Raw genomic sequence first — 138,926 nt, 5'->3', positions numbered from 1 at the left:
GGCCAGGATTAGGCTATGGCTTGGGGGTTAGGTGTAGGGCTTGTGGTGTGTTTCCGTTCCGTACTAGGTTTAGGGTTAGGGAACGGCAAGGCTTAGGGCACAGGTGATGGTCCGCAAACGTGGGAGGGCCAGGCTACGTGCTGACGCACGGGTCAGTGCCAGCGTAAGGTCCAGGAGTAGCCTAAGGCTTGGGGTTAAGTTGTAGGGCTGGTGGTGGTTTTCCGTTCCGGGCTAGGGTTAGGGTTAGTTAACGGCAAGGCTTAGGGCACAGGTGAGGGTACGGAAACGTAGGAGGGTCAGGCTACGTGCTGACGCACGTGTCAGTGTCAGCGTACAGGCCAGGAGTAGGCTACGCCGTAGGGTAAGGTCTAGGGCTGGTGGTGGGTTTCCGTTCCGGGCTAGGGTTAGGGTTAGGGAACGTCAAGGCTTAGTGCACAGGTGAGGGAACGGAAACGTGGGAGCGTCAGGCTACGTGCTTACGCATGAGTCAGTGCCAGCGTATGGGCCAGCAGTAGGCTACACCGTAGGGTAAGGTATAGGGCTGGTGGTGGGTTTCCGTTCCGGGCTAGGGTTAGGGTTAGGGAACGGCAAGGCTTAGGGCACAGGTGAGTGTACGTAAACGTGGGAGGGTCAGGCTACGTGCTGACGCACGGGTCAGTGCCAGCATAAGGGCGAGGTGTAGGCTACGGCTTGTGGGTAATGTTTAGGGCTGGTGATGGGTTTCCGTTCCGGGCTAGGGTTAGGGTTAGGGAACGGCAAGGCTTAGGGCAGAGGTGAGGGTACGGAAACGTGGGAGGGTTAGGCTACATGCTGACGCACGTGTCAGTGCCCACGTACGGGCCAGGTGTAGGCTACGGCATAGGGTAAAGTGTAGGGCTGGTGGTGGTTTTCCATTCTGTTCTAGGGTTAGGGTTAGGGAACGGCAAGGCATAGGGCACAGGTGATGGTCCGCAAACGTGGGAGGGTCAGGCTACGTGCTGACGCACTGGTCAGTGCCAGCGTAAGGTCCAGGAGTAGCCTACGGCTTGGGGGTAAGTTGTAGGGCTGGTGGTGGGTTTCCGTTCCTGGCTAGGATTAGGGTTAGGGAACGGCAAGGCTTAGGGCACAGGTGAGGGTACAGAAACGTGGGAGGGTCAGGCTATGTGCTGATGCACGGGTCAGTGCCAGCGTACCGGCTAGTAGTAGGCTACGGCTTGGGGGTTAGGTGTAGGGCTGGTGGTGGGTTTCTGTTCCGGACTAGGTTTAGGGTTAGGGAACGGTAAGGCTTAGGGCACATGTGAGGGTACTGAAATGTGTGAGGGTCAGGCTACATGCTGACGCACGTGTCAGAGCCAGCGTACGGGCCAGGAGTAGGCTGCGGCGTAGGGTAAGGTGTAGGGCTTCTGGTGGATTTCCGTTCCTGGCTAGGGTTATGGTGAGGGAACGGCAAGGCTTAGGGCACAGGTGAGGGTACGGAAACATGGGAGAGTCAGGTTACGGGCTGCCTCACGGGTCAGTGCCATCGTACGGGCCAGGAGTGGGCTACGGCGTATGGTAAGGTGTAGGGCTTCTTGTGGGTTTCCGTTCCTGGCTAGGGTTAGGGTTAGGGAACGGCAAGGCTTAGGGCACAGGTGAGGGTACGGAAACGTGGGAGGGTCAGGCTACGTGCTGACGCACATGTCAGTGCCAGCGTATGGGCCAGGAATAGGCTACGGCATACGTTAAGGTGTAGGGCTGGTGGTGGGATTCCGTTCCGGGCTTTGGTTAGAGTTAGTGAATGCCAAGGCTTAGGGCTTAGCTGAGGGTACGGAAAAGTGGGAGGGTCAGGCTACGTGCTGATGCACGGGTCAGTGCCTTTGTACGGGCCCGGAGTAGGCTATGGCATGGGGGTAAGTTTTAGGGCTGGTGGTGGGTTTCCATTCCGGGCTAGGGTTAGGGTTAGGGAACGGCAAGGCTTAGGGCACAGGTGAGGGTACAAAAAAGTGGTAGGGTCAGGCTACGTGCTGACGCACGGGTCAGTGCCAGCGTATGGGCCAGGAGTAGGCTACGGCGTTGGGTAAGGTGTAGAGCTGGTGGTGGGTTTCCCTGCCGGGCTAGGGTTAGGGTTAGGGAACGGCAAAGTTTAGGGCCCAGGTGAGGGTATGGAAACGTGGGTGGGTCAGTGTACATGCTGACGCACTGCTCAGTGCCAGTGTACGGGCCAGGAGTAGGCTACGGCGTAGGGAAAGGTTTAGGGCTGGTGGTGGGTTTCCGTTCCGGGCTAGGGTTAGGGTTAGGAACGGCAAAGCTTAGGGCACAGGTGAGGGTACGGAAACGTGGGAGGGTCCGGCTACGTGCTGACGCACGTGTCAGTGTCAGCGTACAGGCCAGGAGTAGGCTACGCCATAGGGTAAGGTCTAAGGCTGGTGGTGGGTTTCCGTTCTGGGCAAGGGTTAGGGTTAGGGAACGTCAAGGCTTAGGGCACAGGTGAGGGTACGGAAACGTGGGAGGGTCAGGCTACGTGCTTACGCATGGGTCAGTGCCAGCATACGGGCCAGCAGTAGGCTACAGCGTAGGGTAAGGTATACGGCTGGAGGTGGGTATCCGTTCTGTGCTAGGGTTAGGGTTAGGGAACGGCTAGGCATAGGACACAGGTGAGGGTACGGAAACGTGGGAGGGTCAGGCTACATGCTGACGCACGGGTCAGTGCCAGCATATGGGCCAGGAGTAGGCTACAGCTTGGGGGTAAGGTTTAGTGCTTGTAGTGGGTTTCCGTTCCGGGCTAGGCCTAGGGTAAGGGAGCGGCAAGGCTTATGGCACAGGTGATGGTACGGAAACGTGGGCCGGTCAGGCTACGTGCTGACGCACGGGTCAGTGCCAACGTACGGGCCAGGTGTAGGCTACGGCATAGGGTAAAGTGTAGGGCTGGTGGTGGTTTTCCGTTCCGGGCTAGGGTTAGGGTTACGGAAAGGCAAGGCTTAGTGCTAAGGAGAGGGTACGGAAACGTGGGAAGGTCATGCTACGTGCTGACACACGGGTCAGTGCCAGCGTACGGGCCAGGAGTAGGCTACGGCGTAGGGTAAAGTGTAGGGCTGATGGTGGGTGTCCGTTCTGGGCCAGGGTTAGGGTTAGGAAACGGCAAGGCTTAGGGCACAGGTGAGGGTACGGAAACGTGTGAGGGTCAGGCTACGTGCTGACGCACGTGTCACTGCCCGCGTACGGGCCAGGAGTAGGCTACGGCATAGGGAAATGTGTAGGGCTGGTGGTGGGTTTGCGTTCCGCGCTAGGGTTAGGGTTAGGGAACGGCAAGGCTTAGGGCACAGGTGAGGGTACGGAAACGTGGGAGGGTCAGGCTACGTGCTGACGCACGGGTCAGTGCCAGCGTACGGGCCAGGAGTAGGCTACGGCTTGGGGGTAAGTTGTAGGGCTGGTGGTGGTTTTCCGTTCCGGTCTAGGGTTAGGGTTAGGGAACAGCAAGGCTTAGGGCACAGGTGAGGGTACAGAAACGTGGGAGGGTCAGGCTAAGTGCTGACGAAAGTGTCAGTGCCTGCGTACGAGCCAGGAATAGGCTACGGCGTAGGGAAATGTGTAGGGCTGGTGGTGGGTTTCCGTTCCGGGCTAGGGTTATGGTTAGGGAACGGCAAGTCTTAGGGCACAGGTGAGGGTCCGCAAACGTGGGATGGCCAGGCTACGTGCTGAAGCACAGGTCAGTGCCCGCGTATGCGCCAGGTGTAGGCTACGGCATAGGGTAAGGTGTAGGGCTGGTGGTGGGTTTCCCTTCTGGGCTAAGGTTAGTGTTAGGGAATGGCAAGGCTGAGGGCCCACGTGAGGGTACGGAAACGTGGGAGGGTCAAACTACATGCTGACGCACGGGTCAGTGCGAGCGTACGGGCGAGGAGTAGGCTACCCACTAGGGAAAGGTTTAGGGATGGTGGTGGGTTTCCGTTCCGCGTTGGGGTTTTGGTTAGGGAATGGCAAGGCTTAGGGCACAGGTGAGGGTACGGAAACGTGGGAGGGTCAGGCTACGTGCTGACGCACGGGTCAGTGCCAGCGTACAGGCCAGGAGTAGGCTACGGCGTAGTGTAAGGTTTAGGGCTGGTGGTGGGTTTTCGTTCTGGGCTACGGTATCGGTTAGGGAATGGCAAGGCTTAGGGCACATGTGAGGGTACGGAAACGTGGGAGTGTATGGCTACGTGCTGAAGCACGGGTCAGTGCCAGGGTACGGGCAAGGAGTAGGCTACGGCATAGGGTAAGGTGTAGGGCGGGTGGTGGGTTTCCGTTCCGGGCTAGGGTTAGGGTAAGGGAACGGCAAGGCTTAGGGCACAGGTGAGGGTACGGAAAAGTGGGAGGGTCAGGCTACGTGATGACGCACGGGTCAGTGCCAGCATACGGGCCAGGAGTATGCTACGGCGTAGGGAAAGGTGTAGGGCTGGTGGTGGGTTTGCGTTCCGGTCTAGGGTTAGGGATAGGGAACGTCAAGGCTTAGGGCACATGTGAGGGTATGGAAACGTGAGAGTGTCAGGCTACATGCTGACGCACGGGTCAGTGCCAGCGTACGAGCCAGGAGTAGGCTACGCTGTAGCGTATGGTGTAGGGCTGGTGGTGGGTTTCCGTTCCGGGCTTGGGTTAGGCTTAGGGAACGGCAAGGCTTAGGGCACAGGTGAGGGTACGGAAAAGTGGGAGGGTCAGGCTACGTGCTGACGCACGGGTCAGTGCCAGCGTACGGGCCAGGAGTAGGCTACGGCTTGTGGCTAAGTTTTAGGGCTGGTGGTGGCTTTCCGTTCCGGGATAGGGTTAGGGTTACGGAACGGCAAGGCTTAGGGCACGGGTGAGGGTACAGAAACGTGGGAGGGTCAGGCTACTTGCTGATGCTAGGTTTACTGCCACCGAACGTGCCAGGAGTAGGCTACGGGTTGGGGATAAGGTGTAGGGCTGGTGGTGGGTTTCCATTCCGGGCTAGGGTTAGGGTTACAGAACGGCAAGGCTTAGGGCAGAGGTGAGGGTACGGAAACGTGGGAGGGTCAGGCTACATGATGACGCAAGGGGCAGTGCCACCGTACAGTCCAGGAGTAGGCTACGGCGTAGGTTAAGGTGTAGGGCTGGTGGTGGGTTTCCGTTCCGGGCTAGGGTTAGGGTTAGGGAACGGCAAGTCTTAGGGCACAGATGAGGGTACGGAAACGTGGGAGGGTCAGGCTACGTGCTGATGAAAGGGTCAGTTCCTGCGTACGGGCCAGGAATAGGCTACGGCTTGGGGTAAGGTGTGGGGCTGGTGGTGGGTTTCTGTTCCGGGCTAGGGTTAGGGCTAGGGAACGGCAAGGCTTAGTGCTAAGGAGAGGGTACGGAAATGTGGGAGGGTCAGGCTACATGCTGACACATGGGTCAGTGCCAGCATACGGGCCAGGACTAGGCTACGGCATACGATATGGTGTAGAGCTGGTGGTGAGATTCCGTGACGGGCTAGGGTTAGTGTTAGGGTACGACAAGTCTTAGGGCACAGGTGAGGGTCCGCAAACGTGGGAGGGTCAGGCTACGTGCTGAGGCACAGGTCAGTGCCTGCGTATGGGCCAGGTGTAGGCTACGGCATAGGGTAAGGTGTAGGGCTGGTGGTGGGTTTCCTTTCGGGACTAAGGTGAGTGTTAGGGAATGGCAAGGCTTAGTGCCCAGGTGAGGGTACGGAAACGTGGGAGGGTCAAACTACATGCTGACGCACGGGTCAGTGCGAGCGTACGGGCGAGGAGTAGGCTACCCAGTAGGGAAAGGTTTAGGGATGGTGGTGGGTTTCCGTTCCGCGTTGGGGTTTTGGTTAGGGAACGGCAAGGCTTAGGGCACAGGTGAGGGTACGGAAACGTGAGAGGGTCAGGCTACATGCTGACGCACGGGTCAGTGCCAGCGTATGGGCCAGGAGTAGGCTACGGCGTAGGGAAAGGTGTAGGGCTGGTGGTGGGTTTGCGTTCCGGGCTAGGGTTAGGGTTAGGGAACGTCAAGGCTTAGGGCACAGGTGAGGGTACGGAAACGTGAGAGGGTCAGGCTACATGCTGACGCACGGGTCAGTGCCAGCGTACGGGCCAGTAGTAGGCTACGGTGTAGGGTATGGTGTAGGGCTGGTGGTGGGTTTCCGTTCCGGGCTAGGGTTAGGGTTAGGGAACGGCAAGGCTTAGGGCACAGGTGAGGGTACGGAAACGTGGGAGGGTCAGGCTACGTGCTGACGCATGTGTCAGAGCCAGCATACGGGCCAGGAGTAGGCTACGGCGTAGGGTTAAGTGTAGGGCTGGTGGTGGTTTTCCCTTCAGGGCTAGGTTTAGGGTAAGGGAACGGCAAGGCTTAGGGCACAGGTGAGGATACAGAAACGTGGGAGGGTCAGGCTACTTGCTGACGCACGGGTCAGTGCCAGCGTACGGGCCAGGAGTAGGCTACGGCGTAGGGTAAAGTGTAGGGCTGTACGTGGTTTTCCGTTCAGGGCTAGGGTTAGGGTTAGGGAACGGCAAGGCTTAGGGCAAATGTGATGGTACGGAAACGTGGGAGGGTCAGGCTACGTGCTGACGCACGGGTCAGTGCCAGCGTACGGGCCATAATTAGGCTATGGCTTGGAGGTTAGGTGTAGGGCTGGTGATGGTTTTCCGTTCCGTACTAGGGTTAGGGTGAGGGAACAGCAAGGCTTACGGCACAGGTGAAGGTACGGAAATGTGGGAAGTTCAGGCTACGTGCTGACGCACGGGTCAGTGCCTGCGTTCGGGCCAGGAGTAGGCTACGGCATAGGGTAAGGTGTAGGGCTTGTGGTGGGTTTCCGTTCCGGGCTAGGGTTAGGGTTAGGGAACGGCAAGGCTTAGGGCCCAGGTGAGGGTACAGAAACGTGTAGGGGTCAGACTACATGTTGACACACGGGTCAGTGACAGCGTACGGGCCAGGATTGGGCTACGGAGTAGGGAAAGGTTTAGGGCTAGTGGTGGGTTTCCGTTCCGGGCTAGGGTTAGGGTTAGGGAACGGCAAGGCTTAGGGCACAGGTGAGGGTACGGAAACGTGGGAGGGTCAGGCTACGTGCTGACGCACGGGTCAGTGCCAGCGTACGGGCCAGGAATAGGCTACGGCATACATTAAGGTGTAGGGCTGGTGGTGGGATTCCGTTCCGGGCTTGGGTTAGAGTTAGGGAAGGCCAAGGCTTAGGGCTTAGCAGAGGGTACGGAAAAGTGGGAGGGTCAGGCTACGTGCTGACGCACGGGTCAGTGCCTGTGTACGGGCCATGAGTAGGCTATGGCATGGGGTAAGTTTTAGGGCTGGTGGTGGGTTTCCATTCCGGGCTAGGGTTAAGTGTTAGGGAACGGCAAGGTTTAGGGCCCAGGTGAGGGTATGGAAACGTGGGGTGTCAGTCTACATGCTGACGCACGGGTCAGTGCCAGCATACGGGCCAGGAGTAGGCTACGGCGTAGGGAAAGGTTTAGGGCTGGTGGTGGGTTTCCGTTCCGGGCTAGGGTTAGGGTTAGGGAACGACAAAGCTTAGGGCACAGGTGAGGGTACGGAAACGTGGGAGGGTCAGGCTACGTGCTGACGCACGTGTCAGTGTCAGCGTACAGGCCAGGAGTAGGCTACGCCGTAGGGTAAAGTCTAGGGCTGGTGGTGGTTTTCCGTTCTGGACTAGGGTTATTGTTAGGGAATGTCAAGGCTTAGGGCACAGGTGAGGGTACGGAAACGTGGGAGGGTCAGGCTACGTGCTTACGCATGGGTCAGTGCCAGCATACGGGCCAGCAGTAGGCTACAGCGCAGGGTAAGGTATAGGGCTGGAGGTGGGTTTCCGTTCAGTGCTAGGGTTAGGGTTAGGGAACGGCAAGGCATAGGGCACAGGTGAGGGTACGGAAACTTGGGAGGGTCAGGCTACGTGCTGACGCACGGGTCAGTGCCAGCATACGGGCCAGGAGTAGGCTGCAGCTTGGGGGTAAGTTGTAGGGCTGGAGGTGGCTTTCCGTTCTGGGCTAGGGTTAGGGTAAGGGAACGTCAAGGCTTAGGGCACATGTGAGGGTACGGAAACGTGGGCGGGTCAGGCCACGTGCTGACGCACGGGTCAGTGCCAATGTACGGGCCAGGTGTAGGCTACGGCATAGGGTAAGGTGTAGGGCTGGAGGTGGGTTTCCGTTCAGGGCTAGGGTTAGTGTTAGGGAATGGCAAGGCTTAGGGCCCAGGTGAGGGTACGGAAACGTGGGATGGTCAAACTCCATGCTGACGCATGGGTCAGTGCGAGCGTATGGGCGAGGAGTAGGCTACCCAGTAGGGAAAGGTTTAGGGATGGTGGTGGGTTTCCGTTCCGGGTTAAGGTTATGGTTAGGGAACGGCAAGCCTTAGGGCACAGGTGAGGGTACGGAAACGTGGGAGGGTCAGGCTACGTGCTGACGCACGGGTCAGTGCCAGTGTACAGGCAAGGAGTAGGCTACGGCATAGGCTAAGGTGTAGGGCTGGTGGTGGGTTTCCGTTCTGGGCTAGGGCTAGGGTAAGGGAATGGCAAGGCTTAGGGCACAGGTGAGGGTACAGAAAAGTGGGAGGGTCAGGCTACGTGATGACGCACGGTTCAGTGCCAGCATACGGGCCAGGAGTAGGCTACGGCATAGGGAAAGGTATAGGGCTGGTGGTGGGTTTGCGTTCCGGGCTAGGGTTAGGGTTAGGGAACGGCAAGGCTTAGGGCACAGGTGAGGGTACGGAAACGTGGGAGGGTCAGGCTACGTGCTGACGCACGCGTCAGTTCCCGCATACGGGCCAGGTGTAGGCTACAGCATAGGGAAAGGTATAGGGCTGGTGGTGGGTTTGCGTTCCGGGCTAGGGTTAGGGTTAGGGAACGACAAGGCTTAGGGCACAGGTGAGCGTACGGTAAAATGGGAGGGTCAGGCTACGTGCTGAAGCACATGTCAGTGCCCGCGTACGGGCCAGGTGTAGGCTACGGAATAGAGTAAGGTGTATGGCTGGTGGTGGGTTTCCGTTCCGGGCTAGGGTTAGGGTTAGTGAACGGCAAGGCTTAGGGCACAGGTGAGGGTACGGAAACGTGGGCGTGTCAGGCTACTTGCTGATGAAAGTGTCATTGCCTGCGTATGAGCCAGGAATATGCTACAGCGTAGAGAAAGGTGTAGGGTTGGTGGTGGGTTTCCGTTCCGGTCTAGGGTTAGTGTTAGGGAACGGCAAGGCTTAGGGCACAGGTGAGGGTCCGCAAACGTGGGAGGGTCAGGCTTCGTGCTGACGCATGGGTCTGTGCCAGCGTACGGGCCAGGAATAGGCTATGGCTTGGGGGTAAGCTGTAGGGCTGGTGGTGTGTTTCCATTCCGGACTAGGGTTAGGGTTAGGGAACGGCAAGGCTTAGGGCACAGGTGAGGGTACGGAAACGTGTGAGGGTCAGGCTATGTGCTGACGCACGTGTCAGTGCCAACGTACGTGCCAGGAGTAGGCTATGGCATAGGGCAAGGTGTAGGGCTGGTAGTGCGTTTCCGTTCCGGGCTTGGGTTAGGGTTAGGGAAAGGCAAGGCTTAGGGCCCAGGTGAGGGTACGGAAACGTGGGAGGGTCAGGCTACGTGCTGACGCACGGGTCAGTGCCAGCGAACCGGCCAGGAGTAGGCTACGGCTTGGGGGTTAGGTGTAGGGCTGGTGGTGGGTTTCCGTTCAGGGCTCGGGTTAGTGTTATGGAACAGGAAGGCTTAGGGCATAGGTGAGGGTACGGAAACGTGGGAGGGTCAGGCTACGTGCTGATGAAAGTGTCAGTGCCTGTGTACGAGCCAGGAATAGGCTATGGCGTAGGGAAAGGTGTAGGGCTGGTGGTGGGATTCCGTTCCGGGCTAGGGTTAGTGTTAGGGTACGACAAGTCTTAGGGCACAGGTGAGGGTCCGCAAACGTGGGAGGGTCAGGCTAAGTGCTGAAGCACAGGTCAGTGCCTGCGTATGGGCCAGGTGTAGGCTACGGCATAGGGTAAGGTGTAGGGCTGGTGGTGGGTTTCCTTTCGGGACTAAGGTGAGTGTTAGGGAATGGCAAGGCTTAGTGCCCAGGTGAGGGTACGGAAACGTGGGAGGGTCAAACTACATGCTGACGCACGGGTCAGTGCGAGCGTACGGGCGAGGAGTAGGCTACCCAGTAGGGAAAGGTTTAGGGATGGTGGTGGGTTTCCGTTCCGCGTTGGGGTTTTGGTTAGGGAACGGCAAGGCTTAGGGCACAGGTGAGGGTACGGAAACGTGGGAGGGTTAGGCTACGTGCTGACGCACGGGTCAGTGCCAGCGTATGGGCCAGGAGTAGGCTACGGCGTAGGGAAAGGTGTAGGGCTGGTGGTGGGTTTGCGTTCCGGGCTAGGGTTAGGGTTAGGGAACGTCAAGGCTTAGGGCACAGGTGAGGGTACGGAAACGTGAGAGGGTCCGGCTACATGCTGACGCACGGGTCAGTGCCAGCGTACGGGCCAGTAGTAGGCTACGGTGTAGGGTATGGTGTAGGGCTGGTGGTGGGATTCCGTTCCGGGCTTGGGTTAGAGTTAGGGAAGGCCAAGGCTTAGGGCTTAGCAGAGGGTACGGAAAAGTGGGAGGGTCAGGCTACGTGCTGACGCACGGGTCAGTGCCTGTGTACGGGCCAGGAGTAGGCTATGGCATGGGGTAAGTTTTAGGGCTGGTGGTGGGTTTCCATTCCGGGCTAGGGTTAAGTGTTAGGGAACGGCAAGGTTTAGGGCCCAGGTGAGGGTATGGAAACGTGGGGTGTCAGTCTACATGCTGACGCACGGGTCAGTGCCAGCATACGGGCCAGGAGTAGGCTACGGCGTAGGGAAAGGTTTAGGGCTGGTGGTGGGTTTCCGTTCCGGGCTAGGGTTAGGGTTAGGGAATGACAAAGATTAGGGCACAGGTGAGGGTACGGAAACGTGGGAGGGTCAGGCTACGTGCTGACGCACGTGTCAGTGTCAGCGTACAGGCCAGGAGTAGGCTACGCCGTAGGGTAAAGTCTAGGGCTGGTGGTGGTTTTCCGTTCTGGACTAGGGTTATTGTTAGGGAATGTCAAGGCTTAGGGCACAGGTGAGGGTACGGAAACGTGGGAGGGTCAGGCTACGTGCTTACGCATGGGTCAGTGCCAGCATACGGGCCAGCAGTAGGCTACAGCGCAGGGTAAGGTATAGGGCTGGAGGTGGGTTTCCGTTCAGTGCTAGGGTTAGGGTTAGGGAACGGCAAGGCATAGGGCACAGGTGAGGGTACGGAAACTTGGGAGGGTCAGGCTACGTGCTGACGCACGGGTCAGTGCCAGCATACGGGCCAGGAGTAGGCTGCAGCTTGGGGGTAAGTTGTAGGGCTGGAGGTGGCTTTCCGTTCTGGGCTAGGGTTAGGGTAAGGGAACGTCAAGGCTTAGGGCACATGTGAGGGTACGGAAACGTGGGCGGGTCAGGCCACGTGCTGACGCACGGGTCAGTGCCAACGTACGGGCCAGGTGTAGGCTACGGCATAGGGTAAGGTGTAGGGCTGGAGGTGGGTTTCCGTTCAGGGCTAGGGTTAGTGTTAGGGAATGGCAAGGCTTAGGGCCCAGGTGAGGGTACGGAAACGTGGGATGGTCAAACTCCATGCTGACGCACGGGTCAGTGCGAGCGTATGGGCGAGGAGTAGGCTACCCAGTAGGGAAAGGTTTAGGGATGGTGGTGGGTTTCCGTTCCGGGTTAAGGTTATGGTTAGGGAACGGCAAGCCTTAGGGCACAGGTGAGGGTACGGAAACGTGGGAGGGTCAGGCTACGTGCTGACGCACGGGTCAGTGCCAGTGTACAGGCAAGGAGTAGGCTACGGCATAGGCTAAGGTGTAGGGCTGGTGGTGGGTTTCCGTTCTGGGCTAGGGCTAGGGTAAGGGAATGGCAAGGCTTAGGGCACAGGTGAGGGTACAGAAAAGTGGGAGGGTCAGGCTACGTGATGACGCACGGTTCAGTGCCAGCATACGGGCCAGGAGTAGGCTACGGCATAGGGAAAGGTATAGGGCTGGTGGTGGGTTTGCGTTCCGGGCTAGGGTTAGGGTTAGGGAACGGCAAGGCTTAGGGCACAGGTGAGGGTACGGAAACGTGGGAGGGTCAGGCTACGTGCTGACGCACGCGTCAGTTCCCGCATACGGGCCAGGTGTAGGCTACAGCATAGGGAAAGGTATAGGGCTGGTGGTGGGTTTGCGTTCCGGGCTAGGGTTAGGGTTAGGGAACGACAAGGCTTAGGGCACAGGTGAGCGTACGGTAAAATGGGAGGGTCAGGCTACGTGCTGAAGCACATGTCAGTGCCCGCATACGGGCCAGGTGTAGGCTACGGAATAGAGTAAGGTGTATGGCTGGTGGTGGGTTTCCGTTCCGGGCTAGGGTTAGGGTTAGTGAACGGCAAGGCTTAGGGCACAGGTGAGGGTACGGAAACGTGGGCGTGTCAGGCTACTTGCTGATGAAAGTGTCAGTGCCTGCGTATGAGCCAGGAATATGCTACAGCGTAGAGAAAGGTGTAGGGTTGGTGGTGGGTTTCCGTTCCGGTCTAGGGTTAGTGTTAGGGAACGGCAAGGCTTAGGGCACAGGTGAGGGTCCGCAAACGTGGGAGGGTCAGGCTTTGTGCTGACGCATGGGTCTGTGCCAGCGTACGGGCCAGGAATAGGCTATGGCTTGGGGATAAGCTGTAGGGCTGGTGGTGTGTTTCCATTCCGGACTAGGGTTAGGGTTAGGGAACGGCAAGGCTTAGGGCACAGGTGAGGGTACAGAAACGTGTGAGGGTCAGGCTATGTGCTGACGCACGTGTCAGTGCCAACGTACGTGCCAGGATTAGGCTATGGCATAGGGCAAGGTGTAGGGCTGGTAGTGCGTTTCCGTTCCGGGCTTGGGTTAGGGTTAGGGAAAGGCAAGGCTTAGGGCCCAGGTGAGGGTACGGAAACGTGGGAGGGTCAGGCTACATGCTGACGCACGGGTCAGTGCCAGCGAACCGGCCAGGAGTAGGCTACGGCTTGGGGGTTAGGTGTAGGGCTGGTGGTGGGTTTCCGTTCAGGGCTCGGGTTAGTGTTATGGAACAGGAAGGCTTAGGGCATAGGTGAGCGTACGGAAACGTGGGAGGGTCAGGCTACGTGCTGATGAAAGTGTCAGTGCCTGTGTACGAGCCAGGAATAGGCTATGGCGTAGGGAAAGGTGTAGGGCTGGTGGTGGGATTCCGTTCCGGGCTAGGGTTAGTGTTAGGGTACGACCAGTCTTAGGGCACAAGTGAGGGTCCGCAAACGTGGGAGGGTCAGGCTACGTGCTGAAGCACAGGTCAGTGCCTGCGTATGGGCCAGGTGTAGGCTACGGCATAGGGTAAGGTGTAGGGCTGGTGGTGGGTTTCCTTTCGGGACTAAGGTGAGTGTTAGGGAATGGCAAGGCTTAGTGCCCAGGTGAGGGTACGGAAACGTGGGAGGGTCAAACTACATGCTGACGCACGGGTCAGTGCGAGCGTACGGGCGAGGAGTAGGCTACCCAGTAGGGAAAGGTTTAGGGATGGTGGTGGGTTTCCGTTCCGCGTTGGGGTTTTGGTTAGGGAACGGCAAGGCTTAGGGCACAGGTGAGGGTACGGAAACGTGGGAGGGTTAGGCTACGTGCTGACGCACGGGTCAGTGCCAGCGTATGGGCCAGGAGTAGGCTACGGCGTAGGGAAAGGTGTAGGGCTGGTGGTGGGTTTGCGTTCCGGGCTAGGGTTAGGGTTAGGGAACGTCAAGGCTTAGGGCACAGGTGAGGGTACGGAAACGTGAGAGGGTCAGGCTACATGCTGACGCACGGGTCAGTGCCAGCGTACGGGCCAGTAGTAGGCTACGGTGTAGGGTATGGTGTAGGGCTGGTGGTGGGTTTCCGTTCCGGGCTAGGGTTAGGGTTAGGGAACGGCAAGGCTTAGGGCACAGGTGAGGGTACGGAAACGTGGGAGGGTCAGGCTACGTGCTGACGCATGTGTCAGAGCCAGCATACGGGCCAGGAGTAGGCTACGGCGTAGGGTTAAGTGTAGGGCTGGTGGTGGTTTTCCCTTCAGGGCTAGGGTTAGGGTAAGGGAACGGCAAGGCTTAGGGCACAGGTGAGGATACAGAAACGTGGGAGGGTCAGGCTACTTGCTGACGCACGGGTCAGTGCCAGCGTACGGGCCAGGAGTAGGCTACGGCGTAGGGTAAAGTGTAGGGCTGTACGTGGTTTTCCGTTCAGGGCTAGGGTTAGGGTTAGGGAACGGCAAGGCTTAGGGCAAATGTGATGGTACGGAAACGTGGGAGGGTCAGGCTACGTGCTGACGCACGGGTCAGTGCCAGCGTACGGGCCATAATTAGGCTATGGCTTGGAGGTTAGGTGTAGGGCTGGTGATGGTTTTCCGTTCCGTACTAGGGTTAGGGTGAGGGAACAGCAAGGCTTACGGCACAGGTGAAGGTACGGAAATGTGGGAAGTTCAGGCTACGTGCTGACGCACGGGTCAGTGCCTGCGTTCGGGCCAGGAGTAGGCTACGGCATAGGGTAAGGTGTAGGGCTTGTGGTGGGTTTCCGTTCCGGGCTAGGGTTAGGGTTAGGGAACGGCAAGGCTTAGGGCCCAGGTGAGGGTACAGAAACGTGTGGGGGTCAGACTACATGCTGACGCACGGGTCAGTGACAGCGTACGGGCCAGGATTGGGCTACGGCGTAGGGAAAGGTTTAGGGCTGGTGGTGGGTTTCCGTTCCGGGCTAGGGTTAGGGTTAGGGAACGGCAAGGCTTAGGGCACAGGTGAGGGTACGGAAACGTGGGAGGGTCAGGCTACGTGCTGACGCACGGGTCAGTGCCAGCGTACGGGCCAGGAATAGGCTACGGCATACATTAAGGTGTAGGGCTGGTGGTGGGATTCCGTTCCGGGCTTGGGTTAGAGTTAGGGAAGGCCAAGGCTTAGGGCTTAGCAGAGGGTACGGAAAAGTGGGAGGGTCAGGCTACGTGCTTACGCATGGGTCAGTGCCAGCATACGGGCCAGCAGTAGGCTACAGCGCAGGGTAAGGTATAGGGCTGGAGGTGGGTTTCCGTTCAGTGCTAGGGTTAGGGTTAGGGAACGGCAAGGCATAGGGCACAGGTGAGGGTACGGAAACTTGGGAGGGTCAGGCTACGTGCTGACGCACGGGTCAGTGCCAGCATACGGGCCAGGAGTAGGCTGCAGCTTGGGGGTAAGTTGTAGGGCTGGAGGTGGCTTTCCGTTCTGGGCTAGGGTTAGGGTAAGGGAACGTCAAGGCTTAGGGCACATGTGAGGGTACGGAAACGTGGGCGGGTCAGGCCACGTGCTGACGCACGGGTCAGTGCCAACGTACGGGCCAGGTGTAGGCTACGGCATAGGGTAAGGTGTAGGGCTGGAGGTGGGTTTCCGTTCAGGGCTAGGGTTAGTGTTAGGGAATGGCAAGGCTTAGGGCCCAGGTGAGGGTACGGAAACGTGGGATGGTCAAACTCCATGCTGACGCACGGGTCAGTGCGAGCGTATGGGCGAGGAGTAGGCTACCCAGTAGGGAAAGGTTTAGGGATGGTGGTGGGTTTCCGTTCCGGGTTAAGGTTATGGTTAGGGAACGGCAAGCCTTAGGGCACAGGTGAGGGTACGGAAACGTGGGAGGGTCAGGCTACGTGCTGACGCACGGGTCAGTGCCAGTGTACAGGCAAGGAGTAGGCTACGGCATAGGCTAAGGTGTAGGGCTGGTGGTGGGTTTCCGTTCTGGGCTAGGGCTAGGGTAAGGGAATGGCAAGGCTTAGGGCACAGGTGAGGGTACAGAAAAGTGGGAGGGTCAGGCTACGTGATGACGCACGGTTCAGTGCCAGCATACGGGCCAGGAGTAGGCTACGGCATAGGGAAAGGTATAGGGCTGGTGGTGGGTTTGCGTTCCGGGCTAGGGTTAGGGTTAGGGAACGGCAAGGCTTAGGGCACAGGTGAGGGTACGGAAACGTGGGAGGGTCAGGCTACGTGCTGACGCACGCGTCAGTTCCCGCATACGGGCCAGGTGTAGGCTACAGCATAGGGAAAGGTATAGGGCTGGTGGTGGGTTTGCGTTCCGGGCTAGGGTTAGGGTTAGGGAACGACAAGGCTTAGGGCACAGGTGAGCGTACGGTAAAATGGGAGGGTCAGGCTACGTGCTGAAGCACATGTCAGTGCCCGCGTACGGGCCAGGTGTAGGCTACGGAATAGAGTAAGGTGTATGGCTGGTGGTGGGTTTCCGTTCCGGGCTAGGGTTAGGGTTAGTGAACGGCAAGGCTTAGGGCACAGGTGAGGGTACGGAAACGTGGGCGTGTCAGGCTACTTGCTGATGAAAGTGTCAGTGCCTGCGTATGAGCCAGGAATATGCTACAGCGTAGAGAAAGGTGTAGGGTTGGTGGTGGGTTTCCGTTCCGGTCTAGGGTTAGTGTTAGGGAACGGCAAGGCTTAGGGCACAGGTGAGGGTCCGCAAACGTGGGAGGGTCAGGCTTCGTGCTGACGCATGGGTCTGTGCCAGCGTACGGGCCAGGAATAGGCTATGGCTTGGGGGTAAGCTGTAGGGCTGGTGGTGTGTTTCCATTCCGGACTAGGGTTAGGGTTAGGGAACGGCAAGGCTTAGGGCACAGGTGAGGGTACGGAAACGTGTGAGGGTCAGGCTATGTGCTGACGCACGTGTCAGTGCCAACGTACGTGCCAGGAGTAGGCTATGGCATAGGGCAAGGTGTAGGGCTGGTAGTGCGTTTCCGTTCCGGGCTTGGGTTAGGGTTAGGGAAAGGCAAGGCTTAGGGCCCAGGTGAGGGTACGGAAACGTGGGAGGGTCAGGCTACGTGCTGACGCACGGGTCAGTGCCAGCGAACCGGCCAGGAGTAGGCTACGGCTTGGGGGTTAGGTGTAGGGCTGGTGGTGGGTTTCCGTTCAGGGCTCGGGTTAGTGTTATGGAACAGGAAGGCTTAGGGCATAGGTGAGGGTACGGAAACGTGGGAGGGTCAGGCTACGTGCTGATGAAAGTGTCAGTGCCTGTGTACGAGCCAGGAATAGGCTATGGCGTAGGGAAAGGTGTAGGGCTGGTGGTGGGATTCCGTTCCGGGCTAGGGTTAGTGTTAGGGTACGACAAGTCTTAGGGCACAGGTGAGGGTCCGCAAACGTGGGAGGGTCAGGCTACGTGCTGAAGCACAGGTCAGTGCCTGCGTATGGGCCAGGTGTAGGCTACGGCATAGGGTAAGGTGTAGGGCTGGTGGTGGGTTTCCTTTCGGGACTAAGGTGAGTGTTAGGGAATGGCAAGGCTTAGTGCCCAGGTGAGGGTACGGAAACGTGGGAGGGTCAAACTACATGCTGACGCACGGGTCAGTGCGAGCGTACGGGCGAGGAGTAGGCTACCCAGTAGGGAAAGGTTTAGGGATGGTGGTGGGTTTCCGTTCCGCGTTGGGGTTTTGGTTAGGGAACGGCAAGGCTTAGGGCACAGGTGAGGGTACGGAAACGTGGGAGGGTTAGGCTACGTGCTGACGCACGGGTCAGTGCCAGCGTATGGGCCAGGAGTAGGCTACGGCGTAGGGAAAGGTGTAGGGCTGGTGGTGGGTTTGCGTTCCGGGCTAGGGTTAGGGTTAGGGAACGTCAAGGCTTAGGGCACAGGTGAGGGTACGGAAACGTGAGAGGGTCAGGCTACATGCTGACGCACGGGTCAGTGCCAGCGTACGGGCCAGTAGTAGGCTACGGTGTAGGGTATGGTGTAGGGCTGGTGGTGGGTTTCCGTTCCGGGCTAGGGTTAGGGTTAGGGAACGGCAAGGCTTAGGGCACAGGTGAGGGTACGGAAACGTGGGAGGGTCAGGCTACGTGCTGACGCATGTGTCAGAGCCAGCATACGGGCCAGGAGTAGGCTATGGCGTAGGGTTAAGTGTAGGGCTGGTGGTGGTTTTCCCTTCAGGGCTAGGGTTAGGGTAAGGGAACGGCAAGGCTTAGGGCACAGGTGAGGATACAGAAACGTGGGAGGGTCAGGCTACTTGCTGACGCACGGGTCAGTGCCAGCGTACGGGCCAGGAGTAGGCTACGGCGTAGGGTAAAGTGTAGGGCTGTACGTGGTTTTCCGTTCAGGGCTAGGGTTAGGGTTAGGGAACGGCAAGGCTTAGGGCAAATGTGATGGTACGGAAACGTGGGAGGGTCAGGCTACGTGCTGACGCACGGGTCAGTGCCAGCGTACGGGCCATAATTAGGCTATGGCTTGGAGGTTAGGTGTAGGGCTGGTGATGGTTTTCCGTTCCGTACTAGGGTTAGGGTGAGGGAACAGCAAGGCTTACGGCACAGGTGAAGGTACGGAAATGTGGGAAGTTCAGGCTACGTGCTGACGCACGGGTCAGTGCCTGCGTTCGGGCCAGGAGTAGGCTACGGCATAGGGTAAGGTGTAGGGCTTGTGGTGGGTTTCCGTTCCGGGCTAGGGTTAGGGTTAGGGAACGGCAAGGCTTAGGGCCCAGGTGAGGGTACAGAAACGTGTGGGGGTCAGACTACATGCTGACGCACGGGTCAGTGACAGCGTACGGGCCAGGATTGGGCTACGGCGTAGGGAAAGGTTTAGGGCTGGTGGTGGGTTTCCGTTCCGGGCTAGGGTTAGGGTTAGGGAACGGCAAGGCTTAGGGCACAGGTGAGGGTACGGAAACGTGGGAGGGTCAGGCTACGTGCTGACGCACGGGTCAGTGCCAGCGTACGGGCCAGGAATAGGCTACGGCATACATTAAGGTGTAGGGCTGGTGGTGGGATTCCGTTCCGGGCTTGGGTTAGAGTTAGGGAAGGCCAAGGCTTAGGGCTTAGCAGAGGGTACGGAAAAGTGGGAGGGTCAGGCTACGTGCTGACGCACGGGTCAGTGCCTGTGTACGGGCCAGGAGTAGGTTATGGCATGGGGTAAGTTTTAGGGCTGGTGGTGGGTTTCCATTCCGGGCTAGGGTTAAGTGTTAGGGAACGGCAAGGTTTAGGGCCCAGGTGAGGGTATGGAAACGTGGGGTGTCAGTCTACATGCTGACGCACGGGTCAGTGCCAGCATACGGGCCAGGAGTAGGCTACGGCGTAGGGAAAGGTTTAGGGCTGGTGGTGGGTTTCCGTTCCGGGCTAGGGTTAGGGTTAGGGAACGACAAAGCTTAGGGCACAGGTGAGGGTACGGAAACGTGGGAGGGTCAGGCTACGTGCTGACGCACGTGTCAGTGTCAGCGTACAGGCCAGGAGTAGGCTACGCCGTAGGGTAAAGTCTAGGGCTGGTGGTGGTTTTCCGTTCTGGACTAGGGTTATTGTTAGGGAATGTCAAGGCTTAGGGCACAGGTGAGGGTACGGAAACGTGGGAGGGTCAGGCTACGTGCTTACGCATGGGTCAGTGCCAGCATACGGGCCAGCAGTAGGCTACAGCGCAGGGTAAGGTATAGGGCTGGAGGTGGGTTTCCGTTCAGTGCTAGGGTTAGGGTTAGGGAACGGCAAGGCATAGGGCACAGGTGAGGGTACGGAAACTTGGGAGGGTCAGGCTACGTGCTGACGCACGGGTCAGTGCCAGCATACGGGCCAGGAGTAGGCTGCAGCTTGGGGGTAAGTTGTAGGGCTGGAGGTGGCTTTCCGTTCTGGGCTAGGGTTAGGGTAAGGGAACGTCAAGGCTTAGGGCACATGTGAGGGTACGGAAACGTGGGCGGGTCAGGCCACGTGCTGACGCACGGGTCAGTGCCAACGTACGGGCCAGGTGTAGGCTACGGCATAGGGTAAGGTGTAGGGCTGGAGGTGGGTTTCCGTTCAGGGCTAGGGTTAGTGTTAGGGAATGGCAAGGCTTAGGGCCCAGGTGAGGGTACGGAAACGTGGGATGGTCAAACTCCATGCTGACGCACGGGTCAGTGCGAGCGTATGGGCGAGGAGTAGGCTACCCAGTAGGGAAAGGTTTAGGGATGGTGGTGGGTTTCCGTTCCGGGTTAAGGTTATGGTTAGGGAACGGCAAGCCTTAGGGCACAGGTGAGGGTACGGAAACGTGGGAGGGTCAGGCTACGTGCTGACGCACGGGTCAGTGCCAGTGTACAGGCAAGGAGTAGGCTACGGCATAGGCTAAGGTGTAGGGCTGGTGGTGGGTTTCCGTTCTGGGCTAGGGCTAGGGTAAGGGAATGGCAAGGCTTAGGGCACAGGTGAGGGTACAGAAAAGTGGGAGGGTCAGGCTACGTGATGACGCACGGTTCAGTGCCAGCATACGGGCCAGGAGTAGGCTACGGCATAGGGAAAGGTATAGGGCTGGTGGTGGGTTTGCGTTCCGGGCTAGGGTTAGGGTTAGGGAACGGCAAGGCTTAGGGCACAGGTGAGGGTACGGAAACGTGGGAGGGTCAGGCTACGTGCTGACGCACGCGTCAGTTCCCGCATACGGGCCAGGTGTAGGCTACAGCATAGGGAAAGGTATAGGGCTGGTGGTGGGTTTGCGTTCCGGGCTAGGGTTAGGGTTAGGGAACGACAAGGCTTAGGGCACAGGTGAGCGTACGGTAAAATGGGAGGGTCAGGCTACGTGCTGAAGCACATGTCAGTGCCCGCGTACGGGCCAGGTGTAGGCTACGGAATAGAGTAAGGTGTATGGCTGGTGGTGGGTTTCCGTTCCGGGCTAGGGTTAGGGTTAGTGAACGGCAAGGCTTAGGGCACAGGTGAGGGTACGGAAACGTGGGCGTGTCAGGCTACTTGCTGATGAAAGTGTCAGTGCCTGCGTATGAGCCAGGAATATGCTACAGCGTAGAGAAAGGTGTAGGGTTGGTGGTGGGTTTCCGTTCCGGTCTAGGGTTAGTGTTAGGGAACGGCAAGGCTTAGGGCACAGGTGAGGGTCCGCAAACGTGGGAGGGTCAGGCTTCGTGCTGACGCATGGGTCTGTGCCAGCTTACGGGCCAGGAATAGGCTATGGCTTGGGGGTAAGCTGTAGGGCTGGTGGTGTGTTTCCATTCCGGACTAGGGTTAGGGTTAGGGAACGGCAAGGCTTAGGGCACAGGTGAGGGTACGGAAACGTGTGAGGGTCAGGCTATGTGCTGACGCACGTGTCAGTGCCAACGTACGTGCCAGGAGTAGGCTATGGCATAGGGCAAGGTGTAGGGCTGGTAGTGCGTTTCCGTTCCGGGCTTGGGTTAGGGTTAGGGCAAGGCAAGGCTTAGGGCCCAGGTGAGGGTACGGAAACGTGGGAGGGTCAGGCTACGTGCTGACGCACGGGTCAGTGCCAGCGAACCGGCCAGGAGTAGGCTACAGCTTGGGGGTTAGGTGTAGGGCTGGTGGTGGGTTTCCGTTCAGGGCTCGGGTTAGTGTTATGGAACAGGAAGGCTTAGGGCATAGGTGAGGGTACGGAAACGTGGGAGGGTCAGGCTACGTGCTGATGAAAGTGTCAGTGCCTGTGTACGAGCCAGGAATAGGCTATGGCGTAGGGAAAGGTGTAGGGCTGGTGGTGGGATTCCGTTCCGGGCTAGGGTTAGTGTTAGGGTACGACAAGTCTTAGGGCACAGGTGAGGGTCCGCAAACGTGGGAGGGTCAGGCTACGTGCTGAAGCACAGGTCAGTGCCTGCGTATGGGCCAGGTGTAGGCTACGGCATAGGGTAAGGTGTAGGGCTGGTGGTGGGTTTCCTTTCGGGACTAAGGTGAGTGTTAGGGAATGGCAAGGCTTAGTGCCCAGGTGAGGGTACGGAAACGTGGGAGGGTCAAACTACATGCTGACGCACGGGTCAGTGCGAGCGTACGGGCGAGGAGTAGGCTACCCAGTAGGGAAAGGTTTAGGGATGGTGGTGGGTTTCCGTTCCGCGTTGGGGTTTTGGTTAGGGAACGGCAAGGCTTAGGGCACAGGTGAGGGTACGGAAACGTGGGAGGGTTAGGCTACGTGCTGACGCACGGGTCAGTGCCAGCGTATGGGCCAGGAGTAGGCTACGGCGTAGGGAAAGGTGTAGGGCTGGTGGTGGGTTTGCGTTCCGGGCTAGGGTTAGGGTTAGGGAACGTCAAGGCTTAGGGCACAGGTGAGGGTACGGAAACGTGAGAGGGTCAGGCTACATGCTGACGCACGGGTCAGTGCCAGCGTACGGGCCAGTAGTAGGCTACGGTGTAGGGTATGGTGTAGGGCTGGTGGTGGGTTTCCGTTCCGGGCTAGGGTTAGGGTTAGGGAACGGCAAGGCTTAGGGCACAGGTGAGGGTACGGAAACGTGGGAGGGTCAGGCTACGTGCTGACGCATGTGTCAGAGCCAGCATACGGGCCAGGAGTAGGCTACGGCGTAGGGTTAAGTGTAGGGCTGGTGGTGGTTTTCCCTTCAGGGCTAGGGTTAGGGTAAGGGAACGGCAAGGCTTAGGGCACAGGTGAGGATACAGAAACGTGGGAGGGTCAGGCTACTTGCTGACGCACGGGTCAGTGCCAGCGTACGGGCCAGGAGTAGGCTACGGCGTAGGGTAAAGTGTAGGGCTGTACGTGGTTTTCCGTTCAGGGCTAGGGTTAGGGTTAGGGAACGGCAAGGCTTAGGGCAAATGTGATGGTACGGAAACGTGGGAGGGTCAGGCTACGTGCTGACGCACGGGTCAGTGCCAGCGTACGGGCCATAATTAGGCTATGGCTTGGAGGTTAGGTGTAGGGCTGGTGATGGTTTTCCGTTCCGTACTAGGGTTAGGGTGAGGGAACAGCAAGGCTTACGGCACAGGTGAAGGTACGGAAATGTGGGAAGTTCAGGCTACGTGCTGACGCACGGGTCAGTGCCTGCGTTCGGGCCAGGAGTAGGCTACGGCATAGGGTAAGGTGTAGGGCTTGTGGTGGGTTTCCGTTCCGGGCTAGGGTTAGGGTTAGGGAACGGCAAGGCTTAGGGCCCAGGTGAGGGTACAGAAACGTGTGGGGGTCAGACTACATGCTGACGCACGGGTCAGTGACAGCGTACGGGCCAGGATTGGGCTACGGCGTAGGGAAAGGTTTAGGGCTGGTGGTGGGTTTCCGTTCCGGGCTAGGGTTAGGGTTAGGGAACGGCAAGGCTTAGGGCACAGGTGAGGGTACGGAAACGTGGGAGGGTCAGGCTACGTGCTGACGCACGGGTCAGTGCCAGCGTACGGGCCAGGAATAGGCTACGGCATACATTAAGGTGTAGGGCTGGTGGTGGGATTCCGTTCCGGGCTTGGGTTAGAGTTAGGGAAGGCCAAGGCTTAGGGCTTAGCAGAGGGTACGGAAAAGTGGGAGGGTCAGGCTACGTGCTTACGCATGGGTCAGTGCCAGCATACGGGCCAGCAGTAGGCTACAGCGCAGGGTAAGGTATAGGGCTGGAGGTGGGTTTCCGTTCAGTGCTAGGGTTAGGGTTAGGGAACGGCAAGGCATAGGGCACAGGTGAGGGTACGGAAACTTGGGAGGGTCAGGCTACGTGCTGACGCACGGGTCAGTGCCAGCATACGGGCCAGGAGTAGGCTGCAGCTTGGGGGTAAGTTGTAGGGCTGGAGGTGGCTTTCCGTTCTGGGCTAGGGTTAGGGTAAGGGAACGTCAAGGCTTAGGGCACATGTGAGGGTACGGAAACGTGGGCGGGTCAGGCCACGTGCTGACGCACGGGTCAGTGCCAACGTACGGGCCAGGTGTAGGCTACGGCATAGGGTAAGGTGTAGGGCTGGAGGTGGGTTTCCGTTCAGGGCTAGGGTTAGTGTTAGGGAATGGCAAGGCTTAGGGCCCAGGTGAGGGTACGGAAACGTGGGATGGTCAAACTCCATGCTGACGCACGGGTCAGTGCGAGCGTATGGGCGAGGAGTAGGCTACCCAGTAGGGAAAGGTTTAGGGATGGTGGTGGGTTTCCGTTCCGGGTTAAGGTTATGGTTAGGGAACGGCAAGCCTTAGGGCACAGGTGAGGGTACGGAAACGTGGGAGGGTCAGGCTACGTGCTGACGCACGGGTCAGTGCCAGTGTACAGGCAAGGAGTAGGCTACGGCATAGGCTAAGGTGTAGGGCTGGTGGTGGGTTTCCGTTCTGGGCTAGGGCTAGGGTAAGGGAATGGCAAGGCTTAGGGCACAGGTGAGGGTACAGAAAAGTGGGAGGGTCAGGCTACGTGATGACGCACGGTTCAGTGCCAGCATACGGGCCAGGAGTAGGCTACGGCATAGGGAAAGGTATAGGGCTGGTGGTGGGTTTGCGTTCCGGGCTAGGGTTAGGGTTAGGGAACGGCAAGGCTTAGGGCACAGGTGAGGGTACGGAAACGTGGGAGGGTCAGGCTACGTGCTGACGCACGCGTCAGTTCCCGCATACGGGCCAGGTGTAGGCTACAGCATAGGGAAAGGTATAGGGCTGGTGGTGGGTTTGCGTTCCGGGCTAGGGTTAGGGTTAGGGAACGACAAGGCTTAGGGCACAGGTGAGCGTACGGTAAAATGGGAGGGTCAGGCTACGTGCTGAAGCACATGTCAGTGCCCGCGTACGGGCCAGGTGTAGGCTACGGAATAGAGTAAGGTGTATGGCTGGTGGTGGGTTTCCGTTCCGGGCTAGGGTTAGGGTTAGTGAACGGCAAGGCTTAGGGCACAGGTGAGGGTACGGAAACGTGGGCGTGTCAGGCTACTTGCTGATGAAAGTGTCAGTGCCTGCGTATGAGCCAGGAATATGCTACAGCGTAGAGAAAGGTGTAGGGTTGGTGGTGGGTTTCCGTTCCGGTCTAGGGTTAGTGTTAGGGAACGGCAAGGCTTAGGGCACAGGTGAGGGTCCGCAAACGTGGGAGGGTCAGGCTTCGTGCTGACGCATGGGTCTGTGCCAGCGTACGGGCCAGGAATAGGCTATGGCTTGGGGGTAAGCTGTAGGGCTGGTGGTGTGTTTCCATTCCGGACTAGGGTTAGGGTTAGGGAACGGCAAGGCTTAGGGCACAGGTGAGGGTACGGAAACGTGTGAGGGTCAGGCTATGTGCTGACGCACGTGTCAGTGCCAACGTACGTGCCAGGAGTAGGCTATGGCATAGGGCAAGGTGTAGGGCTGGTAGTGCGTTTCCGTTCCGGGCTTGGGTTAGGGTTAGGGAAAGGCAAGGCTTAGGGCCCAGGTGAGGGTACGGAAACGTGGGAGGGTCAGGCTACGTGCTGACGCACGGGTCAGTGCCAGCGAACCGGCCAGGAGTAGGCTACAGCTTGGGGGTTAGGTGTAGGGCTGGTGGTGGGTTTCCGTTCAGGGCTCGGGTTAGTGTTATGGAACAGGAAGGCTTAGGGCATAGGTGAGGGTACGGAAACGTGGGAGGGTCAGGCTACGTGCTGATGAAAGTGTCAGTGCCTGTGTACGAGCCAGGAATAGGCTATGGCGTAGGGAAAGGTGTAGGGCTGGTGGTGGGATTCCGTTCCGGGCTAGGGTTAGTGTTAGGGTACGACAAGTCTTAGGGCACAGGTGAGGGTCCGCAAACGTGGGAGGGTCAGGCTACGTGCTGAAGCACAGGTCAGTGCCTGCGTATGGGCCAGGTGTAGGCTACGGCATAGGGTAAGGTGTAGGGCTGGTGGTGGGTTTCCTTTCGGGACTAAGGTGAGTGTTAGGGAATGGCAAGGCTTAGTGCCCAGGTGAGGGTACGGAAACGTGGGAGGGTCAAACTACATGCTGACGCACGGGTCAGTGCGAGCGTACGGGCGAGGAGTAGGCTACCCAGTAGGGAAAGGTTTAGGGATGGTGGTGGGTTTCCGTTCCGCGTTGGGGTTTTGGTTAGGGAACGGCAAGGCTTAGGGCACAGGTGAGGGTACGGAAACGTGGGAGGGTTAGGCTACGTGCTGACGCACGGGTCAGTGCCAGCGTATGGGCCAGGAGTAGGCTACGGCGTAGGGAAAGGTGTAGGGCTGGTGGTGGGTTTGCGTTCCGGGCTAGGGTTAGGGTTAGGGAACGTCAAGGCTTAGGGCACAGGTGAGGGTACGGAAACGTGAGAGGGTCAGGCTACATGCTGACGCACGGGTCAGTGCCAGCGTACGGGCCAGTAGTAGGCTACGGTGTAGGGTATGGTGTAGGGCTGGTGGTGGGTTTCCGTTCCGGGCTAGGGTTAGGGTTAGGGAACGGCAAGGCTTAGGGCACAGGTGAGGGTACGGAAACGTGGGAGGGTCAGGCTACGTGCTGACGCATGTGTCAGAGCCAGCATACGGGCCAGGAGTAGGCTACGGCGTAGGGTTAAGTATAGGGCTGGTGGTGGTTTTCCCTTCAGGGCTAGGGTTAGGGTAAGGGAACGGCAAGGCTTAGGGCACAGGTGAGGATACAGAAACGTGGGAGGGTCAGGCTACTTGCTGACGCACGGGTCAGTGCCAGCGTACGGGCCAGGAGTAGGCTACGGCGTAGGGTAAAGTGTAGGGCTGTACGTGGTTTTCCGTTCAGGGCTAGGGTTAGGGTTAGGGAACGGCAAGGCTTAGGGCAAATGTGATGGTACGGAAACGTGGGAGGGTCAGGCTACGTGCTGACGCACGGGTCAGTGCCAGCGTACGGGCCATAATTAGGCTATGGCTTGGAGGTTAGGTGTAGGGCTGGTGATGGTTTTCCGTTCCGTACTAGGGTTAGGGTGAGGGAACAGCAAGGCTTACGGCACAGGTGAAGGTACGGAAATGTGGGAAGTTCAGGCTACGTGCTGACGCACGGGTCAGTGCCTGCGTTCGGGCCAGGAGTAGGCTACGGCATAGGGTAAGGTGTAGGGCTTGTGGTGGGTTTCCGTTCCGGGCTAGGGTTAGGGTTAGGGAACGGCAAGGCTTAGGGCCCAGGTGAGGGTACAGAAACGTGTGGGGGTCAGACTACATGCTGACGCACGGGTCAGTGACAGCGTACGGGCCAGGATTGGGCTACGGCGTAGGGAAAGGTTTAGGGCTGGTGGTGGGTTTCCGTTCCGGGCTAGGGTTAGGGTTAGGGAACGGCAAGGCTTAGGGCACAGGTGAGGGTACGGAAACGTGGGAGGGTCAGGCTACGTGCTGACGCACGGGTCAGTGCCAGCGTATGGGCCAGGAATAGGCTACGGCATACATTAAGGTGTAGGGCTGGTGGTGGGATTCCGTTCCGGGCTTGGGTTAGAGTTAGGGAAGGCCAAGGCTTAGGGCTTAGCAGAGGGTACGGAAAAGTGGGAGGGTCAGGCTACGTGCTTACGCATGGGTCAGTGCCAGCATACGGGCCAGCAGTAGGCTACAGCGCAGGGTAAGGTATAGGGCTGGAGGTGGGTTTCTGTTCAGTGCTAGGGTTAGGGTTAGGGAACGGCAAGGCATAGGGCACAGGTGAGTGTACGGAAACTTGGGAGGGTCAGGCTACGTGCTGACGCACGGGTCAGTGCCAGCATACGGGCCAGGAGTAGGCTGCAGCTTGGGGGTAAGTTGTAGGGCTGGAGGTGGCTTTCCGTTCTGGGCTAGGGTTAGGGTAAGGGAACGTCAAGGCTTAGGGCACATGTGAGGGTACGGAAACGTGGGCGGGTCAGGCCATGTGCTGACGCACGGGTCAGTGCCAACGTACGGGCCAGGTGTAGGCTACGGCATAGGGTAAGGTGTAGGGCTGGAGGTGGGTTTCCGTTCAGGGCTAGGGTTAGTGTTAGGGAATGGCAAGGCTTAGGGCCCAGGTGAGGGTACGGAAACGTGGGATGGTCAAACTCCATGCTGACGCACGGGTCAGTGCGAGCGTATGGGCGAGGAGTAGGCTACCCAGTAGGGAAAGGTTTAGGGATGGTGGTGGGTTTCCGTTCCGGGTTAAGGTTATGGTTAGGGAACGGCAAGCCTTAGGGCACAGGTGAGGGTACGGAAACGTGGGAGGGTCAGGCTACGTGCTGACGCACGGGTCAGTGCCAGTGTACAGGCAAGGAGTAGGCTACGGCATAGGCTAAGGTGTAGGGCTGGTGGTGGGTTTCCGTTCTGGGCTAGGGCTAGGGTAAGGGAATGGCAAGGCTTAGGGCACAGGTGAGGGTACAGAAAAGTGGGAGGGTCAGGCTACGTGATGACGCACGGTTCAGTGCCAGCATACGGGCCAGGAGTAGGCTACGGCATAGGGAAAGGTATAGGGCTGGTGGTGGGTTTGCGTTCCGGGCTAGGGTTAGGGTTAGGGAACGGCAAGGCTTAGGGCATAGGTGAGGGTACGGAAACGTGGGAGGGTCAGGCTACGTGCTGACGCACGCGTCAGTTCCCGCATACGGGCCAGGTGTAGGCTACAGCATAGGGAAAGGTATAGGGCTGGTGGTGGGTTTGCGTTCCGGGCTAGGGTTAGGGTTAGGGAACGACAAGGCTTAGGGCACAGGTGAGCGTACGGTAAAATGGGAGGGTCAGGCTACGTGCTGAAGCACATGTCAGTGCCCGCGTACGGGCCAGGTGTAGGCTACGGAATAGAGTAAGGTGTATGGCTGGTGGTGGGTTTCCGTTCCGGGCTAGGGTTAGGGTTAGTGAACGGCAAGGCTTAGGGCACAGGTGAGGGTAAGGAAACGTGGGCGTGTCAGGCTACTTGCTGATGAAAGTGTCAGTGCCTGCGTATGAGCCAGGAATATGCTACAGCGTAGAGAAAGGTGTAGGGTTGGTGGTGGGTTTCCGTTCCGGTCTAGGGTTAGTGTTAGGGAACGGCAAGGCTTAGGGCACAGGTGAGGGTCCACAAACGTGGGAGGGTCAGGCTTCGTGCTGACGCATGGGTCTGTGCCAGCGTACGGGCCAGGAATAGGCTATGGCTTGGGGGTAAGCTGTAGGGCTGGTGGTGTGTTTCCATTCCGGACTAGGGTTAGGGTTAGGGAACGGCAAGGCTTAGGGCACAGGTGAGGGTACGGAAACGTGTGAGGGTCAGGCTATGTGCTGACGCACGTGTCAGTGCCAACGTACGTGCCAGGAGTAGGCTATGGCATAGGGCAAGGTGTAGGGCTGGTAGTGCGTTTCCGTTCCGGGCTTGGGTTAGGGTTAGGGCAAGGCAAGGCTTAGGGCCCAGGTGAGGGTACGGAAACGTGGGAGGGTCAGGCTACGTGCTGACGCACGGGTCAGTGCCAGCGAACCGGCCAGGAGTAGGCTACGGCTTGGGGGTTAGGTGTAGGGCTGGTGGTGGGTTTCCGTTCAGGGCTCGGGTTAGTGTTATGGAACAGGAAGGCTTAGGGCATAGGTGAGGGTACGGAAACGTGGGAGGGTCAGGCTACGTGCTGATGAAAGTGTCAGTGCCTGTGTACGAGCCAGGAATAGGCTATGGCGTAGGGAAAGGTGTAGGGCTGGTGGTGGGATTCCGTTCCGGGCTAGGGTTAGTGTTAGGGTACGACAAGTCTTAGGGCACAGGTGAGGGTCCGCAAACGTGGGAGGGTCAGGCTACGTGCTGAAGCACAGGTCAGTGCCTGCGTATGGGCCAGGTGTAGGCTACGGCATAGGGTAAGGTGTAGGGCTGGTGGTGGGTTTCCTTTCGGGACTAAGGTGAGTGTTAGGGAATGGCAAGGCTTAGTGCCCAGGTGAGGGTACGGAAACGTGGGAGGGTCAAACTACATGCTGACGCACGGGTCAGTGCGAGCGTACGGGCGAGGAGTAGGCTACCCAGTAGGGAAAGGTTTAGGGATGGTGGTGGGTTTCCGTTCCGCGTTGGGGTTTTGGTTAGGGAACGGCAAGGCTTAGGGCACAGGTGAGGGTACGGAAACGTGGGAGGGTTAGGCTACGTGCTGACGCACGGGTCAGTGCCAGCGTATGGGCCAGGAGTAGGCTACGGCGTAGGGAAAGGTGTAGGGCTGGTGGTGGGTTTGCGTTCCGGGCTAGGGTTAGGGTTAGGGAACGTCAAGGCTTAGGGCACAGGTGAGGGTACGGAAACGTGAGAGGGTCAGGCTACATGCTGACGCACGGGTCAGTGCCAGCGTACGGGCCAGTAGTAGGCTACGGTGTAGGGTATGGTGTAGGGCTGGTGGTGGGTTTCCGTTCCGGGCTAGGGTTAGGGTTAGGGAACGGCAAGGCTTAGGGCACAGGTGAGGGTACGGAAACGTGGGAGGGTCAGGCTACGTGCTGACGCATGTGTCAGAGCCAGCATACGGGCCAGGAGTAGGCTACAGCGTAGGGTTAAGTGTAGGGCTGGTGGTGGTTTTCCCTTCAGGGCTAGGGTTAGGGTAAGGGAACGGCAAGGCTTAGGGCACAGGTGAGGATACAGAAACGTGGGAGGGTCAGGCTACTTGCTGACGCACGGGTCAGTGCCAGCGTACGGGCCAGGAGTAGGCTACGGCGTAGGGTAAAGTGTAGGGCTGTACGTGGTTTTCCGTTCAGGGCTAGGGTTAGGGTTAGGGAACGGCAAGGCTTAGGGCAAATGTGATGGTACGGAAACGTGGGAGGGTCAGGCTACGTGCTGACGCACGGGTCAGTGCCAGCGTACGGGCCATAATTAGGCTATGGCTTGGAGGTTAGGTGTAGGGCTGGTGATGGTTTTCCGTTCCGTACTAGGGTTAGGGTGAGGGAACAGCAAGGCTTACGGCACAGGTGAAGGTACGGAAATGTGGGAAGTTCAGGCTACGTGCTGACGCACGGGTCAGTGCCTGCGTTCGGGCCAGGAGTAGGCTACGGCATAGGGTAAGGTGTAGGGCTTGTGGTGGGTTTCCGTTCCGGGCTAGGGTTAGGGTTAGGGAACGGCAAGGCTTAGGGCCCAGGTGAGGGTACAGAAACGTGTGGGGGTCAGACTACATGCTGACGCACGGGTCAGTGACAGCGTACGGGCCAGGATTGGGCTACGGCGTAGGGAAAGGTTTAGGGCTGGTGGTGGGTTTCCGTTCCGGGCTAGGGTTAGGGTTAGGGAACGGCAAGGCTTAGGGCACAGGTGAGGGTACGGAAACGTGGGAGGGTCAGGCTACGTGCTGACGCACGGGTCAGTGCCAGCGTACGGGCCAGGAATAGGCTACGGCATACATTAAGGTGTAGGGCTGGTGGTGGGATTCCGTTCCGGGCTTGGGTTAGAGTTAGGGAAGGCCAAGGCTTAGGGCTTAGCAGAGGGTACGGAAAAGTGGGAGGGTCAGGCTACGTGCTTACGCATGGGTCAGTGCCAGCATACGGGCCAGCAGTAGGCTACAGCGCAGGGTAAGGTATAGGGCTGGAGGTGGGTTTCCGTTCAGTGCTAGGGTTAGGGTTAGGGAACGGCAAGGCATAGGGCACAGGTGAGGGTACGGAAACTTGGGAGGGTCAGGCTACGTGCTGACGCACGGGTCAGTGCCAGCATACGGGCCAGGAGTAGGCTGCAGCTTGGGGGTAAGTTGTAGGGCTGGAGGTGGCTTTCCGTTCTGGGCTAGGGTTAGGGTAAGGGAACGTCAAGGCTTAGGGCACATGTGAGGGTACGGAAACGTGGGCGGGTCAGGCCACGTGCTGACGCACGGGTCAGTGCCAACGTACGGGCCAGGTGTAGGCTACGGCATAGGGTAAGGTGTAGGGCTGGAGGTGGGTTTCCGTTCAGGGCTAGGGTTAGTGTTAGGGAATGGCAAGGCTTAGGGCCCAGGTGAGGGTACGGAAACGTGGGATGGTCAAACTCCATGCTGACGCACGGGTCAGTGCGAGCGTATGGGCGAGGAGTAGGCTACCCAGTAGGGAAAGGTTTAGGGATGGTGGTGGGTTTCCGTTCCGGGTTAAGGTTATGGTTAGGGAACGGCAAGCCTTAGGGCACAGGTGAGGGTACGGAAACGTGGGAGGGTCAGGCTACGTGCTGACGCACGGGTCAGTGCCAGTGTACAGGCAAGGAGTAGGCTACGGCATAGGCTAAGGTGTAGGGCTGGTGGTGGGTTTCCGTTCTGGGCTAGGGCTAGGGTAAGGGAATGGCAAGGCTTAGGGCACAGGTGAGGGTACAGAAAAGTGGGAGGGTCAGGCTACGTGATGACGCACGGTTCAGTGCCAGCATACGGGCCAGGAGTAGGCTACGGCATAGGGAAAGGTATAGGGCTGGTGGTGGGTTTGCGTTCCGGGCTAGGGTTAGGGTTAGGGAACGGCAAGGCTTAGGGCACAGGTGAGGGTACGGAAACGTGGGAGGGTCAGGCTACGTGCTGACGCACGCGTCAGTTCCCGCATACGGGCCAGGTGTAGGCTACAGCATAGGGAAAGGTATAGGGCTGGTGGTGGGTTTGCGTTCCGGGCTAGGGTTAGGGTTAGGGAACGACAAGGCTTAGGGCACAGGTGAGCGTACGGTAAAATGGGAGGGTCAGGCTACGTGCTGAAGCACATGTCAGTGCCCGCGTACGGGCCAGGTGTAGGCTACGGAATAGAGTAAGGTGTATGGCTGGTGGTGGGTTTCCGTTCCGGGCTAGGGTTAGGGTTAGTGAACGGCAAGGCTTAGGGCACAGGTGAGGGTACGGAAACGTGGGCGTGTCAGGCTACTTGCTGATGAAAGTGTCAGTGCCTGCGTATGAGCCAGGAATATGCTACAGCGTAGAGAAAGGTGTAGGGTTGGTGGTGGGTTTCCGTTCCGGTCTAGGGTTAGTGTTAGGGAACGGCAAGGCTTAGGGCACAGGTGAGGGTCCGCAAACGTGGGAGGGTCAGGCTTCGTGCTGACGCATGGGTCTGTGCCAGCGTACGGGCCAGGAATAGGCTATGGCTTGGGGGTAAGCTGTAGGGCTGGTGGTGTGTTTCCATTCCGGACTAGGGTTAGGGTTAGGGAACGGCAAGGCTTAGGGCACAGGTGAGGGTACGGAAACGTGTGAGGGTCAGGCTATGTGCTGACGCACGTGTCAGTGCCAACGTACGTGCCAGGAGTAGGCTATGGCATAGGGCAAGGTGTAGGGCTGGTAGTGCGTTTCCGTTCCGGGCTTGGGTTAGGGTTAGGGAAAGGCAAGGCTTAGGGCCCAGGTGAGGGTACGGAAACGTGGGAGGGTCAGGCTACGTGCTGACGCACGGGTCAGTGCCAGCGAACCGGCCAGGAGTAGGCTACGGCTTGGGGGTTAGGTGTAGGGCTGGTGGTGGGTTTCCGTTCAGGGCTCGGGTTAGTGTTATGGAACAGGAAGGCTTAGGGCATAGGTGAGGGTACGGAAACGTGGGAGGGTCAGGCTACGTGCTGATGAAAGTGTCAGTGCCTGTGTACGAGCCAGGAATAGGCTATGGCGTAGGGAAAGGTGTAGGGCTGGTGGTGGGATTCCGTTCCGGGCTAGGGTTAGTGTTAGGGTACGACAAGTCTTAGGGCACAGGTGAGGGTCCGCAAACGTGGGAGGGTCAGGCTACGTGCTGAAGCACAGGTCAGTGCCTGCGTATGGGCCAGGTGTAGGCTACGGCATAGGGTAAGGTGTAGGGCTGGTGGTGGGTTTCCTTTCGGGACTAAGGTGAGTGTTAGGGAATGGCAAGGCTTAGTGCCCAGGTGAGGGTACGGAAACGTGGGAGGGTCAAACTACATGCTGACGCACGGGTCAGTGCGAGCGTACGGGCGAGGAGTAGGCTACCCAGTAGGGAAAGGTTTAGGGATGGTGGTGGGTTTCCGTTCCGCGTTGGGGTTTTGGTTAGGGAACGGCAAGGCTTAGGGCACAGGTGAGGGTACGGAAACGTGGGAGGGTTAGGCTACGTGCTGACGCACGGGTCAGTGCCAGCGTATGGGCCAGGAGTAGGCTACGGCGTAGGGAAAGGTGTAGGGCTGGTGGTGGGTTTGCGTTCCGGGCTAGGGTTAGGGTTAGGGAACGTCAAGGCTTAGGGCACAGGTGAGGGTACGGAAACGTGAGAGGGTCAGGCTACATGCTGACGCACGGGTCAGTGCCAGCGTACGGGCCAGTAGTAGGCTACGGTGTAGGGTATGGTGTAGGGCTGGTGGTGGGTTTCCGTTCCGGGCTAGGGTTAGGGTTAGGGAACGGCAAGGCTTAGGGCACAGGTGAGGGTACGGAAACGTGGGAGGGTCAGGCTACGTGCTGACGCATGTGTCAGAGCCAGCATACGGGCCAGGAGTAGGCTACGGCGTAGGGTTAAGTGTAGGGCTGGTGGTGGTTTTCCCTTCAGGGCTAGGGTTAGGGTAAGGGAACGGCAAGGCTTAGGGCACAGGTGAGGATACAGAAACGTGGGAGGGTCAGGCTACTTGCTGACGCACGGGTCAGTGCCAGCGTACGGGCCAGGAGTAGGCTACGGCGTAGGGTAAAGTGTAGGGCTGTACGTGGTTTTCCGTTCAGGGCTAGGGTTAGGGTTAGGGAACGGCAAGGCTTAGGGCAAATGTGATGGTACGGAAACGTGGGAGGGTCAGGCTACGTGCTGACGCACGGGTCAGTGCCAGCGTACGGGCCATAATTAGGCTATGGCTTGGAGGTTAGGTGTAGGGCTGGTGATGGTTTTCCGTTCCGTACTAGGGTTAGGGTGAGGGAACAGCAAGGCTTACGGCACAGGTGAAGGTACGGAAATGTGGGAAGTTCAGGCTACGTGCTGACGCACGGGTCAGTGCCTGCGTTCGGGCCAGGAGTAGGCTACGGCATAGGGTAAGGTGTAGGGCTTGTGGTGGGTTTCCGTTCCGGGCTAGGGTTAGGGTTAGGGAACGGCAAGGCTTAGGGCCCAGGTGAGGGTACAGAAACGTGTGGGGGTCAGACTACATGCTGACGCACGGGTCAGTGACAGCGTACGGGCCAGGATTGGGCTACGGCGTAGGGAAAGGTTTAGGGCTGGTGGTGGGTTTCCGTTCCGGGCTAGGGTTAGGGTTAGGGAACGGCAAGGCTTAGGGCACAGGTGAGGGTACGGAAACGTGGGAGGGTCAGGCTACGTGCTGACGCACGGGTCAGTGCCAGCGTACGGGCCAGGAATAGGCTACGGCATACATTAAGGTGTAGGGCTGGTGGTGGGATTCCGTTCCGGGCTTGGGTTAGAGTTAGGGAAGGCCAAGGCTTAGGGCTTAGCAGAGGGTACGGAAAAGTGGGAGGGTCAGGCTACGTGCTTACGCATGGGTCAGTGCCAGCATACGGGCCAGCAGTAGGCTACAGCGCAGGGTAAGGTATAGGGCTGGAGGTGGGTTTCCGTTCAGTGCTAGGGTTAGGGTTAGGGAACGGCAAGGCATAGGGCACAGGTGAGGGTACGGAAACTTGGGAGGGTCAGGCTACGTGCTGACGCACGGGTCAGTGCCAGCATACGGGCCAGGAGTAGGCTGCAGCTTGGGGGTAAGTTGTAGGGCTGGAGGTGGCTTTCCGTTCTGGGCTAGGGTTAGGGTAAGGGAACGTCAAGGCTTAGGGCACATGTGAGGGTACGGAAACGTGGGCGGGTCAGGCCACGTGCTGACGCACGGGTCAGTGCCAACGTACGGGCCAGGTGTAGGCTACGGCATAGGGTAAGGTGTAGGGCTGGAGGTGGGTTTCCGTTCAGGGCTAGGGTTAGTGTTAGGGAATGGCAAGGCTTAGGGCCCAGGTGAGGGTACGGAAACGTGGGATGGTCAAACTCCATGCTGACGCACGGGTCAGTGCGAGCGTATGGGCGAGGAGTAGGCTACCCAGTAGGGAAAGGTTTAGGGATGGTGGTGGGTTTCCGTTCCGGGTTAAGGTTATGGTTAGGGAACGGCAAGCCTTAGGGCACAGGTGAGGGTACGGAAACGTGGGAGGGTCAGGCTACGTGCTGACGCACGGGTCAGTGCCAGTGTACAGGCAAGGAGTAGGCTACGGCATAGGGTAAGGTGTAGGGCTTGTGGTGGGTTTCCGTTCCGGGCTAGGGTTAGGGTTAGGGAACGGCAAGGCTTAGGGCCCAGGTGAGGGTACAGAAACGTGTGGGGGTCAGACTACATGCTGACGCACGGGTCAGTGACAGCGTACGGGCCAGGATTGGGCTACGGCGTAGGGAAAGGTTTAGGGCTGGTGGTGGGTTTCCGTTCCGGGCTAGGGTTAGGGTTAGGGAACGGCAAGGCTTAGGGCACAGGTGAGGGTACGGAAACGTGGGAGGGTCAGGCTACGTGCTGACGCACGGGTCAGTGCCAGCGTACGGGCCAGGAATAGGCTACGGCATACATTAAGGTGTAGGGCTGGTGGTGGGATTCCGTTCCGGGCTTGGGTTAGAGTTAGGGAAGGCCAAGGCTTAGGGCTTAGCAGAGGGTACGGAAAAGTGGGAGGGTCAGGCTACGTGCTTACGCATGGGTCAGTGCCAGCATACGGGCCAGCAGTAGGCTACAGCGCAGGGTAAGGTATAGGGCTGGAGGTGGGTTTCCGTTCAGTGCTAGGGTTAGGGTTAGGGAACGGCAAGGCATAGGGCACAGGTGAGGGTACGGAAACTTGGGAGGGTCAGGCTACGTGCTGACGCACGGGTCAGTGCCAGCATACGGGCCAGGAGTAGGCTGCAGCTTGGGGGTAAGTTGTAGGGCTGGAGGTGGCTTTCCGTTCTGGGCTAGGGTTAGGGTAAGGGAACGTCAAGGCTTAGGGCACATGTGAGGGTACGGAAACGTGGGCGGGTCAGGCCACGTGCTGACGCACGGGTCAGTGCCAACGTACGGGCCAGGTGTAGGCTACGGCATAGGGTAAGGTGTAGGGCTGGAGGTGGGTTTCCGTTCAGGGCTAGGGTTAGTGTTAGGGAATGGCAAGGCTTAGGGCCCAGGTGAGGGTACGGAAACGTGGGATGGTCAAACTCCATGCTGACGCACGGGTCAGTGCGAGCGTATGGGCGAGGAGTAGGCTACCCAGTAGGGAAAGGTTTAGGGATGGTGGTGGGTTTCCGTTCCGGGTTAAGGTTATGGTTAGGGAACGGCAAGCCTTAGGGCACAGGTGAGGGTACGGAAACGTGGGAGGGTCAGGCTACGTGCTGACGCACGGGTCAGTGCCAGTGTACAGGCAAGGAGTAGGCTACGGCATAGGCTAAGGTGTAGGGCTGGTGGTGGGTTTCCGTTCTGGGCTAGGGCTAGGGTAAGGGAATGGCAAGGCTTAGGGCACAGGTGAGGGTACAGAAAAGTGGGAGGGTCAGGCTACGTGATGACGCACGGTTCAGTGCCAGCATACGGGCCAGGAGTAGGCTACGGCATAGGGAAAGGTATAGGGCTGGTGGTGGGTTTGCGTTCCGGGCTAGGGTTAGGGTTAGGGAACGGCAAGGCTTAGGGCACAGGTGAGGGTACGGAAACGTGGGAGGGTCAGGCTACGTGCTGACGCACGCGTCAGTTCCCGCATACGGGCCAGGTGTAGGCTACAGCATAGGGAAAGGTATAGGGCTGGTGGTGGGTTTGCGTTCCGGGCTAGGGTTAGGGTTAGGGAACGACAAGGCTTAGGGCACAGGTGAGCGTACGGTAAAATGGGAGGGTCAGGCTACGTGCTGAAGCACATGTCAGTGCCCGCGTACGGGCCAGGTGTAGGCTACGGAATAGAGTAAGGTGTATGGCTGGTGGTGGGTTTCCGTTCCGGGCTAGGGTTAGGGTTAGTGAACGGCAAGGCTTAGGGCACAGGTGAGGGTACGGAAACGTGGGCGTGTCAGGCTACTTGCTGATGAAAGTGTCAGTGCCTGCGTATGAGCCAGGAATATGCTACAGCGTAGAGAAAGGTGTAGGGTTGGTGGTGGGTTTCCGTTCCGGTCTAGGGTTAGTGTTAGGGAACGGCAAGGCTTAGGGCACAGGTGAGGGTCCGCAAACGTGGGAGGGTCAGGCTTCGTGCTGACGCATGGGTCTGTGCCAGCGTACGGGCCAGGAATAGGCTATGGCTTGGGGGTAAGCTGTAGGGCTGGTGGTGTGTTTCCATTCCGGACTAGGGTTAGGGTTAGGGAACGGCAAGGCTTAGGGCACAGGTGAGGGTACGGAAACGTGTGAGGGTCAGGCTATGTGCTGACGCACGTGTCAGTGCCAACGTACGTGCCAGGAGTAGGCTATGGCATAGGGCAAGGTGTAGGGCTGGTAGTGCGTTTCCGTTCCGGGCTTGGGTTAGGGTTAGGGAAAGGCAAGGCTTAGGGCCCAGGTGAGGGTACGGAAACGTGGGAGGGTCAGGCTACGTGCTGACGCACGGGTCAGTGCCAGCGCACCGGCCAGGAGTAGGCTACGGCTTGGGGGTTAGGTGTAGGGCTGGTGGTGGGTTTCCGTTCAGGGCTCGGGTTAGTGTTATGGAACAGGAAGGCTTAGGGCATAGGTGAGGGTACGGAAACGTGGGAGGGTCAGGCTACGTGCTGATGAAAGTGTCAGTGCCTGTGTACGAGCCAGGAATAGGCTATGGCGTAGGGAAAGGTGTAGGGCTGGTGGTGGGATTCCGTTCCGGGCTAGGGTTAGTGTTAGGGTACGACAAGTCTTAGGGCACAGGTGAGGGTCCGCAAACGTGGGAGGGTCAGGCTACGTGCTGAAGCACAGGTCAGTGCCTGCGTATGGGCCAGGTGTAGGCTACGGCATAGGGTAAGGTGTAGGGCTGGTGGTGGGTTTCCTTTCGGGACTAAGGTGAGTGTTAGGGAATGGCAAGGCTTAGTGCCCAGGTGAGGGTACGGAAACGTGGGAGGGTCAAACTACATGCTGACGCACGGGTCAGTGCGAGCGTACGGGCGAGGAGTAGGCTACCCAGTAGGGAAAGGTTTAGGGATGGTGGTGGGTTTCCGTTCCGCGTTGGGGTTTTGGTTAGGGAACGGCAAGGCTTAGGGCACAGGTGAGGGTACGGAAACGTGGGAGGGTTAGGCTACGTGCTGACGCACGGGTCAGTGCCAGCGTATGGGCCAGGAGTAGGCTACGGCGTAGGGAAAGGTGTAGGGCTGGTGGTGGGTTTGCGTTCCGGGCTAGGGTTAGGGTTAGGGAACGTCAAGGCTTAGGGCACAGGTGAGGGTACGGAAACGTGAGAGGGTCAGGCTACATGCTGACGCACGGGTCAGTGCCAGCGTACGGGCCAGTAGTAGGCTACGGTGTAGGGTATGGTGTAGGGCTGGTGGTGGGTTTCCGTTCCGGGCTAGGGTTAGGGTTAGGGAACGGCAAGGCTTAGGGCACAGGTGAGGGTACGGAAACGTGGGAGGGTCAGGCTACGTGCTGACGCATGTGTCAGAGCCAGCATACAGGCCAGGAGTAGGCTACGGCGTAGGGTTAAGTGTAGGGCTGGTGGTGGTTTTCCCTTCAGGGCTAGGGTTAGGGTAAGGGAACGGCAAGGCTTAGGGCACAGGTGAGGATACAGAAACGTGGGAGGGTCAGGCTACTTGCTGACGCACGGGTCAGTGCCAGCGTACGGGCCAGGAGTAGGCTACGGCGTAGGGTAAAGTGTAGGGCTGTACGTGGTTTTCCGTTCAGGGCTAGGGTTAGGGTTAGGGAACGGCAAGGCTTAGGGCAAATGTGATGGTACGGAAACGTGGGAGGGTCAGGCTACGTGCTGACGCACGGGTCAGTGCCAGCGTACGGGCCATAATTAGGCTATGGCTTGGAGGTTAGGTGTAGGGCTGGTGATGGTTTTCCGTTCCGTACTAGGGTTAGGGTGAGGGAACAGCAAGGCTTACGGCACAGGTGAAGGTACGGAAATGTGGGAAGTTCAGGCTACGTGCTGACGCACGGGTCAGTGCCTGCGTTCGGGCCAGGAGTAGGCTACGGCATAGGGTAAGGTGTAGGGCTTGTGGTGGGTTTCCGTTCCGGGCTAGGGTTAGGGTTAGGGAACGGCAAGGCTTAGGGCCCAGGTGAGGGTACAGAAACGTGTGGGGGTCAGACTACATGCTGACGCACGGGTCAGTGACAGCGTACGGGCCAGGATTGGGCTACGGCGTAGGGAAAGGTTTAGGGCTGGTGGTGGGTTTCCGTTCCGGGCTAGGGTTAGGGTTAGGGAACGGCAAGGCTTAGGGCACAGGTGAGGGTACGGAAACGTGGGAGGGTCAGGCTACGTGCTGACGCATGGGTCAGTGCCAGCGTATGGGCCAGGAATAGGCTACGGCATACATTAAGGTGTAGGGCTGGTGGTGGGATTCCGTTCCGGGCTTGGGTTAGAGTTAGGGAAGGCCAAGGCTTAGGGCTTAGCAGAGGGTACGGAAAAGTGGGAGGGTCAGGCTACGTGCTTACGCATGGGTCAGTGCCAGCATACGGGCCAGCAGTAGGCTACAGCGCAGGGTAAGGTATAGGGCTGGAGGTGGGTTTCCGTTCAGTGCTAGGGTTAGGGTTAGGGAACGGCAAGGCATAGGGCACAGGTGAGGGTACGGAAACTTGGGAGGGTCAGGCTACGTGCTGACGCACGGGTCAGTGCCAGCATACGGGCCAGGAGTAGGCTGCAGCTTGGGGGTAAGTTGTAGGGCTGGAGGTGGCTTTCCGTTCTGGGCTAGGGTTAGGGTAAGGGAACGTCAAGGCTTAGGGCACATGTGAGGGTACGGAAACGTGGGCGGGTCAGGCCACGTGCTGACGCACGGGTCAGTGCCAACGTACGGGCCAGGTGTAGGCTACGGCATAGGGTAAGGTGTAGGGCTGGAGGTGGGTTTCCGTTCAGGGCTAGGGTTAGTGTTAGGGAATGGCAAGGCTTAGGGCCCAGGTGAGGGTACGGAAACGTGGGATGGTCAAACTCCATGCTGACGCACGGGTCAGTGCGAGCGTATGGGCGAGGAGTAGGCTACCCAGTAGGGAAAGGTTTAGGGATGGTGGTGGGTTTCCGTTCCGGGTTAAGGTTATGGTTAGGGAACGGCAAGCCTTAGGGCACAGGTGAGGGTACGGAAACGTGGGAGGGTCAGGCTACGTGCTGACGCACGGGTCAGTGCCAGTGTACAGGCAAGGAGTAGGCTACGGCATAGGCTAAGGTGTAGGGCTGGTGGTGGGTTTCCGTTCTGGGCTAGGGCTAGGGTAAGGGAATGGCAAGGCTTAGGGCACAGGTGAGGGTACAGAAAAGTGGGAGGGTCAGGCTACGTGATGACGCACGGTTCAGTGCCAGCATACGGGCCAGGAGTAGGCTACGGCATAGGGAAAGGTATAGGGCTGGTGGTGGGTTTGCGTTCCGGGCTAGGGTTAGGGTTAGGGAACGGCAAGGCTTAGGGCACAGGTGAGGGTACGGAAACGTGGGAGGGTCAGGCTACGTGCTGACGCACGCGTCAGTTCCCGCATACGGGCCAGGTGTAGGCTACAGCATAGGGAAAGGTATAGGGCTGGTGGTGGGTTTGCGTTCCGGGCTAGGGTTAGGGTTAGGGAACGACAAGGCTTAGGGCACAGGTGAGCGTACGGTAAAATGGGAGGGTCAGGCTACGTGCTGAAGCACATGTCAGTGCCCGCGTACGGGCCAGGTGTAGGCTACGGAATAGAGTAAGGTGTATGGCTGGTGGTGGGTTTCCGTTCCGGGCTAGGGTTAGGGTTAGTGAACGGCAAGGCTTAGGGCACAGGTGAGGGTACGGAAACGTGGGCGTGTCAGGCTACTTGCTGATGAAAGTGTCAGTGCCTGCGTATGAGCCAGGAATATGCTACAGCGTAGAGAAAGGTGTAGGGTTGGTGGTGGGTTTCCGTTCCGGTCTAGGGTTAGTGTTAGGGAACGGCAAGGCTTAGGGCACAGGTGAGGGTCCGCAAACGTGGGAGGGTCAGGCTTCGTGCTGACGCATGGGTCTGTGCCAGCGTACGGGCCAGGAATAGGCTATGGCTTGGGGGTAAGCTGTAGGGCTGGTGGTGTGTTTCCATTCCGGACTAGGGTTAGGGTTAGGGAACGGCAAGGCTTAGGGCACAGGTGAGGGTACGGAAACGTGTGAGGGTCAGGCTATGTGCTGACGCACGTGTCAGTGCCAACGTACGTGCCAGGAGTAGGCTATGGCATAGGGCAAGGTGTAGGGCTGGTAGTGCGTTTCCGTTCCGGGCTTGGGTTAGGGTTAGGGAAAGGCAAGGCTTAGGGCCCAGGTGAGGGTACGGAAACGTGGGAGGGTCAGGCTACGTGCTGACGCACGGGTCAGTGCCAGCGAACCGGCCAGGAGTAGGCTACGGCTTGGGGGTTAGGTGTAGGGCTGGTGGTGGGTTTCCGTTCAGGGCTCGGGTTAGTGTTATGGAACAGGAAGGCTTAGGGCATAGGTGAGGGTACGGAAACGTGGGAGGGTCAGGCTACGTGCTGATGAAAGTGTCAGTGCCTGTGTACGAGCCAGGAATAGGCTATGGCGTAGGGAAAGGTGTAGGGCTGGTGGTGGGATTCCGTTCCGGGCTAGGGTTAGTGTTAGGGTACGACAAGTCTTAGGGCACAGGTGAGGGTCCGCAAACGTGGGAGGGTCAGGCTACGTGCTGAAGCACAGGTCAGTGCCTGCGTATGGGCCAGGTGTAGGCTACGGCATAGGGTAAGGTGTAGGGCTGGTGGTGGGTTTCCTTTCGGGACTAAGGTGAGTGTTAGGGAATGGCAAGGCTTAGTGCCCAGGTGAGGGTACGGAAACGTGGGAGGGTCAAACTACATGCTGACGCACGGGTCAGTGCGAGCGTACGGGCGAGGAGTAGGCTACCCAGTAGGGAAAGGTTTAGGGATGGTGGTGGGTTTCCGTTCCGCGTTGGGGTTTTGGTTAGGGAACGGCAAGGCTTAGGGCACAGGTGAGGGTACGGAAACGTGGGAGGGTTAGGCTACGTGCTGACGCACGGGTCAGTGCCAGCGTATGGGCCAGGAGTAGGCTACGGCGTAGGGAAAGGTGTAGGGCTGGTGGTGGGTTTGCGTTCCGGGCTAGGGTTAGGGTTAGGGAACGTCAAGGCTTAGGGCACAGGTGAGGGTACGGAAACGTGAGAGGGTCAGGCTACATGCTGACGCACGGGTCAGTGCCAGCGTACGGGCCAGTAGTAGGCTACGGTGTAGGGTATGGTGTAGGGCTGGTGGTGGGTTTCCGTTCCGGGCTAGGGTTAGGGTTAGGGAACGGCAAGGCTTAGGGCACAGGTGAGGGTACGGAAACGTGGGAGGGTCAGGCTACGTGCTGACGCATGTGTCAGAGCCAGCATACGGGCCAGGAGTAGGCTACGGCGTAGGGTTAAGTGTAGGGCTGGTGGTGGTTTTCCCTTCAGGGCTAGGGTTAGGGTAAGGGAACGGCAAGGCTTAGGGCACAGGTGAGGATACAGAAACGTGGGAGGGTCAGGCTACTTGCTGACGCACGGGTCAGTGCCAGCGTACGGGCCAGGAGTAGGCTACGGCGTAGGGTAAAGTGTAGGGCTGTACGTGGTTTTCCGTTCAGGGCTAGGGTTAGGGTTAGGGAACGGCAAGGCTTAGGGCAAATGTGATGGTACGGAAACGTGGGAGGGTCAGGCTACGTGCTGACGCACGGGTCAGTGCCAGCGTACGGGCCATAATTAGGCTATGGCTTGGAGGTTAGGTGTAGGGCTGGTGATGGTTTTCCGTTCCGTACTAGGGTTAGGGTGAGGGAACAGCAAGGCTTACGGCACAGGTGAAGGTACGGAAATGTGGGAAGTTCAGGCTACGTGCTGACGCACAGGTCAGTGCCTGCGTTCGGGCCAGGAGTAGGCTACGGCATAGGGTAAGGTGTAGGGCTTGTGGTGGGTTTCCGTTCCGGGCTAGGGTTAGGGTTAGGGAACGGCAAGGCTTAGGGCCCAGGTGAGGGTACAGAAACGTGTGGGGGTCAGACTACATGCTGACGCAGGGGTCAGTGACAGCGTACGGGCCAGGATTGGGCTACGGCGTAGGGAAAGGTTTAGGGCTGGTGGTGGGTTTCCGTTCCGGGCTAGGGTTAGGGTTAGGGAACGGCAAGGCTTAGGGCACAGGTGAGGGTACGGAAACGTGGGAGGGTCAGGCTACGTGCTGACGCACGGGTCAGTGCCAGCGTACGGGCCAGGAATAGGCTACGGCATACATTAAGGTGTAGGGCTGGTGGTGGGATTCCGTTCCGGGCTTGGGTTAGAGTTAGGGAAGGCCAAGGCTTAGGGCTTAGCAGAGGGTACGGAAAAGTGGGAGGGTCAGGCTACGTGCTGACGCACGGGTCAGTGCCTGTGTACGGGCCAGGAGTAGGCTATGGCATGGGGTAAGTTTTAGGGCTGGTGGTGGGTTTCCATTCCGGGCTAGGGTTAGTGTTAGGGAACGGCAAGGTTTAGGGCCCAGGTGAGGGTATGGAAACGTGGGGTGTCAGTCTACATGCTGACGCACGGGTCAGTGCCAGCATACGGGCCAGGAGTAGGCTACGGCGTAGGGAAAGGTTTAGGGCTGGTGGTGGGTTTCCATTCCGGGCTAGGGTTAGGGTTAGGGAACGACAAAGCTTAGGGCACAGGTGAGGGTACGGAAACGTGGGAGGGTCAGGCTACGTGCTGACGCACGTGTCAGTGTCAGCGTACAGGCCAGGAGTAGGCTATGCCGTAGGGTAAAGTCTAGGGCTGGTGGTGGTTTTCCGTTCTGGACTAGGGTTATTGTTAGGGAATGTCAAGGCTTAGGGCACAGGTGAGGGTACGGAAACGTGGGAGGGTCAGGCTACGTGCTTACGCATGGGTCAGTGCCAGCATACGGGCCAGCAGTAGGCTACAGCGCAGGGTAAGGTATAGGGCTGGAGGTGGGTTTCCGTTCAGTTCTAGGGTTAGGGTTAGGGAACGGCAAGGCATAGGGCACAGGTGAGGGTACGGAAACTTGGGAGGGTCAGGCTACGTGCTGACGCACGGGTCAGTGCCAGCATACGGGCCAGGAGTAGGCTGCAGCTTGGGGGTAAGTTGTAGGGCTGGAGGTGGCTTTCCGTTCTGGGCTAGGGTTAGGGTAAGGGAACGTCAAGGCTTAGGGCACATGTGAGGGTACGGAAACGTGGGCGGGTCAGGCCACGTGCTGACGCACGGGTCAGTGCCAACGTACGGGCCAGGTGTAGGCTACGGCATAGGGTAAGGTGTAGGGCTGGAGGTGGGTTTCCGTTCAGGGCTAGGGTTAGTGTTAGGGAATGGCAAGGCTTAGGGCCCAGGTGAGGGTACGGAAACGTGGGATGGTCAAACTCCATGCTGACGCACGGGTCAGTGCGAGCGTATGGGCGAGGAGTAGGCTACCCAGTAGGGAAAGGTTTAGGGATGGTGGTGGGTTTCCGTTCCGGGTTAAGGTTATGGTTAGGGAACGGCAAGCCTTAGGGCACAGGTGAGGGTACGGAAACGTGGGAGGGTCAGGCTACGTGCTGACGCACGGGTCAGTGCCAGTGTACAGGCAAGGAGTAGGCTACGGCATAGGCTAAGGTGTAGGGCTGGTGGTGGGTTTCCGTTCTGGGCTAGGGCTAGGGTAAGGGAATGGCAAGGCTTAGGGCACAGGTGAGGGTACAGAAAAGTGGGAGAGTCAGGCTACGTGATGACGCACGGTTCAGTGCCAGCGTACGGGCCAGGAGTAGGCTACGGCATAGGGAAAGGTATAGGGCTGGTGGTGGGTTTGCGTTCCGGGCTAGGGTTAGGGTTAGGGAACGGCAAGGCTTAGGGCACAGGTGAGGGTACGGAAACGTGGGAGGGTCAGGCTATGTGCTGATGCACGCGTCAGTTCCCGCATACGGGCCAGGTGTAGGCTACAGCATAGGGAAAGGTATAGGGCTGGTGGTGGGTTTGCGTTCCGGGCTAGGGTTAGGGTTAGGGAACGACAAGGCTTAGGGCACAGGTGAGCGTACGGTAAAATGGGAGGGTCAGGCTACGTGCTGAAGCACATGTCAGTGCCCGCGTACGGGCCAGGTGTAGGCTACGGAATAGAGTAAGGTGTATGGCTGGTGGTGGGTTTCCGTTCCGGGCTAGGGTTAGGGTTAGTGAACGGCAAGGCTTAGGGCACAGGTGAGGGTACGGAAACGTGGGCGTGTCAGGCTACTTGCTGATGAAAGTGTCAGTGCCTGCGTATGAGCCAGGAATATGCTACAGCGTAGAGAAAGGTGTAGGGTTGGTGGTGGGTTTCCGTTCCGGTCTAGGGTTAGTGTTAGGGAACGGCAAGGCTTAGGGCACAGGTGAGGGTCCGCAAACGTGGGAGGGTCAGGCTTCGTGCTGACGCATGGGTCTGTGCCAGCGTACGGGCCAGGAATAGGCTATGGCTTGGGGGTAAGCTGTAGGGCTGGTGGTGTGTTTCCATTCCGGACTAGGGTTAGGGTTAGGGAACGGCAAGGCTTAGGGCACAGGTGAGGGTACGGAAACGTGTGAGGGTCAGGCTATGTGCTGACGCACGTGTCAGTGCCAACGTACGTGCCAGGAGTAGGCTATGGCATAGGGCAAGGTGTAGGGCTGGTAGTGCGTTTCCGTTCCGGGCTTGGGTTAGGGTTAGGGAAAGGCAAGGCTTAGGGCCCAGGTGAGGGTACGGAAACGTGGGAGGGTCAGGCTACGTGCTGACGCACGGGTCAGTGCCAGCGAACCGGCCAGGAGTAGGCTACGGCTTGGGGGTTAGGTGTATGGCTGGTGGTGGGTTTCCGTTCAGGGCTCGGGTTAGTGTTATGGAACAGGAAGGCTTAGGGCATAGGTGAGGGTACGGAAACGTGGGAGGGTCAGGCTACGTGCTGAAGCACAGGTCAGTGCCTGCGTATGGGCCAGGTGTAGGCTACGGCATAGGGTAAGGTGTAGGGCTGGTGGTGGGTTTCCTTTCGGGACTAAGGTGAGTGTTAGGGAATGGCAAGGCTTAGTGCCCAGGTGAGGGTACGGAAACGTGGGAGGGTCAAACTACATGCTGACGCACGGGTCAGTGCGAGCGTATGGGCGAGGAGTAGGCTACCCAGTAGGGAAAGGTTTAGGGATGGTGGTGGGTTTCCGTTCCGCGTTGGGGTTTTGGTTAGGGAACGGCAAGGCTTAGGGCACAGGTGAGGGTACGGAAACGTGGGAGGGTTAGGCTACGTGCTGACGCACGGGTCAGTGCCAGCGTATGGGCCAGGAGTAGGCTACGGCGTAGGGAAAGGTGTAGGGCTGGTGGTGGGTTTGCGTTCCGGGCTAGGGTTAGGGTTAGGGAACGTCAAGGCTTAGGGCACAGGTGAGGGTACGGAAACGTGAGAGGGTCAGGCTACATGCTGACGCACGGGTCAGTGCCAGCGTACGGGCCAGTAGTAGGCTACGGTGTAGGGTATGGTGTAGGGCTGGTGGTGGGTTTCCGTTCCGGGCTAGGGTTAGGGTTAGGGAACGGCAAGGCTTAGGGCACAGGTGAGGGTACGGAAACGTGGGAGGGTCAGGCTACGTGCTGACGCATGTGTCAGAGCCAGCATACGGGCCAGGAGTAGGCTACAGCGTAGGGTTAAGTGTAGGGCTGGTGGTGGTTTTCCCTTCAGGGCTAGGGTTAGGGTAAGGGAACGGCAAGGCTTAGGGCACAGGTGAGGATACAGAAACGTGGGAGGGTCAGGCTACTTGCTGACGCACGGGTCAGTGCCAGCGTACGGGCCAGGAGTAGGCTACGGCGTAGGGTAAAGTGTAGGGCTGTACGTGGTTTTCCGTTCAGGGCTAGGGTTAGGGTTAGGGAACGGCAAGGCTTAGGGCAAATGTGATGGTACGGAAACGTGGGAGGGTCAGGCTACGTGCTGACGCACGGGTCAGTGCCAGCGTACGGGCCATAATTAGGCTATGGCTTGGAGGTTAGGTGTAGGGCTGGTGATGGTTTTCCGTTCCGTACTAGGGTTAGGGTGAGGGAACAGCAAGGCTTACGGCACAGGTGAAGGTACGGAAATGTGGGAAGTTCAGGCTACGTGCTGACGCACGGGTCAGTGCCTGCGTTCGGGCCAGGAGTAGGCTACGGCATAGGGTAAGGTGTAGGGCTTGTGGTGGGTTTCCGTTCCGGGCTAGGGTTAGGGTTAGGGAACGGCAAGGCTTAGGGCCCAGGTGAGGGTACAGAAACGTGTGGGGGTCAGACTACATGCTGACGCACGGGTCAGTGACAGCGTACGGGCCAGGATTGGGCTACGGCGTAGGGAAAGGTTTAGGGCTGGTGGTGGGTTTCCGTTCCGGGCTAGGGTTAGGGTTAGGGAACGGCAAGGCTTAGGGCACAGGTGAGGGTACGGAAACGTGGGAGGGTCAGGCTACGTGCTGACGCACGGGTCAGTGCCAGCGTACGGGCCAGGAATAGGCTACGGCATACATTAAGGTGTAGGGCTGGTGGTGGGATTCCATTCCGGGCTTGGGTTAGAGTTAGGGAAGGCCAAGGCTTAGGGCTTAGCAGAGGGTACGGAAAAGTGGGAGGGTCAGGCTACGTGCTGACGCACGGGTCAGTGCCTGTGTACGGGCCAGGAGTAGGCTATGGCATGGGGTAAGTTTTAGGGCTGGTGGTGGGTTTCCATTCCGGGCTAGGGTTAGTGTTAGGGAACGGCAAGGTTTAGGGCCCAGGTGAGGGTATGGAAACGTGGGGTGTCAGTCTACATGCTGACGCACGGGTCAGTGCCAGCATACGGGCCAGGAGTAGGCTACGGCGTAGGGAAAGGTTTAGGGCTGGTGGTGGGTTTCCGTTCCGGGCTAGGGTTAGGGTTAGGGAACGACAAAGCTTAGGGCACAGGTGAGGGTACGGAAACGTGGGAGGGTCAGGCTACGTGCTGACGCACGTGTCAGTGTCAGCGTACAGGCCAGGAGTAGGCTACGCCGTAGGGTAAAGTCTAGGGCTGGTGGTGGTTTTCCGTTCTGGACTAGGGTTATTGTTAGGGAATGTCAAGGCTTAGGGCACAGGTGAGGGTACGGAAACGTGGGAGGGTCAGGCTACGTGCTTACGCATGGGTCAGTGCCAGCATACGGGCCAGCAGTAGGCTACAGCGCAGGGTAAGGTATAGGGCTGGAGGTGGGTTTCCGTTCAGTGCTAGGGTTAGGGTTAGGGAACGGCAAGGCATAGGGCACAGGTGAGGGTACGGAAACTTGGGAGGGTCAGGCTACGTGCTGACGCACGGGTCAGTGCCAGCATACGGGCCAGGAGTAGGCTGCAGCTTGGGGGTAAGTTGTAGGGCTGGAGGTGGCTTTCCGTTCTGGGCTAGGGTTAGGGTAAGGGAACGTCAAGGCTTAGGGCACATGTGAGGGTACGGAAACGTGGGCGGGTCAGGCCACGTGCTGACGCACGGGTCAGTGCCAACGTACGGGCCAGGTGTAGGCTACGGCATAGGGTAAGGTGTAGGGCTGGAGGTGGGTTTCCGTTCTGTGCTAGGGTTAGGGTTAGGGAACGGCAAGGCATAGGGCACAGGTGAGGGTACGGAAACGTGGGAGGGTCAGGCTACGTGCTGACGCATGGGTCAGTGCCAGCGTATGGGCCTGGATTAGGCTATGGCGTAGGGAATGGTCTAGGGCTGGTGGTGGGTTTCCATTCCGGGCTAGGGTTAGGGTTAGGGAAAGGCAAGGTTTAGGGCACAGGTGAGGGTACGGAAAGGAGGGAGGGTCAGGCTTCGTGCTGACGCACGGGTCAGTGCCAGTGTACGGACCAGGAGTAGGCTACGGCTTGGGGGTAAGTTGTAGGGCTGGTGGTTGTTTTCCGTTTCGGGCTAGGGTTAGGGATAGGCAACGGCAAGGCTTAGGGCACAGGTGAGGGTACGGAAACGTGGGAGGCTCAGGCTACTTGCTGACCCACCGGTCAGTGCCAGCGTATGGGCCAGGAGTAGTCTACGGCTTGGGGGTAAGATGTAGGGCTGGTGGTCCGTTTCCGTGCCGGGCTAGGGTTAGGGTTACGGAACGGCAAGGCTTAGGGCACTGGTGAGGGTTACGGAAACGTGGGAGCGTCAGGCTACGTGCTGACGCATGGGTCAGTGCCAGCGTACAGGCCAGGAGTAGGCTACGGCATAGGTTAAGGTCTAGGGCTGGTGGTGGGTTTCCGTTCCGGGCTAGGGTTAGGGTTACGGAACGGCAAGGCTTAGGGCACTGGTGAGGGTTACGGAAACGTGGGAGGGTCAGGCTACGTGCTGACGCACGGGTCAGTGCCATCGTACCGGCCAGGAATAGGCTACGGCTTGGGGGTTAGTGTAGGGCTGGTGGTGGGTTTCCGTTCTGGGCTATGGTTAGGGTTAGCGAACGTCAATGCTTAGGGCACAGGTGAGGGTACGGGAACGTTGGAGGGTCAGGCTACGTGCTGACGCACGGATCAGTGCCAGCGTACGGGCCAGGAATAGGCTACGGCGTAGGGTAAGGTTTAGTGCTGGTGGTGGGTTTCCGTTCCGGGCTAGGGTTAGGGTTAGGGAACGGCAAGGCTTAGGGCACAGGTGAGGGTACGGAAACGTGAGAGGGTCAGGCTACATGCTGACGCACGGGTCAGTGCCAGCGTACGGGCCAGGAGTAGGCTACGGCTTGTGGGTAAGTTTTAGGGCTGGTGGTGGGTTTCCGTTCCGGGCTAGGGTTAGGGTAAGGGAACGGCAAGGCTTAGAGCACAGCTGAGGGTACGGTAACATGGTAGTGTCAGGCTACGTGCTGAAGCACAGGCTATTACCCGCGTACGGGCCAGGTATAGGCTACGTCATAGGGTAAGGTTTAGGGCTGGTGGTGGTTTTCCGTTCCGGGCTAGGGTTAGGGTTAGGGAACGGCAAGGCTTAGGGCACAGGTGAGGTTACGGAAACGTGTGAGGGTCAGGCTATGTGCTGACGCACGGGTCAGTGCCAGCATATGGGCCAGGAGTAGGCTACGGCATGGTGGTAAGGTGTAGGGCTGGTGGTGGGTTTCTGTTCCGGGCTAGGGTTAGGGTTAGCGAACATCAAGGCTTAGGGCACAGGTGAGAGTACGGAAACTTGGGAGGGTCAGGCTACGTGCTGACGCAAGTATCAGTGCCAGCGTATGGGCCAGGAATATGCTACAGCGTAGGGTAAAGTGTAGGGCTGGTGGGTGGATTCTGTTCCGGGCTAGGGTTAGGGTTAGGGAACGGCAAGGCTTAGGGCACAGGTGAGGGTACGGAAACGTGCGAGGGTCAGGCTACATGGTGACGCACGCGTCAGTGCCAGCGTACGGTGCAGGAGTAGGCTATGGTTTGGGCGTTAGATTTATGGCTGGTGGTGGGTTTCCGTTCCGTACTAGGGTTAGGGTTAGGGAACGGCAAGCCTTAGGTCACAGGTGAGGGTACGGAAATGTGGTAAGGTCAGGCTAAGTGCTGACGCATATGTCAGTGCCAGTGTACGGGCCAGGAGTAGGCGAGGGCGTAGGGTAAGGTGTAGGGCTGGTGGTGGGTTTCCGTTGCGGTCTAGGGTTAGGGTTAGGGAACGGCAAGGCTTAGGGCACAGGTGAGGGTACGGAAACGTGGGAGGTTCAGGCTACGTGCTGACGCACGGGTCACTGCCAGAGTTCGGGCCAGGAGTAGGCTACGGCGTACGGTAAGGTGTAGGGCTGGTGGTGGGTTTCCTTTCCGGGCTAGGGTTAGTGTTAGGGAACGGCAATGCTTAGGGCCCAGGTGAGGGTACGGAAACGTGGGAGGTTCAGGCTACGTGCTGACGCACGGGTCAGTGCCAGCGTACGGGCCAGGAGTAGGCTACAGCGTAGGGTAAGGTTTAGGGCTGGTGGTGGGTTTCCGTTCCGGGCTAGGGTTAGGGTTAGGGAAAGGCAAGGCGTAGGGACAGGTGACGGTACGGAAACGTGGGAGGGTCAGGCTACGTGCTGACGCACGTGTCAGTGCCAGCGTACGGGCCAGGAATAGGCTACGGCATACATTAAGGTGTAGGGCTGGTGGTGGGATTCCGTACCGGGCTTGGGTTAGAGTTAGGGAAGGCCAAGGCTTAGGGCTTAACAGAGGGTACGGAAAAGTGGGAGGGTCAGGCTACGTGCTGACGCACGTGTCAGTGCCAGCGTACGGGCCAGGAGTAGGCTACGGCGTAGGGTAAGGTGTAGGGCTGCTGGAGGGTTTCTATTCCTGGCTAGAGTGAGGGTGAGGGAACGGCAAGGCTTAGGGCACAGGTGATTGTACAGAAACGTGGGAGGGTCAGGCTACGTGCTGACACACGGGTCAGTGCCTGCGTATGGGCCAGGTGTAGGCTACGGCGTAGGGTAAGGTGTAGGGCTGGTGGTGGGTTTCCGTTCCGGGATAGGGTTAGTGTTAGGGAACGGCAATGCTTAGGGCCCAGGTGATGGTACGGAAACGTGGGAGTGTTAAACTACATGCTGACGCACGGGTCAGTGCGAGCGTACGGGCGAGGCGTAGGCTACCCAGTAGGGAAAGGTTTAGAGCTGGTGGTGGGTTTCCGTTCTGGGCTAGGGTTAGGGTTAGGGAACGGCAAGGCTTAGGGCACAGGTGAGGGTACGGAAACGTGGGAGGGTCAGGCTACGTGCTGACGCACGGGTCAGTGCCAGCGTACGGGCCAGGAGTAGGCTACGGCGTAGGGAAAGGTGTAGGGCTGGTGGTGGGTTTGCGTTCCGGGCTAGGGTTAGGGTTAGGGAACGTCAAGGCTTAGGGCACAGGTGAGGGTACGGAAACGTGAGAGGGTCAGGCTACATGCTGACGCACGGGTCAGTGCCATCGTACGGGCCAGGAGTAGGCTACGGTGTAGGGTATGGTGTAGGGCTGGTGGTGGGTTTCCTTTCCGGGCTAGGGTTAGGGTTAGGGAACGGCAAGGCTTAGGGCACAGGTGAGGGTACGGAAATGTGGGAAGGTGAGGCTAGGTGCTGACGCACGGGTCAGTGCCAGCGTACGGGCCAGGAGTAGGCTACGGCGTAGGGTAAGGTGTAGGGCTGGTGGTGGGTTTCCGTTCCGGGCTAGGGTTAGGATTATGGAACGGCAAGGCTTAGGGCACAGGTGAGGGTACGGAAACGTGGGAGGGTCAGGCTACGTGCTGACGCATGTGTCAGAGCCAGCATACGGGCCAGGAGTAGGCTACTGCTTGGGGGTAAGATGTAGGGCTGGTGGTGGGTTTCCGTTCCGGGGTAGGGTTAGGGTAAGGGAACGGCAAGGCTTAGGGCACAGGTGAGGGTACGGAAAAGTGGGAGGGTCAGGCTACTTGCTGACGCACGGGTCAGTGCCCGCGTACGGGCCAGGAGTAGGCTACGGCGTAGGGTAAAGTGTAGGGCTGGTGGTGGTTTTCCGTTCCGGGCTAGGGTTAGGGTTAGGGAACGGCAAGGCTTAGGGCACAGGTGAGGGTACGGAAACGTGGGAGGGTCAGGCTACGTGCTGACGCACGGGTCAGTGCCAGCGTACGGGCCAGGAATAGGCTACGGCATACATTAAGGTGTAGGGCTGGTGGTGGGATTCCGTTCTGGGCTTGGGTTAGAGTTAGGGAAGGCCAAGGCTTAGGGCTTAGCAGAGGGTACGGAAAAGTGGGAGGGTCAGGCTACGTGCTGACGCACGTGTCAGTGCCTGTGTACGGGCCAGGAGTAGGCTATGGCATGGGGGTAAGTTTTAGGGCTGGTGGTGGTTTTCCATTCTGGGCTAGGTTTAGTGTTAGGGAATGGCAAGGTTTAGGGCCCAGGTGAGGGTATGGAAACGTGGGGTGTCAGTCTACATGCTGACGCACGGGTCAGTGGCAGCATACGGGCCAGGAGTAGGCTACGGCGTAGGGAAAGGTTTAGGGCTGGTGGTGGGTTTCCGTTCCCGGCTAGGGTTAGGGTTAGGGAACGACAAAGCTTAGGGCACAGGTGAGGGTACGGAAACGTGGGAGGGTCAGGCTACGTGATGACGCACGTGTCAGTGTCAGCGTACAGGCCAGGTGTAGGCTACACCGTAGGGTAAGGTATAGGGCTGGAGGTGGGTTTCCCTTCTGTGCTAGGGTTAGGGTTAGGGAACGGCAAGGCATAGGGCACAGGTGAGGGTACGGAAACTTGGGAGGGTCAGGCTACGTGCTGACGCACGGATCAGTGCCAGCATACGGTCCAGGAGTAGGCTACAGCTTGGGGGTAAGTTGTAGGGCTGGTGGTGGCTTTCCGTTCCGGGCTAGGCTTAGGGTAAGGGAACGTCAAGGCTTAGGGCACAGGTGAGGGTACGGAAACGTGGGCGGGTCAGGCTACGTGCTGACGCATGGGTCATTGCCAACGTACGGGCCATGAGTAGGCTACCGCATAGGGTAAGGTGTAGGGCTGGAGATGGGTTTCCGTTCTGTGCTAGGGTTAGTGTTAGGGAACGGAAAGGCATAGGGCACAGGTGAGGGTACGGAAACGTGGGAGGGTCAGGCTACGTGCTGACGCACGGGTCAGTGCCAGCGTACGGGCCAGGAGTAGGCTACGGCGTAGGGAATGGTCTAGGGCTGGTGGTGGGTTTCCGTTCTGGGCTAGGGTTAGGGTTAGGGAAAGGCAAGGTTTAGGGCACAGGTGAGGGTACGGAAAGGTGGGAGGGTCAGGCTACGTGCTGACGCACGGGTCAGTGCCAGTGTACGGACCAGGAGTAGGCTACGGCTTGGGGGTAAGTTGTAGGGCTGGTGGTGGGTTTCCGTTTCGGGCTAGTGTTAGGGTTAGGCAACAGCAAGGCTTAGGGCACAGGTGAGGGTACGGAAACGTGGGAGGGTCAGGCTACTTGCTGACCCACGGATCAGTGCCAGCGTATGGGCCAGGAGTAGTCTACGGCTTGGGGGTAAGATGTAGGGCTGGTGGTCCGTTTCCGTGCCGGGCTAGGGTTAGGGTTACGGAACGGCAAGGCTTAGGGCACAGGTGAGGGTATGGAAACGTGGGAGCGTCAGGCTACGTGCTGATGCATGGGTCAGTGCCAGCGTACAGGCCAGGAGTAGGCTACGGCATAGGTTAAGGTCTAGGGCTGGTGGTGGGTTTCCGTTCCGGGCTAGGGTTAGGGTTAGGGAAAGGCAAGGCTTAGGGCCAGGTGAGGGTACGGAAACGTGGGAGGGTCAGGCTACGTGCTGACGCACGGGTCAGTGCCATCGTACCGGCTAGGAATAGGCTACGGCTTGGGGGTTAGTGTAGGGCTTGTGGTGGGTTTCCGTTCCGGTCTAGGGTTAGTGTTAGGGAAGAGCAAGGCTTAGGGCATAGGTGAGGGTACGGAAACGTGGGAGGGTCAGGCTACGTGCTGACGCATGGTTCAGTGCCAGCGTACGGGCCAGGAGTAGGCTATGGATTGTGGGTTAGGTGTAGGGCTTGTGGTGTGTTTCTGTCCCGTACTAGGGTTAGGGTTAGGGAACGGCAAGGCTTAGGGCACAGGTGACTTTACGGTAACGTGGGAAGGTCAGGCTACATGCTGACGCACAGGTCAGTGCCAGCGTATGGACCACGAGTAGGCTGTGGCTTGGGGGTAAGGTGTAGGGCTTGTGGTGGGTTTCCGTTCCGGGCTAGGGTTAGGGTTAGGGAATGGCAAGGTTTAGGGCACAGGTGAGGGTACAGCAACGTGGCAGTTTCAGGATACGTTCTGACGCACGGGTCAGTGCCAGCGTATGGACCAGGTGTAGGCTACAGTTGGGGGTAAGGTGTAGGGCTGTTGGTGGGTTTCCGTTCCGGGCTACAGTTAGGGTTAGGGAACGGCAAAGCTTAGGGCACACGTGAGGGTACGGAAACGAGGGAGGTTCAGGCTACGTGATGACGCACGTGTCAGTGCCAGCGTACCGGCCAGGAGTAGGCTACGGTTTGGTGGTTAGGTGTAGGGCTGGTGGTGGGTTTCCATTCCAGGCTAGGGTTAGTGTTAGGGAACAGCAAGGCTTAGGGCACAGTTGAGGGTACGGAAACGTGGGAGGGTCAGGCTACGTGCTGACGCACGGGTCAGTGCCAGCGTACGGTCCAGGAGTAGGCTACGGCTTGGGGGTAAGTTGTAGGGCTGGTGGTGTGTTTCCGTTCTGGGATAGGGTTAGGGTTAGGGAACGGCAAGGCTTAGGGCACAGCTGAGGGTACAGAAACGTGGGAGGGTCAGGCTACGTGCTGATGCACGGCTCAGTGGCAGCGTACCGGCCAGGAGTAGGCTATGGCATATGGTAAGGTGTAGGGCTGGTGGTGGGATTCCGTTCCGGTCTAGGGTTAGGGTTAGGGAACGGCAAGTCTTAGGGCTCAGGTAAGGGTACAGGAAAGTGGGAGGGTCAGGCTACGTGCTGATGCACGGGTCAGTGCCAGTGTACGGGCCAGGTGTAGGCTACGGCTTGTGGGTAAGGTTTAGGGCTGGTGGTGGGTTTCCGTTCCGGGCTAGGGTTATGGTTAGGGAACGGCAAGGCTTAGGTCACAGGTGATGGTACGGAAACGTGGGAGTGTCAGGCTACGTGCTGACGCACGGTCAGTGCCAGCGTATGGGCCAGGAGTAAGCCACGGGTTGTGGGTTAGGATTAGGGCTGGTGGTGGGTTTCCGTTCCGGGCTAGGGTTAGAGTTAGGGAACGACAAGCCTTAGGGCACAGGTGAGGGTACGGTAACATGGGAGGGTCAGGCTACATGCTGAAGCACAGGTCAGTGCCCGCGTACGGTCCAGGTGTAGGCTACGGCATAGAGTAAGGTGTAGGGCTGGGGGTGGGTTTCCGTTCCGGGTTAGGATTAGGATTAGGGAACGGCAAGGCTTAGGGCACAGGTGAGGTTACGGAATCGTGGGAGGGTCAGGCTACGTGCTGACACACGGCTCAGTGCCAGCATATGGGCCAGGAGCAGGCTACGGCGTGGTGGTAAGGTGTAGGGCTGGTGGTTGGTCTCTGTTCCGGGCTAGGGTTAGGGTTAGGGAACGTCAAGGCTTAGGGCACAGGTGAGGGTACGGAAACGTGGGAGGGTCAGGCTACGTGCTGACGCATGGGTCAGTGCCAGCGTACGGGCCAGGAATAGGCTACGGCGTAGGGTAGAGTTTAGGGCTGGTGGTGGGTTTCTGTTCTGGGCTAGGGTTAGTGTTAGGGAACGGCAAGGCTTAGGGCACAGGTGAGGGTAAGGAAAAGTGTAAGGGTCAGGCTACGTGCTGACGCACGTGTCAGTGCCAGCATACCAGCCAGGAGTAGGGTAAGGCTTTGGGGTTAGGTGTAGGGCTGATGGTGAGTTTCCATTCTGGGCTAAGGTTAGGGTTAGGGAACGGTAAGGCTTAGGGCACAGGTGAGCGTACGGAAACGTGGGAGGGTCAGGCTACGTGCTGCCGCACGGGTGAGTGCCAGCGTACGGGCCAGGAGTAGGCTATGGCTTGGGCGTTAGGTGTAGGTCTGGTGGAGGGTTTCCGTTCCGTACTAGGGATAGCGTTAGGGAACAGCAAGGCTTAGGGAACAGGTGAGGGTACGGAAATGAGGGAAGGTCAGGCTACGTGCTGACACACGGGTCAGTGCCAGCGTACAGGCCAGGAGTAGGCTACGGCTTTGTGGTTAGGTGTAGGGCTGGTGGTGGGTTTCCGTTCCAGGCTAGGGTTAGTGTTAGGGAACAGCAAGGCTTAGGGCACACGTGAGGGTACGGAAACTTGGGAGGGGCAGGCTACGTGCTGATGCACGGGTCAGTGCCAGCGTACGGGCCAGCATTAGGCTATGGCTTGGGGGTTAGGTGTAGGGCTTGTGGTGTGTTTCCGTTTTGTACTAGGGTTAGGGTTAGGGAACGGCAAGGCTTAGGGCACAGGTGAGGGTACGGTAATGTGGGAAGTTCAGGCTACGTGCAGACGCACAGGTCAGTGCCAGCGTATGGACCAGGAGTAGGCTACGGCTTGGGGGTTAGGTTTAGGGCTGGTGTTGGGTTTCCGTTCTGGGTTAGGGTTAGGGTTAGGGAACGGCAAGGCTTAGGGCACAGGTGAGGGTACGGATACGTGGGAGGATCAGGCTACGTGCTGATGAAAGGGTCAGTGCCTGCGTATGGGCCAGGAATAGGCTACGGCGTAGGGAAAGGTGTAGGGCTGGTGGTGGGTTTCCGTTCGGGGCTAGGGTTAGGGTTAGGGAATGGCAAGGCTTAGGGCACAGGTGAGGGTCCGCAAACGTGGGAGGGTCAGGCTACGTGCTTACGCACGGGTCAGTGCCAGCGTAAGGTCCAGGAGTAGCCTACGGCTTGGGGGTAAGGTGTAGGGCTGGTGGTGGGTTTCCGTTCATGTCTAGGGTTAGGGTTAGGGAACGGCAAGGCTTAGAGCACAGGTGAGGATACGGAAACGGGGGAGGGTCAGGCTATGTGTCGATGCACGGGTCAGTGCCAGCGTACCAGCCAGGAGTAGGCTACGGCTTGGGGGTTAGTTGTAGGGCTGGTGTTGGGTTTCCGTTCGGGGCTAGGGTTAGGGTTAGGGAATGGCAAGGCTTAGGGCACAGGTGAGGGTACGGAAACGTGGGAGGTTCAGGCTACATGCTGACACACGAGTCAGTGCCATCGTACGGGCCAGGAGTAGGCTACGGCGTATGGTAAGGTTTAGGGCTGCTGGTGGGTTTCCGTTCCTGGCTAGGGTTAGGGTGAGGGAACGGTAAGTCTTAGGGCACAGGTGAGGGTACGGAAACGTGGGAGGGTCAGGCTACGTGCTGACTCACGGGTCAGTGCCGGCGTACGGGCCAGGAGTAGGCTATGGCGTATGGTAAGGTGTAGGGCTTGTGGTGGGTTTTCGTTCCGGGCTAGTGTTAGGGTTAGGGAACGGCAAGGATTAGGGCACAGGTGAGAGTACGGAAACGTGTGAGGTTCAGGCTACATGCTGACGCACGTGTCAGTGCCAGCGTACGGGCCAGGAATAGGCTACGGCATACGGTAATGTGTAGAGCTGGTGGTGGCATTCCGTTCCGGCTTGTGTTATGGTTAGTGAACGGCAAGGCTTAGGGCACAGGTGAGGGTACGGAAACGTGGGAGGGTCAGGCTTCATGCTGATGCACGTGTCAGAGCCAGCGTACCGGCCAGGAGTAGGCTAAGGCGTAGGGTAATGTGTTGGGCTGTTTCCCTTTCGGGCTACAGTTATGGTTAGGGAATGGCAAAGCGTAGGGCACAGGTGAGGTTACGGAAACGTGGGAGGTTCAGGCTACATGCTGATGCACGTGTCAGTGCCAGCGTACCGGCCAGGAGTAGGCTACGGCTTGGTGGTTAGGTGTAGGGTTGGTGGTGTGTTCCCGTTCCAGGCTAGGGTTAGTGTTAGGGAACAGCAAGGCTTAGGGCACAGGTGAGGGTACGGAAATGTGGGAGGGTCAGGCTACGTGCTGACGCACGGGTCAGTGCCAGCGTACGGGCCAGGAGTAGGCTATGGCTTGGGAGTTAGTTGTAGGGCTGGTGGTGTGTTTGCGTTCCGTACTAGGGTTAGAGTTAGGGAACGGCAAGGCTTAGGGCACAGGTGAGGTTACGGTAATGTGGGAAGTTCAGGCTACGTGCTGACGCACAGGACAGTGCCAGCGTATGGACCAGGAGTAGGCTACGGCTTGGGGGTAAGGTGTAGGGCTGGTGGTGGGTTTCCGTTCCGGGCTAGGGTTAGGGTTAGGGAACGGCAAGGCTTAGGGCACAGGTGAGGGTACGGAAACGTGGGAGGGTCAGGCTACGTGCTGATGAAAGGGTCAGTGCCTGCGTACGGGCCAGGAATAGGCTACGGCGTAGGGAAAGCTGTAGGGCTGGTGGTGGGTTTCCATTCCGGTCTAGTGTTAGGGTTAGGGAATGGCAAGGCTTAGGGCACAGGTGAGGGTCCACAAACGTGGGAGGGTCAGGCTACGTGCTGACGCACAGGTCAGTGCCAGCGTAAGGTCCAGGAGTAGCCTACGGCTTGGGGGTAAGTTGTAGGGCTGGTGGTGGGTTTCCATTCCTGGCTAGGATTAGGGTAAGGGAACGGCAAGGCTTAGGGCACAGGTGAGGGTACAGAAACTTGGGAGGGTCAGGCTATGTGCTGATGCATGGGTCAGTGCCAGCGTACCGGCTAGGAGTAGGCTACGGCTTGGGGGTTAGGTGTAGGGCTGGTGGTGGGTTTCCGTTCCGCGCTAGGGTTAGGGTTAGGGAACTGCAAGGCTTAGGGCACAGGTGAGGGTACGGAAACGTGGGAGGGTCAGGCTACATGCTTACGCACGGGTCAGTGCCAGCGTACGGGCCAGGAATAGTCTATGGCTTGGGGGTAAGCTGTAGGGCTGGTGGTGCGTTTCTGTTCCGGACTAGGGTTAGGGTTAGGGAACGGCAAGGCTTAGGGCACAGGTGAGGGTACGGAAATGTGTGAGGGTCAGGCTACGTGCTGACGCACGGGTCAGTGCCAGCGTACGGGCCAGGAGTAGGCTACGGCGTAGGGTAAGGTGTAGGGCTGCTGGTGGATTTCCGTTCCTTGCTAGGGTTATGGTGAGGGAACGGCAAGGCTTAGGGCACAGGTGAGGGTACGGAAAAGTGGGAGGGTCAGGCTACGTGCTGACTCACGGGTCAGTGCCAGCGTACGGGCCAGGATTGGGCTCCGGCGTATGGTAAGGTTTAGGGCTTCTGGTGGGTTTCCGATCCTGGCTAGGGTTAGGGTTAGGGAACGGCAAGGCTTAGGGCACAGGTGAGGGTACTTAAACGTGGGAGGGTCAGGCTACGTGCTGACGCACGTTTCAGTGCCAGCGTACGGGCTAGGAATAGGCTACGGCATACGTTAAGGTGTAGGGCTGGTGGTGGTATTCCGTTCCGGGCTTGGGTTAGATTTAGGAGAGGCCAAGGCTTAGGGCTGAGCTAAGGGTACGGAAAAGTGGGAGGGTCAGGCTACGTGATGACGCACGGGTCACTGCCAGCGTAAGGTCCAGGAGTAGCCTACGGCTTGGGGTTAAGTTGTAGGGCTGGTGGTGGGTTTCCGTTCATGTCTAGGCTTAGAGTTAGGGAACGGCAAGGCTTAGAGCACAGGTGAGGGTACGGAAACGGAGGAGGGTCAGGCTATGTGTCGATGCACGGGTCAGTGCCAGCGTACCAGCCAGGAGTAGGCTACGGCTTGGGGGTTAGGTGTAGGGCTGGTGTTGGGTTTCCGTTCGGGGCTAGGGTTAGGGTTAGGGAACGGCAAGGCTTAGGGCATAGGTGAGGGTACGGAAACGTGGTAGGGTCAGGCTACGTGCTGACGCATGGGTCAGTGCCAGCGTACGGGCCAGGAATAGGCTATGGCTTGGTGGTAAGCTGTAGGGCTGGTGGTGGGTTTCCGTTCCGGACTAGGGTTAGGGTTAGGGAACGGCAACGCTTAGGGCACAGGTGAGGGTACGGAAACGTGGGAGGGTCAGGCTACGTGCTGACTTACGGGTCAGTGCCGGCGTACGGGCCAGGAGTAGGCTATGGCGTATGGTAAGGTGTAGGGCTTGTGGTGGGTTTTTGTTCCGGGCTAGTGTTAGGGTTAGGGAACGGCAAGGCTTAGGGCACAGGTGAGGGTACAGAAACGTGAGAGGGTCAGGCTACATGCTGACGCACGTGTCAGTGCCAGCGTACGGGTCAGGAATAGGCTACGGCATACGGTAATGTGTAGGGCTGGTGGTGGGATTCCGTTCCGGCTTGGGTTATGGTTAGTGAACGGCAAGGCTTAGGGCACAGGTGAGGGTACGGAAACGTGGGAGGGTCAGGCTTCATGCTGATGCACGTGTCAGTGCCAGCGTACCGGCCAGGAGTAGGCTACGGCGTAGGGTAATGTGTAGGGCTGTTTCCCTTTCGGGCTACAGTTAGGGTTAGGGAATGGCAAAGCGTAGGGCACAGGTGAGGTTACGGAAACGTGGGAGGTTCAGGCTACATGCTGATGCACGTGTCAGTGCCAGCGTACCGGCCAGGAGTAGGATACGGCTTGGTGGTTAGGTGTAGGGTTGGTGGTTTGTTTCCGTTCCAGGCTAGGGTTAGTGTTAGGGAACAGCAAGGCTTAGGGCACAGGTGAGGGTACGGAAAAGTGGGAGGGTCAGGCTACGTGCTGACGCACGGGTCAGTGCCAGCGTACGGGCCAGGAGTAGGCTATTGCTTGGGGGTTAGTTGTAGAGCTGGTGGTGTGTTTCCGTTCCGTACTAGGGTTAGAGTTAGGGAACGGCAAGGCTTAGGGCACAGGTGATGTTACGGTAATGTGGGAAGTTCAGGCTACGTGCTGACGCACAGGTCAGTGCCAGCGTATGGACCAGGAGTAGGCTACGGCTTGGGGGTAAGGTTTAGGGCTGGTGGTGGGTTTCCGTTCCGGGCTAGGGTTAGGGTTAGGGAACGGCAAGGCTTAGGGCACAGGTGAGGTTACGGAAATGTGGGAGGGTCAGGCTACGTGCTGATGAAAGGGTCAGTGCCTGCGTACGGGCCAGGAATAGGCTACGGCGTAGGGAAAGGTGTAGGGCTGGTGGTGGGTTTCCGATCCGGGCTAGGGTTAGGGTTAGGGAATGGCAAGGCTTAGGGCACAGGTGAGGGTCCACAAACGTGGGAGGGTCAGGCTACGTGCTGACGCACAGGTCAGTGCCAGCGTAAGGTCCAGGAGTAGCCTACGGCTTGGGGGTAAGTTGTAGGGCTGGTGGTGGGTTTCCGTTCCTGGCTAAGATTAGGGTAAGGGAACGGCAAGGCTTAGGGCACAGGTGAGGGTACAGAAACGTGGGAGGGTCAGGCTATGTGCTGATGCATGGGTCAGTGCCAGCGTACCGGCTAGGAGTAGGCTATGGCTTGGGGGTTAGGTGTAGGGCTGGTGGTGGGTTTCCGTTCCGCGCTAGGTTTAGGGTTAGGGAACTGCAAGGCTTAGGGCACAGGTGAGGGTACGGAAACGTGGGAGGGTCTGGCTACATGCTTACGCACGGGTCAGTGCCAGCGTACGGGCCAGGAATAGTCTATGGCTTGGGGGTAAGCTGTAGGGCTGGTGGTGGGTTTCTGTTCCGGAATAGGGTTAGGGTTAGGGAACGGCAAGGCTTAGGGCACAGGTGAGGGTACGGAAATGTGTGAGGGTCAGGCTACGTGCTGACACATGGGTCAGTGCCAGCGTACGGGCCAGGAGTAGGCTACGGCGTAGGGTAACGTGTAGGGCTGCTGGTGGATTTCCGTTCCTGGCTAGGGTTATGGTGAGGGAACGGCAAGGCTTAGGGCACAGGTGAGGGTACGGAAACGTGGGAGGGTCAGGCTACGTGCTGACGCACGTGTCATTGCCAGCGTACGGGCCAGGATTGGGCTACGGCGTATGGTAAGGTTTAGGGCTTCTGGTGGGTTTCCGATCCTGGCTAGGGTTAGGGTTAGGGAACGGCAAGGCTTAGGGCACATGTGAGGGTACAGAAACGTGGGAGGGTCAGGCTACGTGCTGACGCACGTGTCAGTGCCAGCGTACGGGCCAGGAGTAGGCTACGGCGTAGGGTAAGGTTTAGTGCTGGTGGTGGGTTTCCGTTCTGGGCTAGGGTTAGGGTTAGGGAACGGCAAGGCTTAGGGCACAGGTGATGGTACGGAAACGTGGGAGGGTCAGGCTACGTGCTGACGCACGGGTCAGTGCCAGCGTACGGGCCAGGAGTAGGCTATGGCTTCTGGGTAAGTTTTAGGGCTGGTGGTTGGATTCCGTTCCGGTCTAGGGTTAGGGTAAGGGAACGGTAAGGCTTAGAGCACAGCGGGGGGTACGGTAACATGGTAGTGTCAGGCTACGTGCTGAAGCACAGGCTATTACCCGCGTACGGGCCAGGTATAGGCTACGTCATAGGGTAAGGTTTAGGGCTGGTGGTGGGTTTCCGTTCCGGGCTAGGGTTATGGTTAGGGAATGTCAAGGCTTAGGGCACAGGTGAGGGTACGGAAACGTGGGAGGGTCAGGCTACATGCTTACGCATGGGTCAGTGCCAGCATACGGGCCAGCAGTAGGCTACAGCGCAGGGTAAGGTATAGGGCTGGAGGTGGGTTTCCGTTCTGTGCTAGGGTTAGGGTTAGGGAACGGTAGGCATAGGGCACAGGTGAGGGTACAGAAACTTGGGAGGGTCAGGCTACGTGCTGATGCATGGGTCAGTGCCAGCATACGGTCCAGGAGTAGGCTACAGCTTGGGGGTAAGTTGTAGGGCTGGTGGTGGCTTTCCGTTCCGGGCTAGGGTTAGGGTAAGGGAACGTCAAGGCTTAGGGCACAGGTGAGGGTACGGAAACGTGGGCGGGTCAGGCTACGTGCGGACGCACGGGTCAGTGCCAACGTACGGGCCAGGTGTAGGCTACGGCATAGGGTAAGGTGTAGGGCTGGAGGTGGGTTTCCGTTCTGTGCTAGGGTTAGGGTTAGGGAACGGCAAGGCATAGGGCACAGGTGAGGGTACGGAAACGTGGGAGGGTCAGGCTACGTGCTGACGCATGTGTCAGAGCCAGCATATGGGCCAGGATTAGGCTACGGCGTGGTGGTAATTTGTAGGGCTGGTGGAGGGTTTCCGTTCCGGGCTAGGGTTAGGGTTAGGGAACGTCAAGGCTTAGGGCACAGGTGAGGGTACGGAAACGTGGGAGGGTCAGGCTACGTGATGACGCACGGCTCAGAGCCAGCATACGGGCCAGGAATAGGCTATGGCGTAGGGTAGAGTGTAGGGCTGGTGGTGGGTTTCTGTTCCGGGCTAGGGTTAGGGTTAGGAGACGGCAAGGCTTAGGGCACAGGTGAGGGTACGGAAACGTGTGAGGGTCAGGCTACGTGCTGACGCACGTGTCAGTGCCAGCGTACTGGCCAGGAGTAGGCTACGGCTTGTGGGTAAGGTGTAGGGCTGGTGGTGGGTTTCTGTTCCGGGCTAGGGTTAGGGTTAGTGAACGGCAAGGCTTAGGGCACAGGTGAGGGTACAGAAACGTGGGAGGGTCAGGCTACGTGCTGATGAAAGTGTCAGTGCCTGCGTACGAGCCAGGAATAGGCTACGGCGTAGGGAAAGGTGTAGGGCTGGTGGTGGGATTCCGTTCTGGGCTAGGGTTAGTGTTAGGGAACGGCAAGTCTTAGGTCACAGGTGAGTGTCCGCAAACGTGGGAGGGTCAGGCTACGTGCTGAAGCACAGGTCAGTGCCTGCGTATGGGTCAGGTGTAGGTTACGGCATAGGGTAAGGTGTAGGGCTGGTGGTGGATTTCCTTTCCGGACTAAGGTTAGTGTTAGGGAATGGCAAGGCTTAGGGCCCAGGTGAGGGTACGGAAACGTGGGAGGGTCAAACTACATGCTGACGCATGGGTCAGTGCGAGCGTACGGGCGAGGAGTAGGCTACCCAGTAGGGAAAGGTTTAGGGATGGTGGTGGTTTTCCGTTCCGGGTTAGGGTTTTGGTTAGGGAACGGCAAGGCTTAGGGCACAGGTGAGGGTACGGAAACGTGGGAGGTTCAGGTTACGTGCTGACACACGGGTCAGTGCCAGCGTACGGGCCAGGAGTAGGCTACGGCATAGGGTAAGGTGTAGGGCTGGTGGTGGGTTTCCGTTCCAGGCTAGGGTTAGGGTTATGGAACGGCAAGTCTTAAGGCACAGGTGAGGGTACGGAAACGTGGGAGGGTCAGGCTACGTGCTGACGCATGTGTCAGAGCCAGCATACGGGCCAGGAGTAGGCTCCTGCTTGGGGGCAAGGTTTAGGGCTGGTGGTGGGTTTCCATTCTGGGCTAGGGTTAGGGTTAGGGAACGGCAAGGCTTAGGGCACAGGTGAGGGTACGGAAAAGTGGGAGGGTCAGGCTACGTGCTGACGCACGGGTCAGTGCAATCGTATCGGCCAGGAGTAGGCTACGGCTTGGGGTTTAGGTATAGGGCTGGTGGTGGGTTTCTGTACCGGGCTAGGGTTAGGGTTAGGGAACGGCAAGGCTTAGGGCAAAGGTGATGGTATGGAAACGTGGGAGGGACAGGCTACGTGCTGACGCATGGGTCAGTGCCAGCGTACGGGCCATAAGTAGGCTATGGCTTGGAGGTTAGGTGTAGGGCTGGTGATGGTTTCCCGTTCCATACTAGGGTTAGGGTGAGGGAACAGCAAGGCATACGGCACAGGTGAAGGTACGGAAACGTGGGAAGGTCAGGCTACGTGCTGACGCACGGGTCAGTGCCAGCGTACGGGCCAGGAATAGGCTACGGCATACATTAAGGTGTAGGGCTGGTTTTGGGATTCCGTTCCGGCTTTGGGTTAGAGTTAGGGAAGGCCAAGGCTTAGGGCTTAGCAGAGGGTACGGAAAAGTGGGAGGGTCAGGCTACGTGCTGACGCACGGGTCAGTGCCTGTGTACGGGCCAGGAGTAGGCTATGGCATGGGGGTAAGTTTTAGGGCTGGTGGTGGGTTTCCATTCCGGGCTAGGGTTAGTGTTAGGGAACGGCAAGGTTTAGGGCCCAGGTGAGGGTATGGAAACGTGTGGTGTCAGTTTACATGCTGACGCACGGGTCAGTGCCAGCATACGGGCCAGGAGTAGGCTACGGCGTAGGGTAAGGTGTAGGGTTGCTGGTGGGTTTCCTTTCCTGGCTAGGGTGAGAGTGAGGGAACGGCAAGGCTTAGGGCACAGGTGATGGTACGGAAACGTGGGAGGGTCAGGCTACGTGCTGACGCAAGGGTCAGTGCCAGCGTACGGGCCAGGAGTAGGCTACGGCTTGTGGATAAGGTTTAGGGCTGGTGGTGTGTTTCCGTTCTGGGCTAGGGTTAGGGTTAGGGAACGGCAAGGCTTAGGGCACAGGTGAGGGTACGGAAACTTGGGAGGGTCAGGCTACGTGCTGACGCACGGGTCAGTGCCAGCGTACGGGCCAGGAATAGGCTATGGCTTGGTGGTAAGCTGTAGGGCTGGTGGTGGGTTTCCGTTCCGGACTAGGGTTAGGGTTAGGGAACGGCAATGCTTAGGGCACAGGTGAGGGTACGGAAACGTGTGAGGGTCAGGCTACGTGCTGACGCATGGGTCAGTGCCAGCGTACTGGCCAGGAGTAGGCTACGGCGTAGGGTAAGGTGTAGGGCTGCTGGTGGGTTTCCGTTCCTGGCTAGGGTTAGGGTGAGGGAACGGCAAGGCTTAGGGCACAGGTGAGGGTACGGAAACGTGGGAGGGTCAGGCTACATGCTGATGCACGTGTCAGTGCCAGCGTACCGGCCAGGAGTAGGCTATGGCGTAGGGTAAGGTGTAGGGCTGTTTCCCTTTCGGGCTACAGTTAGGGTTACGGAATGGCAAAGTGTAGGGCACAGGTGAGGTTACGGAAACGTGGGAGGGTCAGGCTACATGCTGATGCACATGTCAGTGCCAGCGTACCGGACAGGAGTAGGCTACGGCTTGGTGGTTAGGTGTAGGGTTGGTGGTGTGTTTCCGTTCCAGGCTAGGGTTAGTGTTAGGGAACAGCAAGGCTTAGGGCACAGGTGAGGATACGTAAACGTGGGAGTGTCAGGCTACGTGCTGACGAACGTGTCAGTGCCAGAATACGGGCCAGGAGTAGGCTACGGCTTGGGGGTAAGGTTTAGGGCTGGTGGTGGGTTTCCGTTGGGGACTAGGGTTAGGGTTAGGGAACGGCAAGGCTTAGGGCACAGGTGAGGGTACGGAAACGTGGGAGGGTCAGACAACGTGGTGACGCACGCGTCAGTGCCAGAATACGGGCCAGGAGTAGGCTACGGCTTGTGGGTAAGTTTTAGGGCTGGTGGTGGGTTTCCGTTCCGGGCTAGGGTTAGGGTAAGGGAACGGCAAGGCTTAGAGCACAGCTGAGGGTACGGTAACATGGTAGTGTCAGGCTACGTGCTGAAGCACAGGCTGTTACCCGCGTACGGGCCAGGTATAAGCTACGTCATAGGGTAAGTGTAGGGCTGGTGGTGGGTTTCCGTTCTGGGCTAGGGTTAGGGTTAGGGAACGGCAAGGCTTAGGGCACAGGTGAGGTTACGGAAACGTGTGAGGGTCAGGCTATGTGCTGACGCACGGGTCAGTGCCAGCATATGGGCAAGGAGTAGGCTACGGCGTGGTGGTAAGGTGTAGGGCTGGTGGTGGGTTTCTGTTCCAGACTAGGGTTAGGGTTAGCGAATGTCAAGGCTTAGGGCACAGGTGAGGGTACGGAAACTTGGGAGGGTCAGGCTACGTGCTGACGCAAGGATCAGTGCCATCGTATGGGCCAGGAATATGCTATGGCGTAGGGTAAAGTGTAGGGCTGGTGGTTGGATTCTGTTCCGGGCTAGGGTTAGGGTTAGGGAACGGCAAAGCTTAGGGCACAGGTGAGGGTACGGAAACGTGGGAGGGTCAGGGTACGTGCTGACGCACGTGTCAGTGCCAGCGTACCGGCCAGGAGTAGGCTACGGCTTGGGGGTTAGATGTAGGGCTGGTGGAGGGTTTCCATTCAAGGCTAGTGTTATGGTTAGGGAACGGCAAGGCTTAGGGCACAGGTGAGGATACGGAAACATGCGAGGGTCAGGCTACATTGTGACGCACGCGTCAGTGCCAGCATACGGTGCAGGAGTAGGCTATGGTTTGGGCGTTAGGTTTAGGGCTGGTGGTGGGTTTCCGTTCAGGGCTAGGGTTAGGGTTAGGGAATGGCAAGGCTTAGGGCACAGGTGATGGTCCGCAAACGTGGGAGGGTCAGGCTACGTGCTGATGCACGGGTCAGTGCCACCATAAGGTCCAGGAATAGGCTACGGCTTTGGGGTAAGTTGTAGGGCTGGTGGTGTGTTTCCGTTCCAGGCTAGGTATAGGGTTAGGGAACGGCAAGGCTTAGGGCACAGGTGAGGGTCCACAAACGTGGGAGGGTCAGGCTTCGTGCTGATGCACGGGTCTGTGCCAGCGTACGGGCCAGAAGTAGGATACGGCTTGGGGCTAAGGTGTAGGGCTGGTGGTGGGTTTCCGTTCCGGGCTACGGTTAGGTTTAGGGAACGGCAAGGCTTAGGGCACAGGTGAGGGTACGGCAACGTGGGAGCGTCAGGCTACGTGAAGTTGCACGTGTCAGTGCCAGCGTACTGGCCAGTAGTAAGCTACGGCTTGGGGGTTAGGTGTAGGGCTGATGGTGGGTTTCCGTTCCGCGCTAGGGTTAGGGTTACAGAACGGCAAGGCTTAGGGCACAGGTGAGGGTACGGAAACGTGGGAGGTTCAGGCTACATGCTGACGCAAGGATCAGTGCCACCGTACAGGCCAGGAGTAGGCTACGGCGTAGGTTATGGTGTAGGGCTGTTGGTGGGTTTCCGTGCCGGGCTAGGGTTAGGGTTAGGGAACGGTAAGGCTTAGGGCACAGATGAGGGTACGGAAACGTGGGAGGGTCAGGCTACGTGCTGATGAAAGGGTCAGTGCCTGCGTACGGGCCAGGAATAGGCTACGGCTTGGGGTAAGGTGTAGGGCTGGTGGTGGTTTTCTGTTCCGGGCTAGGGTTAGGGTTAAGGAACGGCAAGGCTTAGGGCACAGGTGAGGTTACGGAAACGTGGGAGGGTCAGGCTACATGGTGACACACGGGTCAGTGCCAGCGTACGGGCCAGGACTAGGCTACGGCATACGATAAGGTGTAGAGCTGGTGGTGAGATTCCGTGCCGGGCTAGGGTTAGGGTTAGGGAACGACAAGGCTTAGGGCACAGGTGAGCGTACGGTAACATGGGAGGGTCAGGCTACGTGCTGAAGCACAGGTCAGTGCCCGCGTACGGGCCAGGTGTAGGCTACGGCATAGAGTTATGTGTAGGGCTGGTGGTGGGATTCCGTTCCGGGCTAGGGTTAGGGTTAGTGAACGGCAAGGCTTAGGGCACAGGTGAGGGTACCGAAACATGGGAGGGTCAGTCTAATTGCTGATGAAAGGGTCAGTGCCTGCGTATGAGCCAGGAATAGGCTACGGCGTAGGGAAAGGTTTAGGGCTGGTGGTGGGTTTCGGTTCCGGGCTAGGGTTAGGGTTAGGGAACGGCAAGGCTTAGGGCACAGGAGAGTGTCCGCAAACGTGGGAGGGTCAGGCTTCGTGCTGACGCACGGGTCTGTGCCAGCGTACGGGCCAGGAGTAGGCTACGGCTTGGGGGTAAGGTGTAGGGCTGGTGGTGGGTTTCCGTTCCGGGCTACGGTTAGGGTTAGGGAACGGCAAGGCTTAGGGCACAGGTGAGGGTACGGAAACGTGGGAGGGTCAGGTTACGTGATGATGCACGGGTCAGTGCCAGCGTACTGGCCAGGAGTAAGCTACGGGTTGGGGGTTAGGTGTAGGGCTGGTGGTGGGTTTCCGTTCCGGGCTAGGGTTAAGGTTAGGGAACGGCAAGGCTTAGGGCACAGGTGAGGGTACGAAAACGTGGGAGGGTCAGGCTACATGCTGACGCACGGGTCAGTGCCAGCGTACGTGCCAGGAATAGGCTATGGCTTGGGGGTAAGCTGTAGGGCTGGTGGTGGGTTTCCTCTCCGGACTAGGGTTAGGGTTAGGGAACGGCAAGGCTTAGGGCACAGGTGAGGGTACGGAAACGGGTGAGGGTCAGGCTACGTGCTGACGCATGTGTCAGTGCCAGCGTACGTGCCAGGAGTAGGCTACGGCGTAGGGTAAGGTGTAGGGCTGCTGATGGGTTTCTGTTCCTGGCTAGGGTGAGGGTGAGGGAACGGCAAGGCTTAGGGCACAGTTGATGGTACGGAAACGTGGGAGGGTCAGGCTACGTGCTGACACACTGGTCAGTGCCAGCGTACGGGCCAGGAGTAGGCTACGCGTTGTGGGTAAGTTTTAGGGCTGGTGGTGGGTTTCCGTTCCGGGCTAGGGTTAGGGTTACGGACCGGCAAGGCTTAGGGCACAGATGAGGGTACGGAAACGTGGGGAGGTCTGGCTACGTGCTGATGAAAGGGTCAGTGCCTGCGTACGGGCCAGGAATAGGTTACGGCATAGGGAAAAGTTTAGGGCTGGTGGTGGGTTTCCGTTCCGGGCTAGGGTTAGGGTTAGGGAACGGCAAGGCTTACAGCACAGGTGAGGGTACGGAAACGTGAGAGGGTTAGGCTATGTGCTGACGCACAGGTCAGTGCCAGCGTACGGGCCAGGAGTAGGCTACGGCGTAGGGTAAGGTGTAGGGCTGGTGGTGGGTTTCCATTCATGGGCTAGGGTTAGGGTTAGGAAACGGCAAGGCTTAGGGCCCAGGTGAGGGTACGGAAACGTGGGAGGGTCAGACTACGTGCTGACGCATGGGTCAGTGCCAGCGTACAGGCCAGGTGTAGGCTACGGCGTAGGGAAAGGTTTAGGGCTAGAGGTGGGTTTCCGTTCCGGGCTAGGGTTATGGTTAGGGAACGGCAAGGCTTAGGGCACAGGTGAGGGTACGGAAACGTGGGAGGGTCAGGCTACGTGCTGACGCACGGGTCAGTGCCAGCGTACCGGCCAGGAGTAGGCTACGGCTTGGTGGTAAGGTGTAGGTCTGATGGTGTGTTTCCGTTCCAGTCTAGGTTTAGTGTTAGGGAACAGCAAGATTTAGGGCACAGGTGAGGGTACGGAAACGTGGGAGGGTCAGGCTACGTGCTGACGCACGGGTCAGTGCCAGCGTACGGGCCAGGAGTAGGCTACGGCTTGGGGGTTAGGTGTAGGGCTTTTGGTGTGTTTCCTTTCCGTACTAGGGTTAGGGTTAGGGAACGGCAAGGCTTAGGGCACAGGTGAGGGTACGGTAATGTGGGAAGTTCAGGCTACGTGCTGACGCACAGGTCATTGCCAGCGTATGGACCAGGAGTAGGCTACGGCTTGGGGGTAAGGTTTAGGGCTGGTGGTGGGTTTCCGTTCCGGGCTAGGGTTAGGGTTAGGGAACGGCAAGGCTTAGGGCACAGGTGATGGTACGGAAACGTGGGAGGGTCAGGCTACGTGCTGATGAAAGTGTCAGTGCCTACGTACGGGCCAGGAATAGGCTACGTCTTAGGGAAAGGTGTAGGGCTGGTGGTGGGTTTCCGTTCCGGGCTAGGGTTAGGGTTAGGGAATGGCAAGGCTTAGGGCACAGGTGATGGTCCGCAAATGTGGGAGGGTCAGGCTACGTGCTGACGCACGGGTCAGTGCCAGCATAAGGTCCAGGAATAGGCTACGGCTTTGGGGTAAGTTGTAGGGCTGGTGGTGGGTTTCCGTTCCGGGCTAGGCTTAGGGTTAGGGAACGGCAAGGCTTAGGGCACAGGTGAGGGTCCACAAACGTGGGAGGGTCAGGCTTCGTGCTGACGCACGGGTCTGTGCCAGCGTACGGGCCAGGAGTATGCTACGGCTTGGGGGTAAGTTGTAGGGCTGGTGGTGGGTTTCCGTTCCGGGCTACGGTTAGGTTTAGGGAACGGCAAGGCCTAGGGCACAGGTGAGGGTACGGAAACGTGGGAGCGTCAGGCTACGTGATGATGCAGGTGTCAGTGCCAGCGTACTGGCCAGGAGTAAGCTACGGGTTGGGGGTTAGGTGTAGGGCTGGTGGTGGGTTTCCGTTCCACGCTAGGGTTAGGGTTAGGGAACGGCAAGGCTTAGGGCACAGGTGAGGGTACGGAAACGTGGGAGGGTCAGGCTACATGCTGACGCACGGGTCAGTGACAGCGTACGGGCCAGGAATAGGCTATGGCTTGGGGGTAAGATGTAGGGCTGGTGGTGGTTTTCCGTTCCGGACTAGGGTTAGGGTTAGCGAACGGCAAGGCTTAGGGCACAGGTGAGGGTACGGAAACGTGTTAGGGTCAGGCTACGTGCTGAGGCACGTGTCAGTGCCAGCGTACGTGCCAAGAGTAGGCTACGGCGTAGGGTAAGGTGTAGGGCTGCTGATGGGTTTCTGTTCCTGGCTAGGGTGAGGGTGAGGGAACGGCAAGGCTTAGGGCACAGATGATGTTACGGAAACGTGGGAAGGTCAGGCTACGTGCTGACGCATGGGTCAGTGCCAGCGTACCGGCCAGGAGTATGGTACGGCTTGTGGGTAAGGTTTAGGGCTGGTGATGTGTTTCCGTTCCTGGCTAGGGTTAGGGTTAGGGAACGGCAAGGCATAGGGCACAGGTGAGGGTACCGTAACATGGGAGGGTCAGGCTACGTGCTGAAGCACAGGTCAGTGCCCGCGAACGGGCCAGGTGTAGGCTACGGCATAGGGTAAGGTGTAGGGCTGGTGGTGGGTTTCCGTTCCGGGCTAGGGTTAAGGTTAGGGAACGGCAAGGCTTAGGGCACAGGTGAGGTTACGGAAACGTGGGAGTGTCAGGCTACGTGCTGACACACGGGTCAGTGCCAGCGTTCGGGCCTGGAGTAGGCTACGGCGTAGGTAAAGTGTAGGGCTGGTGGTGGGTTTCTGTGCAGGGCTAGGGTTAGGGTTAGGGAACGGCAAGGCTTAGGGCACAGGTGATGGTACGGAAACGTGGGAGGGTCAGGCTACGTGCTGACGCACGGTCAGTGCCAGCGTACGGGCCAGGAGTAAGCCACGGCTTGTGGGTTAGGTTTAGGGATGGTGGTGGGTTTCCGTTTCGGGCTAGGGTTAGAGTTAGGGAACGACAAGCCTTAGGGCACAGGTGAGGGTACGGTAACATGGGAGGGTCAGACTACATGCTGAAGCACAGGTCAGTGCCCGCGTACGGTCCAGGTGTAGGCTACGGCATAGGGTAAGGTGTAGGGCTGGGGGTGGGTTTCCGTTCCGGGCTAGGATTAGGATTAGGGAACGGCAAGGCTTAGGGCACAGGTGAGGTTACGGAATCGTGGGAGGGTCAGGCTACGTGCTGACACACGGCTCAGTGCCAGCATATGGGCCAGGAGCAGGCTACGGCGTGGTGGTAAGTTGTAGGGCTGGTGGTGTGTTTCTGTTCTGGGCTAGGGTTAGTGTTAGGGAACGGCAAGGCTTAGGGCACAGGTGAGGGTAAGGAAAAGTGTGAGGGTCAGGCTACGTGCTGACGCACGTGTCAGTGCCAGCATACCAGCCAGGAGTAGGCTAAGGCTTCGGGGTTAGGTGTAGGGCTGATGGTGGGTTTCCATTCCGGGCTAGGGTTAGGGTTAGGGAACGGTAAGGCTTAGGGCACAGGTGAGGGTATGGAAACATGGGAGGGTCAGGCTACATGCTGCCGCACGGATCAGTGCCAGCGTATGGGCCAGGAGTAGGCTATGGCTTGGGCGTTAGGTGTAGGGCTGGTGGAGGGTTTCCGTTCCGTACTAGGGATAGGGTTAGGGAACAGCAAGGCTTAGGGAAAAGGTGAGGGTACGGAAATGTGGGAAGGTCAGGCTACGTGCTGACGCACGGGTCAGTGCCAGCATACGGGACAGGAGTAGGCTACGGCGTAGGGTAAGGTATAGGGCTGGTGGTGGGTTTCCGTTTCGGGCTAGGGTTAGGGTTAGGGAACGGCAAGGCTTAGGGAACAGGTGAGGGTACGGAAACGTGGGAGGGTCAGGCTACGTGCTGACGCATGGGTCAGTGCCAGCGTTCGGGCCAGGAGTAGGCTACGGCGTAGGGTAAGGTGTAGGGCTGGTGGTGGGTTTCCGTTCCGGGCTAGGGTTAGTGTTACGGAACGGCAAGGCTTAGGGCACAGGTGAGGGTACAGAAACGTGGGAGTGTCAGGCTACCTGCTGACGCATGTGTCAGTGCCAGCGTACAGGCCAGCAATAGGCTACGGCGTAGGGTAAGGTCTAGGGCTCGCGGTGGGTTTCCGTTCCTGGCTAGGGTTAGGGTTAGGGAACGGCAAGGCTTAGGGCACAGGTGAGGATACGGAAACGTGGGAGGGTCAGGCTACGTGCTGACGCACGGGTCAGTGCCAGCGTACGGGCCAGGAGTAGGCTACGGCTTTGTGGTTAGATGTAGGGCTGGTGGTGGGTTTCCGTTCCAGGCTAGGGTTAGTGTTAGGGAACAGCAAGGCTTAGGGCACAGGTGAGGGTACGGAAACGTGGGAGGGGCAGGCTACGTGCTGACGCACGGGTCAGTGCCAGCGTACGGGCCAGCATTAGGCTATGGCTTGGGGGTTAGGTGTAGGGCTTGTGGTGTGTTTCGGTTCCGTACTAGGGTTAGGGTTAGGGAACGGCAAGGCTTAGGGCACAGGTGAGGGTACGGTAATGTGGGAAGTTCAGGCTACGTGCTGACGCACAGGTCAGTGCCAGCGTATGGATCAGGAGTAGGCTACGGCTTGGGGGTAAGGTTTAGGGCTGGTGTTGGGTTTCCGTTCCGGGCTAGGGTTAGGGTTAGGGAACGGCAAGGCTTAGGGCACAGGTGAGGGTACGGAAACGTGGGAGGGTCAGGCTACGTGCTGATGAAAGGTTCAGTGCCTGCGTATGGGCCAGGAATAGGCTACGGCGTAGGGAAAGGTGTAGGGCTGGTGGTGGGTTTCCGTTCTGGGCTAGGGTTAGGGTTAGGGTTAGGGAATGGCAAGGCTTAGGGCACAGGTGTGGGTCCACAAACGTGGGAGGGTCAGGCTACGTGCTGACGCACGGGTCAGTGCCAGCGTAAGGTCCAGGAGTAGCCTACGGCTTGGGGGTAAGGTGTAGGGCTGGTGGTGGGTTTTCGTTCCGGACTAGGTTTAGGGTTAGGGAACGGCAACGCTTAGGGCACAGGTGAGGATACGGAAACGTGTGAGGGTCAGGCTACGTGCTGACGCATGGGTCAGTGCCATCGTACGGGCCAGGAGTAGGCTACGGCGTAGGGTAAAGTTTAGGGCTCCTGGTGGGTTTCCGTTCCTGGCTAGGGTTAGGGTGAGGGAACGGCAAGGCTTAGGGCACAGGTGAGGGTATGGAAACGTGGGAGCGTCAGGCTACGTGCTGACTCACGTGTCAGTGCCAGCGTACGGGCCAGGAGTAGGCTATGGCGTATGGTGAGGTGTAGGGCTTGTGGTGGGTTTTCGTTCCGGGCTAGTGTTAGGGTTAGGGAACGGCAAGGCTTAGGGCACAGGTGAGGGTACGGAAACCTGTGAGGGTCAGGCTACATGCTGACGCACGTGTCAGTGCCAGCGTACGGGCCAGGAATAGGCTACGGCATACGGTAATGTGTAGGGCTGGTGGTGGGATTCCGTTCCGGCTTGGGTTATGGTTAGTGAACGGCAAGGCTTAGGGCACAGGTGAGGGTACGGAAACGTGGGAGGGTCAGGCTTCATGCTGATGCACGTGTCAGTGCCAGCGTACCGGCCAGGATTAGGCTACGGCGTAGGGTAATGTGTAGGGCTGTTTCCCTTTCGGGCTACAGTTAGGGTTAGGGAATGGCAAAGCGTAGGGCACAGGTGAGGTTACGGAAACGAGGGAGGTTCAGGCTACATGCTGATGCACGTGTCAGTGCCAGCGTAACGGCCAGGAGTAGGCTACGGCTTGGTGGTTAGGTGTAGGCTTGGTGGTGTGTTTCCGTTCCAGGCTAGGGTTAGTGTTAGGGAACAGCAAGGCTTAGGGCACAGGTGAGGGTACGGAAATGTGGGAGGGTCAGGCTACGTGCTGACGCACAGGTCAGTGCCAGCGTACGGGCCAGGAGTAGGCTATGGCTTGGGGGTTAGTTGTAGGGCTGGTGGTGTGTTTCCGTTCCGTACTAGGGTTAGAGTTAGGGAACGGCAAGGCTTAGGGCACAGGTGAGGTTACGGTAATGTGGGAAGTTCAGGCTACGTGCTGACGCACAGGTCAGTGCCAGCGTATGGACCAGGAGTAGGCTACGGCTTGGGGGTAAGGTGTAGGGCTGGTGGTGGGTTTCCGTTCCTGGCTAAGATTAGGATAAGGGAACGGCAAGGCTTAGGGCACAGGTGAGGGTACAGAAACGTGGGAGGGTCAGGCTATGTGCTGATGCATGGGTCAGTGCCAGCGTACCGGCTAGGAGTAGGCTACGGCTTGGGGGTTAGGTGTAGGGCTGGTGGTGGGTTTCCGTTCCGCGCTAGTGTTAGCGTTAGGGAACTGCAAGGCTTAGGGCACAGGTGAGGGTACGGAAACGTGGGAGGGTCAGGCTACATGCTTACGCACGGGTCAGTGCGAGCGTACGGGCGAGGAGTAGGCTACCCAGTAGGGAAAGGTTTAGGGCTGGTGGTGGGTTTCTGTTCAGGGCTAGGTTTAGGGTTAGGGAACGTCAAGGCTTAGGGCACAGGTGAGGGTACGGAAACGTGGGAGGGTCAGGCTACATGCTGACGCACGGGTCAGTGACAGCGTACGGGCCAGGAATAGGCTATGGCTTGGGGGTAAGCTGTAGGGCTGGTGGTGGTTTTCCGTTCCGGACTAGGGTTAGGGTTAGGGAACGGCAAGGCTTAGGGCACAGGTGAGGGTACGGAAACGTGTTAGGGTCAGGCTACGTGCTGAGGCACGTGTCAGTGCCAGCGTACGTGCCAAGAGTAGGCTACGGCGTAGGGTAAGGTGTAGGGCTGCTGATGGGTTTCTGTTCCTCGCTAGGGTGAGGGTGAGGGAACGGCAAGGCATAGGGCACAGGTGAGGGTACGGTAACATGGGAGGGTCAGGCTACGTGCTGAAGCACAGGTCAGTGCCTGCGAACGGGCCAGGTGTAGGCTACGGCATAGGGTAAGGTGTAGGTCTGGTGGTGGGTTTCCGTTCCGGGCTAGGGTTAGGGTTAGGGAACGGCAAGGCTTAGGGCACAGGTGAGGGTACGGAAACGTGGGAGGGTTCGGCTACGTGGTGACGCACGGGTCAGTGACAGAGTACCGGCCAGGAGTAGGCTACGGCTTGGGGGTAAGGTGTAGGGCTTGTGGTGGGTTTCCGTTCCGGGCTAGGGTTAGGGTTAGGGAACGGCAAGGCTTAGGGCACAGGTGAGGGTACGGAAACGTGGGAGGGTCTGGGTACGTGCTGACGCACGGGTCAGTGCCAGCATTCGGGCCAGGAGTAGGCTACGGCGTAGGGTAATGTGTAGGGCTGGTGGTGGGTTTCCGTTCCGGGCTAGGGTAAGGGTTAGGGAACGGCAAGGCTTACAGCACAGGTGAGGGTACGGAAACGTGAGAGGGTTAGGCTACGTGCTGACGCACGGGTCAGTGCCAGCGTACGGGCCAAGAGTATGCTACGGCGTACGGTAAGGTGTAGGGCTGGTGGTGGGTTTCCGTTCATGGGCTAGGGTTAGGGTTAGGAAACGGCAAGTCTTAGGGCCCAGGTGAGGGTACGGAAGCGTGGGAGGGTCAGACTACGTGCTGACGCATGGTTCAGTGCCAGCGTACGGGCCAGGTGTAGGCTACGGTGTAGGGAAAGGTTTAGGGCTAGTGGTGGGTTTCCGTTCTGGGCTAGGGTTAGGGTTAGGTAACGGCAAGGCTTAGGGCACAGGTGAGGGTACGAAAACGTGGGAGTGTCAGGCAACGTGCTGACGCATGGGTCATTGCCAGCGTACCGGCCAGGAGTAGGCTACGGCTTGGTGGTTAGGTGTAGGTCTGATGGTGTGTTTCCGTTCCAGGCTAGGGTTAGGGTTAGGGAACAGCAAGTCTTAGGGCACAGGTGAGGGTACGGAAACGTGGGAGGGTCAGGCTACGTGCTGACGCACGGGTCAGTGCCAGCGTACGGGCCAGGAGTAGGCTACGGCTTGGGGGTAAGGTTTAGGGCTGGTGGTGGGTTTCCGTTCCGGGCTAGGGTTAGGGTTAGGGAACGGCAAGTCTTAGGGCTCAGGTAAGGGTACAGGAAAGTGGGAGGGTCAGGCTACGTGCTGACGCACGGGTCAGTGCCAGTGTACGGGCCAGGTGTAGGCTACGGCTTGTGGGTAAGGTTTAGGGCTGGTGGTGGGTTTCCGTTCCGGGCTAGGGCTAGGGTTAGGGAACAGAAAGGCTTAGGGCACAGGTGAGGGTACGGAAACGTGGGAGGGTCAGGCTACGTGCTGACACACGGGTCAGTGCCAGCGTTCGGGCCAGGAGTAGGCTACGGCGTAGGTAAAGTGTAGGGCTGGTGGTGGGTTTCTGTGCAGGGCTAGGGTTAGGGTTAGGGAACGGCAAGGCTTAGGGCACAGGTGATGGTACGGAAACGTGGGAGGGTCAGGCTACGTGCTGACGCACGGTCAGTGCCAGCGTACGGGCCAGGAGTAAGCCACGGCTTGTGGGTTAGGTTTAGGGATGGTGGTGGGTTTCCGTTTCGGGCTAGGGTTAGAGTTAGGGAACGACAAGCCTTAGGGCACAGGTGAGGGTACGGTAACATGGGAGGGTCAGACTACATGCTGAAGCAAAGGTCAGTGCCCGCGTACGGTCCAGGTGTAGGCTACGGCATAGGGTAAGGTGTAGGGCTGGGGGTGGGTTTCCGTTCCGGGCTAGGATTAGGATTAGGGAACGGCAAGGCTTAGGGCACAGGTGAGGTTACGGAATCGTGGGAGGGTCAGGCTACGTGCTGACACACGGCTCAGTGCCAGCATATGGGCCAGGAGCAGGCTACGGCGTGGTGGTAAGGTGTAGGGCTGGTGGTGTGTTTCTGTTCTGGGCTAGGGTTAGTGTTAGGGAACGGCAAGGCTTAGGGCACAGGTGAGGGTAAGGAAAAGTGTGAGGGTCAGGCTACGTGCTGACGCACGTGTCAGTGCCAGCATACCAGCCAGGAGTAGGCTAAGGCTTCGGGGTTAGGTGTAGGGCTGATGGTGGGTTTCCATTCCGGGCTAGGGTTAGGGTTAGGGAACGGTAAGGCTTAGGGCACAGGTGAGGGTATGGAAACATGGGAGGGTCAGGCTACATGCTGCCGCACGGGTCAGTGCCAGCGTATGGGCCAGGAGTAGGCTATGGCTTGGGCGTTAGGTGTAGGGCTGGTGGAGGGTTTCCGTTCCGTACTAGGGATAGGGTTAGGGAACAGCAAGGCTTAGGGAAAAGGTGAGGGTACGGAAATGTGGGAAGGTCAGGCTACGTGCTGACGCACGGGTCAGTGCCAGCGTACGGGACAGGAGTAGACTACGGTGTAGGGTAAGGTATAGGGCTGGTGGTGGGTTTCCGTTTCGGGCTAGGGTTAGGGTTAGGGAACGGCAAGGCTTAAGGAACAGGTGAGGGTACGGAAACGTGGGAGGGTCAGGCTACGTGCTGAGGCATGGGTCAGTGCCAGCATTCAGGCCAGGAGTAGGCTACGGCGTAGGGTAAGGTGTAGGGCTGGTGGTGGGTTTCCGTTCCGGGCTAGGGTTAGGGTTACGGAACGGCAAGGCTTAGGGCACAGGTGAGGGTACAGAAACGTGGGAGTGTCAGGCTACCTGCTGACGCATGGGTCAGTGCCAGCGTACAGGCCAGCAATAGGCTACGGCGTAGGGTAAGGTCTAGGGCTCGCGGTGGGTTTCCGTTCCTGGCTAGGGTTAGGGTTAGGGAACGGCAAGGCTTAGGGCACAGGTGAGGATACGGAAACGTGGGAGGGTCAGGCTACGTGCTGACGCACGGGTCAGTGCCAGCGTACGGGCCAGGAGTAGGCTACGGCTTTGTGGTTAGATGTAGGGCTGGTGGTGGGTTTCCGATCCAGGCTAGGGTTAGTGTTAGGGAACAGCAAGGCTTAGGGCACAGGTGAGGGTACGGAAACGTGGGAGGGGCAGGCTACGTGCTGACGCATGGGTCAGTGCCAGCGTACGGGCCAGCATTAGGCTATGGCTTGGGGGTTAGGTGTAGGGCTTGTGGTGTGTTTCGGTTCCGTACTAGGGTTAGGGTTAGGGAACGGCAAGGCTTAGGGCACAGGTGAGGGTACGGTAATGTGGGAAGTTCAGGCTACGTGCTGACGCACAGGTCAGTGACAGCGTATGGATCAGGAGTAGGCTACGGCTTGGGGGTAAGGTTTAGGGCTGGTGTTGGGTTTCCGTTCCGGGCTAGGGTTAGGGTTAGGGAACGGCAAGGCTTAGGGCACAGGTGAGGGTACGGAAACGTGGAAGGGTCAGGCTACGTGCTGATGAAAGGGTCAGTGCCTGCGTATGGGCCAGGAATAGGCTACGGCGTAGGGAAAGGTGTAGGGCTGGTGGTGGGTTTCCGTTCCGGGCTAGGGTTAGGGTTAGGGTTAGGGAATGGCAAGGCTTAGGGCACAGGTGTGGGTCCACAAACGTGGGATGGTCAGGCTACGTGCTGACGCACGGGTCAGTGCCAGCGTAAGGTCCAGGAGTAGCCTACGGCTTGGGGGTAAGGTGTAGGGCTGGTGGTGGGTTTTCGTTCCGGACTAGGGTTAGGGTTAGGGAACGGCAACGCTTAGGGCACAGGTGAGGGTACGGAAACGTGTGAGGGTCAGGCTACGTGCTGACGCATGGGTCAGTGCCATCGTACGGGCCAGGAGTAGGCTACGGCGTAGGGTAAAGTTTAGGGCTCCTGGTGGGTTTCCGTTCCTGGCTAGGGTTAGGGTGAGGGAACGGCAAGGCTTAGGGCACAGGTGAGGGTACGGAAACGTGGGAGCGTCAGGCTACGTGCTGACTCACGTGTCAGTGTCAGCGTACGGGCCAGGAGTAGGCTATGGCGTATGGTGAGGTGTAGGGCTTGTGGTGGGTTTTCGTTCCGGGCTAGTGTTAGGGTTAGGGAACGGCAAGGCTTAGGGCACAGGTGAGGGTACGGAAACCTGTGAGGGTCAGGCTACATGCTGACGCACGTGTCAGTGCCAGCGTACGGGCCAGGAATAGGCTACGGCATACGGTAATGTGTAGGGCTGGTGGTGGGATTCCGTTCCGGCTTGGGTTATGGTTAGTGAACGGCAAGGCTTAGGGCACAGGTGAGGGTACGGAAACGTGGGAGGGTCAGGCTTCATGCTGATGCACGTGTCAGTGCCAGCGTACCGGCCAGGAGTAGGCTACGGCGTAGGGTAATGTGTAGGGCTGTTTCCCTTTCGGGCTACAGTTAGGGTTAGGGAATGGCAAAGCGTAGGGCACAGGTGAGGTTACGGAAACGAGGGAGGTTCAGGCTACATGCTGATGCACGTTTCAGTGCCAGCGTACCGGCCAGGAGTAGGCTACGGCTTGGTGGTTAGGTGTAGTCTTGGTGGTGTGTTTCCGTTCCAGGCTAGGGTTAGTGTTAGGGAACAGCAAGGCTTAGGGCACAGGTGAGGGTACGGAAATGTGGGAGGGTCAGGCTACGTGCTGACGCACAGGTCAGTGCCAGCGTACGGGCCAGGAGTAGGCTATGGCTTGGGGGTTAGTTGTAGGGCTGGTGGTGTGTTTCCGTTCCGTACTAGGGTTAGAGTTAGGGAACGGCAAGGCTTAGGGCACAGGTGAGGTTACGGTAATGTGGGAAGTTCAGGCTACGTGCTGACGCACAGGTCAGTGCCAGCGTATGGACCAGGAGTAGGCTACGGCTTGGGGGTAAGGTGTAGGGCTGGTGGTGGGTTTCCGTTCCTGGCTAAGATTAGGGTAAGGGAACGGCAAGGCTTAGGGCACAGGTGAGAGTACGGAAACGTGGGAGGGTCAGGCTACGTGCTGACACACGGGTCAGTGCCAGCGTTCGGGCCAGGAGTAGGCTACGGCGTAGGTAAAGTGTAGGGCTGGTGGTGGGTTTCTGTGCAGGGCTAGGGTTAGGGTTAGGGAACGGCAAGGCTTAGGGCACAGGTGATGGTACGGAAACGTGGGAGGGTCAGGCTACGTGCTGACGCACGGGTCAGTGCCAGCGTATGGGCCAGGATTAGGCTATGGCTTGGGCGTTAGGTGTAGGGCTGGTGGAGGGTTTCCGTTCCATACTAGGGATAGGGTTAGGGAACAGCAAGGCTTAGGGAAAAGGTGAGGGTACGGAAATGTGGGAAGGTCAGGCTACGTGCTGACGCACGGGTCAGTGCCAGCATACGGGACAGGAGTAGGCTACGGCGTAGGGTAAGGTATAGGGCTGGTGGTGGGTTTCCGTTTCGGGCTAGGGTTAGGGTTAGGGAACGGCAAGGCTTAGGGAACAGGTGAGGGTACGGAAACGTGGGAGGGTCAGGCTACGTGCTGACGCATGGGTCAGTGCCAGCATTCGGGCCAGGAGTAGGCTACGGCGTAGGGTAAGGTGTAGGGCTGGTGGTGGGTTTCCGTTCCGGGCTAGGGTTAGGGTTACGGAACGGCAAGGCTTAGGGCACAGGTGAGGGTACGGAAACGTGGGAGGGTCAGGCTACGTGCTGACACACGGGTCAGTGCCAGCGTTCGGGCCAGGAGTAGGCTACGGCGTAGGTAAAGTGTAGGGCTGGTGGTGGGTTTCTGTGCAGGGCTAGGGTTAGGGTTAGGGAACGGCAAGGCTTAGGGCACAGGTGATGGTACGGAAACGTGGGAGGGTCAGGCTACGTGCTGACGCACGGTCAGTGCCAGCGTACGGGCCAGGAGTAAGCCACGGCTTGTGGGTTAGGTTTAGGGATGGTGGTGGGTTTCCGTTTCGGGCTAGGGTTAGAGTTAGGGAACGACAAGCCTTAGGGCACAGGTGAGGGTACGGTAACATGGGAGGGTCAGACTACATGCTGAAGCACAGGTCAGTGCCCGCGTACGGTCCAGGTGTAGGCTACGGCATAGGGTAAGGTGTAGGGCTGGGGGTGGGTTTCCGTTCCGGGCTAGGATTAGGATTAGGGAGCGGCAAGGCTTAGGGCACAGGTGAGGTTACGGAATCGTGGGAGGGTCAGGCTACGTGCTGACACACGGCTCAGTGCCAGCATATGGGCCAGGAGCAGGCTACGGCGTGGTGGTAAGGTGTAGGGCTGGTGGTGTGTTTCTGTTCTGGGCTAGGGTTAGTGTTAGGGAACGGCAAGGCTTAGGGCACAGGTGAGGGTAAGGAAAAGTGTGAGGGTCAGGCTATGTGCTGACGCACGTGTCAGTGCCAGCATACCAGCCAGGAGTAGGCTAAGGCTTCGGGGTTAGGTGTAGGGCTGATGGTGGGTTTCCATTCCGGGCTAGGGTTAGGGTTAGGGAACGGTAAGGCTTAGGGCACAGGTGAGGGTATGGAAACATGGGAGGGTCAGGCTACATGCTGCCGCACGGGTCAGTGCCAGCGTATGGGCCAGGAGTAGGCTATGGCTTGGGCGTTAGGTGTAGGTCTGGTGGAGGGTTTCCGTTCCGTACTAGGGATAGGGTTAGGGAACAGCAAGGCTTAGGGAAAAGGTGAGGGTACGGAAATGTGGGAAGGTCAGGCTACGTGCTGACGCACGGGTCAGTGCCAGCATACGGGACAGGAGTAGGCTACGGCGTAGGGTAAGGTATAGGGCTGGTGGTGGGTTTCCGTTTCGGGCTAGGGTTAGGGTTAGGGAACGGCAAGGCTTAGGGAACAGGTGAGGGTACGGAAACGTGGGAAGGTCAGGCTACGTGCTGACGCATGGGTCAGTGCCAGCATTCGGGCCAGGAGTAGGCTACGGCGTAGGGTAAGGTGTAGGGCTGGTGGTGGGTTTCCGTTCCGGGCTAGGGTTAGGGTTACGGAACGGCAAGGCTTAGGGCACAGGTGAGGGTACAGAAACGTGGGAGTGTCAGGCTACCTGCTGACGCATGGGTCAGTGCCAGCGTACAGGCCAGCAATAGGCTACGGCGTAGGGTAAGGTCTAGGGCTCGCGGTGGGTTTCCGTTCCGGGCTAGGGTTAGGGTTAAGGAACGGCAAGGCTTATGGTACAGGTGAGGATACGGAAACGTGGGAGGGTCAGGCTACGTGCTGACGCACGGGTCAGTGCCAGCGTACGGGCCAGGAGTAGGCTACGGCTTTGTGGTTAGATGTAGGGCTGGTGGTGGGTTTCCGTTCCAGGCTAGGGATAGTGTTAGGGAACAGCAAGGCTTAGGGCACAGGTGAGGGTACGGAAACGTGGGAGAGGCAGGCTACGTGCTGACGCATGAGTCAGTGCCAGCGTACGGGCCAGCATTAGGCTATGGCTTGGGGGTTAGGTGTAGGGCTTGTGGTGTGTTTCGGTTCCGTACTAGGGTTAGGGTTAGGGAACGGCAAGGCTTAGGGCACAGGTGAGGGTACGGTAATGTGGGAAGTTCAGGCTACGTGCTGACGCACAGGTCAGTGCCAGCGTATGGATCAGGAGTAGGCTACGGCTTGGGGGTAAGGTTTAGGGCTGGTGTTGGGTTTCCGTTCCGGGCTAGGGTTAGGGTTAGGGAACGGCAAGGCTTAGGGCACAGGTGAGGGTACGGAAACGTGGGAGGGTCAGGCTACGTGCTGATGAAAGTGTCAGTGCCTGTGTATGGGCCAGGAATAGGCTACGGCGTAGGGAAAGGTGTAGGGCTGGTGGTGGGTTTCCGTTCCGGGCTAGGGTTAGGGTTAGGGTTAGGGAATGGCAAGGCTTAGGGCACAGGTGTGGGTCCACAAACGTGGGAGGGTCAGGCTACGTGCTGACGCACGGGTCAGTGCCAGCGTAAGGTCCAGGAGTAGCCTACGGCTTGGGGGTAAGGTGTAGGGCTGGTGGTGGGTTTTCGTTCCGGACTAGGGTTAGGGTTAGGGAACGGCAACGCTTAGGTCACAGGTGAGGGTACGGAAACGTGTGAGGGTCAGGCTACGTGCTGACGCATGGGTCAGTGCCATCGTACGGGCCAGGAGTAGGCTACGGCGTAGGGTAAAGTTTAGGGCTCCTGGTGGGTTTCCGTTCCTGGCTAGGGTTAGGGTGAGGGAACGGCAAGGCTTAGGGCACAGGTGAGGTTACGGAAACGTGGGAGCGTCAGGCTACGTGCTGACTCACGTGTCAGTGCCAGCGTACGGGCCAGGAGTAGGCTATGGCGTATGGTGAGGTGTAGGGCTTGTGGTGGGTTTTCGTTCCGGGCTAGTGTTAGGGTTAGGGAACGGCAAGGCTTAGGGCACAGGTGAGGGTACGGAAACCTGTGAGGGTCAGGCTACATGCTGACGCACGTGTCAGTGCCAGCGTACGGGCCAGGAATAGGCTACGGCATACGGTAATGTGTAGGGCTGGTGGTGGGATTCCGTTCCGGCTTGGGTTATGGTTAGTGAACGGCAAGGCTTAGGGCACAGGTGAGGGTACGGAAACGTGGGAGGGTCAGGCTTCATGCTGATGCACGTGTCAGTGCCAGCGTACCGGCCAGGAGTAGGCTACGGCGTAGGGTAATGTGTAGGGCTGTTTCCCTTTCGGGCTACAGTTAGGGTTAGGGAATGGCAAAGCGTAGGGCACAGGTGAGGTTACGGAAACGAGGGAGGTTCAGGCTACATGCTGATGCACGTGTCAGTGCCAGCGTACCGGCCAGGAGTAGGCTACGGCTTGGTGGTTAGGTGTAGGCTTGGTGGTGTGTTTCCGTTCCAGGCTAGGGTTAGTGTTAGGGAACAGCAAGGCTTAGGGCACAGGTGAGGGTACGGAAATGTGGGAGGGTCAGGCTACGTGCTGACGCACAGGTCAGTGCCAGCGTACGGGCCAGGAGTAGGCTATGGCTTGGGGGTTAGTTGTAGGGCTGGTGGTGTGTTTCCGTTCCGTACTAGGGTTAGAGTTAGGGAACGGCAAGGCTTAGGGCACAGGTGAGGTTACGGTAATGTGGGAAGTTCAGGCTACGTGCTGACGCACAGGTCAGTGCCAGCGTATGGACCAGGAGTAGGCTACGGCTTGGGGGTAAGGTGTAGGGCTGGTGGTGGTTTTCCGTTCCGGACTAGGGTTAGGGTTAGGGAACGGCAAGGCTTAGGGCACAGGTGAGGGTACAGAAACGTGGGAGGGTCAGGCTATGTGCTGATGCATGGGTCAGTGCCAGCGTACCGGCTAGGAGTAGGCTACGGCTTGGGGGTTAGGTGTAGGGCTGGTGGTGGGTTTCCGTTCCGCGCTAGTGTTAGCGTTAGGGAACTGCAAGGCTTAGGGCACAGGTGAGGGTACGGAAACGTGGGAGGGTCAGGCTACATGCTTACGCACGGGTCAGTGCGAGCGTACGGGCGAGGAGTAGGCTACCCAGTAGGGAAAGGTTTAGGGCTGGTGGTGGGTTTCTGTTCAGGGCTAGGTTTAGGGTTAGGGAACGTCAAGGCTTAGGGCACAGGTGAGGGTACGGAAACGTGGGAGGGTCAGGCTACATGCTGACGCACGGGTCAGTGACAGCGTACGGGCCAGGAATAGGCTATGGCTTGGGGGTAAGCTGTAGGGCTGGTGGTGGTTTTCCGTTCCGGACTAGGGTTAGGGTTAGGGAACGGCAAGGCTTAGGGCACAGGTGAGGGTATGGAAACGTGTTAGGGTCAGGCTACGTGCTGAGGCACGTGTCAGTGCCAGCGTACGTGCCAAGAGTAGGCTACGGCGTAGGGTAAGGTGTAGGGCTGCTGATGGGTTTCTGTTCCTGGCTAGGGTGAGGGTGAGGGAACGGCAAGGCTTAGGGCACAGATGATGTTACGGAAACGTGGGAAGGTCAGGCTACGTGCTGACGCATGGGTCAGTGCCAGCGTACCGGCCAGGAGTAGGGTATGGCTTGTGGGTAAGGTTTAGGGCTGGTGATGTGTTTCCGTTCCTGGCTAGGGTTAGGGTTAGGGAACGGCAAGGCATAGGGCACAGGTGAGGGTACGGTAACATGGGAGGGTCAGGCTACGTGCTGAAGCACAGGTCAGTGCCCACGAACGGGCCAGGTGTAGGCTACGGCATAGGGTAAGGTGTAGGGCTGGTGGTGGGTTTCCGTTCCGGGCTAGGGTTAAGGTTAGGGAACGGCAAGGCTTAGGGCACAGGTGAGGTTACGGAAACGTGGGAGGGTCAGGCTACGTGGTGACGCACGGGTCAGTGCCAGAGTACCGGCCAGGAGTAGGCTACGGCTTGGGGGTAAGGTGTAGGGCTGGTGGTGGGTTTCCGTTCCGGGCTAGGGTTAGGGTTAGGGAACGGCAAGGCTTAGGGCACAGGTGAGGGTACGGAAACGTGGGAGGGTCTGGCTACGTGCTGACGCACGGGTCAGTGCCAGCATTCGGGCCAGGAGTAGGCTACGGCGTAGGGTAATGTTTAGGGCTGGTGGTGGGTTTCCGTTCCGGGCTAGGGTAAGGGTTAGGGAACGGCAAGGCTTACAGCACAGGTGAGGGTACGGAAACGTGAGAGGGTTAGGCTACGTGCTGACGCACGGGTCAGTGCCAGCGTACGGGCCAAGAGTATGCTACGGCGTACGGTAAGGTGTAGGGCTGGTGGTGGGTTTCCATTCATGGGCTAGGGTTAGGGTTAGGAAACGGCAAGTCTTAGGGCCCAGGTGAGGGTACGGAAGCGTGGGAGGGTCAGACTACGTGCTGACGCATGGTTCAGTGCCAGCGTACGGGCCAGGTGTAGGCTACGGTGTAGGGAAAGGTTTAGGGCTAGTGGTGGGTTTCCGTTCTGGGCTAGGGTTAGGGTTAGGTAACGGCAAGGCTTAGGGCACAGGTGAGGGTACGAAAACGTGGGAGTGTCAGGCAACGTGCTGACGCATGGGTCATTGCCAGCGTACCGGCCAGGAGTAGGCTACGGCTTGGTGGTTAGGTGTAGGTCTGATGGTGTGTTTCCGTTCCAGGCTAGGGTTAGGGTTAGGGAACAGCAAGTCTTAGGGCACAGGTGAGGGTACGGAAACGTGGGAGGGTCAGGCTACGTGCTGACGCACGGGTCAGTGCCAGCGTACGGGCCAGGAGTAGGCTACGGCTTGGGGGTAAGGTTTAGGGCTGGTGGTGGGTTTCCGTTCCGGGCTAGGGTTAGGGTTAGGGAACGGCAAGTCTTAGGGCTCAGGTAAGGGTACAGGAAAGTGGGAGGGTCAGGCTACGTGCTGACGCATGGGTCAGTGCCAGTGTACGGGCCAGGTGTAGGCTACGGCTTCTGGGTAAGGTTTAGGGCTGGTGGTGGGTTTCCGTTCCGGGCTAGGGCTAGGGTTAGGGAACAGAAAGGCTTAGGGCACAGGTGAGGGTACGGAAACGTGGGAGGGTCAGGCTACGTGCTGACACACGGGTCAGTGCCAGCGTTCGGGCCAGGAGTAGGCTACGGCGTAGGTAAAGTGTAGGGCTGGTGGTGGGTTTCTGTGCAGGGCTAGGGTTAGGGTTACGGAACGGCAAGGCTTAGGGCACAGGTGATGGTACGGAAACGTGGGAGGGTCAGGCTACGTGCTGACGCACGGTCAGTGCCAGCGTACGGGCCAGGAGTAAGCCACGGCTTGTGGGTTAGGTTTAGGAATGGTGGTGGGTTTCCATTTCGGGCTAGGGTTAGAGTTAGGGAACGACAAGCCTTAGGGCACAGGTGAGGGTACGGTAACATGGGAGGGTCAGACTACATGCTGAAGCACAGGTCAGTGCCCGCGTACGGTCCAGGTGTAGGCTACGGCATAGGGTAAGGTGTAGGGCTGGGTGTGGGTTTCCGTTCCGGGCTAGGATTAGGATTAGGGAACGGCAAGGCTTAGGGCACAGGTGAGGTTACGGAATCGTGGGAGGGTCAGGCTACGTGCTGACACACGGCTCAGTGCCAGCATATGGGCCAGGAGCAGGCTACGGCGTGGTGGTAAGGTGTAGGGCTGGTGGTGTGTTTCTGTTCTGGGCTAGGGTTAGTGTTAGGGAACGGCAAGGCTTAGGGCACAGGTGAGGGTAAGGAAAAGTGTGAGGGTCAGGCTACGTGCTGACGCACGTGTCAGTGCCAGCATACCAGCCAGGAGTAGGCTAAGGCTTCGGGGTTAGGTGTAGGGCTGATGGTGGGTTTCCATTCCGGGCTAGGGTTAGGGTTAGGGAACGGTAAGGCTTAGGGCACAGGTGAGGGTATGGAAACATGGGAGGGTCAGGCTACATGCTGCCGCACGGGTCAGTGCCAGCGTATGGGCCAGGAGTAGGCTATGGCTTGGGCGTTAGGTGTAGGGCTGGTGGAGGGTTTCCGTTCCGTACTAGGGATAGGGTTAGGGAACAGCAAGGCTTAGGGAAAAGGTGAGGGTACGGAAATGTGGGAAGGTCAGGCTACGTGCTGACGCACGGGTCAGTGCCAGCGTACAGGCCAGCAATAGGCTACGGCGTAGGGTAAGGTCTAGGGCTCGCGGTGGGTTTCCGTTCCGGGCTAGGGTTAGGGTTAGGGAACGGCAAGGCTTAGGGCACAGGTGAGGATACGGAAACGTGGGAGGGTCAGGCTACGTGCTGACGCACGGGTCAGTGCCAGCGTACGGGCCAGGAGTAGGCTACGGCTTTGTGGTTAGATGTAGGGCTGGTGGTGGGTTTCCGTTCCAGGCTAGGGTTAGTGTTAGGGAACAGCAAGGCTTAGGGCACAGGTGAGGGTACGGAAACGTGGGAGGGGCAGGCTACGTGCTGACGCATGGGTCAGTGCCAGCGTACGGGCCAGCATTAGGCTATGGCTTGGGGGTTAGGTGTAGGGCTTGTGGTGTGTTTCGGTTCCGTACTAGGGTTAGGGTTAGGGAACGGCAAGGCTTAGGGCACAGGTGAGGGTACGGTAATGTGGGAAGTTCAGGCTACGTGCTGACGCACAGGTCAGTGCCAGCGTATGGATCAGGAGTAGGCTACGGCTTGGGGGTAAGGTTTAGGGCTGGTGTTGGGTTTCCGTTCCGGGCTAGGGTTAGGGTTAGGGAACGGCAAGGCATAGGGCACAGGTGAGGGTACGGAAACGTGGGAGGTTCAGGCTACGTGCTGGTGAAAGGGTCAGTGCCTGTGTATGGGCCAGGAATAGGCTACGGCGTAGGGAAAGGTGTAGGGCTGGTGGTGGGTTTCCGTTCCGGGCTAGGGTTAGGGTTAGGGTTAGGGAATGGCAAGGCTTAGGGCACAGGTGTGGATCCACAAACGTGGGAGGGTCAGGCTACGTGCTGACGCACGGGTCAGTGCCAGCGTAAGGTCCAGGAGTAGCCTACGGCTTGGGGGTAAGGTGTAGGGCTGGTGGTGGGTTTTCGTTCCGGACTAGGGTTAGGGTTAGGGAACGGCAAGGCTTAGGGCACAGGTGAGGGTACGGAAACGTGGGAGGGTCTGGCTACGTGCTGACGCACGGGTCAGTGCCAGCATTCGGGCCAGGAGTAGGCTACGGCGTAGGGTAATGTTTAGGGCTGGTGGTGGGTTTCCGTTCCGGGCTAGGGTAAGGGTTAGGGAACGGCAAGGCTTACAGCACAGGTGAGGGTACGGAAACGTGAGAGGGTTAGGCTACGTGCTGACGCACGGGTCAGTGCCAGCGTACGGGCCAAGAGTATGCTACGGCGTACGGTAAGGTGTAGGGTTGGTGGTGGGTTTCCGTTCATGGGCTAGGGTTAGGGTTAGGAAACGGCAAGTCTTAGGGCCCAGGTGAGGGTACGGAAGCGTGGGAGGGTCAGACTACGTGCTGACGCATGGTTCAGTGCCAGCGTACGGGCCAGGTGTAGGCTACGGTGTAGGGAAAGGTTTAGGGCTAGTGGTGGGTTTCCGTTCTGGGCTAGGGTTAGGGTTAGGTAACGGCAAGGCTTAGGGCACAGGTGAGGGTACGAAAACGTGGGAGTGTCAGGCAACGTGCTGACGCATGGGTCATTGCCAGTGTACCGGCCAGGAGTAGGCTACGGCTTGGTGGTTAGGTGTAGGTCTGATGGTGTGTTTCCGTTCCAGGCTAGGGTTAGGGTTAGGGAACAGCAAGTCTTAGGGCACAGGTGAGGGTACGGAAACGTGGGAGGGTCAGGCTACGTGCTGACGCACGGTTCAGTGCCAGCGTACGGGCCAGGAGTAGGCTACGGCTTGGGGGTAAGGTTTAGGGCTGGTGGTGGGTTTCCGTTCCGGGCTAGGGTTAGGGTTAGGGAACGGCAAGTCTTAGGGCTCAGGTAAGGGTACAGGAAAGTGGGAGGGTCAGGCTACGTGCTGACGCACGGGTCAGTGCCAGTGTACGGGCCAGGTGTAGGCTACGGCTTGTGGGTAAGGTTTAGGGCTGGTGGTGGGTTTCCGTTCCTGGCTAGGGTTAGGGTGAGGGAACGGCAAGGCTTAGGGCACAGGTGAGGGTACGGAAACGTGGGAGCGTCAGGCTACGTGCTGACTCACGTGTCAGTGCCAGCGTACGGGCCAGGAGTAGGCTATGGCGTATGGTGAGGTGTAGGGCTTGTGGTGGGTTTTCGTTCCGGGCTAGTGTTAGGGTTAGGGAACGGCAAGGCTTAGGGCACAGGTGAGGGTACGGAAACCTGTGAGGGTCAGGCTACATGCTGACGCACGTGTCAGTGCCAGCGTACGGGCCAGGAATAGGCTACGGCATACGGTAATGTGTAGGGCTGGTGGTGGGATTCCGTTCCGGCTTGGGTTATGGTTAGTGAACGGCAAGGCTTAGGGCACAGGTGAGGGTACGGAAACGTGGGAGGGTCAGGCTTCATGCTGATGCACGTGTCAGTGCCAGCGTACCGGCCAGGAGTAGGCTACGGCGTAGGGTAATGTGTAGGGCTGCTTCCCTTTCGGGCTACAGTTAGGGTTAGGGAATGGCAAAGCGTAGGGCACAGGTGAGGTTACAGAAACGAGGGAGGTTCAGGCTACATGCTGATGCACGTGTCAGTGCCAGCGTACCGGCCAGGAGTAGGCTACGGCTTGGTGGTTAGGTGTAGGCTTGGTGGTGTGTTTCCGTTCCAGGCTAGGGTTAGTGTTAGGGAACAGCAAGGCTTAGGGCACAGGTGAGGGTACGGAAATGTGGGAGGGTCAGGCTACGTGCTGACGCACAGGTCAGTGCCAGCGTACGGGCCAGGAGTAGGCTATGGCTTGGGGGTTAGTTGTAGGGCTGGTGGTGTGTTTCCGTTCCGTACTAGGGTTAGAGTTAGGGAACGGCAAGGCTTAGGGCACAGGTGAGGTTACGGTAATGTGGGAAGTTCAGGCTACGTGCTGACGCACAGGTCAGTGCCAGCGTATGGACCAGGAGTAGGCTACGGCTTGGGGGTTAGGTGTAGGGCTGGTGGTGGGTTTCCGTTCCGCGCTAGTGTTAGCGTTAGGGAACTGCAAGGCTTAGGGCACAGGTGAGGGTACGGAAACGTGGGAGGGTCAGGCTACATGCTTACGCACGGGTCAGTGCGAGCGTACGGGCGAGGAGTAGGCTACCCAGTAGGGAAAGGTTTAGGGCTGGTGGTGGGTTTCTGTTCAGGGCTAGGTTTAGGGTTAGGGAACGTCAAGGCTTAGGGCACAGGTGAGGGTACGGAAACGTGGGAGTGTCAGGCTACATGCTGACGCACGGGTCAGTGACAGCGTACGGGCCAGGAATAGGCTATGGCTTGGGGGTAAGCTGTAGGGCTGGTGGTGGTTTTCCGTTCCGGACTAGGGTTAGGGTTAGGGAACGGCAAGGCTTAGGGCACAGGTGAGGGTATGGAAACGTGTTAGGGTCAGGCTACGTGCTGAGGCACGTGTCAGTGCCAGCGTACGTGCCAAGAGTAGGCTACGGCGTAGGGTAAGGTGTAGGGCTGCTGATGGGTTTCTGTTCCTGGCTAGGGTGAGGGTGAGGGAACGGCAAGGCTTAGGGCACAGATGATGTTACGGAAACGTGGGAAGGTCAGGCTACGTGCTGACGCATGGGTCAGTGCCAGCGTACCGGCCAGGAGTAGGGTATGGCTTGTGGGTAAGGTTTAGGGCTGGTGATGTGTTTCCGTTCCTGGCTAGGGTTAGGGTTAGGGAACGGCAAGGCATAGGGCACAGGTGAGGGTACGGTAACATGGGAGGGTCAGGCTACGTGCTGAAGCACAGGTCAGTGCCCGCGAACGGGCCAGGTGTAGGCTACGGCATAGGGTAAGGTGTAGGGCTGGTGGTGGGTTTCCGTTCCGGGCTAGGGTTAAGGTTAGGGAACGGCAAGGCTTAGGGCACAGGTGAGGTTACGGAAACGTGGGAGGGTCAGGCTACGTGGTGACGCACGGGTCAGTGCCAGAGTACCGGCCAGGAGTAGGCTACGGCTTGGGGGTAAGGTGTAGGGCTGGTGGTGGGTTTCCGTTCCAGGCTAGGGTTAGGGTTAGGGAACGGCAAGGCTTAGGGCACAGGTGAGGGTACGGAAACGTGGGAGGGTCTGGCTACGTGCTGACGCACGGGTCAGTGCCAGCATTCGGGCCAGGAGTAGGCTACGGCGTAGGGTAATGTTTAGGGCTGGTGGTGGGTTTCCGTTCCGGGCTAGGGTAAGGGTTAGGGAACGGCAAGGCTTACAGCACAGGTGAGGGTACGGAAACGTGAGAGGGTTAGGCTACGTGCTGACGCACGGGTCAGTGCCAGCGTACGGGCCAAGAGTATGCTACGGCGTACGGTAAGGTGTAGGGCTGGTGGTGGGTTTCCGTTCATGGGCTAGGGTTAGGGTTAGGAAACGGCAAGTCTTAGGGCCCAGGTGAGGGTACGGAAGCGTGGGAGGGTCAGACTACGTGCTGACGCATGGTTCAGTGCCAGCGTACGGGCCAGGTTTAGGCTACGGTGTAGGGAAAGGTTTAGGGCTAGTGGTGGGTTTCCGTTCTGGGCTAGGGTTAGGGTTAGGTAACGGCAAGGCTTAGGGCACAGGTGAGGGTACGAAAACGTGGGAGTGTCAGGCAACGTGCTGACGCATGGGTCATTGCCAGCGTACCGGCCAGGAGTAGGCTACGGCTTGGTGGTTAGGTGTAGGTCTGATGGTGTGTTTCCGTTCCAGGCTAGGGTTAGGGTTAGGGAACAGCAAGTCTTAGGGCACAGGTGAGGGTACGGAAACGTGGGAGGGTCAGGCTACGTGCTGACGCACGGGTCAGTGCCAACGTACGGGCCAGGAGTAGGCTACGGCTTGGGGGTAAGGTTTAGGGCTGGTGGTGGGTTTCCGTTCCGGGCTAGGGTTAGGGTTAGGGAACGGCAAGTCTTAGGGCTCAGGTAAGGGTACAGGAAAGTGGGAGGGTCAGGCTACGTGCTGACGCACGGGTCAGTGCCAGTGTACGGGCCAGGTGTAGGCTACGGCTTGTGGGTAAGGTTTAGGGCTGGTGGTGGGTTTCCGTTCCGGGCTAGGGATAGGGTTAGGGAACAGAAAGGCTTAGGGCACAGGTGAGGGTACGGAAACGTGGGAGGGTCAGGCTACGTGCTGACACACGGGTCAGTGCCAGCGTTCGGGCCAGGAGTAGGCTACGGCGTAGGTAAAGTGTAGGGCTGGTGGTGGGTTTCTGTGCAGGGCTAGGGTTAGGGTTACGGAACGGCAAGGCTTAGGGCACAGGTGATGGTACGGAAACGTGGGAGGGTCAGGCTACGTGCTGACGCACGGTCAGTGCCAGCGTACGGGCCAGGAGTAAGCCACGGCTTGTGGGTTAGGTTTAGGGATGGTGGTGGGTTTCCGTTTCGGGCTAGGGTTAGAGTTAGGGAACGACAAGCCTTAGGGCACAGGTGAGGGTACGGTAACATGGGAGGGTCAGACTACATGCTGAAGCACAGGTCAGTGCCCGCGTACGGTCCAGGTGTAGGCTACGGCATAGGGTAAGGTGTAGGGCTGGGGGTGGGTTTCCGTTCCGGGCTAGGATTAGGATTAGGGAACGGCAAGGCTTAGGGCACAGGTGAGGTTACGGAATCGTGGGAGGGTCAGGCTACGTGCTGACACACGGCTCAGTGCCAGCATATGGGCCAGGAGCAGGCTACGGCGTGGTGGTAAGGTGTAGGGCTGGTGGTGTGTTTCTGTTCTGGGCTAGGGTTAGTGTTAGGGAACGGCAAGGCTTAGGGCACAGGTGAGGGTAAGGAAAAGTGTGAGGGTCAGGCTACGTGCTGACGCACGTGTCAGTGCCAGCATACCAGCCAGGAGTAGGCTAAGGCTTCGGGGTTAGGTGTAGGGCTGATGGTGGGTTTCCATTCCGGGCTAGGGTTAGGGTTAGGGAACGGTAAGGCTTAGGGCACAGGTGAGGGTATGGAAACATGGGAGGGTCAGGCTACATGCTGCCGCACGGGTCAGTGCCAGCGTATGGGCCAGGAGTAGGCTATGGCTTGGGCGTTAGGTGTAGGGCTGGTGGAGGGTTTCCGTTCCGTACTAGGGATAGGGTTAGGGAACAGCAAGGCTTAGGGAAAAGGTGAGGGTACGGAAATGTGGGAAGGTCAGGCTACGTGCTGACGCACGGGTCAGTGCCAGCATACGGGACAGGAGTAGGCTACGGCGTAGGGTAAGGTATAGGGCTGGTGGTGGGTTTCCGTTTCGGGCTAGGGTTAGGGTTAGGGAACGGCAAGGCTTAGGGAACAGGTGAGGGTACGGAAACGTGGGAAGGTCAGGCTACGTGCTGACGCATGGGTCAGTGCCAGCATTCGGGCCAGGAGTAGGCTACGGCGTAGGGTAAGGTGTAGGGCTGGTGGTGGGTTTCCGTTCCGGGCTAGGGTTAGGGTTACGGAACGGCAAGGCTTAGGGCACAGGTGAGGGTACAGAAACGTGGGAGTGTCAGGCTACCTGCTGACGCATGGGTCAGTGCCAGCGTACAGGCCAGCAATAGGCTACGGCGTAGGGTAAGGTCTAGGGCTCGCGGTGGGTTTCCGTTCCGGGCTAGGGTTAGGGTTAGGGAACGGCAAGGCTTAGGGCACAGGTGAGGATACGGAAACGTGGGAGGGTCAGGCTACGTGCTGACGCACGGGTCAGTGCCAGCGTACGGGCCAGGAGTAGGCTACGGCTTTGTGGTTAGATGTAGGGCTGGTGGTGGGTTTCCGTTCCAGGCTAGGGTTAGTGTTAGGGAACAGCAAGGCTTAGGGCACAGGTGAGGGTACGGAAACGTGGGAGGGGCAGGCTACGTGCTGACGCATGGGTCAGTGCCAGCGTACGGGCCAGCATTAGGCTATGGCTTGGGGGTTAGGTGTAGGGCTTGTGGTGTGTTTCGGTTCCGTACTAGGGTTAGGGTTAGGGAACGGCAAGGCTTAGGGCACAGGTGAGGGTACGGTAATGTGGGAAGTTCAGGCTACGTGCTGACGCACAGGTCAGTGCCAGCGTATGGATCAGGAGTAGGCTACGGCTTGGGGGTAAGGTTTAGGGCTGGTGTTGGGTTTCCGTTCCGGGCTAGGGTTAGGGTTAGGGAACGGCAAGGCATAGGGCACAGGTGAGGGTACGGAAACGTGGGAGGGTCAGGCTACGTGCTGATGAAAGGGTCAGTGCCTGTGTATGGGCCAGGAATAGGCTACGGCGTAGGGAAAGGTGTAGGGCTGGTGGTGGGTTTCCGTTCCGGGCTAGGGTTAGGGTTAGGGTTAGGGAATGGCAAGGCTTAGGGCACAGGTGTGGGTCCACAAACGTGGGAGGGTCAGGCTACGTGCTGACGCACGGGTCAGTGCCAGCGTAAGGTCCAGGAGTAGCCTACGGCTTGGGGGTAAGGTGTAGGACTGGTGGTGGGTTTTCGTTCCGGACTAGGGTTAGGGATAGGGAACGGCAAGGCTTAGGGCACAGGTGAGGGTACGGAAACGTGGGAGGGTCTGGCTACGTGCTGACGCACGGGTCAGTGCCAGCATTCGGGCCAGGAGTAGGCTACGGCGTAGGGTAATGTTTAGGGCTGGTGGTGGGTTTCCGTTCCGGGCTAGGGTAAGGGTTAGGGAACGGCAAGGCTTACAGCACAGGTGAGGGTACGGAAACGTGAGAGGGTTAGGCTACGTGCTGACGCACGGGTCAGTGCCAGCGTACGGGCCAAGAGTATGCTACGGCGTACGGTAAGGTGTAGGGCTGGTGGTGGGTTTCCGTTCATGGGCTAGGGTTAGGGTTAGGAAACGGCAAGTCTTAGGGCCCAGGTGAGGGTACGGAAGCGTGGGAGGGTCAGACTACGTGCTGACGCATGGTTCAGTGCCAGCGTACGGGCCAGGTGTAGGCTACGGTGTAGGGAAAGGTTTAGGGCTAGTGGTGGGTTTCCGTTCTGGGCTAGGGTTAGGGTTAGGTAACGGCAAGGCTTAGGGCACAGGTGAGGGTACGAAAACGTGGGAGTGTCAGGCAACGTGCTGACGCATGGGTCATTGCCAGTGTACCGGCCAGGAGTAGGCTACGGCTTGGTGGTTAGGTGTAGGTCTGATGGTGTGTTTCCGTTCCAGGCTAGGGTTAGGGTTAGGGAACAGCAAGTCTTAGGGCACAGGTGAGGGTACGGAAACGTGGGAGGGTCAGGCTACGTGCTGACGCACGGGTCAGTGCCAGCGTACGGGCCAGGAGTAAGCTACGGCTTGGGGGTAAGGTTTAGGGCTGGTGGTGGGTTTCCGTTCCGGGCTAGGGTTAGGGTTAGGGAACGGCAAGTCTTAGGGCTCAGGTAAGGGTACAGGAAAGTGGGAGGGTCAGGCTACGTGCTGACGCACGGGTCATTGCCAGTGTACGGGCCAGGTGTAGGCTACGGCTTGTGGGTAAGGTTTAGGGCTGGTGGTGGGTTTCCGTTCCTGGCTAGGGTTAGGGTGAGGGAACGGCAAGGCTTAGGGCACAGGTGAGGGTACGGAAACGTGGGAGCGTCAGGCTACGTGCTGACTCACGTGTCAGTGCCAGCGTACGGGCCAGGAGTAGGCTATGGCGTATGGTGAGGTGTAGGGCTTGTGGTGGGTTTTCGTTCCGGGCTAGTGTTAGGGTTAGGGAACGGCAAGGCTTAGGGCACAGGTGAGGGTACGGAAACCTGTGAGGGTCAGGCTACATGCTGACGCACGTGTCAGTGCCAGCGTACGGGCCAGGAATAGGCTACGGCATACGGTAATGTGTAGGGCTGGTGGTGGGATTCCGTTCCGACTTGGGTTATGGTTAGTGAACGGCAAGGCTTAGGGCACAGGTGAGGGTACGGAAACGTGGGAGGGTCAGGCTTCATGCTGATGCACGTGTCAGTGCCAGCGTACCGGCCAGGAGTAGGCTACGGCGTAGGGTAATGTGTAGGGCTGTTTCCCTTTCGGGCTACAGTTAGGGTTAGGGAATGGCAAAGCGTAGGGCACAGGTGAGGTTACAGAAACGAGGGAGGTTCAGGCTACATGCTGATGCACGTGTCAGTGCCAGCGTACCGGCCAGGAGTAGGCTACGGCTTGGTGGTTAGGTGTAGGCTTGGTGGTGTGTTTCCGTTCCAGGCTAGGGTTAGTGTTAGGGAACAGCAAGGCTTAGGGCACAGGTGAGGGTACGGAAATGTGGGAGGGTCAGGCTACGTGCTGACGCACAGGTCAGTGCCAGCGTACGGGCCAGGAGTAGGCTATGGCTTGGGGGTTAGTTGTAGGGCTGGTGGTGTGTTTCCGTTCCGTACTAGGGTTAGAGTTAGGGAACGGCAAGGCTTAGGGCACAGGTGAGGTTACGGTAATGTGGGAAGTTCAGGCTACGTGCTGACGCACAGGTCAGTGCCAGCGTATGGACCAGGAGTAGGCTACGGCTTGGGGGTTAGGTGTAGGGCTGGTGGTGGGTTTCCGTTCCGCGCTAGTGTTAGCGTTAGGGAACTGCAAGGCTTAGGGCACAGGTGAGGGTACGGAAACGTGGGAGGGTCAGGCTACATGCTTACGCACGGGTCAGTGCGAGCGTACGGGCGAGGAGTAGGCTACCCAGTAGGGAAAGGTTTAGGGCTGGTGGTGGGTTTCTGTTCAGGGCTAGGTTTAGGGTTAGGGAACGTCAAGGCTTAGGGCACAGGTGAGGGTACGGAAACGTGGGAGTGTCAGGCTACATGCTGACGCACGGGTCAGTGACAGCGTACGGGCCAGGAATAGGCTATGGCTTGGGGGTAAGCTGTAGGGCTGGTGGTGGTTTTCCGTTCCGGACTAGGGTTAGGGTTAGGGAACGGCAAGGCTTAGGGCACAGGTGAGGGTATGGAAACGTGTTAGGGTCAGGCTACGTGCTGAGGCACGTGTCAGTGCCAGCGTACGTGCCAAGAGTAGGCTACGGCATAGGGTAAGGTGTAGGGCTGCTGATGGGTTTCTGTTCCTGGCTAGGGTGAGGGTGAGGGAACGGCAAGGCTTAGGGCACAGATGATGTTACGGAAACGTGGGAAGGTCAGGCTACGTGCTGACGCATGGGTCAGTGCCAGCGTACCGGCCAGGAGTAGGGTATGGCTTGTGGGTAAGGTTTAGGGCTGGTGATGTGTTTCCGTTCCTGGCTAGGGTTAGGGTTAGGGAACGGCAAGGCATAGGGCACAGGTGAGGGTACGGTAACATGGGAGGGTCAGGCTACGTGCTGAAGCACAGGTCAGTGCCCGCGAACGGGCCAGGTGTAGGCTACGGCATAGGGTAAGGTGTAGGGCTGGTGGTGGGTTTCCGTTCCGGGCTAGGGTTAAGGTTAGGGAACGGCAAGGCTTAGGGCACAGGTGAGGTTACGGAAACGTGGGAGGGTCAGGCTACGTGGTGACGCACGGGTCAGTGCCAGAGTACCGGCCAGGAGTAGGCTACGGCTTGGGGGTAAGGTGTAGGGCTGGTGGTGGGTTTCCGTTCCGGGCTAGGGTTAGGGTTAGGGAACGGCAAGGCTTAGGGCACAGGTGAGGGTACGGAAACGTGGGAGGGTCTGGCTACGTGCTGACGCACGGGTCAGTGCCAGCATTCGGGCCAGGAGTAGGCTACGGCGTAGGGTAATGTTTAGGGCTGGTGGTGGGTTTCCGTTCCGGGCTAGGGTAAGGGTTAGGGAACGGCAAGGCTTACAGCACAGGTGAGGGTACGGAAACGTGAGAGGGTTAGGCTACATGCTGACGCACGGGTCAGTGCCAGCGTACGGGCCAAGAGTATGCTACGGCGTACGGTAAGGTGTAGGGCTGGTGGTGGGTTTCCGTTCATGGGCTAGGGTTAGGGTTAGGAAACGGCAAGTCTTAGGGCCCAGGTGAGGGTACGGAAGCGTGGGAGGGTCAGACTACGTGCTGACGCATGGTTCAGTGCCAGCGTACGGGCCAGGTGTAGGCTACGGTGTAGGGAAAGGTTTAGGGCTAGTGGTGGGTTTCCGTTCTGGGCTAGGGTTAGGGTTAGGTAACGGCAAGGCTTAGGGCACAGGTGAGGGTACGAAAACGTGGGAGTGTCAGGCAACGTGCTGACGCATGGGTCATTGCCAGCGTACCGGCCAGGAGTAGGCTACGGCTTGGTGGTTAGGTGTAGGTCTGATGGTGTGTTTCCGTTCCAGGCTAGGGTTAGGGTTAGGGAACAGCAAGTCTTAGGGCACAGGTGAGGGTACGGAAACGTGGGAGGGTCAGGCTACGTGCTGACGCACGGGTCAGTGCCAACGTACGGGCCAGGAGTAGGCTACGGCTTGGGGGTAAGGTTTAGGGCTGGTGGTGGGTTTCCGTTCCGGGCTAGGGTTAGGGTTAGGGAACGGCAAGTCTTAGGGCTCAGGTAAGGGTACAGGAAAGTGGGAGGGTCAGGCTACGTGCTGACGCACGGGTCAGTGCCAGTGTACGGGCCAGGTGTAGGCTACGGCTTGTGGGTAAGGTTTAGGGCTGGTGGTGGGTTTCCGTTCCGGGCTAGGGATAGGGTTAGGGAACAGAAAGGCTTAGGGCACAGGTGAGGGTACGGAAACGTGGGAGGGTCAGGCTACGTGCTGACACACGGGTCAGTGCCAGCGTTCGGGCCAGGAGTAGGCTACGGCGTAGGTAAAGTGTAGGGCTGGTGGTGGGTTTCTGTGCAGGGCTAGGGTTAGGGTTACGGAACGGCAAGGCTTAGGGCACAGGTGATGGTACGGAAACGTGGGAGGGTCAGGCTACGTGCTGACGCACGGTCAGTGCCAGCGTACGGGCCAGGAGTAAGCCACGGCTTGTGGGTTAGGTTTAGGGATGGTGGTGGGTTTCCGTTTCGGGCTAGGGTTAGAGTTAGGGAACGACAAGCCTTAGGGCACAGGTGAGGGTACGGTAACATGGGAGGGTCAGACTACATGCTGAAGCACAGGTCAGTGCCCGCGTACGGTCCAGGTGTAGGCTACGGCATAGGGTAAGGTGTAGGGCTGGGGGTGGGTTTCCGTTCCGGGCTAGGATTAGGATTAGGGAACGGCAAGGCTTAGGGCACAGGTGAGGTTACGGAATCGTGGGAGGGTCAGGCTACGTGCTGACACACGGCTCAGTGCCAGCATATGGGCCAGGAGCAGGCTACGGCGTGGTGGTAAGGTGTAGGGCTGGTGGTGTGTTTCTGTTCTGGGCTAGGGTTAGTGTTAGGGAACGGCAAGGCTTAGGGCACAGGTGAGGGTAAGGAAAAGTGTGAGGGTCAGGCTACGTGCTGACGCACGTGTCAGTGCCAGCATACCAGCCAGGAGTAGGCTAAGGCTTCGGGGTTAGGTGTAGGGCTGATGGTGGGTTTCCATTCCGGGCTAGGGTTAGGGTTAGGGAACGGTAAGGCTTAGGGCACAGGTGAGGGTATGGAAACATGGGAGGGTCAGGCTACATGCTGCCGCACGGGTCAGTGCCAGCGTATGGGCCAGGAGTAGGCTATGGCTTGGGCGTTAGGTGTAGGGCTGGTGGAGGGTTTCCGTTCCGTACTAGGGATAGGGTTAGGGAACAGCAAGGCTTAGGGAAAAGGTGAGGGTACGGAAATGTGGGAAGGTCAGGCTACGTGCTGACGCACGGGTCAGTGCCAGCATACGGGACAGGAGTAGGCTACGGCGTAGGGTAAGGTATAGGGCTGGTGGTGGGTTTCCGTTTCGGGCTAGGGTTAGGGTTAGGGAACGGCAAGGCTTAGGGAACAGGGGAGGGTACGGAAACGTGGGAAGGTCAGGCTACGTGCTGACGCATGGGTCAGTGCCAGCATTCGGGCCAGGAGTAGGCTACGGCGTAGGGTAAGGTGTAGGGCTGGTGGTGGGTTTCCGTTCCGGGCTAGGGTTAGGGTTACGGAACGGCAAGGCTTAGGGCACAGGTGAGGGTACAGAAACGTGGGAGTGTCAGGCTACCTGCTGACGCATGGGTCAGTGCCAGCGTACAGGCCAGCAATAGGCTACGGCGTAGGGTAAGGTCTAGGGCTCGCGGTGGGTTTCCGTTCCGGGCTAGGGTTAGGGTTAGGGAACGGCAAGGCTTAGGGCACAGGTGAGGATACGGAAACGTGGGAGGGTCAGGCTACGTGCTGACGCACGGGTCAGTGCCAGCGTACGGGCCAGGAGTAGGCTACGGCTTTGTGGTTAGATGTAGGGCTGGTGGTGGGTTCCCGTTCCAGGCTAGGGTTAGTGTTAGGGAACAGCAAGGCTTAGGGCACAGGTGAGGGTACGGAAACGTGGGAGGGGCAGGCTACGTGCTGACGCATGGGTCAGTGCCAGCGTACGGGCCAGCATTAGGCTATGGCTTGGGGGTTAGGTGTAGGGCTTGTGGTGTGTTTCGGTTCCGTACTAGGGTTAGGGTTAGGGAACGGCAAGGCTTAGGGCACAGGTGAGGGTACGGTAATGTGGGAAGTTCAGGCTACGTGCTGACGCACAGGTCAGTGCCAGCGTATGGATCAGGAGTAGGCTACGGCTTGGGGGTAAGGTTTAGGGCTGGTGTTGGGTTTCCGTTCCGGGCTAGGGTTAGGGTTAGGGAACGGCAAGGCTTAGGGCACAGGTGAGGGTACGGAAACGTGGGAGGGTCAGGCTACGTGCTGATGAAAGGGTCAGTGCCTGTGTATGGGCCAGGAATAGGCTATGGCGTAGGGAAAGGTGTAGGGCTGGTGGTGGGTTTCCGTTCCGGGCTAGGGTTAGGGTTAGGGTTAGGGAATGGCAAGGCTTAGGGCACAGGTGTGGGTCCACAAACGTGGGAGGGTCAGGCTACGTGCTGACACACGGGTCAGTGCCAGCGTAAGGTCCAGGAGTAGCCTACGGCTTGGGGGTAAGGTGTAGGGCTGGTGGTGGGTTTTCGTTCCGGACTAGGGTTAGGGTTAGGGAACGGCAACGCTTAGGGCACAGGTGAGGGTACGGAAACGTGTGAGGGTCAGGCTACGTGCTGACGCATGGGTCAGTGCCATCGTACGGGCCAGGAGTAGGCTACGGCGTAGGGTAAAGTTTAGGGCTCCTGGTGGGTTTCCGTTCCTTGCTAGGGTTAGGGTGAGGGAACGGCAAGGCTTAGGGCACAGGTGAGGGTACGGAAACGTGGGAGCGTCAGGCTACGTGCTGACTCACGTGTCAGTGCCAGCGTACGGGCCAGGAGTAGGCTATGGCGTATGGTGAGGTGTAGGGCTTGTGGTGGGTTTTCGTTCCGGGCTAGTGTTAGGGTTAGGGAACGGCAAGGCTTAGGGCACAGGTGAGGGTACGGAAACCTGTGAGGGTCAGGCTACATGCTGACGCACGTGTCAGTGCCAGCGTACGGGCCAGGAATAGGCTACGGCATACGGTAATGTGTAGGGCTGGTGGTGGGATTCCGTTCCGGCTTGGGTTATGGTTAGTGAACGGCAAGGCTTAGGGCACAGGTGAGGGTACGGAAACGTGGGAGGGTCAGGCTTCATGCTGATGCACGTGTCAGTGCCAGCGTACTGGCCAGGAGTAGGCTACGGCGTAGGGTAATGTGTAGGGCTGTTTCCCTTTCGGGCTACAGTTAGGGTTAGGGAATGGCAAAGCGTAGGGCACAGGTGAGGTTACAGAAACGAGGGAGGTTCAGGCTACATGCTGATGCACGTGTCAGTGCCAGCGTACCGGCCAGGAGTAGGCTACGGCTTGGTGGTTAGGTGTAGGCTTGGTGGTGTGTTTCCGTTCCAGGCTAGGGTTAGTGTTAGGGAACAGCAAGGCTTAGGGCACAGGTGAGGGTACGGAAATGTGGGAGGGTCAGGCTACGTGCTGACGCACAGGTCAGTGCCAGCGTATGGGCCAGGAGTAGGCTATGGCTTGGGGGTTAGTTGTAGGGCTGGTGGTGTGTTTCCGTTCCGTACTAGGGTTAGAGTTAGGGAACGGCAAGGCTTAGGGCACAGGTGAGGTTACGGTAATGTGGGAAGTTCAGGCTACGTGCTGACGCACAGGTCAGTGCCAGCGTATGGACCAGGAGTAGGCTACGGCTTGGGGGTTAGGTGTAGGGCTGGTGGTGGGTTTCCGTTCCGCGCTAGTGTTAGGGTTAGGGAACGGCAAGGCTTAGGGCACAGGTGAGGGTACGGAAACGTGGGAGGGTCAGGCTACATGCTGACGCACGGGTCAGTGACAGCGTACGGGCCAGGAATAGGCTATGGCTTGGGGGTAAGCTGTAGGGCTGGTGGTGGTTTTCCGTTCCGGACTAGGGTTAGGGTTAGGGAACGGCAAGGCTTAGGGCACAGGTGAGGGTACGGAAACGTGTTAGGGTCAGGCTACGTGCTGAGGCACGTGTCAGTGCCAGCGTACGTGCCAAGAGTAGGCTACGGCGTAGGGTAAGGTGTAGGGCTGCTGATGGGTTTCTGTTCCTGGCTAGGGTGAGGGTGAGGGAACGGCAAGGCTTAGGGCACAGATGATGTTACGGAAACGTGGGAAGGTCAGGCTACGTGCTGACGCATGGGTCAGTGCCAGCGTACCGGCCAGGAGTAGGGTATGGCTTGTGGGTAAGGTTTAGGGCTGGTGATGTGTTTCCGTTCCTGGCTAGGGTTAGGGTTAGGGAACGGCAAGGCATAGGGCACAGGTGAGGGTACGGTAACATGGGAGGGTCAGGCTACGTGCTGAAGCACAGGTCAGTGCCCGCGAACGGGCCAGGTGTAGGCTACGGCATAGGGTAAGGTGTAGGTCTGGTGGTGGGTTTCCGTTCCGGGCTAGGGTTAAGGTTAGGGAACGGCAAGGCTTAGGCCACAGGTGAGGTTACGGAAACGTGGGAGGGTCAGGCTACGTGGTGACGCACGGGTCAGTGCCAGAGTACCGGCCAGGAGTAGGCTACGGCTTGGGGGTAAGGTGTAGGGCTGGTGGTGGGTTTCCGTTCCGGGCTAGGGTTAGGGTTAGGGAACGGCAAGGCTTAGGGCACAGGTGAGGGTACGGAAACGTGGGAGGGTCTGGCTACGTGCTGACGCACGGGTCAGTGCCAGCATTCGGTCCAGGAGTAGGCTACGGCGTAGGGTAATGTGTAGGGCTGGTGGTGGGTTTCCGTTCCGGGCTAGGGTAAGGGTTAGGGAACGGCAAGGCTTACAGCACAGGTGAGGGTACGGAAACGTGAGAGGGTTAGGCTACGTGCTGACGCACGGGTCAGTGCCAGCGTACGGGCCAAGAGTATGCTACGGCGTACGGTAAGGTGTAGGGCTGGTGGTGGGTTTCCGTTCATGGGCTAGGGTTAGGGTTAGGAAACGGCAAGTCTTAGGGCCCAGGTGAGGGTACGGAAGCGTGGGAGGGTCAGACTACGTGCTGACGCATGGTTCAGTGCCAGCGTACGGGCCAGGTGTAGGCTACGGTGTAGGGAAAGGTTTAGGGCTAGTGGTGGGTTTCCGTTCTGGGCTAGGGTTAGGGTTAGGTAACGGCAAGGCTTAGGGCACAGGTGAGGGTACGAAAACGTGGGAGTGTCAGGCAACGTGCTGACGCATGGGTCATTGCCAGCGTACCGGCCAGGAGTAGGCTACGGCTTGGTGGTTAGGTGTAGGTCTGATGGTGTGTTTCCGTTCCAGGCTAGGGATAGGGTTAGGGAACAGCAAGTCTTAGGGCACAGGTGAGGGTACGGAAACGTGGGAGGGTCAGGCTACGTGCTGACGCACGGGTCAGTGCCAGCGTACGGGCCAGGAGTAGGCTACGGCTTGGGGGTAAGGTGTAGGGCTGGTGGTGGGTTTCCGTTCCGGGCTACGGTTAGGGTTAGGGAACGGCAAGTCTTAGGGCTCAGGTAAGGGTACAGGAAAGTGGGAGAGTCAGGCTACGTGCTGACGCACGGGTCAGTGCCAGTGTACGGGCCAGGTGTAGGCTACGGCTTGTGGGTAAGGTTTAGGGCTGGTGGTGGGTTTCCGTTCCGGGCTAGGGTTAGGGTTAGGGAACAGAAAGGCTTAGGGCACAGGTGAGGGCATGGAAACGTGGGAGGGTCAGGCTACGTGCTGACACACGGGTCAGTGCCAGCGTTCGTGCCTGGAGTAGGCTACGGCGTAGGTAAAGTGTAGGGCTGGTGGTGGGTTTCTGTGCAGGGCTAGGGTTAGGGTTAGGGAACGGCAAGGCTTAGGGCACAGGTGATGGTACGGAAACGTGGGAGGGTCAGGCTATGTGCTGACGCACGGTCAGTGCCAGTGTACGGGCCAGGAGTAAGCCACGGCTTGTGGGTTAGGTTTAGGGATGGTGGTGGGTTTCCGTTTCGGGCTAGGGTTAGAGTTAGGGAACGACAAGCCTTAGGGCACAGGTGAGGGTACGGTAACATGGGAGGGTCAGACTACATGCTGAAGCACAGGTCAGTGCCCGCGTACGGTCCAGGTGTAGGCTACGGCATAGGGTTAGGTGTAGGGCTGGGGGTGGGTTTCCGTTCCGGGCTAGGATTAGGATTAGGGAACGGCAAGGCTTAGGGCACAGGTGAGGTTACGGAATCGTGGTAGGGTCAGGCTACGTGTTGACACACGGCTCAGTGCCAGCATATGGGCCAGGAGCAGGCTACGGCGTGGTGGTAAGGTGTAGGGCTGGTGGTGTGTTTCTGTTCTGGGCTAGGGTTAGTGTTAGGGAACGGCAAGGCTTAGGGCACAGGTGAGGGTAAGGAAAAGTGTGAGGGTCAGGCTACGTGCTGACGCACGTGTCAGTGCCAGCATACCAGCCAGGAGTAGGCTAAGGCTTCGGGGTTAGGTGTAGGGCTGATGGTGGGTTTCCATTCCGGGCTAGGGTTAGGGTTAGGGAACGGTAAGGCTTAGGGCACAGGTGAGGGTATGGAAACATGGGAGGGTCAGGCTACATGCTGCCGCACGGGTCAGTGCCAGCGTATGGGCCAGGAGTAGGCTATGGCTTGGGCGTTAGGTGTAGGGCTGGTGGAGGGTTTCCATTCCGTACTAGGGATAGGGTTAGGGAACAGCAAGGCTTAGGGAAAAGGTGAGGGTACGGAAATGTGGGAAGGTCAGGCTACGTGCTGACGCACGGGTCAGTGCCAGCGTACGGGACAGGAGTAGGCTACGGCGTAGGGTAAGGTATAGGGCTGGTGGTGGGTTTCCGTTTCGGGCTAGGGTTAGGGTTAGGGAACGGCAAGGCTTAGGGAACAGGTGAGGGTACGGAAACGTGGGAAGGTCAGGCTACGTGCTGACGCATGGGTCAGTGCCAGCATTCGGGCCAGGAGTAGGCTACGGTGTAGGGTAAGGTGTAGGGCTGGTGGTGGGTTTCCGTTCCGTGCTAGGGTTAGGGTTACGGAACGGCAAGGCTTAGGGCACAGGTGAGGGTACAGAAACGTGGGAGTGTCAGGCTACCTGCTGACGCATGGGTCAGTGCCAGCGTACAGGCCAGCAATAGGCTACGGCGTAGGGTAAGGTCTAGGGCTCGCGGTGGGTTTCCATTCCGGGCTAGGGTTAGGGTTAGGGAACGGCAAGGCTTAGGGCACAGGTGAGGATACGGAAACGTGGGAGGGTCAGGCTACGTGCTGACGCACGGGTCAGTGCCAGCGTACGGGCCAGGAGTAGGCTACGGCTTTGTGGTTAGATGTAGGGCTGGTGGTGGGTTTCCGTTCCAGGCTAGGGTTAGTGTTAGGGAACAGCAAGGCTTAGGGCACAGGTGAGGGTATGGAAACGTGGGAGGGGCAGGCTACGTGCTGACGCATGGGTCAGTGCCAGCGTACGGGCCAGCATTAGGCTATGGCTTGGGGGTTAGGTGTAGGGCTTGTGGTGTGTTTCGGTTCCGTACTAGGGTTAGGGTTAGGGAACGGCAAGGCTTAGGGCACAGGTGAGGGTACCGTAATGTGCGAAGTTCAGGCTACGTGCTGACGCACAGGTCAGTGACAGCGTATGGATCAGGAGTAGGCTACGGCTTGGGGGTAAGGTTTAGGGCTGGTGTTGGGTTTCCGTTCCGGGCTAGGGTTAGGGTTAGGGAACGGCAAGGCTTAGGGCACAGGTGAGGGTACGGAAACGTGGGAGGGTCAGGCTACGTGCTGATGAAAGGGTCAGTGCCTGCGTATGGGCCAGGAATAGGCTACGGCGTAGGGAAAGGTGTAGGGCTGGTGGTGGGTTTCCGTTCCGGGCTAGGGTTAGGGTTAGGGTTAGGGAATGGCAAGGCTTAGGGCACAGGTGTGGGTCCACAAACGTGGGATGGTCAGGCTACGTGCTGACGCACGGGTCAGTGCCAGCGTAAGGTCCAGGAGTAGCCTACGGCTTGGGGGTAAGGTGTAGGGCTGGTGGTGGGTTTTCGTTCCGGACTAGGGTTAGGGTTAGGGAACGGCAACGCTTAGGGCACAGGTGAGGGTACGGAAACGTGTGAGGGTCAGGCTACGTGCTGACGCATGGGTCAGTGCCATCGTACGGGCCAGGAGTAGGCTACGGCGTAGGGTAAAGTTTAGGGCTCCTGGTGGTTTTCCGTTCCTGGCTAGGGTTAGGGTGAGGGAACGGCAAGGCTTAGGGCACAGGTGAGGGTACGGAAACGTGGGAGCGTCAGGCTACGTGCTGACTCACGTGTCAGTGCCAGCGTACGGGCCAGGAGTAGGCTATGGCGTATGGTGAGGTGTAGGGCTTGTGGTGGGTTTTCGTTCCGGGCTAGTGTTAGGGTTAGGGAACGGCAAGGCTTAGGGCACAGGTGAGGGTACGGAAACCTGTGAGGGTCAGGCTACATGCTGACGCACGAGTCAGTGCCAGCGTATGGGCCAGGAATAGGCTACGGCATACGGTAATGTGTAGGGCTGGTGGTGGGATTCCGTTCCGGCTTGGGTTATGGTTAGTGAACGGCAAGGCTTAGGGCACAGGTGAGGGTACGGAAACGTGAGAGGGTCAGGCTTCATGCTGATGCACGTGTCAGTGCCAGCGTACCGGCCAGGAGTAGGCTACGGCGTAGGGTAATGTGTAGGGCTGTTTCCCTTTCGGGCTACAGTTAGGGTTAGGGAATGGCAAAGCGTAGGGCACAGGTGAGGTTACGGAAACGAGGGAGGTTCAGGCTACATGCTGATGCACGTGTCAGTGCCAGCGTACCGGCCAGGAGTAGGCTACGGCTTGGTGGTTAGGTGTAGGCTTGGTGGTGTGTTTCCGTTCCAGGCTAGGGTTAGTGTTAGGGAACAGCATGGCTTAGGGCACAGGTGAGGGTACGGAAATGTGGGAGGGTCAGGCTACGTGCTGACGCACAGGTCAGTGCCAGCGTACGGGCCAGGAGTAGGCTATGGCTTGGGGGTTAGTTGTAGGGCTGGTGGTGTGTTTCCGTTCCATACTAGGGTTAGAGTTAGGGAACGGCAAGGCTTAGGGCACAGGTGAGGTTACGGTAATGTGGGAAGTTCAGGCTACGTGCTGACGCACAGGTCAGTGCCAGCGTATGGACCAGGAGTAGGCTACGGCTTGGGGGTAAGGTGTAGGGCTGGTGGTGGGTTTCCGTTCCTGGCTAAGATTAGGGTAAGGGAACGGCAAGGCTTAGGGCACAGGTGAGGGTACAGAAACGTGGGAGGGTCAGGCTATGTGCTGATGCATGGGTCAGTGCCAGCGTACCGGCTAGGAGTAGGCTACGACTTGGGGGTTAGGTGTAGGGCTGGTGGTGGGTTTCCGTTCCGCGCTATTGTTAGCGTTAGGGAACTGCAAGGCTTAGGGCACAGGTGAGGGTACGAAAACGTGGGAGTGTCAGGCAACGTGCTGACGCATGGGTCATTGCCAGCGTACCGGCCAGGAGTAGGCTACGGCTTGGTGGTTAGGTGTAGGTCTGATGGTGTGTTTCCGTTCCAGGCTAGGGTTAGGTTTAGGGAACAGCAAGTCTTAGGGCACAGGTGAGGGTACGGAAACGTGGGAGGGTCAGGCTACGTGCTGACGCACGGGTCAGTGACAGCGTATGGGCCAGGAATAGGCTATGGCTTGGGGGTAAGCTGTAGGGCTGGTGGTGGTTTTCCGTTCCGGACTAGGGTTAGGGTTAGGGAACGGCAAGGCTTAGGGCACAGGTGAGGGTACGGAAACGTGTTAGGGTCAGGCTACGTGCTGAGGCACGTGTCAGTGCCAGCGTACGTGCCAAGAGTAGGCTACGGCGTAGGGTAAGGTGTAGGGCTGCTGATGGGTTTCTGTTCCTGGCTAGGGTGAGGGTGAGGGAACGGCAAGGCTTAGGGCACAGATGATGTTACGGAAACATGGGAAGGTCAGGCTACGTGCTGACGCATGGGTCAGTGCCAGCGTACCGGCCAGGAGTAGGGTACGGCTTGTGGGTAAGGTTTAGGGCTGGTGATGTGTTTCCGTTCCTGGCTAGGGTTAGGGTTAGGGAACGGCAAGGCATAGGGCACAGGTGAGGGTACGGTAACATGGGAGGGTCAGGCTACGTGCTGAAGCACAGGTCAGTGCCCGCGAACGGGCCAGGTGTAGGCTACGGCATAGGGTAAGGTGTAGGGCTGGTGGTGGGTTTCCGTTCCGGGCTAGGGTTAAGGTTAGGGAACGGCAAGGCTTAGGGCACAGGTGAGGTTACGGAAACGTGGGAGGGTCAGGCTACGTGGTGACGCACGGGTCAGTGCCAGAGTACCGGCCAGGAGTAGGCTACGGCTTGGGGGTAAGGTGTAGGGCTGGTGGTGGGTTTCCGTTCCGGGCTAGGGTTAGGGTTAGGGAACGGCAAGGCTTAGGGCACAGGTGAGGGTACGGAAACGTGGGAGGGTCTGGCTACGTGCTGACGCACGGGTCAGTGCCAGCATTTGGGCCAGGAGTAGGCTACTGCGTAGGGTAATGTGTAGGGCTGGTGGTGGGTTTCCGTTCCGGGCTAGGGTAAGGGTTAGGGAACGGCAAGGCTTACAGCACAGGTGAGGGTACGGAAACGTGAGAGGGTTAGGCTACGTGCTGACGCACGGGTCAGTGCCAGCGTACGGGCCAAGAGTATGCTACGGCGTACGGTAAGGTGTAGGGCTGGTGGTGGGTTTCCGTTCATGGGCTAGGGTTAGGGTTAGGAAACGGCAAGTCTTAGGGCCCAGGTGAGGGTACGGAAGCGTGGGAGGGTCAGACTACGTGCTGACGCATGGTTCAGTGCCAGCGTACGGGCCAGGTGTAGGCTACGGTGTAGGGAAAGGTTTAGGGCTAGTGGTGGGTTTCCGTTCTGGGCTAGGGTTAGGGTTAGGTAACGGCAAGGCTTAGGGCACAGGTGAGGGTACGAAAACGTGGGAGTGTCAGGCAACGTGCTGACGCATGGGTCATTGCCAGCGTACCGGCCAGGAGTAGGCTACGGCTTGGTGGTTAGGTGTAGGTCTGATGGTGTGTTTCCGTTCCAGGCTAGGGTTAGTGTTAGGGAACAGCAAGTCTTAGGGCACAGGTGAGGGTACGGAAACGTGGGAGGGTCAGGCTACGTGCTGACGCACGGGTCAGTGCCAGCGTACGGGCCAGGAGTAGGCTACGGCTTGGGGGTTAGGTGTAGGGCTGGTGGTGTGTTTCCGTTCCGTACTAGGGTTAGGGTTAGGGAACGACAATGCTTAGGGCACAGGTGAGGGTACGGTAATGTGGGAAGTTCAGGCTACGTGCTGACGCACAGGTCATTGCCAGCGTATGGACCAGGAGTAGGCTACGGCTTGTGGGTAAGGTTTAGGGCTGGTGGTGGGTTTCCGTTCCGGGCTACGGTTAGGGTTAGGGAACGGCAAGTCTTAGGGCTCAGGTAAGGGTACAGGAAAGTGGGAGGTTCAGGCTACGTGCTGACGCACGGGTCAGTGCCAGTGTACGGGCCAGGTGTAGGCTACGGCTTGTGGGTAAGGTTTAGGGCTGGTGGTGGGTTTCCGTTCTGGGCTAGGGTTAGGGTTAGGGAACAGAAAGGCTTAGGGCACAGGTGAGGGTACGGAAACGTGGGAGGGTCAGGCTACGTGCTGACACACGGGTCAGTGCCAGCGTTCGGGCCTGGAGTAGGCTACGGCGTAGGTAAAGTGTAGGGCTGGTGGTGGGTTTCTGTGCAGGGCTAGGGTTAGGGTTAGGGAACGGCAAGGCTTAGGGCACAGGTGATGGTACGGAAACGTGGGAGGGTCAGGCTACGTGCTGACGCACGGTCAGTGCCAGCGTACAGGCCAGGAGTAAGCCACGGCTTGTGGGTTAGGTTTAGGGATGGTGGTGGGTTTCCGTTTCGGGCTAGGGTTAGAGTTAGGGAACGACAAGCCTTAGGGCACAGGTGAGGGTACGGTAACATGGGAGGGTCAGACTACATGCTGAAGCACAGGTCAGTGCCCGCGTACGGTCCAGGTGTAGGCTACGGCATAGGGTAAGGTGTAGGGCTGGGGGTCGGTTTCCGTTCCGGGCTAGGATTAGGATTAGGGAACGGCAAGGCTTAGGGCACAGGTGAGGTTACGGAATCGTGGGAGGGTCAGGCTACGTGCTGACACACGGCTCAGTGCCAGCATATGGGCCAGGAGCAGGCTACGGCGTGGTGGTAAGGTGTAGGGCTGGTGGTGTGTTTCTGTTCTGGGCTAGGGTTAGTGTTAGGGAACGGCAAGGCTTAGGGCACAGGTGAGGGTAAGGAAAAGTGTGAGGGTCAGGCTACGTGCTGACGCACTTGTCAGTGCCAGCATACCAGCCAGGAGTAGGCTAAGGCTTCGGGGTTAGGTGTAGGGCTGATGGTGGGTTTCCATTCCGGGCTAGGGTTAGGGTTAGGGAACGGTAAGGCTTAGGGCACAGGTGAGGGTATGGAAACATGGGAGGGTCAGGCTACATGCTGCCGCACGGGTCAGTGCCAGCGTATGGGCCAGGAGTAGGCTATGGCTTGGGCGTTAGGTGTAGGGCTGGTGGAGGGTTTCCGTTCCGTACTAGGGATAGGGTTAGGGAACAGCAAGGCTTAGGGAAAAGGTGAGGGTACGGAAATGTGGGAAGGTCAGGCTACGTGCTGACGCACGGGTCAGTGCCAGCGTACGGGACAGGAGTAGGCTACGGCGTAGGGTAAGGTATAGGGCTGGTGGTGGGTTTCCGTTTCGGGCTAGGGTTAGGGTTAGGGAACGGCAAGGCTTAGGGAACAGGTGAGGGTACGGAAACGTGGGAGGTTCAGGCTACGTGCTGACGCATGGGTCAGTGCCAGCGTTCGGGCCAGGAGTAGGCTACGGCGTAGGGTAAGGTGTAGGGCTGGTGGTGGGTTTCCGTTCCGGGCTAGGGTTAGGGTTACGGAACGGCAAGGCTTAGGGCACAGGTGAGGGTACAGAAACGTGGGAGTGTCAGGCTACCTGCTGACGCATGGGTCAGTGCCAGCGTACAGGCCAGCAATAGGCTACGGCGTAGGGTAAGGTCTAGGGCTCGCGGTGGGTTTCCGTTCCGGGCTAGGGTTAGGGTTAGGGAACGGCAAGGCTTAGGGCACAGGTGAGGATACGGAAACGTGGGAGGGTCAGGCTACGTGCTGACGCACGGGTCAGTGCCAGCGTCCGGGCCAGGAGTAGGCTACGGCTTTGTGGTTAGATGTAGGGCTGGTGGTGGGTTTCCGTTCCAGGCTAGGGTTAGTGTTAGGGAACAGCAAGGCTTAGGGCACAGTTGAGGGTATGGAAACTTGGGAGGGGCAGGCTACGTGCTGACGCACGGGTCAGTGCCAGCGTACAGGCCAGCATTAGGCTATGGCTTGGGGGTTAGGTGTAGGGCTTGTGGTGTGTTTCGGTTCCGTACTAGGGTTAGGGTTAGGGAACGGCAAGGCTTAGGGCACAGGTGAGGGTACGGTAATGTGGGAAGTTCAGGCTACGTGCTGACGCACAGGTCAGTGCCAGCGTATGGATCAGGAGTAGGCTGCGGCTTGGGGGTAAGGTTTAGGGCTGGTGTTGGGTTTCCGTTCCGGGCTAGGGTTAGGGTTAGGGAACGGCAAGGCTTAGGGCACAGGTGAGGGTACGGAAACGTGGGAGGGTCAGGCTACGTGCTGATGAAAGGGTCAGTGCCTGCGTATGGGCCAGGAATAGGCTACGGCGTAGGGAAAGGTGTAGGGCTGGTGGTGGGTTTCCGTTCCGGGCTAGGGTTAGGGTTAGGGTTAGGGAATGGCAAGGCTTAGGGCACAGGTGTGGGTCCACAAACGTGGGAGGGTCAGGCTACGTGCTGACGCACGGGTCAGTGCCAGCGTAAGGTCCAGGAGTAGCCTACGGCTTGGGGGTAAGGTGTAGGGCTGGTGTTGGGTTTCCGTTCCGGGCTAGGGTTAGGGTTAGGGAACGGCAACGCTTAGGGCACAGGTGAGGGTACGGAAACGTGTGAGGGTCAGGCTACGTGCTGACGCATGGGTCAGTGCCATCGTACGGGCCAGGAGTAGGCTACGGCGTAGGGTAAAGTTTAGGGCTCCTGGTGGGTTTCCGTTCCTGGCTAGGGTTAGGGTGAGGGAACGGCAAGGCTTAGGGCACAGGTGAGGGTACGGAAACGTGGGAGCGTCAGGCTACGTGCTGACTCACGTGTCAGTGCCAGCGTACAGGCCAGGAGTAGGCTATGGTGTATGGTGAGGTGTAGGGCTTGTGGTGGGTTTTCGTTCCGGGCTAGTGTTAGGGTTAGGGAACGGCAAGGCTTAGGGCACAGGTGAGGGTACGGAAACCTGTGAGGGTCAGGCTACATGCTGACGCACGTGTCAGTGCCAGCGTACGGGCCAGGAATAGGCTACGGCATACGGTAATGTGTAGGGCTGGTGGTGGGATTCCGTTCCGGCTTGGGTTATGGTTAGTGAATGGCAAGGCTTAGGGCACAGGTGAGGGTACGGAAACGTGGGAGGGTCAGGCTTCATGCTGATGCACGTGTCAGTGCCAGCGTACCGGCCAGGAGTAGGCTACAGCGTAGGGTAATGTGTAGGGCTGTTTCCCTTTCGGGCTACAGTTAGGGTTAGGGAATGGCAAAGCGTAGGGCACAGGTGAGGTTACGGAAACGAGGGAGGTTCAGGCTACATGCTGATGCACGTGTCAGTGCCAGCGTACCGGCCAGGAGTAGGCTACGGCTTGGTGGTTAGGTGTAGGCTTGGTGGTGTGTTTCCGTTCCAGGCTAGGGTTAGTGTTAGGGAACAGCAAGGCTTAGGGCACAGGTGAGGGTACGGAAATGTGGGAGGGTCAGGCTACGTGCTGACGCACAGGTCAGTGCCAGCGTACGGGCCAGGAGTAGGCTATGGCTTGGGGGTTAGTTGTAGGGCTGGTGGTGTGTTTCCGTTCCGTACTAGGGTTAGAGTTAGGGATCGGCAAGGCTTAGGGCACAGGTGAGGTTACGGTAATGTGGGAAGTTCAGGCTACGTGCTGACGCACAGGTCAGTGCCAGCGTATGGACCAGGAGTAGGCTACGGCTTGGGGGTTAGGTGTAGGGCTGGTGGTGGGTTTCCGTTCCGCGCTAGTGTTAGCGTTAGGGAACTGCAAGGCTTAGGGCACAGGTGAGGGTACGGAAACGTGGGAGGGTCAGGCTACATGCTTACGCACGGGTCAGTGCGAGCGTACGGGCGAGGAGTAGGCTACCCAGTAGGGAAAGGTTTAGGGCTGGTGGTGGGTTTCTGTTCAGGGCTAGGTTTAGGGTTAGGGAACGTCAAGGCTTAGGGCACAGGTGAGGGTACGGAAACGTGGGAGGGTCAGGCTACATGCTGACGCACGGGTCAGTGACAGCGTACGGGCCAGGAATAGGCTATGGCTTGGGGGTAAGCTGTAGGGCTGGTGGTGGTTTTCCGTTCCGGACTAGGGTTAGGGTTAGGGAATGGCAAGGCTTAGGGCACAGGTGAGGGTATGGAAACGTGTTAGGGTCAGGCTACGTGCTGAGGCACGTGTCAGTGCCAGCGTACGTGCCAAGAGTAGGCTACGGCGTAGGGTAAGGTGTACGGCTGCTGATGGGTTTCTGTTCCTGGCTAGGGTGAGGGTGAGGGAACGGCAAGGCTTAGGGCACAGATGATGTTACGGAAACGTGGGAAGGTCAGGCTACGTGCTGACGCATGGGTCAGTGCCAGCGTACCGGCCAGGAGTAGGGTATGGCTTGTGGGTAAGGTTTAGGGCTGGTGATGTGTTTCCGTTCCTGGCTAGGGTTAGGGTTAGGGAACGGCAAGGCATAGGGCACAGGTGAGGGTACGGTAACATGGGAGGGTCAGGCTACGTGCTGAAGCACAGGTCAGTGCCCGCGAACGGGCCAGGTGTAGGCTACGGCATAGGGTAAGGTGTAGGGCTGGTGGTGGGTTTCCGTTCCGGGCTAGGGTTAAGGTTAGGGAACGGCAAGGCTTAGGGCACAGGTGAGGTTACGGAAACGTGGGAGGGTCAGGCTACGTGGTGACACATGGGTCAGTGCCAGAGTACCGGCCAGGAGTAGGCTACGGCTTGGGGGTAAGGTGTAGGGCTGGTGGTGGGTTTCCGTTCCGGGCTAGGGTTAGGGTTAGGGAACGGCAAGGCTTAGGGCACAGGTGAGGGTACGGAAACGTGGGAGGGTCTGGCTACGTGCTGACGCACGGGTCAGTGCCAGCATTCGGGCCAGGAGTAGGCTACGGCGTAGGGTAATGTGTAGGGCTGGTGGTGGGTTTCCGTTCCGGGCTAGGGTAAGGGTTAGGGAACGGCAAGGCTTACAGCACAGGTGAGGGTACGGAAACGTGAGAGGGTTAGGCTACGTGCTGACGCACGGGTCAGTGCCAGCGTACGGGCCAAGAGTATGCTACGGCGTACGGTAAGGTGTAGGGCTGGTGGTGGGTTTCCGTTCATGGGCTAGGGTTAGGGTTAGGAAACGGCAAGTCTTAGGGCCCAGGTGAGGGTACGGAAGCGTGGGAGGGTCAGACTACGTGCTGACGCATGGTTCAGTGCCAGCGTACGGGCCAGGTGTAGGCTACGGTGTAGGGAAAGGTTTAGGGCTAGTGGTGGGTTTCCGTTCTGGGCTAGGGTTAGGGTTAGGTAACGGCAAGGCTTAGGGCACAGGTGAGGGTACGAAAACGTGGGAGTGTCAGGCAACGTGCTGACGCATGGGTCATTGCCAGCGTACCGGCCAGGAGTAGGCTACGGCTTGGTGGTTAGGTGTAGGTCTGATGGTGTGTTTCCGTTCCAGGCTAGGGTTAGTGTTAGGGAACAGCAAGTCTTAGGGCACAGGTGAGGGTACGGAAACGTGGGAGGGTCAGGCTACGTGCTGACGCACGGGTCAGTGCCAGCGTACGGGCCAGGAGTAGGCTACGGCTTGGGGGTTAGGTGTAGGGCTGGTGGTGTGTTTCCGTTCCGTACTAGGGTTAGGGTTAGGGAACGACAATGCTTAGGGCACAGGTGAGGGTACGGTAATGTGGGAAGTTCAGGCTACGTGCTGACGCACAGGTCATTGCCAGCGTATGGACCAGGAGTAGGCTACGGCTTGTGGGTAAGGTTTAGGGCTGGTGGTGGGTTTCCGTTCCGGGCTACGGTTAGGGTTAGGGAACGGCAAGTCTTAGGGCTCAGGTAAGGGTACAGGAAAGTGGGAGGTTCAGGCTACGTGCTGACGCACGGGTCAGTGCCAGTGTACGGGCCAGGTGTAGGCTACGGCTTGTGGGTAAGGTTTAGGGCTGGTGGTGGGTTTCCGTTCTGGGCTAGGGTTAGGGTTAGGGAACAGAAAGGCTTAGGGCACAGGTGAGGGTACGGAAACGTGGGAGGGTCAGGCTACGTGCTGACACACGGGTCAGTGCCAGCGTTCGGGCCTGGAGTAGGCTACGGCGTAGGTAAAGTGTAGGGCTGGTGGTGGGTTTCTGTGCAGGGCTAGGGTTAGGGTTAGGGAACGGCAAGGCTTAGGGCACAGGTGATGGTACGGAAACGTGGGAGGGTCAGGCTACGTGCTGACGCACGGTCAGTGCCAGCGTACGGGCCAGGAGTAAGCCACGGCTTGTGGGTTAGGTTTAGGGATGGTGGTGGGTTTCCGTTTCGGGCTAGGGTTAGAGTTAGGGAACGACAAGCCTTAGGGCACAGGTGAGGGTACGGTAACATGGGAGGGTCAGACTACATGCTGAAGCACAGGTCAGTGCCCGCGTACGGTCCAGGTGTAGGCTACGGCATAGGGTAAGGTGTAGGGCTGGGGGTCGGTTTCCGTTCCGGGCTAGGATTAGGATTAGGGAACGGCAAGGCTTAGGGCACAGGTGAGGTTACGGAATCGTGGGAGGGTCAGGCTACGTGCTGACACACGGCTCAGTGCCAGCATATGGGCCAGGAGCAGGCTACGGCGTGGTGGTAAGGTGTAGGGCTGGTGGTGTGTTTCTGTTCTGGGCTAGGGTTAGTGTTAGGGAACGGCAAGGCTTAGGGCACAGGTGAGGGTAAGGAAAAGTGTGAGGGTCAGGCTACGTGCTGACGCACGTGTCAGTGCCAGCATACCAGCCAGGAGTAGGCTAAGGCTTCGGGGTTAGGTGTAGGGCTGATGGTGGGTTTCCATTCCGGGCTAGGGTTAGGGTTAGGGAACGGTAAGGCTTAGGGCACAGGTGAGGGTATGGAAACATGGGAGGGTCAGGCTACATGCTGCCGCACGGGTCAGTGCCAGCGTATGGGCCAGGAGTAGGCTATGGCTTGGGCGTTAGGTGTAGGGCTGGTGGAGGGTTTCCGTTCCGTACTAGGGATAGGGTTAGGGAACAGCAAGGCTTAGGGAAAAGGTGAGGGTACGGAAATGTGGGAAGGTCAGGCTACGTGCTGACGCACGGGTCAGTGCCAGCGTACGGGACAGGAGTAGGCTACGGCGTAGGGTAAGGTATAGGGCTGGTGGTGGGTTTCCGTTTCGGGCTAGGGTTAGGGTTAGGGAACGGCAAGGCTTAGGGAAGAGGTGAGGGTACGGAAACGTGGGAGGGTCAGGCTACGTGCTGACGCATGGGTCAGTGCCAGCGTTCGGGCCAGGAGTAGGCTACGGCGTAGGGTAAGGTGTAGGGCTGGTGGTGGGTTTCCGTTCCGGGCTAGGGTTAGGGTTACGGAACGGCAAGGCTTAGGGCACAGGTGAGGGTACAGAAACGTGGGAGTGTCAGGCTACCTGCTGACGCATGGGTCAGTGCCAGCGTACAGGCCAGCAATAGGCTACGGCGTAGGGTAAGGTCTAGGGCTCGCGGTGGGTTTCCGTTCCGGGCTAGGGTTAGGGTTAGGGAACGGCAAGGCTTAGGGCACAGGTGAGGATACGGAAACGTGGGAGGGTCAGGCTACGTGCTGACGCACGGGTCAGTGCCAGCGTACGGGCCAGGAGTAGGCTACGGCTTTGTGGTTAGATGTAGGGCTGGTGGTGGGTTTCCGTTCCAGGCTAGGGTTAGTGTTAGGGAACAGCAAGGCTTAGGGCACAGTTGAGGGTATGGAAACGTGGGAGGGGCAGGCTACGTGCTGACGCACGGGTCAGTGCCAGCGTACGGGCCAGCATTAGGCTATGGCTTGGGGGTTAGGTGTAGGGCTTGTGGTGTGTTTCGGTTCCGTACTAGGGTTAGGGTTAGGGAACGGCAAGGCTTAGGGCACAGGTGAGGGTACGGTAATGTGGGAAGTTCAGGCTACGTGCTGACGCACAGGTCAGTGCCAGCGTATGGATCAGGAGTAGGCTACGGCTTGGGGGTAAGGTTTAGGGCTGGTGTTGGGTTTCCGTTCCGGGCTAGGGTTAGGGTTAGGGAACGGCAAGGCTTAGGGCACAGGTGAGGGTACGGAAACGTGGGAGGGTCAGGCTACGTGCTGATGAAAGGGTCAGTGCCTGCGTATGGGCCAGGAATAGGCTACGGCGTAGGGAAAGGTGTAGGGCTGGTGGTGGGTTTCTGTTCCGGGCTAGGTTTAGGGTTAGGGAACGTCAAGGCTTAGGGCACAGGTGAGGGTACGGAAACGTGGGAGGGTCAGGCTACGTGCTGACGCATGGGTCAGTGCCAGCAGATGGGCCAGGCGTAGGCTACGGCGTAGGTTATGGTGTAGGGCTGGTGGTGGGTTTCTGTTCCGGGCTACGGTTAGGATTAGGGAAAGGCAAAGTTTAGGGCACTGGTGAGGGTACGGAATCGTGGGAGGGTCAGGCTACGTGATGACCCACGGGTCAGTGCCAGCGTACCGACCAGGAGTAGGCTACGGCTTGTTGGTTAGGTGTAGGGCTGGTGGTGGGTTTCCGTTCCAGGCTAGGGTTAGTGTTAGGGAACGGCAAGGCTTAGGGCACAGGTGTGGGTACGGTAATGTTGGAAGGTCAAGCTACGTGCTGACGTACAGGTCAGTGCCAGCGTATGGACCAGGAGTAGGCTACGGCTTGGGGGTAAGGTGTAGGGCTTGTGGTGCTTTTCCGTTCAGGGCTAGGGTTAGGGTTAGGGAACGGCAAGGCTTAGGGCACAGGTGAGGGTACGCAACGTGGCAGGGTCAGGATACGTTCTGACGCACGGGTCAGTGCCAGCGTATGGACCAGGAGTAGGCTACGGCTTGTGGGTAAGGTGTAGGGCCGGTGGTGGTTTTCTGTTCTGGGCTAGGGTTAGGGTTAGTGAACGGCAAGGCTTAGGGCACAGGTGAGGTTACGGAAACGTGGGAGTGTCAGGCTACGTGCTGATGAAAGGGTCAGTGCCTGCATACGATCCAGGAATAGGCTACGGTGTACGGAAAGGTGTAGGGCTGGTGTTGGGTTTCCGTTCACGGCTAGGGTTAGGGTTAGGGAACGGCAAGGCTTAGTGCTCAGGTGAGGTTCCGCAAAGGTGGGAGGGTCAGGCTATGTGCTGACGCACGGGTCAGTTCCAGCGTACGGGCCAGGAGTAGGCTACGGCTTGGGGGTAAGGTGTAGGGCTGGTTGTGGGTTTCCGTTCCAGGCTAGGTTCAGGGTTAGGGAACGGAAAGTCTTAGGGCACAGGTGAGGGTACGGAAACGTGGGAGGGTCAGGCTACGTGCTGACGCACGGGTCAGTGCCAGCGTACGGGCCAGGAGTAGGCTATGACGTAGGGTTAGGTGTAGGGCTGCTGGTGGGTTTCCGTTCCTGGCTAGGGTTAGTGTGAGGGAACGGCAAGGCCTAGGGCACAGGTGAGGGTACGGTAACATTGGAGGGTTAGGCTACGTGGTGAAGCACAGGTGATTACCCACGTATGGGCCAGGTGTAGGCTACGGCATAGGGTAAGGTGTAGGGCTGGTGGTGGGTTTTCATTCCGGGCTAGGGTTAGGGTTAGGGAACGGCAAGGCTTAGGGCACAGGTGACGTTACGGAAACGTGGGATGGTCAGGCTACGTGCTGACGCATGGGTCAGTGCCAGCATATGGGCCAGGAGTAGGCTACGGCGTGGTGGTAAGTTGTAGGGCTGGTGGTGTGTTTCCGTTCCGGGCTAGGGTTAGGGTTAGGGAACGGCAAGGCTTAGGGCACTGGTGATGGTACGGAAACGTGGGAGGGTCAGGCTACGTGCTGACGCACGGGTCAGTGCCAGCGTACGGGCCAGGAGTAGGCTACGTCTTGGGGGTAAGGTGTAGGGCTGGTGGTGGGTTTCCTTTCTGGGCAAGGGTTAGGGTAAGGGAATGGCAAGGCTTAGGGCACAGGTGAGGGTACGGAAAAGTGGGAGGCTCAGGCTACTTGCTGACGCACGGGTCAGTGCCAGCGTATGGGCCAGGAGTAGGCTACGGCGTAGGGTAAAGTGTAGGGCTGGTGGTGGTTTTCCATTCAGGGCTAGTGTTAGGGTTAGGGAACGGCAATGCTTAGGGCACAGGTGAGGATACAGAAACGTGGGAGGGTCAGGCAACGTGCTGACGCACGGGCCAGTGCAAGCGTACCGGCCAGGAGTAGGCTACGGCTTGGGGTTTAGGTGTAGGGCTGGTGGTGGGTTTCTGTACAGGGCTAGGGTTAGGGTTAGGGAACGGCAAGGCTTAGGGCAAAGGTGATGGTACGGAAACGTGGGAGGGTCAGGCTACGTGCTGACGCACCGGTCAGTGCCAGCGTACGGGTCATAAGTAGGCTATGGCTTGGAGGTTAGTTGTAGGGCTGGTGGTGATTATCCGTTCTGTACTAGGGTAAGGGTTAGGGAACAGCAAGGCTTATGGCACAGGTGAAGGTACGGAAATGTGGGAAGGTCAGGCTACGTGCTGACGCACGGGTCAGTGCCAGCGTTCGGGCCAGGAGTAGGCTACGGCATAGGGTAAGGTGTAGGGCTTGTGTTGGGTTTCCGTTCCGGGCTAGGGTTAGGGTTAGGGAATGGCAAGGCTTAGGGCACAGGTGAGGGTACGGAAACGTGGGAGGGTCAGGCTACGTGCTGACGCACGGGTCAGTGCCAGCGTACGGGCCAGGAATAGGCTACGGCATACGTTAAGGTGTAGGGCTGGTGGTGGGATTCCGTTCCGGGCTTGGGTTAGAGTTAGGGAAGGCCAAGGCTTAGGGCTTAGCAGAGGGTATGGAAAAGTGGGAGGGTCAGGCTACGTGCTGACGCACGGATCAGTGCCAGCGTACCGGCCAGGAGTAGGCTACGGCTTTGTGGTTAGGTGTAGGGCTGGTGGTGGGTTTCCGTTCCAGGCTAGGGTTAGTGTTAGGGAACAGCAAGGCTTAGGGCACAGGTGAGGGTATGGAAACGTGGGAGGGGCAGGCTATGTGCTGACGCACGGGTCAGTGCTAGCATATGGGCCAGGAGTAGGCTACGGCGTAGGTTAAGGTGTAGGGCTGGTGGTGGGTTTCCGTTCCAGGCTATGGTTAGGGTTAGGGAACGGCAAATCTTAGGACACAGTTGAGGGTACGGAAACGTGGGAGGGTCAGGCTACATGCTGATGCACGGGTCAGTGCCAGCGTACCGGCCAGGAGTAGGCTATGGCTTGGGGGTAAGCTGTAGGGCTGGTGGTGTGTTTCCGTTCCGGGCTAGGGTTAGCGTTAGGGTACGGCAAGGCTTAGGGCACAGGTGAGGTTACGGAAACTTGGGAGGTTCAGGCTACGTGCTGACACACGGGTCAGTGCCAGCGTACCGGCCAGGAGTAGGCTACGGCTTGGGGGATAGTTGTAGGGCTGGTGGTGGGTTTCCGTTCCGGGCTAGGGTTAGGGTTAGGGAACGGCAAGGCTTAGGGCACAGGTGAGGGTTCGGAAACGTGGGAGGGTCAGGCTACGTGCTGACGCACGGGTCAGTGCCAGCGTACCGGCCAGGAGTAGGCTACGGCTTGGGGGATAGTTGTAGGGCTGGTGGTGGGTTTCCGTTCCGGGCTAGGGTTGCGGTTAGGGAACGGCAAGGCTTAGGGCACAGGTGAGGGTACGGAAATGTGAGAAGGTAAGGCTACGTGCTGACGCACGTGTCAGTGCCAGCGTACGGGCCAGGAGTAGGCTACGGCGTAGGGTAAGGTGTAGGGCTGGTGGTGGGTTTCCGTTCCGGGCTAGGTTTAGGGTTAGGGAACGGCAAGAGTTAGGGCACAGGTGAGGGTACGCAAACGTGGTAGGGTCAGGCTATGTGCTGACGCACGGATCAGTGTCAGCGTACGTGCCAGGAGTAGGCTACCGCGTAGGGTAACGTGTAGGGCTGGTGGTGGTTTTCTGTTCCGGGCTATGGTTAGTGTTAGGGAACAGCAAGGCTTAGGGCACAGGTGAGGGTACGGAAACATGGGAGGGTCAGGCTACATGCTGACGCACGGGTCAGTGCCAGCGTACCGGACAGGAGTAGGCTACGGCTTGGGGGTTAGTTATAGGGCTGGTGGTGGGTTTCCGTTCCAGGCTAGGGTTAGTGTTAGGGAACAGCAAGGCTTAGGGCACAGGGGAGGGTAAGGAAACGTGGGAGGGTCAGGGTACGTGCTGACGCACGGGTCAGTGCCAGCGTACGGGCCAGGAGTAGGCTATGGCTTGGGGCTTAGGTGTACGCCTTGTGGTGTGTTTCTCTTCCGTACTAGTGCTTGGGTTAAGGAACGGCAAGGCTTAGGGCACAGGTGAAGGTACGGAAACGTGGGAGGGTCAGGCTACGTACTGATGCATGGGTCAGTGCCAGCGTACGGGCCAGGAATAGGCTACGGCGTAGGGTAAGGTGGAGGGCTGGTGGTGGGTTGGCATTGTGGTCCACGGTTAGGGTTAGAGAACGGCAAGGCTTAGGGCACAGGTGAGGGTACGGAAACGTGGGAGGGTCAGGCTACGTGCTGACGCACGGGTCAGTGCCAACGTACGGGCCAGGAGTAGGCTACGGCGTAGGGTAAGGTGTAGGGCTGGTGCAGGGTTTCCGTTCCGGGCTAGGGTTAGGTTTAGGGAACGGCAAGACTTAGGGCACAGGTGAGGGTACGGAAACGTGGTAGGGTAAGGCTACGTGCTGACGCAAGGGTCACTGGCAGCGTGCGGGCCAGGAGTAGGCTACGGCGTAGGGTAAGGTGTAGGGCTGGTGGTGGGTTTCCATTCCGGGCTAGGGTTAGGGTTAGGGAACGGAAAGGCATAGGGCACAGGTGAGGGTACAGAAACGTGGGAGGGTCTGGCTACATGCTGACGCACGGCTCAGTGCCAGCGTACGGGCCAGGAGTAGGCTATGGCTTGTGGGTAAGCTGTAGGGCTGGTGGTGTGTTTCCTTTTGGGAATAGGGTTAGGGTTAGGGAACGGCAAGGCTTAGGGCACAGGTGAGGGTACGGAAACGTGTGAGGGCCAGGCTACGTGCTGACGCGCTGGTTAGTGCCAGCGTACGGGCCAGGAGTAGGCTACGGCGTAGGGTAAGGTGTAGGGCTGGTGGTGGGTTTCCGTTCCTGGCTAGGGTTAGGGTGAGGGAACGGTAAGGCTTAGGGCACAGGTGAGGGTACGGACACGTGGGAGTGTCAGGCTACGTGATGACGCACAGGTCAGTGCCAACGTACAGGTCAGGAGTAGGCTACGGCGTAGGGTAATGTCTAGGGATGGTGGTGGGTTTCCGTTCCGGGCTAGGGTTAGGGTTAGGGAACGTCAAGGCTTAGGGAACAGGTGAGGGTACGGAAACGTGGGAGGGTCAGGCTACGTACTGATGCATGGGTCAGTGCCAGCGTACGGGCCAGGAGTAGGCTACGGTGTAGGGTAACGTGTAGGGCTGTTGGTGGGTTTTCATTGCGGGGTACGGTTAGGGTTAGGGAACGGCAAGGCTTAGGGCATAGGTGAGGGAACGGAAACGTGGGAGGGTCAGGCTACGTGCTGACGCACGGGTCAGTGCCAGCGTTCGGGCAAGGAGTAGGCTACGGGGTAGGGTAAGGTCTAGGGCTGGTGGTGGGTTTCCGTTCCAGGCTAGGGTTAGTGTTAGGGAACGGCAAGGCTTAGGGCTCAGGTGAGGGTACAGAAAACTTGGAGGTTCAGGCTACGTGCTAATGCACGTGTCAATGCTAGCGTACGGGCCAGGAGTAGGCTACGTCGTAGAGAAAGGTGTATGGCTGGTGGTGGGTTTCCTTTCTGGGCTAGGGTTAGGGATAGGGAACGGAAAGGCTTAGGGCACAGGTGAGGTTACGGAAACGTGGGAGGGTCAGGCTACGTTCTGACGCATGGGTCAGTGCCAGCGTACAGGCCAGGATTAGGCTATGGCTTGGGTGTAAGTGGTAGGGTTGGTGGTGGGTTTCCGTTCCGGGCTATGGTTAGGGTTAGTGAAAGGCAAGGCTTACGGCACAGGTGAGGATACGGAAACGTGGGAGGTTCACGCTACGTGCTGACGCACGTGTCAGTGCCACAATACGGGCCAGGAGTAGGCTACGGCTTGTGGGTAAGTTGTAGGGCTGGTGGTGCGTTTCCGTTCGGGGCTAGGGTTAGGGTTAGGGAACGGCAAGGCTTAGGGCATAGGTGAGGGTTACGGAAACGTGGGAGGGTTAGACAACGTGCTGACGCACGGGTCAGTGCCAGCGTACGGGCCAGGAGTAGGCTGCGGCGTAGGGTAAAGTGTAGGTCTGGTGGTGGGTTTCCGTTAGGGGCTAGGGTTAGGGTTACGGAACGGCAAGTCTTAGTCCTCAGGTGAGGGTACGGAAAAGTGGGAGTGTCTCGCTACGTGCTGACGCACGGGTCAGTGCCAGCGTACCGGCCAGGAGTAGGCTACGTCTTCGGGGTTTGGTGTAGGGCTGGTGGTGGGTTTCCGTTCCGGGCTGGGGTTAGGGTTAGGGAACGACAAGTCTTAGGGCACAGGTGATGGTACGGAAACGTGGGAGCGTCAGGCTACGTGCTGACGGATGGGCCAGTGCCAGCGTACAGGCCAGGAGTAGGCTATGTCGTAGGGTAAGGTCTAGGGCTGGTGGTGGTTTTCCTTTCCAGGCTAGGGTTAGGGTTAGGGAACGGCAAGGCTTTGGGCACAGGTGAGGGTACAGAAACGTGGCAGGGTCAGGCTACGTGCTGACGCACGGGTCAGTGGCAGCGTACTGGCCAGGAGTAGTCCACAGGTTGGGGGTTAGGTGTAGGGCTGGTGGTGGGTCTCCGTTCCGGGCTAGGGTTAGTGTTAGGGAACAGCAAGGCTTAGGGCACAGGTGAGGGTACGGAAACTTGGGAGGGTCAGGCTACGTGCTGACGCACGGGTCAGTTCCAGCGTACGGGCCAGGAGTAGGCTATGGCTTGGGGGTTAGGTGTAGGCCTTGTGGTGTGTTTCCATTCTGTACTAGGGTTAGGGTTAGGGAACGGCAAGGCTTAGGGCACAGGTGACGTTACGGTAATGTGGGAAGGTCAGGCTACGTGCTGACGCACAAATCAGAGCCCGCGTATGGACCAGGAGTAGGCTACGGCTTGGGGGTAAGATGTAGGGCTTGTGGTGGGTTTCCGTTCCAGGCTAGGGTTAGGGTTAGGGAACAGCAAGGCTTAGGGCACAGGTGAGGGTACGGCAAAATGGCAGGGTCAGGATACGTGCTGATGAAAGGTTCAGTGCCTGCGTACGGGCCAGGAATAGGCTACGGCGTAGGGAAAGGTATAGGGCTGGTGGTGGGTTTCTGTTCCGGGCTAGGGTTAGGGTTAGGGAACGGCAAGGCTTAGGAGTTACCAGGCTGCCACCTGTAAGGAAGAGGATGCGTCACCCATAACGTCTGCTGAAATTTCTCTCCGGGCTGAGGTGAGGAAGGAAAAAAAGGAGTGTGGGCCGGGACAGGAGGGGTATCTCAGGCAGTAAAATGGAAAGCTTCCAGAAGAGCGCCTGTGGCCAGGACCATCCTGGCTGGCCTGCAGGCACCAAGTGGGCCTGTGTGCTGTCGCTGCTGTGGCTCCACTGCCCTTCCTCTAGGCTTTCAAGCCCTTGTACATATTCAGGTGTTTTACCTGGGAAGGGTGGGAACAGTTCAGCAGCAGCTGGCCTGGGGCTCAGCTCACGTTTACTCACAGACGCCTCGGCACGGTCCCGCAGCTTAGCAATGAGGACCCTCCTTGCGTGGGGTGGGGCTGCTGGCTGTATTGGAGATGATTCTCCACATCTGACCAATTTCAGAATTGTTTACCTCTGGAGTAAGTGCCTTGATAGGGTTTTCCTCTGTATAACTGTTGGGTTCAGGTTTTTTTTTCTCCATTGTTTCAAGTTAAATTTTATTCCTCTTTTATGTATTTATAGATATAAGCATGGAAATAAGTCATTCATATAAATACATCTGTGTGAATGGAAGAACATTTTTCTGTTTCATTTTTAAAAATTTTGAAATTTAAATTTATTTTCTTATACAGCAGTTTATTATTAGTTATGTATTTTATGCATTTACATGTATACAGGTCAATCCCAATCTCCCAACTCATCCCACCACCACCACCACCCCATGGCTTCCCCCTCTTTGTGTCCATACGTTTGTTCTCTACCTGTGTGTCTCTATTTCTGCCCTGCAAACAAGTTCATCTGTACCACTTTTCTAGGTACCAAATATAGGCATTAATATACAATATTTGTTTTTCTGTTTCTGACTTACTCCACTCTGTATGACAGTCTCTAGATCCATCGAGTTCTCTACAAATGACCCAGTTTCATTCCTTTATATGGTTGAGTAATACTCCATTTTATATATGTACCACATCTTTATCCGTTCTTCTGTCTGTGGGCATTTAGGTTGCTTCCATTACCTGGCTATTGTAAATAGTGCTGCAATGAACATTGTGGTGAATGTGTCTCTTTGATTTATGGTTTTCTCTGGGTATATGCTCAGAAGTGGGATTGCTGGATCAGATGGTACTCCTCTTTTTAGTTTTTTAAAGGAACCTTCATACTGTTCTCCATAGTGACTGTATCAATTTACATTCCCACCAATAGTGGAAGAGGGTTCCTTTTGTCCACACCCTCCCCAGAATTTTTGTTTGTAGATTTTCTGATGATGCCGACTCTAATGGGTGTGACGTCATACCTTATTGTAGTTTGATTTGCATTTCTCTAACAATTAGTGATGTTGAGCAGCTTTTCATGTGCGTCTTGGCCATCTCTGTGTCTTATTTGAAGAAACGTCTATTTAGATCTTCTGCCCATTTTTGTATTGGGTTGTTTGTTTTACTAATATTAAGCTGCATGTGCTGTTTATATATATTGGAGATTAAACCTTTGTCCATTGATTCGTTTGCAACGATTTTGGCCCATTCTGAGGGATGCCTTTTTCCATTCCCGTATTTTTTAACAAAAAAGGAAAGAAAGGAAAAGAAGCAGAACACTAATGTGCGTAAAATATGCCTTTTGAAATGGTCGTTTTGAAATATGGACGTCCTTTGAATTTTTTGGTCGATATGTGACCCCAGGATTTGTTTTCAGGGCAGGTGTCATTTACAGGCCTGCAATGATTTTGAATATCAACTGACCATTAGCATTGGGATTAAAGCTGCTGTTGTGTGAAACGGCCACAAGGTGGCAGCAGTTCACCCTTACTAAATCTGGTTACTAGGGCAAGAGAGCCTCAGTGGAAGTGGTGCTCTAGATTGGAGTTTAGAATGGAATGTGCCAGGAGAAAGCCCCTCACGTTTGTCTCACTACTTCTTGTTCGTGTTTTTAATTTAAGTTTTTATTTTTTATTACAGCAAGTTTGATTACAATGTTTGGCTTGCTGTAGGTGTGGAAGATGTAGTTCTTTTACATATATACAGATGACTGTTCTTCCTGGGATCCTTTTCCCATGTACGTTATGACAGAATGTTGAGTAGTCCTCTCTTGGTATTCTGTAGGTCTTTGGTGATTATATATGTCACCTGTGTTTGTATATGTCTGTTAACCCCGATATCGTAATGAAACCAATCCTCACAACTTTCCATTGGTGAACCATAAGTTTGTTTAATGAATCTGTGATTGCCCTTCTCCATGGAAATATCTGCCCTGGTATCCATTTTTAGGTAACACCTATAAGTGATATGATATGATATGTGTCTTTCACTTTCTGACTTACTACAAGTCACGTGATTACTTCTAGAATCATCTACGGTGCTGCAAATGGCATTGTGTCCTTTTTTCCCTTGGCTTCTCTTCTGCCTTAGCAAGGTCCATTTTCAACAATGTGATTCCCTGAGGGTTGTGGATTAGCTGACCTGGGCAGCCTTACGCTGCCAGCTGGCCCTCCCCAGGTTTGCCTGGTTGAGTTCAAGAAAAACAGTGCTCCAGGCAGCAATAGCCCCTGAAGCTGTGCCTGACTCCATATTCTCTGCCCCATCAGCAGTCTCGGGGATGTGCTGGTGGGAGGGAGTGAGGGGCCACAGCTTTGTTGGTGGCCCAGTGTGAGGGGGGCTCTGCTGGACTTTCTGGAGGTGTTGCCAGGCTGCCACCTCTAAAGAAGAGGATGTGTCACCCATACCTTCCACTGGAATTTCTCTCCGGACAGAGGTGAGGAAGGAAAAAAGCAGGGGGGCCGGGACAGGAGTGGTATCTCAGGCAGGGTAATGGAAAGCTTCCTGAAGAGCGCCCGGGGCCAGGACCACCCTGACTGGCCTGCAGGCACCAAGTTGGCCTGCGTGCTGTCGCTGGTGTGGCTCCACGGCCCTTCCTCTAGGCTTTCAAGCCCTTGTACATATTCAGGTGTTTTACCTGGGAAGGGTGGGAACAGTTCAGCAGCAACTGGCCTGGGGCTCAGCTCACGTTTACTCACAGATGCCTCGGCACGGTCCCCCAGCTTTGCAATGAGGACGCTCCTTGCATGGGAGGTGGGTTGCTGGCTGTATGGGAGATGATTCCCAACCTCTGACCAATTTCAGAATTGTTGACCGCTGGAGCAAGTGCCCTGATAGGGTTTTCCTCTGTATAAATCGTGGGTTCAGGGTTTTTTTTTTCTTTTATGGTTCAAGTTAGATTTTATTCCTCTTTTATGTATTTATAGATATAAGCATGTAAATAATTCATTCTTATAAATACATCTGTGTGAAGGGAAGAACTTTCTTCTGTTTTATTTTTAAATTTTATTTTTTAAGATTTTGAAATTTAATTTTATTTATTTTTTTATACAGCAGGTTATTATTAGTTATGTATTTTATGCATATACATGTATACAGGTCAATCCCCATCTCCCAACTCATCCCACCACCGTCACCCCATAGCTTCCCAAACTTGGTGTCCATACGTTTGTTCTCTACCCTGTGTCTCTATTTCTTCCATGCAAATCAGTTCATCTGTACCATTTTTTAGGTTCCACATATATGCATTAATATACAATATTTGTTTTCCTCTTTCAGACTTAATTCATTCTCTATGACAGTCACTAGATCCATCGATGTCTCTACAAAGGACCCAGTTTCATTCCACTTTATGGCCGAGTAATATTCCATTTTATATATGTACCACATCTTTATCCATTCATCTGTCTGTGGGCATTTAGGTTGCTTCCATTAAATGGCTATTGTAAATAGTGCTGCAATGAACATTGTGGTGAATGTGCCTTTTTGATTTATGGTTTTCTCTGGGTATATGCCCAGAAGTGGGATTGCTGGATCAGATGGTAATTCTATTTCTAGTTTTTTTAAGGAAACTCCATACTGTTTTCCATAGTGACTGTATCAATTTACATTCTCACCAATAGTGGAAGAGGGCTCCTTTTGTCCACACCCTCCCCAGAATTGGTTGTTTGTAGATTTCCTGATGATGCCGATTCTAACAGGTGTGAGGTGATACCTCATTGTAGTTTTGATTTGCATTTCTCTAATATTTAGTGCTGTTGAGCAGCTTTTCATGTGTGTCTTGTACCTGTATGTGTCTTCTTTGAAGAAACGTCTCTTTAGATCTTCTGCCCATTTTTGTATTGGGTTGTTTGTTTTTTTTAATATTAAGCTGCATGTGCTGTTTATATATATTGGAGATTAAACCTCTGTCCATTGATTCGTCTGCAACGATTTTCGCCCATTCTGAGGGATGCCTTTTTCCAATCCCGTGTTTTTTAACAAAAAAGGAAAGAAAGGAAAAGAAGCAGAACACCAATGTGCGTAAAATATGCCTTTTGAAACGGTCGTTTTGAAATATGGACATCCTTTGAATTTTTTGGTGGATATGTGACACCAGGATTTATTTTCAGGGCAGGTGTCATTTACAGGCCTGCAATGATTTTGAATATCAACTGAACATTAGCACTGGGATTAAAGCTGCTGTTGTGTGAAACGGCCACAAGGTGGCAGCATTTCACCCTTACCATATCTGGTTACTAGGGCAAGAGAGCCTCAGTGGAAGTGGTGTTCTAGATTGGAATTTAGAATGGAATGTGCCAGGAGAATGCCCCTCAAGTTTGTCTCACTACTTCTTGTTCGTGTTTTTAATGTAATTTTTTTATTTTTTATTACAGCAAGTTTGATTACAATGTTTGGCTTGTTGTAGGTGTGGAAAATGTGGTTCTTTTACACATATACAGATGTCTTTTCTTCCTGGGATCCTTTTCCCAAGTACGTTATGACAGAATGTTGAGTAGTCCTCTCTTGGTATTCTGTAGGTCTTTGGTGATTATATATGTCACCTGTGTTTGTATATGTCTGTTAACCCCGAAATTGTAATGAAACCAATCCTCACACCATTCCATTGGTGAACCATAAGTTTGTTTAATGAATCTGTGATTGCCCTTCTCCGTGGAAATATCTGCCCTGGTATCCATTTTTAGGTAACACCTATAAGTGATATGATATGATATGTGTCTTTCACTTTCTGACTTACTACAAGTCACGTGATTACTTCTAGACTTATTTACGGTGCTGCAAATGGCATTGTGTCCTTTTTTTCCTTGGCTTCTCTTCTGCCTTAGCGGGGTCCATTTTCAACAATGTGATTCCCTGAGGGTTGTGGATTAGCTGACCTGGGCAGCCTTACCCTGCCGGCCCGCCCTCCCCAGGTGTGCCTCATTGAGGTCAATATAAACAGCGCTCCAGGCAGCAATAGCCCCTGAAGCTGTGCCTGACTCCATATTCTCTGCCCCGTCAGCAGTCTCGGGGCTGTGCTGGTGGGAGGGAGTGAGGGGCCACAGCTTTGTGGGTGGCCCGGTGTGAGTGGGACTCTGCTGGCCTTTCTGCAGGAGTTGCCAGGCTGCCACCTGTAAAGAAGAGAATGTGTCACCCATACTTTCCGCTGGAATTTCTCTCCGGACAGAGGTGAGGAAGGAAAAAAGCAGTGGGGCCGGGACAGGAGGGGTATCTCAGACAGGGCAATGGAAAGCTTCTGGAAGAGCGCCCGGGGCCAAGACCACCCTGGCTGGCCTGCAGGCACCAAGTTGGCCTGCGTGCTGTCCCTGGTGTGGCTCCACGGCCCTTCCTCTAGGCTTTCAAGCCCTTGTACATATTCAGGTGTTTTACCTGGGAAGGGTGGGAACAGTTCAGCAGCAGCTGGCCTGGGGCTCAGCTCACGTTTACTCACAGATGCCTTGGCACGGTCCCCCAGCTTTGCAATGAGGACGCTCCTTGCGTGGGGGGTGGGTTGCTGGCTGTATGGTTGATGGTTTCCCACCTGTGACCAATTTCAGAATTGTTTACCGCTGGAGCAAGTGCGCTGATAGGGTTTTCCTCTGTATAACTCATGGGTTCAGGGGTTTTTTTCTTTTATGGTTCAAGTTAGATTTTATTCCTCTTTTATATATTTATAGATATAAGCATGGAAATAATTCATTCCTATAAATACATCTGTGTGACGGGAAGAACTATTTTCTCTTTTATTTTTAAATTTTATTTTTTAAAATTTTGAAATTCAATTTTATTTTTTTATACAGCACGTTATTATTAGTTATGTATTTTATGCATATACATGTATACAGGTCAATCCCAATCTCCCAACTCATCCCACCACCACCACCCCATGGCTTCCCACACTTGGTGTCCATACGTTTGTTCTCTACCTCTGTGTCTCTATTTCTTCCCTGCAAACCAGTTCATCTGTACCATTTTTTAGGTTCCACATATATGCATTAATATACAGTATTTGTTTTCCTCTTTCTGACTTACTTCATTCTGTATGACAGTCTCTCGATCCATCGATGTCTCTACAAATGACCCAGTTTCATTCCTTTTTATGGCCGAGTAATATTTCATTTTATATATGTACCACATCTTTATCCATTCATCTGTCTGTGGGCATTTAGGTTGCTTCCATTACCTGGCTATTGTAAATAGTGCTGCAACGAACATTGTGGTGAATGTGCCTTTTTGATTTACGGTTTTCTCTGGGTATATGCCCAGAAGTGGGATTGCTGGATCAGATGGTAATTCTATTTCTAGTTTTTTTAAGGAAACTCCATACTGTTCTCCATAGTGACTGTATCAATTTACATTCCCACCAATAATGGAAGAGGGCTCCTTTTGTCCACACCCTCCCCAGAATTGGTTGTTTGTAGATTTTCTGATGATGCCGATTCTAACAGGTGTGAGGTGATACCTCATTGTAGTTTTGATTTGCATTTCTCTAATAATTAGTGCTGTTGAGCAGCTTTTCATGTGCGTCTTGGCCATCTCTGTCTTCTTTGAAGAAACGTCTCTTTAGATCTTCTGCCCATTTTTGTATTGGGTTGTTTGTTTTTTTAATATTAGGCTGCATGAGCTGTTTATATATATTGGAGATTAAACCTCTGTCCATTGATTCGTTTGCAACGATTTTTGCCCATTCTGAGGGATGCCTTTTTCCATTCCCGTTTTTTCTAACAAAAAAGGAAAGAAAGGAAAAGAAGCAGAACACTAATGTGCGTAAAATATGCCTTTTGAAACGGTCGTTTTGAAATATGGACGTCCTTTGAATTTTTTGGTCGATATGTGACCCCAGGATTTTTTTTCAGAGCAGGTGTCATTTACAGGCCTGCAATGATTTTGAATATCAACTGACCATTAGCGCTGGGATTAAAGCTGCTGTTGTGTGAAACGGCCACAAGGTGGCAGCAGTTCACCCTTACCAAATCTGGTTACTAGGGCAAGAGAGCCTCAGTGGAAGTGGTGTTCTAGATTGGAATTTAGAATGGAATGTGCCAGGAGAAAGCCCCTCACGTTTGTCTCACTAATTCTTGTTCGTGTTTTTAATTTAATTTTTTTATTTTTTATTACAGCAAGTTTGATTACAATGTTTGGCTTGTTGTAGGTGTGGAAGATGTGGTTCTTTTACACATATACAGATGTCTGTTCTTCCTGGGATCCTTTTCCCATGTACGTTATGACAGAATGTTGAGTAGTCCTCTCTTGGTATTCTGTAGGTCTTTGGTGATTATATATGTCACCTGTGTTTGTATATGTCTGTTAACCCCGATATCGTAATGAAACCAATCCTCACACCTTTCCATTGGTGAACCATAAGTTTGTTTAATGAATCTGTGATTGCCCTTCTCCGTGGAAATATCTGCCCTGGTATCCATTTTTAGGTAACACCTATAAGTGATATGATATGATATGTGTCTTTCACTTTCTGACTTACTACAAGTCATGTGATTACTTCTACACTCATTTACGGTGCTGCAAATGGCATTGTGTCCTTTTTTTCCCTGGCTTCTCTTCTGCCTTAGCGATGTCCATTTTCACCAATGTGATTCCCTGAGGGTTGTGGATTAGCTGACCTGGGCAGCCTTACCCTGCCGGCCCGCCCTCCCCAGGTGTGCCTCGTTGAGGTCAATATAAACAGCGCTCCAGGCAGCAATAGCCCCTGAAGCTGTGCCTGACTCCATATTCTCTGCCCCGTCAGCAGTCTCGGAGCTGTGCTGGTGGGTGGGAGTGAGGGGCCACAGCTTTGTGGGTGGCCCGGTGTGAGTGGGGTTTTGCTGGCCTTTCTGCAGGAGTTGCCAGGCTGCCGCCTGTAAAGAAGAGGATGTGTCACCCATACCTTCCGCTGGAATTTCTCTCCGGACAGAGGTGAGGAAGGAAAAAAGCAGTGGGGGCCGGGACAGGAGGGGTATCTCAGACAGGGCAATGGAAAGCTTCCGGAAGAGCGCCCGGGGCCAAGACCAACCTGGCTGGCCTGCAGGCACCAAGTTGGCCTGCGTGTTGTCGCTGGTGTGGTTCGACGGCCCTTCCTCTAGGCTTTCAAGCCCTTGTACATATTCAGGTGTTTTACCTGGGAAGGGTGGGAACAGTTCAGCAGCAGCTGGCCTGGGGCTCAGCTCACGTTTACTCACAGATGCCTCGGCACTGTCCCCCAGCTTTGCAATGAGGACGCTCCTTGCGTGGGGTGTGGGGTGCTGGCTGTATGGGAGATGGTTTCCCACCTCTGACCAATTTCAGAATTGTTTACCGCTGGAGCAAGTGCCCTGATAGGGTTTTCCTTTGTATAACTCGTGGGTTCAGGATTTTTTTTTCTTTTATGTTTCAAGTTAGATTTTATTCCTCTTTTATATATTTATAGATATAAGCATGGAAATAATTCATTCCTATAAATACATCTGTGTGACGGGAAGAACTTTTTTCTCTTTTATTTTTAAATTTTATTTTTTAAAATTTTGAAATTTAATTTTATTTTTTTTATACAGCACGTTATTATTAGTTATGTATTTTATGCATATATGTGTATTCAGGTCAATCCCAATCTCCCAACTCATCCCACCACCACCACCCCATGGCTTCCCACCCTTGGTGTCCATACGTTTGTTCTCTACCTCTGTGTCTCTATTTCTTCCCTGCAAACCAGTTCATCTGTACCATTTTTTAGGCTCCACATATATGCATTAATATACAATATTTGTTTTCCTCTTTCTGACTTACTTCATTCTGTATGACAGTCTCTCGATCCATCGATGTCTCTACAAATGACCCAGTTTCATTCCTTTTTATGGCCGAGTAATATTCCATTTTATATATGTACCACATCTTTATCCATTCATCTGTCTGTGGGCATTTAGTTTGCTTCCATTACCTGGCTATTGTAAATAGTGCTGCAATGAACATTGTGGTGAATGTGCCTTTTAGATTTACGGTTTTCTCTGGGTATATGCCCAGAAGTGGGATTGCTGGATCAGATGGTAATTCTATTTCTAGTTTTTTTAAGGAAAGTCCATACTGTTCTCCATAGTGACTGTATCAATTTACATTCCCACCAATAGTGGAAGAGGGCTCCTTTTGTCCACACCCTCCCCAGAATTGGTTGTTTGTAGATTTTCTGATGATTCCGATTCTAACGGGTGCGAGGTGATACCTCATTGTAGTTTTGATTTGCATTTCTCTAATAATTAGTGCTGTTGAGCAGCTTTTCATGTGCATCTTGGCCATCTCTGTGTCTCCTTTGAAGAAACGTCTCTTTAGATCTTCTGCCCATTTTTGTATTGGGTTGTTTGTTTTTTTAATATTAAGCTGCATGAGCTGTTTATATATATTGGAGATTAAACCTCTGTCCATTGATTCGTTTGCAACGATTTTTGCCCATTCTGAGGGATGCCTTTTTCCATTCCTGTTTTTTTTAACAAAAAAGGAAAGAAAGGAAAAGAAGCAGAACACTAATGTGCGTAAAATATGCCTTTTGAAACGGTCCTTTTGAAATATGGACGTCCTTTGAATTTTTTGGTCGATATGTGACCCCAGGATTTGTTTTCAGGGCAGGTGTCATTTACAGGCCTGCAATGATTTTGAATATCAACTGACCATTAGCGCTGGGATTAAAGCTGCTGTTGTGTGAAACGGCCACAAGGTGGCAGCAGTTCACCCTTACCAAGTCTGGTTACTAGGGCAAGAGAGCCTCAGTGGAAGTGGTGTTCTAGATTGGAATTTAGAATGGAATGTGCCAGGAGAATGCCCCTCAAGTTTGTCTCACTACTTCTTGTTCGTGTTTTTAATTTAATTTTTTTATTTTTTATTACAGCAAGTTTGATTACAATGTTTGGCTTGTTGTAGGTGTGGAAGATGTGGTTCTTTTACACATATACAGATGTCTGTTCTTCCTGGGATCCTTTTCCCATGTACGTTATGACAGAATGTTGAGTAGTCCTCTCTTGGTATTCTGTAGGTCTTTGGTGATTATATATGTCACCTGTGTTTGTATATGTCTGTTAACCCCGATATCGTAATGAAACCAATCCTCACATCTTTCCATTGGTGAACCATAAGTTTGTTTAATGAATCTGTGATTGCCCTTCTCCGTGGAAATATCTGCCCTGGTATCCATTTTTAGGTAACACCTATAAGTGATATGATATGATATGTGTCTTTCACTTTCTGACTTACTACATGTCACGTGATTACTTCTAGACTCATCTACGGTGCTGCAAATGGCATTTTGTCCTTTTTTTCCTTGGCTTCTATTCTGCCTTAGTGAGGTCCATTTTCAACAATGTGATTCCCTGAGGGTTGTGGATTAGCTGACCTGGGCAGCCTTACCCTGCCGGCCTGCCCTCCCCAGGTGTGCCTCGTTGAGGTCAATATAAACAGCGCTCCAGGCAGCAATAGCCCCTGAAGCTGCGCCTGACTCCATATTCTCTGCCCCGTCAGCAGTCTCGTGGCTGTGCTGTTGGGAGGGAGTGAGGGGCCACAGCTTTGTGAGTGGCCCGGTGTGAGTGGGACTCTGCTGGCCATTCTGCAGGAGTTGCCAGGCTGCCAACAGTAAAGTAGAGGATGTGTCACCCATACCTTCCGCTGGAATTTCTCTCCGGACAGAGGTGAGGAAGGAAAAAAGCAGTGGGGGCCGGGACAGGAGGGGTATCTCAGGCAGGGCAATGGAAAGCTTCCGGAAGAGCGCCCGGGGCCAAGACCACGCTGGCTGGCCTGCAGGCACCAAGTTGGCCTGCGTGCTGTCGCTGGTTTGGCTCGACGGCCCTTCCTCTAGGCTTTCAAGCCCTTGTACATATTCAGGTGTTTTACCTGGGAAGGGTGGGAACAGTTCAGCAGCAGCTGGCCTGGGGCTCAGCTCACGTTTACTCACAGATGCCTCGGCACGGTCCCCCAGCTTTGCAATGAGGACGCCCCTTGCGTGGGGCGTGGGTTGCTGGCTGTATGGGAGATGGTTTCCCACCTCTGACCAATTTCAGAATTGTTTACCGCTGGAGCAAGTGCGCTGATAGGGTTTTCCTCTGTATAACACATGGGTTCAGGTGTTTTTTTCTTTTATGGTTCAAGTTAGATTTTATTCCTCTTTTATATATTTATAGATATAAGCATGGAAATAATTCATTCCTATAAATACATCTGTGTGACGGGAAGAACTTTTTTCTCTTTTATTTTTAAATTTTATTTTTTAAAATTTTGAAATTTAATTTGATTTTTTTATACAGCACGTTATTATTAGTTATGTATTTTATGCATATACATGTATACAGGTCAATCCCAATCTCCCAACTCATCCCACCACCACCACCCCATGGCTTCCCACCCTTGGTGTCCATACGATTGTTCTCTACCTCTGTGTCTCTATTTCTTCCCTGCAAACCAGTTCATCTGTACCATTTTTTAGGTTCCACATATATGCATTAATATACAGTATTTGTTTTCCTCTTTCTGACTTACTTCATTCTGTATGACAGTCCCTCGATCCATCGATGTCTCTACAAATGACCCAGTTTCATTCCTTTTTATGGCCGAGTAATATTTCATTTTATATATGTACCACATCTTTATCCATTCATCTGTCTGTGGGCATTTAGGTTGCTTCCATTACCTGGCTATTGTAAATAGTGCTGCAACGAACATTGTGATGAATGTGCCTTTTTAATTTACGGTTTTCTCTGGGTATATGCCCAGAAGTGGGATTGCTGGATCAGATGGTAATTCTATTTCTAGTTTTTTTAAGGAAACTCCATACTGTTCTCCATAGTGACTGTATCAATTTACATTCCCACCAATAGTGGAAGAGGGCTCCTTTTGTCCACACCCTCCCCAGAATTGGTTGTTTGTAGATTTTCTGATGATGCCGATTCTAACAGGTGTGAGGTGATACCTCATTGTAGTTTTGATTTGCATTTCTCTAATAATTAGTGCTGTTGAGCAGCTTTTCATGTGCGTCTTGGCCATCTCTGTGTCTTCTTTGAAGAAACGTCTCTTTAGATCTTTTGCCCATTTTTGTATTGGGTTGTTTGTTTTTTTAATATTAGGCTGCATGAGCTGTTTATATATATTGGAGATTAAACCTCTGTCCATTGATTCGTTTGCAACGATTTTTGCCCATTCTGAGGGATGCCTTTTTCCATTCCCCTTTTTTCTAACAAAAAAGGAAAGAAAGGAAAAGAAGCAGAACACTAATGTGCGTAAAATATGCCTTTTGAAACGGTCCTTTTGAAATATGGACGTCCTTTGAATTTTTTGGTCGATATGTGACCCCAGGATTTGTTTTCAGGGCAGGTGTCATTTACAGGCCTGCAATGATTTTGAATATCTACTGACCATTAGCGCTGGGATTAAAGCTGCTGTTGTGTGAAACGGCCACAAGGTGGCAGCAGTTCACCCTTACCAAATCTGGTTACTAGGGCAAGAGAGCCTCAGTGGAAGTGGTGTTCTAGATTGGAGTTTAGAATGGAATGTGCCAGGAGAAAGCCCCTCACGTTTGTCTCACTAATTCTTGTTCGTGTTTTTAATTTAATTTTTTTATTTTTTATTACAGCAAGTTTGATTACAATGTTTGGCTTGTTGTAGGTGTGGAAGATGTGGTTCTTTTACACATATACAGATGTCTGTTCTTCCTGGGATCCTTTTCCCATGTACGTTATGACAGA

Source organism: Mesoplodon mirus, assembly GCF_964341445.2.
Source record: "Mesoplodon mirus genome assembly, chromosome: 9".
NCBI lineage: Eukaryota > Metazoa > Chordata > Mammalia > Artiodactyla > Ziphiidae > Mesoplodon > Mesoplodon mirus.
This window is presented reverse-complemented; position numbering follows the sequence as displayed.